Source organism: Hydractinia symbiolongicarpus, chromosome 5, assembly GCF_029227915.1.
Source record: "Hydractinia symbiolongicarpus strain clone_291-10 chromosome 5, HSymV2.1, whole genome shotgun sequence".
Classification (NCBI taxonomy): domain Eukaryota; kingdom Metazoa; phylum Cnidaria; class Hydrozoa; order Anthoathecata; family Hydractiniidae; genus Hydractinia; species Hydractinia symbiolongicarpus.
Window position 1 is genome coordinate 12,126,451 of NC_079879.1, and position 144,179 is coordinate 12,270,629.

Consider the following 144,179-nt stretch of genomic DNA (forward strand, 5'->3'; position numbering starts at 1 on the left):
AACTTGATAACAGTTCAATTAAATTTGCTTCTACTGCTAGAACGAAAAGTAAGTCTAACAAAATAATTACCAGTTAAGGTACAGTATTTTATTGCTCTAAAACTTTTTCACCAATTAGGTGTTCAATTTTTGCAAAAAAAAAAACGTTCCTGCTTATCTTTTGGCATGGCCTTCTGTCTTTAGTTAGTTGTTGCAATTAAACATGGTCGTATAACTACGTTCTAATGTCCTTCTTCTTTAATACTTGTAGATACCATTGCAACAATGATGGAAGATAAAACCAAACAAATGTGTTTAACAGATGAAGACCTTATGCTGTTAACTGAACTGTTTTGTTTACCATACGGACATGGTGATAAAGGGAACAAACTTTTGCATGAGTTTAAGTGGCTTCTTTCAAACGTCAGTGACATATACGAACAACCACCTAGCAAGGAGAAAGTGTCACGTTGGTTTGACCGTTTGTTGCGTTGTGACGAACATTGTTCTGATGTTTATAAGCTGTTCGAACACTTCTGTAAAATACCAAATGAAGCCATTCTGTATGACTTGTATCCATATATTTGGGACTTAAAAGAGGTTGTGCTAACATTGGACACCTTCGTTCATTGGTTAAGTGATTCAATGACTACAAAATTGCCCATCGACACCGTCAGTGTAAATCAAATGCCATTAAATATGTCCTTACCACCAATGACAGTTATGAACGACTTTATTGAACCATGGCATATTAATTATTTCGGTGGATTAACTGTGGCTTTACATAGACTTCTTCCATTTAGTGGTGGTTTTATGTTTCTTGATCATGCTCCAGACATTCCTTCCAATAATCTTGTCAAAATTCGGACCTTTTCGCAGTCTGACAAAGTAAGACTTGACCTTTTGACTATTAACATTTTCACTTTTTTGCTTTAACATTAGCCGATAAAAATTGGGTATTTTGATGTAATAAGCTGATATATATCCTTTATTTCCTTTCTTTGGTATATTTAACTAAAAGATTATAGCTTAAATAACCAAATTTGTTTTCGTTATAGGATGCGTTATATAAATTCTGTGCTACGGAAAACAAAGCAGAAGATTTTATGATAGATGACGATAAAATCGATATGTGCGGAGATCAGGATATAGGTCGTTACGCCACACTGTGCCCGAGAACCTTGTTTTTAATTGAGGATAACAAAGGTATTTGTGGTTACGTAGCAACTGTGCCCAATAACAAACATTTCGTAGAAGAAGTCTATACAAAATGGCTTCCTACAATGAAAGAGAAATATGCTGACAAAGACGTATTGTCTAGTGTGGCATTCGCTGATGTTGAAAGTTGGAGCTTACCTACTTCATCACATTTAGTGTTCAAATTAAATCCAAGGGTGCATGACGAGTGTGTCATGAGAAGGATTTTAAGTTCTGCGCTTTCAGTACTTAAAGCGTCCGGATCCACTACTATATATCACCATCTTGAAAACGAATTTGAGTTTGATTTTTACACAAAGCTTGGATTCTTTCCTGTCAGTGACGTACAGGAAAAGCTTTTATGGAGGGCGTTATAGTGGGAGTTAGAGTTTCTCCAGAAAGTGATTTGGGCATCCATTGTGCTTAGTCCCCAACGCGGAGCGTTACGTTTGTAAAGAATATTCTTGTATTTTTCGTTTGTTGTGTTCTACAACTTTCCCGCTAATAATTTTGTTTCAGTTAAATTTTCAAATCTGTGTACAGTGAAAAGTCTTTGGAATACCTATGTAAGAATACACAGAAAACACTTGTCTTGATTTATATTTTTTTACATATGTTAGTCTCTAAGGCAATATATGTTGTGTACATAATACATACATTTGTAGTATAAGAAATTTGTTTTATAAAATTAAGTTTAAATATATGTGTACAGATACAATTTTAATTTGTTATTAAGCATGCCTTTTTACACGGAAAATCGTGTAATCGATCGATTGACAAGTGACGAGTTCACTTGTCAATCGCCGTCCCAGGGTCAGGGAAGATACAAGATGCCCTAGGGAAGAGGTTGAGCCGATAGATCTGGAACAGTGTTTCCTTCGACACTGAACAAGAAACTATAATGCATTTTGGGTTTCTTATTCGAAGGTCTGTCGCATTACGAGCACCAACAAGACTAGCGCAATGTTTTGAACTATAAAACGTCATATTACTGTGGAAAGTTTATCATTTCTTGAACATGATAGTTTAGTAGGCGACGTTTCGGGAGATCCTCCCATCATCGGGCAAAGTAAAATGATGTTGAGCATGTATTTATGTAATTGCAGAGGATCGAAATTCATAAAAATTAACCAATCAGAAACGAGCTGATAATTACAGTTCATTTTTCGAACCTAGGGCCGGTAACCAAATCCCAGGAAGTCGATACGATATGCTGTTTATGTGTTAGTTATGTTCTACACTGTTGATCGTTTCTTTAATCTTCGTGGCCGTTGTTCTAAATTCTCTGTCAATGATTTTCTTCTCATCCCAATTAAACTGATAACTTCTGCTCCAGCTGTGGTCCGCAATTTCGTTTTTATTCACATCTCCGTTTCTCACTGCGCGCATATGTTCTTGTACTCGTTGCTTAAACTTTCTTTTTGTTTCGCCTATATACACTGCATCACAATCTTTACACGGGATTTCGTAAACAACATTGCTTTGTTCTTCCAGGTTTATTTTGTCTTTTGGTGTAGACAAAGTGCTTCTTAGGGTGTCTTAAGAGTTAAGAATGCATTTGATCTTGTGTTGCCTTAAAACTCGAAGGATCTTGCTGGTACCTGGTACGAAGGGTAGGAATGCTGATGCGATAAATTCTTCTGATGTTTCCTTCTTGTCTCCGTTGCATCTTCTCTTCATTTTATTATCTACTTGCGTGATGACTTTATGACTGTATCCATTTGCGATTAATGCATTTCTTACACGTCGAATTTCTTCTTTCATATCCTGTTTGTCACTGACTACGCTGTTGGCACGATTCAGTAATGAAGATATGACACTTTCTTTGCAAGATTTCTGATGGTTTGATTCGAAGTTAAGGTATTGGTCAGTGTGTGTTGGTTTACGATAAACTGAAACTGAGATGGAACCATTCTTGTGTTTGACCAAAGTGTCCAGGAAAGCGATACTTCCATCGTGTTCAAGCTCAACAGTGAATTTGATTTGTCGGTGTAAGCCGTTGATGTGTTCATGGAACTCTTCTAGATGAGATCTTTTGATTATGGCGAATACGTCGTCAACAAATCTTTTCCAAACCTTTGGACGTCTGTCTGATGTGACTAATGCTGTTGTCTCGTGTGCTTGCATGTATATTTTTGCGACTACTGATAATGCAGGACCTCCCGTGTCAACACCGTCTGTCTGAGTGTAGAAGTTCTTGTTTTGGTTAGAACAAGTTCGACCAAACGCAGAAAATCCGGTACTGGAATCTTCGTCTTTTCACCAAATGCAGCATCGTTTTCAATAGGGTCTTTAATGATGTTTAAAGTGCCTTTTATGGGAACATTTGTGTAGAGTGATGTGACATCAAATGATATCATGCATTCGTCCTCTGCTATCTTTATTTGTCTGATGTATTCTGAAAATTCTTTTGAGTTTTTGCTGTGGTCGCTTGCTGTAAATTTGTTGAGGATAAAAGCAACAAATTTGATAAGTTGTATAACGGTGTTCCAGTGCAGGAGACTATTGGTCGAATTGGATTTCCCTGTTTATAAATTTTTGGTAGTGCGTAAAATCGCAGTGGTGGTCCGTCACAAGGTTTCAGTCAGTAATACTGCCTATCATCGATGTATTCTTTTCTCTTTAACTTCATTAAGATATACCTCACTTCTCGTTGGATGACTTCTGTAGGATCTTTCTTGAGAAATTTGTAAGGCCTGTTTGTTGTTGATGTGTTCGTTGCACTTGTCGATGTAGTCAGGTGTATTCATGAAAACCGTTGTTCTCCCCTTGTCTGCCGGTAGGATTATGATATCTTTGTCCTTCTTTAGGTTCTTCAATGACAGTCTTTCAGATTTCTTGCAAATTGTTCTTTGGTGTTTTGCTTTTCTGTAGCGTCAGGCTTACTTTAGCTCTTACTGTGTCTGTCTCTTCTTCTGGTAGATATCTAATTGCCTCTTCCACTTTCGCAACTATTTCTTTCTTTGGAATTGAAGCTGGTGTCATACACAAATTCATTCATTTTGATAGAAGGTTTGTTTCTTCTGTCGTGAGTTGTCTGTTGGAGAGATTGACAATCCATTTGCTCTTTTCTATACCCGTTCATGTATCATCATTGAATCTGTCATTGATTTTTTTGAACTTTTTAAGGTGTCTGTCTTTAACCGATCTCATTTCTTTTTCATACATGCTACCGTGAATATTCTTAACCTGTTTATATTGGTCGATGGAAAGTCATGATTTGATTGTGTTGTCAAGATCAAGTATTTGGCGATGTAGGGTGTTATGTGTTACGTGATTTAGGTGGATTCTTTCTTGCGACAACTGGCGACTTGCGCGCTGTAAGATTTTCTTACTTCTTTCAGTCTTTCCTCTGCAGGTAAGTCGAAGATCTTTCGGTGTAATTTCGTTGTGAAGACAACGTAGAGAAAACGTCATATTCCAGTTAAAACCTAGTCTTTTTTATTTTAACGCGCTTTTTTTTAAAAAACGAAGTTTTTACGGAACAGGGAATATAGGTATTTAGAAATATATTCTTGTGTTTATGTGTTATTTTTCTGATTTTTAAGTTCAAATACAAATACGTAGTTGAAAAAAAAAATTCTCATTTTCGAGGTTACTTCCCCTTCAATAGTTCCAGATGATTGATTTTTTTCTTTTTTTTTAAATGCGGAAAACAAACGCATTTGACCATCATCTCCAAAAATGATGGCCACAATGAAAAAAATATAATTGGACAATTGCCCTGCTGCATACAATTCTTCTCTGGGAGCAACCTACCGTGGCGGGTAGTTCTCCAAGGCCTTTTTCCGAACTACAGTGTCTATAAGTGAAAGTGTGCATAAAACGCAAACTTGCAAAATAGGCGCACCTTTTTTCTCCAAAACTCACGCGTCTCAGCGTTTACTTTCTCGGTAGACGCTGGGAACAAACACATATTTCTTAAAAGGTTCTGAAACGGCACACTGGATATATAAACACTAAAAAAATGTTTAAATTTCACGGAAAATTCCTTCGGCACGCACCCAACGTTGTTAATTCATTGGTAAGGTCCAAGATACGTTTCAAATTGTTTAACAGTACAAGTTCTAGTCATAACAGCTTGACTTAACCCATCTTACATCTTATAATGATGAAAAACAAATCGTTTTATTACATTATCACGTCAACACATATTTCAACCTAATGATCCAAACTCATGCACAGGACATCTTGTTTACGTGCTCCAAGGATCATTATCGTAACGCCGGTCTGATGCCAGAAAAGGAATACAATGCCCTGGGGAAGAAGGTTGCCTCGTGATCATTAATTTCGCCATTTCAGTCCTCCTGCGTCTTTTGGTTCTACTTTTTACGCAATTATGGTGCCAAATTTTTTTAACTCGTTATACCTGAATTAGCTTTTTTTTTTTAATTGTTAGTTGTCTGAATAAAATTTAAAGTACGCTGTTCTCTGCTGCGTAGCCAGCTTGAAGTGGTGACAAACTCAAAGAAAGCCCGTCTCCATGCGGCGTAATAAAGATCTCTGGGGACGATATTTAACAAAAGCTGTTTCGCAGGAACGTTCATTACGGTAGCAACAAAGCGGATAACGTATTAGTTTCGCCGTGGGTACGACGACTCCTCCGAGAGATCGACAATTTTGTCATAGTTAGCCAAAATTTACGGAGATGTATTCAAATTAGGCAGAAACGTGTCGCATAACAAAAGAGATAATAACGCGTGTTTTTATTTACGAAATTAAAAACTGACTTTACAACATTGCGTTTTATGGTAGTAAGTGCGACCAATATTGTATTTCGATAAGCAAGAAATCGTGGTAGCGAACGAGGCAGTTCTCTTGTGTTTTTAAGATTGACGCAGTGTATATTCGTACGCACTTTTGCCCATTTTTGCGTACGTATATGTTCATCCGCTATTCGTACGTAAAGTGATTTAGGGTTAGGGTTAGGGTTAGGGTTAGGATTCTATTAATACGCACTTTATGTCATATTAAAGGGAAAACATTAGTTACAAGAGTCCATTGGTAGGTCGTATTTTTTTTTATCATGTCGTACTTGCACTGGAGAAATGCTGAACATAGAGCATACTGAAAAAATACCGAACAAAGCAACACATTAACATAAAATTTTGCGCACGTGGTTTTTCTATTTAATAGAAAAATGTGAGATTTGCAATTTATATAAAATTGATAACTCGTGTTTTTTTTTTAATTTTATTTAATTTCATTTAAAAACGTTTTCGCGATCGATTTTGTTATTATCTGTTAATAGTACTTGATCTGGTTTCCATTCACTGATTGAATGTTTTCTAACCAACTAAATGTTTTTCTTTACCAGATGGCGGAGGTTAAATATACCAATCTCGATAGGTAATTTTAAAAAGCTATCGCGAATGAATTAATTAATGAAATGGAACATGATGAAATGAGATTAAAAATGAGAATCTTGAAGACGATGAAAACACAGACGCTGTACGGGTAGAGGAAATCATTGCCAAAAGAGTGTGATGTACATGTAGAATGTTCGGAAAATGACGAAGTACGAATCATAAGCAAAAAAGGTCCCACAGAAGGACCGAAAAGAGAACCCAGAGGAAACTTTGTTTTTCAGCTGAGGAGAAAGACGTCATATTGAGAAACAAAATGCTCACCGATGAATCCATCAACATGGCACAAAATCTACTGCGTAAACAGTTCCCAATATTTGATAGATTCCATGGTACAACGCTTGCGCTGGCTAACGGTTTTGAAAAAATCAAAACATATATATCTGGAAAGTGAAAAAAAAGCTCTGGGAACGAGATTGGCACACAGGATTCCTGCACTGGAATGCATAGCTAATGTGAAACACCCTCCTGAAACAAACAGCATGTGTATCTCTACGATAGTCTAAATTCGAGTACATTTTATGCCTTGGTAACATCCCAAATGGCGGACATGAGCAACTGAAAAGAGAATGTTTTAAATTTTGAGATCGAACAGGTGCAGCGGCAGCTCAATTACGTCGATTGTGGACTTTTTGCCATGCAACAAGTGTTGCTTTCGCCAAAGATCCGAGGAAACAGAATTACGAAGACGCATCGCTACGTAGCCATTTAGTGAAATGCTTCGAACAAAACAAAAAGGAACCTTTCCCAACTGTTAAAAGTAAAATGTTGCATTGCCGAAGAAAATCTACAACGGTTGAATTATTTTGCTCCTATAGAATGCCATACTGCAGAAATGATAAAAATGAAGACAAGGATATGGTGGAATGCAACAAATGTCTGGAATGGAAAATGAAACAGAAAATGCAAGCAAAGAAAGCTTGGAGATGAAGTGTGAACGTATTTTGGAGCATTTTTGGCTGATTAGAATAAGAGTTATTGCTTTGCAGTATACTGGCTGAACTTGGTTAAATTTTTTTTTTTGCGAAATTTTGAACCTACCAATGGACTCTTGTAACTAATGTTTTCCATATTAAAGTGCGTACGAATATACAGTTCCTAAGATTGAAGTGTTTTTTTTATCGAAGTGTCTGCTGCACCGGTACCGGAATCGTACATCGAAAAACTACTGAACCGGTACCGGATTTCTCCGGCTCACAGCTAGTGAACCGGCACAGGATTTTTCAGCAAAGTTCCTAGTTTTTTGTGTAAAATTTTATTTAGACAACAAAGACGGTAAAATAAGTATTACTAGAAATGGTAATGTTTCATACCCTGGAAAACATCAACTTAGAGAGGTTCTTGCGAAATACATGTTTAATCCCTTGACCGTTTGGAACGTTTCAATAGAATGATTCGTTTCAAAGAAGCAAAAGCCTGGTTTCTATTTCGTGGATACAACCCCTTGCATATTAAATAAGTAAGCTGTACTGCTTTCATACGCGGAGAAGATATTCTTTTTCGCTGAAGAATTTCATAGTTTTGATACGGCATCTCGATAGGTATAAATTCACTATGTTGATTAGTTTTGTTGTTGGGGAAAAATTTTCGACTTTTCAAGAATTGAAAACAAAATTAGATACATACAAAGAGAAAAATTTTGTTGATGACTACGTTAGAGATATTCGAACTGTTAAGGCTTCACAAAAAAGATTGACTAAAATAATAAAACCTGAGCTTCAGTACTATGAATTAAAATATGCTTGTGTTCATGGTGGAAGAAAATTCAAAGGAAGAGGCTCTGGACAACAAGTACGTAATTTGTTTACATTAATTAGCGACCCTGTTTCCAGACCTCTTTATTACTGTGTTCTATAAAACTGTTTTTTTTTATATTTCTTTAAAGCAAGACTGCAAGTTTTCGCTCGCTTTGCGAGTAAATGAGTCTGGACAATTTTTAGAAGTAAAAGAATTTCACGCAGACCATACTCATGAATTAAAAAGGGTAGGCAATTTTAATTATCACTTGTCCGAGACTCATCTACCTTTATCAATAGCTATATAGTTTCATTGAATATATAACAAGATTAAAATCATAATATAAATTATTATTTGCATTTTTTTGTTACTTCTAGGAGCTTTACAGGCATTTACCTAACCAGAGAAAGCTAAATGACACTTTGCTTTTATTTTGAGGCCGTCGTTAAGGTTAAAACGACGACGTCATTAGCGCTCACTGAGATAGTATTTTTGTGTGTTTACCATTCCTCGCATTTTTTTCTAGATTCCTCAGTTCATTTATGCAGTGACGTTAACGACAATTTCAAGGGTTTATTTTTTCAAGATGAGGAAATGAAGGATGCGTATGAAGCATATCCAAAATTGATTTGTGTTGATGCTACCTATAAAATAACTGAGCTAAGAATTCCAGTTTACATCATGTTAGTGGAAGATTCGATGGGGCAACGTCGCGCTTCTTGCTATGGAAGATAAGGAAACATTGTCCTGGTTTTTGGAAACTTTTAAACAAAACAATCCTTCTTCAGAGAATCTTCGTGTGGTTATTTCGACAAAAAAAAAGATTATCCTTTCGTGGATTGTTGCACTACAACGAGCATCAGACGTTGTTAAAGAAAGTAAAAAGATCAGCGTCAAGGACAAAGAAGTGTACGATACTTCGCCGACAAACGCTGTTCTTGATGAAAGTGTAAGGCGATATTGTGATGAGCTTGCCTGGAAGAAAGTGGAAAATATGGTGGCTACACGAAGGAGAAAGCCAAATTGGAGAGGTGCTCAACGTGCCAGCATGTATTTCGCAAGAACCTCTCTAAGTTTTTCAGGGTATGAAAAATTACCATTTCTAGTAATACTTATTTCATCGTCTTCGTTGTCAAAATAAAATTTTACACAAAAAACTATGGAGTTTGCTGAAAAATCCTGTGCCGGTTCACTACCTGTGAGCCGGAGAAATCCGGTACTGGTTCAGTAGTTTTTCGATGTGCAATTCCGGTACCGGTGCAGCAGACACTTCGACCTGAAAATGGAGCGCGTGCTAAAGGTTAAACTAGCTGATCTTCTCGAAACCGATCTAAAGGATGTTGAAGTAATGCAAATTAAGTTGCTGACATCTGAAAGTGTTGAACTCGTATACTCCACCAAAAACATTTTTGTCACTGATGTTGTGAAAAAGTGATTAAGTTAAAAGTTTTTTCATTTCATTATTTTGTATTATTTTGTTATGTGGCTGGTCAACATCAGTTTTGTTATATAAAGTTTAACTAAAAACCATCTCTAAATTGATGTTTCTTAATTTTTGTATCCTCTGCACCAGCCTGCGCATACCATTTTCGCTGAAAAAACAAAAATCCTTCAGTTTTGTCTCGCTTTGCTTAAGAATAGTTTGTACGTCACTACGCTATTGTTATCTTTTGCATGGTTCTTAATAATTACCATGACGTCACTGAAATCGATTGTTTTTCCTAATAATTATGCGGTTCTCATGATTTCATTCTCGATTCTAAAACACAATATAGAGCCCTGCGTTAGTAGTAGTAGTATTGTGTATTTTTTCGTGAGAGAGAGTTACAAGTTCGTTTATATATACAAGTTTGTATCGTTTTAAAGTAAATAGAGAATATACATCAGCTAGTAAAATAAAGATCTTAAACCATACGAAAAAAATTAAAAGACTGAGTGGGGAGCTTGCAGAAAGCAATTTTGCCTTATCACTAAGTCCCACAATAAGTTTCGTTATAGTAGAGAGTTATTATTCGTTGTTGTTGTTTTGGAGATCCTTTGTAATTAACCACTCCCCATCGTAGTTCGTTATGATACGGAAAAGCCGGCATGTGGGACCAGGACCCCGGACGCAAAGGTGGGACCAAGAATTCAATTTTTAATAAATATCTTACGGACCGGATTATTATATACAGAAGTGTTAAAACGCAGATGATATTAGTGTTTTTGACAATATTTCGCGCGGCAGGAATTTTCAAAAAATAGAAAGAAAAAACAAGACATGAGTGTTGACAAATTTTTGGAAACAAAAAAGCGTAAATGTAACAAAGAAGCGTGTATAATATGTATAATATTAATAAGCAAAAAACACCTTGCAGAAAGGAACAAGACCGAAACTACCCCAAAATGTTTCGGAATCACTGTCGCGTTTAAGCTTTTCAAATTATTTTAGCGGAATAACTATCCCAACGCACTGGTACTTTGCGGGGCTCGAACGCATGGTGCTCTGTACGTTCGCTCTCCATCTTCGTTCTAATACAATTATTTACAATCGTTTACTAAAATAAATTTGAAGACGCATAGTCATAAAGTTATTTATGAATTATTGTACATAATTTATTAATCTTGCTTACCAAATAAATTGATTATTAATAATTGATTGCATAAACTGATAGGTTACATTGTGTTCAAACACTGCTACCGTTTGTTGCCGACAGGCTTTCATTGTTATATTGGAAAGGGCCAACACCGGTAATCTAAAAGAGAAGAAAAAGGCCCTGGGATCGAGGTTGGAAAAGGTCAGCGGTAGCCCTAATAAGCCGACTTCGTGTAAAAGGTCGTGTAGAAACAAAACGAAAACGAAACAGTATTAAACGCTGCTAGATAGTAGCTGGCTGGTTAAATGTTTAGCATATGATGAGAATTCAAAAACAGGCTTGGGTATTTTAAATAAACTTTTATTTTTAAGCTAAAAAAATGCTAACCGCATGCTCATAAAAAAAAAAACGATTTTTAAAAAATTATGAGTTTAGCTGTCAAGGTTTTGAATTAGAAAGGTCATGGTATGGAATAGTGTACGTAAATCATTTGTTGACATTTGACCTTTTTAACCACAGACAAAAAAATACAATGTGTTTTATGTTGACCTTTATGCAGAGAAAATCATTCAAAATGTTTTTGTCACAGTAATGAAGATAGAAACATCACTGCAGGTATTAACATTACTAAAGTAATTTTCAGACTTGTTGTCCTGTTTGTCAGTCTTTTGAAAGTTTAGAAATGACTGGCATTGTGGCTTAAAAATTTACTTATCCTCTTGTGTCCAGTGCTTTTTGTAAAAATAAATGCAAGAAAAAGAGTCCTAAAGGTAAAAAGAATGCAAAGTGAAAAGATACTTAAAACAACACAAAATATTAAGCTTTTAAGCAATCATGAGCCTCTGATATTTTCTGAGAGAACAAAATAAAAAGCTACAGGCTTAAATCATGTATAAATTTTCAAATCTAATTTCTTTCATATTAGGATAAGAAGAAGATTATGAATTCTCTTGCAATTCTCTTTAAATAAGTTTTTTTACTTGCAGTTGTTTCTTTAATGACCGCAAAGTAATATTAGTATTGACCAGCGATGTTCATAAACACATTTCAGAAAATAAGAACAAAAAAAGTTTTTAAGTTAGCCAACCCTAGCTATCACCTATTGTCTCTTTGTCATATCAGAACGGGGAGACAAAAATCTCCTTATCCAGATATGGAAAAAGACTCAACAGCCTGGGAACAAGGGGCATAAATGCTCCAAAATAAGAATAACAAGCCATAAAGCAGATTTTACTGGTTCCTATACTAAACTGTGTATATATATATTACTTTTAAGAATCCATGATGAAAAAAGTTTAAATCAAAATATTGCATGATGAAAACATTTTCTTCTTATATAAGCCTTTTTCTATGCACATTGCTTCTTTTAGTAACATGCTGTCCACCCCTTTGCCTGGGTTCTTTTTCACTTTAGATGTCAATACAATGTTTCTTTTCTTGCTCATGCTTTTCCAATGTCAAGATGTGACAAACGATCCTGGGCATGAGGTTGACAACTCGTTTCTTGGTATTGATTTGTTTCCTTCACTTCAATAGTTCGCATTTTTCTTTAATCTCTTTTTTTTGAACGCAACAAGATGCAGACTCAAATCTTGATTGATGCACAGAACGAGTAAAGGTTAAGAATATTAAGGCGGGTTTTTACTCAAACAAATGTGGTTGAATCCATTGACATTGGTTAAATCGATGTTATTAAAAATAGAACATTGCATAAGCTTACTAACGTAATGTAAACAAATGTAAACAAATTGTCAAAGAAATAAACATTCACTGCCGCAGATTGCTTTTCTTCTTACGGATGATTTCAATATTTGTTGGGCTACAAGAGTCAACAGAATCTCATAAATACCAGAGGTCATTCGAAAAAGTTGATGTGGCTTTTTTGCACAAATAACATGATCAAGAAGAAACTATTATATAATTACTAGTTAATAAAGCCCGTGAAAAAATCCACTTGTGCAGATGAAAAACGAAAAAGAAGCGTCATTTAAATTATGATGACGTCAGCAACCCATCCATAAAAAAATAATTTAGAACCTTGTTTTCATGTTGCCTCTATTATGTAGAGCTTAAAATGCTGATCAAGAAAATGTACATGATCATGCGCTTTTGATGAGCAGTTAATGACCCTGGTAATGCGTTCTGGCTTCAAATGTGGATTATATGGTTTCAAACCGGTTTATCCACATTGAAGCCAGATATGAAAAAAATTCTAGCTTTATAATTTCTGAAAATATATAAACTGGCTTCAAATTAGATTCTTCTGGCTTCAAAAGATTGAAAAATGTATGAACTGGCTTCAAGGTGGATTCTTATGGTTTCTAAATGCGGCTTCAAGTTGGTTTCTTTGGACTTTGAGAATTCTGGAACTTATGCTAGTGGCTTCAAACTGGCTTCACTCTGGTTTTGAGAATTTTGAACTTTCAAATTCGATTGGTTTAAGAAAATGTTGAAATTTAAAGGCAAAAGAAACCAAAAAGAATCCACCCATGGCCAAAATTTGGATTTCACTAGATTTCGAGATATTTTCAAAGCGAGATTGATATTAAATTATTTGTGCTTGATACAACGACCTATATAGGACAGAAAATCCACTTTTTACAAGAATAAAAATAAAAAATAACATTTTGACACAAAAAAATAAATATCTCCTACTAGATCCTTTTCTTTTATCCTCACAAATTCATATTCAAATAAAGGTAATTACAATTGCCAGTACTTTTAACTGTTTTTTCAATCTCCTTCAACAGTGTTCGGTATGCGTGCAACACATAGAAATTCTTCATTGCCACTAATTAGGAATAATTTTTCTTTGATATTTTTCGCATTCCCAAAAACTACACTATGACTAAAATATAAAGAACTTATTTAACTACAGTAGCTCCAGAATTACATTGCAAGCAGAAGACAAAATAAACAATTTTTGCATTCAAATAGAACACACCATACCTTTCCTCCTGCACTCTCATTAACTGACTACACTTGTACATTGGCAAAACAGACCAGTCATTAATTCTTTTTAGTGGATGTCCAACATAAAGCACCATGTTTTTCGTTTTAACATAAATAAAATAATGTAGTATCACCAAAGAAACATCACTATTTTCATTGACAACTGCAGCAAAGTTTATTGTCTTTTTGCTTCTTTTATACTCAGTACAGGTGTATGATATGTTTTTTATTTTTAGACGGAGATATTTTTTTCAAAACATCCGTTACTGTTATATTGAATTGCTTGAGTAAATTAATAGTTGCGTTGGAAGACGGAATTGCTTGAGAAGGATCACCAAAGCAACACCAATCAAGAGTTGAAGCCCAGCTTTGATATCTAGTAAATGCAATAAATGTGAGTTTGTAAGTTATTTATACATAAGGTTCCTTCAATTTCCTATCAAAAATGATCATTTTATTTTCTATATGTACTTTCTTGAATGAAGCAATGGACCCAAAAAGTCTTTGACCACCTGACTATTTCCAGACGAATCATTGATTCTATGAATATTCTTCAGACCATTCAATGAAATTGAAATCTGAATAAAAAACACATTGAATTTATTAATGCCCAAATTTCTGTTGTTCACACTGGCTGTATTTCAGCATACCTGACAACATCCATTTTTTGTTCCATGAATTTGCTTAACCATTCAAGCTTTTCGAACCCAAAGCATGACCATGCCCATAATGGACCCCACCATTTAACATAATTTCACAGATGAATTAAATTATGTACATTCAAGCCACTTTTTTCTTCACTATGCTCTATAAATTCAACAGAGCATTTAACATAACTTCCTGCATTTTCACTAATTTAGTATCGGTGTTTGCAAGAATTTTGCCCAAATTTTTAAAAAAAAGTGTCCCATGCTTTGCTTCTTGGTATTATGAGTGGCAAATGTTTTATTCCTCGATCATCCCAAAATTACAGCAAGCTGCAAGAGGCTGGAAGTATACATATACTTTATAGATATTTCTTAAATGTTCCAGTTTCTAGATCTAATTTTTATGTTCCCAGTTTAAATTTTGTTTAAAATCGTTTTATTTGTAACTGATTTTGTTTCATATTTTCAAAGTTGAAGATTGCTGGATATCAGACAGAAAATGCCAATTTCCATCTTTTTAAAAAGAAAACAAAAAGTAAGCTCTTTTTCGAGCCTTTTCACAGTGACAACCTGACTGTTATAATTGCTTTATCTAAACTAATAAAGAATGCTATTTGTCTGACAAAAAATTCGAACCTTAACAATTTTTCAACTTTTTCAAAGATTAAACTATTTTGATATAGCCTTCAACGTACAGTACTTTGTTCAACACTTTTATAAGCTATTTACTTTTTATCATGACTAGTTAGATTTTCTTTCAATATAGCTTTGAAAAAAGCACTTGAAAGCAAAATAAATTAAAAATATTACATATGGGACAATTGTAAGTCTTTCAGTTATAAAGTATCTCAGATGTGTGATATTCAGTTTATATTTTCTTTAGGCCCTCTGTTTTGGTCCCATTCGTAACACGAAACTGTGTTTTTATTTATCCTGGGTTTTCTTGTAAACAAAATTTATTATAGAGTTTAAATTCTTTATCCACACCAGATATTTTTCTGCAAAGTTGTTTTGCTTTCTTCTAGTGAAGCTTTTATTAAACTTGATGTACACATGTTTTTTTTATAAGTAACTGGTTGCTACAAAACTGAGGCTGAAATATGGTCAAAAATTAAGCAACTGCTATGCAACTGCCTAGGCTGAGTTTTGGCAGAGTGGTAAGCAACTTAGGCTGAATTCTACTACACAGTTAGCAACCACTTAGATCAGTCTTTCGCAAGAAGAATCTGTTCAAAAAATTCCAAAAACATCATTGGTTACTGACCATAACCTTTCTCTGTCCTTGATATTTACTAAATCAGAATGTTTTTCCCACATTTCTATTTGAGTGAAATAAAAAAATAGTTGTAATGTTGATTTACCCTATTTGATGCTATTTTAAACTCATTGCCTGTGTCTGCTTTTTTACTTGCTCAATGAGATTCCAGGTTATATTACAGATGCATTTGTACAGATGAAGCAACGATTGAGCAACTTTAAGGCTTAAATTGCAAAAAGGCCTTAGCAACCCCAGGCTGAACCCAAAAATGCTTATAAAAAAAACCGTGTAACTCACATAAAAAATTTGTGGTCACGACGTGTGGTTTAAAATTGAGCTTTAAAATTGCCAACACAAAGCAAACATACATTGTATCTAAAGATAACAGGGTAATATTCAAAATTTTTCAACCTTAAGATGTTGACATTGATTTGAAAATTAGGTTGTCATGATACAAAAAATAAATAGACGGTGGCTGAAATAGGAAACTAGTTTTTGATTTGGCAGCCTGCTGAAATATGCATTGTTATATTAATCTGTGTATATACATGTGAGTGAACCTGTGAATTAGAACATGTCATTTTTTAGAAAACGAGATAGAAAAAGTGATGTGTTAAAAATATGTCCCTTTTTACTATATTTACACAGTCCTTTTTTTACATTATGTTTGAATCTTCCTTTTAAAGACATTGTTTCAGCGTCATTCCAAATGAAATTACTGTGGTCTGACACACTCTCTGCAAATTTAATAAAGTTTGGTACACTCGTTCCAATGATCTAATTTTATCTTATAATTGATTTAGGAAAAACTAGTAACTAGTAAATCGTATAACTCTAATGTAATGAATTTATTTTTATTTATTGTTTAGTGAATAGATAGAAGTTAATAAAAGTCAATGCTGAACAGGTCAAGAGATGTTTTCAAACTGTGTTGTGACACTGGACCTAGGAATCACAGCTTCACTTAAAGAGAAACAACATCTGCGTCAGATTGTTACCAAAAATGGTGGTGTTATTAGTTATATTGTTACAAAAAAAGTAAGTCTTAATAACATTTAATTTCTTTTGTGGAATGCTTGAACAGAAATAGCAATCAGGAGTCATTGCGACAATTTAAAATTTTGTCCAACTTGTGTAAATATTATCAGCTTTTAATTATACTACCTATATACTTGTTTCTTCATTTAAAAACAGTACAGCTACAGCTTGAATGTTATAGAATTATAATTAAAGCAAAACACGGTATTTTCTCTAACGGATTTTGAATGTGCTCATTGACAGGCCTGACTTTGAAATATAATTGGCCTTGAATGTACCTTTATATGCAATATATATATGAATGACCTCATGTTTTCAGAAAGAAGCATCATGCATCTTTTGTTTATATGACGACTTAATCATTTTTAATCAAATTAAATATTGTCGTAACACCCTCCTCTCTTGTTATTTTCATTATTTTTATTGTTGTTATCCCGACCATTCATTCTCGATAAAATTCTTTTATTTCGCCGACCAACCGACCATAAGCTTCTATCGACTTTGCCTGTAGAACAACTAATTAAGTTGGAGTTGCCTTATAACACTTTTAACCATCAAACTGTGAAAAAAAAAATTTAACAGAGCCTTGGCATGCCATTTTTAAAAATAATTGCTGTATTTTGCTGGTCAAAAAATTTTGTCATTTGAGGGGAGTGGGGCTTTTACAAAGTGTTTGTTTACCACATTTTATTGTTACGGTTAGAATGGACGAGTTGCAAATGTTTACCAAGTTCCTATTATGCACATGCATTCTGACAGGCAAAAACAGAAGTACCACATCAGACAAATTGGCTATTATATAGTTTTCTATTTAAAGATTTTAAGGAAGAAAAAATTAAAAAGGACATCTATTCTTTCCGTAAAAATTGACTGCTACAAGTAAATCCTAACAATATATTTATGAAATAATAACAATCATGGCTTTACATTGTGTACTTTGGGGTATACATGATAAGGGAAAGATGGCTACCCCAAATAGTTCTTGCCTAATTGTTCTGCAAAAATTATTTAACAAGTTTAAACATACTCAAACCCAAAACAGCCACTGGGGACTTAAAATATCGTCCAGCCTCTGATGTGGCTGTCTCAAACAGGTTTTTTCGTTTTAGTCTTCGCCACAACTGATGTTTGGGACATTTGTTTTCTGTTTCTGAATAGAAAATAAATTGTCGCCTCCACAGGCATTATCCATATGGGAAAGTGAATAGTGTTTGTTTGTCAAATTAGGCAGGTAGTTGTCTTATAGAGTAGCAAATGACCATAAATCACTTAACCTGGACCAAAATGTGGTTATCTTATACAGGTGGTCATTGTAGCGGGTTTTACTGCATATAGATAGTATATTTTATCATAAAAACTATACCAAAAAGCCTTTTACATTTTTATTATGTCTTCATCAACTGTCAAACAAATTTTGCATAAACTCTGAAGTCCCAATGCTTATTAGTTATTATTTATTCTGAAATTAATATTTTAAAAAAAAATCGAAAGATTGGGTAATTACTGGATTGTACACTCCAGGAGCTCTAAGTAGCTGTAATTGCATAAAATTTTCCAGAAGAGCTGGCCCAGACTCAATGATTTTCAGTTATCTTTGTTTCCTTACCTTATACGGTTTGCATTTAGTTTGACCCCACTAACTGTGGGTTGGAAGATCTAATGTCATTTAATGTGAGCCATCGATTTGATCAGTGTTACTGTCAACATTTGCGATTTTTGCACCTCGGCCAATCCAAGATTAGCTATCATTTTATTTGTAAAAATATGTCTGCAATCTTATGGCAATAAAAATCTCTGAATCTTTATCACATGTTTTTAACCTCGTAAGCGATCATTTTCCGTTGCTTATCCAATTTTACTATTTGTGAACAATAATTTTTTATTTATGATGTTGATAGTGTGCTCTTCTAAACATTTTCGAAAAGTGACAGTTACTTCAATAGCTGCATCCAACCCTGCTCTGGATTGTAATCCATCCATTTTTTTTGAATAATATTATTTTTGTTTAAACAGTATTATGTACAACTTTGAAATTATAAAGAAACATGAGGAAAACCTGATGGACAAATATCAATCACTGTTGTACAGTCTACTAACGTACACACATTAATTTTCAAAGAAATCTAAAACAATCATTTCCGCAAAAGACCAATTAATTGAATCTCATTATATTTAAACGAAAAAGGTGGAAATGTTCTCTTTAACCACTGTTTAAAATATCTATATAATAATACGCTAAGTGTGTCTGTCTGTGTGTCTGTGACAGGCAAAGTGGATGTCTTCATTTTCCTTTGATGTTGCCGAAAAATGCATGTCTAAAAATTTTTTAATTTAATTTTTTCAATTTTTTAAACCTTTATATCTTATTAATCATTTATCAAGCACGTGATTACATACATTTTCTTGATCAGCGCTTTAAACTCCGCACAATAGAGGCAACGTAAAAACAAGGTTTTTTGCAGATGGGTTGCTGACGTCATCAAAATTCATATGACGCTTATTTTTCAATTTTATCCTGCCTCAGTGGATTTTTCCACGGGCTTTATCGACTAGTCTATGTATTAATAAGTTAGAAATACTGCATTACATCAAGGTACCTTTTTTAATTAGTGCTGTGTAATATAGGTAACTACAGTACTTTCACAACAGTTTTACCCATCTTAAATTACTTTATCGGTACACAGCCCATCAACATGTTGTGTTTAAGGAGAAGCAGGTCTTTATAATGACTTTTTCTTACTTTTTTTGAATGAAATACAATTTTTTTATAATTCACAATTGACTTAAATGTTTAGACAACTCATGTGATTGTGTCAACAGCAGAATATGCAAAATCCTCATTTCGATGTGAACGAGCAAGAACATACAACATCCCTGTGATTACTTCTGACTTTCTTAAAAATTGTTTGCTATCACAAAAGCTGGTTGATTTGGAGCCATATTTAGTCTTCAGAAAGTTGGAGAACAATGAATTGAAGACAGGAAAGATTGTAATTGGTATGTTGTGTGTTACACAATTTTTAGATTTTTTTTTTGTTTATCCTCGCAATGAGGCTCAGTATCGCATGTCAGCCAGAAGCGGAGACCACACAGTACAATTTGAGTTGAGCGGGATTCCAAGTATTTTATTTTTTACAAAGAAAGTTATTGCAAAACAAAAGATACAGGTTGCTAAGCCTACGGGAGCGCAATACCTTTCTATTTTTAAACTGCTCATCTATTTTAATATTTGAGTTTGTAATATTCTTTAACCACTACTTTTAGTAATAAAATAAAAGTATTAAAAGTATTAAAATAAAAAATCTGTAGTAACAAAATTATTTTGTTTTTTCAGAACATTGTGATGACACAAATATGAGAAAAAGAGAGGTTGATCTTACCAGTCTGAAGTTAGTATTTTATGTCATTTTTTTCTATTAATTTCTTCAAATTTTAAAACAGAAAGTAAACTTGTTTGTATTTTTGTGACAGTCAAAATGAAATTTTTTAAAATAGTTTCATGTGATTACGTTAAAAAAGCTTTTGGAATACCAATTCATTTTAGGATATGTTGTAAATTTCTTTCCGATTTTCCCACCGCAGCCTTTTATATGTAATAGACTGCCTTGTCAAAATTGGTGTACATTTTTATCCATGTAGTTCATTTGTTGTTTGCTATAAAAACCTTAAATATGTTATTTGAAAAACTAAAAAGAAAAATAATTAAACTTGGTAGAGTTAATAGTTACTTTTTTATGAAGCAACTAAAATGACAAACTGTGACAGAAAACAAGTTTAAAATGTTGGTTTTTTGTCTTAAAATTTTTATTATTTTTTATCAATTTGCAACATGAATCAATTAAAACAGTTTTAACTTAGTTTTATGTGTATTTTTTAAAACCTTAAAACTGTATTTTGTATTTAGAATCTGGTCAGACAAGGTAGATGGACCTTGGAAGAATACTCCTTTTGAAGTTCCAAAATATGTGCTTTTAAAGGTAACTTTGAGAGTCTAAACTTTACAGTAACTTTATATGTTTTATTTCAAAGATAGCTCTGTTACTGTTAACATGTGATTTTACTTAGGAATCTCCGAAACAGGAGGAAACCTCTTTTCATTTATTCGAGTTGCATGTGCAAGTTGATGAACAAAACAATAAGAAGTACAGAGTATGGCATCAATATGGAGGTCATTTGTATTGCAAGGTTAGTTGTTACGATTTGTTTACCTGCACCAAACTGCTATAAATGTGTTAATAACACAGCCGATCCAACATTATAGACTTTTCGTCCGCCTTAAGGTGGGACAGATAATCTTGCATTATCACTTTTATTTTAAAGCAAAACAGCTTTTATCTTAGAAATTATTATAAATCAGCTTAAAAAAGGACAATGAAAAAAAGTACAGTATTATGACTATAGACAATCATTGTATGAGAGCTGAAAGATTAGGGAAAAAAATCTTGCAGCAAACTCTTGTTACTTTAAGCTGTATAGATTATACGCAACGAGAAATGGTTGGTGAAAACAAAAATAAAAAGAAAGAATAAGCCTGTCTCTCTGACACATTAAAACCACTAATGTGAAAGCAAGCCTAAACTATGACTTTCGACAATTTCTTTTGATGTTTGAAACTTTGTAAAAAGCTCATACTTAACTAATTGTGTCCATTCAAGTCACCCCTTGCCTCCTGTCCTTTTTTAAAATAGAGGGAACCACTTAGTATGTTTATTTTCAGATTCAAATACTGTGGTAAGGGAGCAACAGAAAAGTAAAACAGTATTTTTGCTAAAAAACAATGAATGTATCACAGTCTACAAAATATTGTATAAGCAACACAGAATCTGCATTCTCAAGTGACACTTAACTTTGCAGTGTCTTATTCTTATAAATAGATGACGATAGTCTTTCTTGCATTCTTGTTTGCAGAAATGCCTTGATCCTATGTGCACAGATGAATAATGTTAAAAATTTATTAATAATTAATTCTGTTCTATCAAACTATTAATTTTTTTTAATGTAGAATCCTCTTGATTTTAAATCTGAGTATCGTGTGACATCAACTGGAAGAGAAAGCGAAGAAGTATTGGGTTTATGGAGTGATTTATTTGCTGAGAATACTTTTCAAACAAATCTATCAAAATCATTGATGATTGGGACAGAATATTTGTATATGGTAAACCTTGTTTATCTTTGCTTAAAATTGGTGTCTTTTATGTGTAGTAAGATGCTGCCATAATATTTTTGATCTAACATGGTATATATTTTACCTCCTTTCAGTGGCCAGATCGCACACTTGAAAGTATAAATGAGCTTTCCTCAGAGGTTTCTGCACTAATTGATACATTTTGGACAGAAGCTCATGGTAAACTCAATGAAGTTTTAACAAATCCAATTAAATCATACAATATGGCTGATGTAACGAAAGCTGAAGGGATTTTACTACGTCTTAAAGATTGTGTTGTGAATAAACAGCCAGTTGAAGATTTAAGTGATGAATTTTATGATGTCATTCAACATCACCATAATCTAAGGATCAATATTGAGAACATGAAAATAATTTCTCAAAAGTCAGATTTATGTCAGGTATATGATCTGTATTTCTTGTATCTTGTCTAAGTTTCGTGTTCAAGTTTTTACATGTATTTTTTGTTCACAAATCATTTTTTTTAATAAGCTTATTAAAGATTTTGCAAGCATCAATGAATCTACTAATTGGCAAACTAAAACCAGCGCTGAAGCAAAGTATACAGCTTTAGGCTGCCATATCGAAAAACTGCATGGTGAAAGATACAAGGACGTGCATAAAGATATTATAAATGCTATTAATAGGTATTATATATACTTCTAATATTTTTTTTACTGAAAGAGGTCGTTAGTAAAAACTGCAGCCGATTGCAATCACACTTCAACAAAACTGTTCCGAAAAATTATTTGTTTCTCTGGTGTTGTGCAGATATGGAAAAAAACTTGCATTACAATTATAATGATTATTTCTTTTTACACAGTAAAGAAGAGATTGAAGTTTTAAATATCTTCGAGTTGGATCGCTGCTCAGAACCGAAATTGTGTGGTGACAAGTCAGGACCATTTTTCCATGCTTCTGAGGTACTACTTTGAATTTTTTTTTTTCTAAAAGCGTGGAAAACAGACGTTAGACGTTAAGCCAAACAGATGTCATTGATAATGAATTTGATGTTGATACAGTAAAAGGAACTTAATCTAGATAAAATTCTATATATAAATTATTAGAAAAGCTATTTTAAACAAATTATCTGGTATTTGGGAAAACATTGTTAGTATCTTGCCGACAAGGATAATATTGGTTTTCATGTAAATACCTAACCAACTTGTCCACCTTCTTATAGGGAATTAACAGCTAACTTAATTAACGAATGTGCAAATGTTATAATTATCAAATATGCAAGTCTTTGTTTATTTGCTAATATTTCATTTAACTTATGGATTTGTTTTCTTTTTCCTTTTAGCCAAAAAATTTTGTTGGAATATTGTCAAGGTAAAGGAAAATTGTAAATACCATCAAATTTAGATTTCAACAGTGTTGTATACAATTCAAAAATTTAGTTAAGAAAAGAAGAAAATTTTCGCGTTTGAAATTTTAGAAATTCAGAGTTATTGTTTAATTGGTTATAGCTATTAGTTGATAACCATTGTTTTGATATTACTTTAGAGGATTACTATTACCAAAAATTGTGGTGAATGATTATGGTGGAAGCCGTACAGATGCTGGAATGCTTGGAAATGGAATATATTTCGCAACCTGTCCAACGTAAAGCTTTTACTTTCTATAATAAAGTACATTTAAGTGCATACAGGCTCATACAGATAGATACATACAAAAAATGTAACACGACATTAAAAGGAATCATATTGTTATAAAAAATACTGGAGCGACAAACCAGATAGTTTTTAGAATAAATTACATGTTTAATTTAAATTTATTTGAATTGGCAAATGTATTTTGACACACAAGGCGTTAAATAAATGCTCCTTTACGAGCAAAAATTGTCATTCAGGCCCTCAATCCTCTTAAATATTTAAAAATCTCTTTTTTAAATGTAGAACATGCATAAAGTATTCAAAACCATCTTTAATAACTGGTAGCCGATTTATGTTAGCATGTCAGTTGTCATTAGGCAAAACAAAGGTAATTTTTGTTATTTCTTTACTCTTGTTTGTTACTATCTCCTTTACCTCGAGGGAACAAATTCTTGTAAAAATTAAGTCGTTAAGAATTTAAGTAACACCTGATTATAACTGAGAAAAGGACTTTAAATTATTTAATACCCATAATTTATTCTACATAAATACTTAACTTGCTTTTAAATCAAGTTTTCTGGTGAAAGAAACCTAACCTAGCTTGGTATTTATTTTTAAATTTTGTATAGAAACCAAATTATTGCATATAAAGTCAGTTAAAGTAACAACAAGGACCTAAAAATCTTGTCAGAGATATTAATTACCTTCTTAAGGGGCTATTTAGTACAGCTTGTTGTTTCTCTTTCTTATAAAAACAACCTTTCTATTTTACTGTTATTCATTATATTTTGCAGACTATTTAAGACTGTATTATTTATTACTGGATTGTCAATATTTTTGCAATAAAGGTTATATGCTATGATGGAGAATAACATCAATGACAGAGATCTTACTTAAGCCGTTTTGAAGACCTTTTAATAAACTTTTTCAGTATAAATAGACATGTACATTTAAAAACATTCAAGGCATTGCGAGAATTATTCTCAAAATCCATGAATTTTTATGAGATGTGACTCTCAAAAAATTTGCATATTTTCGTGAAGGAAGTGCTCTGAAATATTTATCCCTTAAGGAATTAAAAGCATTTGTTTTGTTTAGGATTATTATGAGTTCAATCAGAGTTTAGTTGGTCCTCCAAATGGTTTTGACAGCACACATGGTGTTAAAAGTACAAGTAAAGTGCCTTCCGAATTCAAGGTATATTGTATTATCTATTGTCTTTTGACTTTTCATAGTAAATAATACAGATGTCAAAATTATTTACAACCTAGTTGGAATAACGTAAACCTAAAAATTTAAATTCCCCAAATCACCTTACCAATTTAACTTTATTTTTGTGTGTATGAATTTATGAAACTTTTTGCTATCAAATTCATGGTTTTTGTAAATTTTATTTATTTGCTCATAGTAAATTTTATTGCTCAAAGTAAACTGTTAATACGCTGCAAAAAGAATTTAAAGTTAGGTTTCGATGTAACCTCCAGGTTATTAAAGCTGTGGCATGGAAGTAATCATTGTTAGCAATATTGAAAGTGTCAAGCATTTTTGTTCAATTAATTAACAGAAGCTGTAAAAGCTAAAAGCAAAAATACCCTGATAAACTGATTTTGATGTTGTACAATGAAATAAAAGCCAGGTCAATATGCGAAAGTGTTTTTCTTGAGTCACAAAGGAAGAAAGCGCATGTTTAATTTCATACATTTGGAATTAGAGTTTAAAAGTTTTGTAAGTTCACAAAACAAAATCTAATCATTATTTATGTTAAACGAAACAAAGAGATATTTCTTGTGTGCTATGAAAATCTTTTGTTTATTGGCTTATGTTTTGTGCCACTACTTTAATCAGGCTATCGCCACGTACAAAGCCTTCATAAAGCCAAAACCAATCAAATTATTCGATTGTTGTGTCAATCGGGTAAAAGCATACAGTGTAAATAAAAGTGCTTTGTTTCCTCTAAATGTTTTTCTTTTAATAAAATTGTTGGATATTTCATGTTGAAAATACATGCTTTGGAGCGAGTGGGACTATTTGCAGCAAGCTATTATCTTTTTTAAATTATTTTTTTATTCCAGAAATCTATGAAAATTGATAAGTATAGCTAAAGAACTAAAAACAAAGTTAAAATCCATATTTTTCATATAAATATCTCACAAAAATAAGGTTGTGTCAGTTTTATTCATTTGCATGCTTGATCATTAATAACAAATTTAAAAAATCTTTATACATATTCTGTATTTCTTAAAATTAAAATTAAATTTCATCCACCCATACTAATACTAAAATTTAAAAATTAATTTCGCCCAATATTTTTTGAATATAAGAAGTCACACTTCCATGTTACGTCAATACTACTATAAAATAAATCACTGTAAATACGAAATCCTTGTTGAAGGGCTTTTTTGGCCTCAGGCTAGGGATTGTACAGTGCCAGTTTAAAACCAATCAGTATCCCATTGCTGAATTTCTTAAGTAATAATACAGTTGAAAATTTCTTTGTTATATAGGATGATGAATATTGTATTTATGATGTTTCGAGGTTGCAAATTACGTAAGTCTAACATTTGATTTATCGGGATTTAATGCATACACCACTCATGTGAATGTACCTCTAAAAATAATTAAATATATTACTTTAAAATATATGTTTTCTTTAGGCACATTGTTGAATTTAAAACGCCACAGGACAACCTTCTTGTACACAATTTTAATCCTGAATTATCTGAAGACGAAGGTATTGAATCTGATGTGGAACTGTCGGAGGAAGGTGAGTAATTAAAACATTTAAAACATGCTTGGTGTAGCGTACAAGTAGAATGTAATGCTCTTGTCTTTTCTCTTTTAACCAAAGGTTATTTGTGGAAATATCGCATGTAATTTTTATGGTATTTAATCAGCTAATGTAAATGATTGAGCAAAAAGCCTAATCAGTTTAGCCTTAGTGGCGTTTTAGTCATTTACTAGTTAAAAGAACATAGGAGTGGTCTGTCACTTTTGTTGACGATACCAATGATCCATGGATACAAAAGGGCTTAAAATGTTATCATGAAAATGTATATGATTATGTGCTTTCGCCAAACCATTGAAGATATATTAAGGTTGTTGATGAATCCATCCGTCTGTTACAAAACAGATGAGTTGACCCAGCTTAAGAAAATTTGCCCCGCTTTGATCCCAGATTGTCTCTAGTTACTAATATGGTAAAAGATAACCGATTTCACCCATCTGTTTGTAAGTTATTTCTCCTCAAAGTTATAATTGCATTGAAATGGTTTCGATTAGTATGTAAGACATTTATTTTTTGGTTAGAACACCGCCACTGTGCTTGTCAGACTTAGCGCATTATTTTATAAGATCCCACCATCATGTATTTAGTAATGTATTCCATCTTTCAGTTAATTAAATTCAATTTAAATTTGGCAAGGGAAATTTGGAGTGTTGCCTTACCTTGCTTGCCTAAGATTTGCAAAATGCAAAAAATGTGTATCAAAACCTGGTACTTGGTGTAAAAGCAGCACATTATTTTTATTATTTGCCCAATACGTTTCGAACTGTACCTTCGATCAGATTGGTTAATAATTTAACCTTTGTTAAAGAGTGTTTGCTCAGGGTTTTTATGGCAGCGAAACTGCACATAGCTGTTGTTGTTGCGCCAGATTGTGTTCCGTGGAGTCGGTAGACTTTGGCTCAGCTAGTTTCTTATTTCTCAGAATTTGGTGAGTTTTTGCAATATGTCTTTTAAAAGAAGAAACATTTCGTGCTTAAAAAGCAATGATATTTACGAAATTTAAACTCATTATTGAAAGATAAAGTAAACAAATTTTCTAAGTTTGGAATATAGCTATGACTAAAAAAAAGAAATTTTATAACAATTGAAATCCTTACTTCTGTATTAATGCAATGTGATGGACTATGCTTGGAGGTAAAACTTTTGTATTTTTAATTGTATTGATTTGAAAGAAGTAAATACATAGTTGCTCTGTCAATTTGTAGCGTAATTATCACTAGTAAGTTTCAACATAAAGCTGTCTAGTTTTTCTTTCGACAAATCCAAAAGAACCTGCAATTTTCGTTATAAAGACAATTTATAGCAACACAAAATTAAAATCACAAAATCAACATAAAAATAGTTGTATAAAGAGAACACTAGTCTTAAAAGAAAAATTGTGACAAGACTTATCTATTGGTTTGAGATAATACCGAAAAAATAAAGCTGATAGATTTAACTAAAATCAGGAAGAACCAAAGTTTTATTTCACGTTTAATTCATGAAAGTTTTTGACATACTTACTAAAGACGTTATAATGCTGGCAGGTGATAAAAAGTATTGTGATCCTACAAACATGGTAAAGATCACCTTGATATACCTTTACAACTGTAGCCGTAACTGTAGACTAAACAGGACATACTGTAGCAGATAATATAAGTTCTTTGAAAGATCTGTTTTCTTCTTTAAGCATAAAAACAGTATATAAACTGTATAACAGCTACAATTATTTCCGAGATTGATTTGTCATTTCATTAGTTTCCACCAGGAATTATTGAAGTGATTTTGTGACAGCAAAACAAAACGAAAGCAATCTCCAAGTTTCTTTTGAAGTTTTGTTTTCAAGTCTAGGAAATTAAATGAAGCAACTGTTGTTTTTCAAGATGTTGGTACAAAAATAACACAAGGAAAATTTCATAATAAAGTTAAATACACGTAATACATATTTTCTTTAAGTTATAACTCATGTCTACAACTCTAAAACTATATTTATAACGGTGAAACATTATTTTATTCTGATAAACTCATTTATTTCAAAACATGATAAATAGAACTACTCTCAGACAATCAGAAGAGGCGCAGTTTAGCATTCCCTCGCTTCGTCCATTCAAAATGTGTTTGTTTTAATCCCCGCAGACTTACGTCACAAAAAGTAGTATTTTACCGAACAGAAAGTCCTAATTGACACTGTCATTGCGGGGACCGTACTGTAGGACTACATTGACCTAAAATACCTTGAGAACGAACGCTCACAAATATAAAAAAATTTAACACTATTTAACAAAATATTCACACTGTATTTACATTTTAAGCACAACTTGTTATCATTCGTTAGTTCTCCTTTAACAAACTATGAGATTGTTTTAAACAATAAAAACAGTTTTTTTTTACTATCGTCATGTTATTTTTTGATGTTATTTTCCTCAAATGGCATTTACTCATGTGCTAAACTCCAGAGTAAAATATTATACGTAGGGCTATACTTGAAGATATGTCACATTGTAGGAAGTAAATAGGGCTATATATAAAATTATGTTTTCAGACTTCTGATTTGCATGTTATTTTTGTCTCACAACTGTTGTAAAATCTTATTAAAGAATCTGTCGCAACAGAGTATATGGCCTTAAACTAGCATAATTTTCTCTTTCTTCAGTGCTATGTACTGCCCAGAAGGTTTAATGACACCTCTAATTGTAAACAAGCACTAAAGACCTGTTGTGTATTTGCATCAGTAATTTTACATATTATGTACTAGATTTCAATTTGGATGATGTTCAAAATGTAAAGAATCCCTTGAACAAAGTTGTTGCTGGTCTGCAAAGTACTGGCGATTCTAAAATACCTCTGACTGCAGTTCATGTCAGAGCAAAGTTACAACATTTAGCTTCAGAGGTATGGAGTGATCAATATCAATATATTTATTTATCAAGCAAAAATTGTGACAAAATATGTTTAATTTATTATTGAATAGTGCATATAAGAATAGAAAAACAAGTTACTAAAACCTGGCCTGGTAATTAAATCAATTAAAAAAGTGTTTAATTTTTCTACAGTTGATATAACCTTTTAGTCGAGCATATAAAGAATTCACACCCTTAGTTTCCTTCTTCTTAAATATGTTTAAAATTGTATATCATTCTTAAAGGTTGTGGTTCTTCAAGCATACACAAATGAAAGCACTGAAGCTATTGAAGCCAAATACGTTTTTCCTATGGACAGTATGGCAGCAGGTTTGTGTAATTAAAAAATTATTTTTAATGTATTACAATAACAATGTAGTGATTTTTATTTGCGTATTAATTAATGGATGTTTTAACTTATTCTTTTATCCTGTAGTGTGTGGTTTCGAAGCGTTTATTAATGGTAAACACATAATCGGTCAGGTAAAAGAAAAAGAACAAGCACGAAAAGAGTACAAGGAAGCCATTAGCAAAAGTCATGGTGCTTATCTTATGGAAGAACAAGAAGAACAAGCTGTAAGATAAACAAATCTATTAGGATTTATAACTTTTCTCCTTGTATTACGTAACACGGTTTTACTGAGGTTTTTATGTAGTCAAAATGGATGCATCTGAGATCAAAATTACGTACTGTATTTTTAAAACTAAACACTCAAATTCATGATTGGTCTTTGCAGGATGTTTTCACTGTAAGTGTTGGGAATCTCCCACCGCATGCTGACGTGTTGATAAAAATCACATACGTAGCAGAACTTCCGTTAGAAGGAGAACAAATCAGTTTCATACTGCCTGGATGTGTGGCACCATGGACCAAGAAAACTGCTTTAGCTACTCAAATTCAAGTAAGATTTAGCTGGCGTTGTGTTTTATTTCAGATTTGGTAATGAACCTAAAAGAAGACCAAGCAATAATCTTTATACATATTTTTTAGGATGAGGTTACTACTGTTAATGTTGATGATGTTAACTCACATGGGTACATATTTATTTTCTTCTTATTGTGAGACAATAATTAATATTCTCTTCCCTATTCCACCACTTACTCCATTCTTAACCTATAATCCCCTACTTGAATTCCCTTAACCCTATTCGGTCCGGGGTTTTTCGAACATACTATGACCGGGGGCAATAACTTTTCATAGGGTTGTTCAATTGAATCAAACTTGGCACACTTATAGTACGTCGTAAAAGGAACAAAATGGCAGCCGTATATTTTTGTTTACGTCAGCACATTTTCTCTGACGTCATCAGAAGCTTGAAATTTGTTAAAAATGCCACTATCTGCTTAAAATTTAATTACTTTTGTTCCACAGCGAATTTTTGCATTCTGTTTGAAGGTTCTGAAAGCTGAATAAAAGTTATTTAACATATTTTCCGGTTTTTACTTGGATCGCATAAAAAAGTGCTAAAAATCGCCCGAAAATCCGTTTTTTCCCCGATTTTCGGGTAAAATCCGACAAACTCGAGAAATCGGATTAATCATGTGTCCGAATTAAGCACAATGATTCTTCTTAATAAAACAAAGTTGTGTTGCAAGTTTGAAGTTCTAAGATTAATTTTAACAGGAGTTATTAAATTTTGCCCATTATAAGGATTTCATAGAGATTTTGAGGGGTAGTTTCGAGTAATGGCCAATATCAAAGCCTCTGAAAGGTATGGGACCTAAAAATTTGGCATGTAGGTGTCTAATAGATAAATATCGAAACTCAGTTTCATAGCCATATAACATAGCAATAAGGAGTTAATAAAGAAAAACCGTCAGGGAGGGGGGGGGGGGGGGGGGGGCGGAATCCGCCCCCCCCGGACCGAATACGGTTAATAAATGTCCTTTTCAAGTGAATGTGCATGTTAGTAAAATTAATTTTAATACGGACTTTTTATGCGTGCTAATTGTTAATCACGTGTTCAGTCTGCAATGCGAAAAATTAAATTTATGTAAAAAGATTTTTAATGAATTTACTTTGAAAATGTTAATTATTTTGAATAGGACATTTACTTTAATTTCTTTACAAACTTTTAAATATTTCGAGATCTCAATTCTTTAGTACATAAATGCTTTCGCCATGTAAACAGCTAGCTCTCTTTTTCGCAAAAAGGCACCTATACTTCTAAAATTGGTAAAGTCTTCAAGTATGCAACTTTTGCATTAATATCTTTTATTTTTGTATTCAAACTTATTGCCGACTTTATTTCCTCACTATGTGTTTCTTTGAATGTGATTTAGAGACTTCTCACTCCAGTTATCCGTAGATATGCCATATGACATAAGAAATATCTTCTCGCCAACGCATTCAGTTAAAATTAAGGTATTTTTTTGATTTTTTGGTAAAGATAATCTTTTTCGTTTAATGTTTTGGGCAAAAATACTTCTTTTTCTGTTACTTTGTTAGAAAACTGCTACAAAATCTGTTGTTCATCTTATGGACGAACCACTTGGTGACTCATTTCAATTGTTAATTGATCTTGCTGAAATTCACGTCCCTAGAATGATTGCTCAACGCCATCCAACTGATTCGAACAAACAAGTATGTCTTGTTTTCTTCTTTATGTAATGAAACTCTAACAAGGTTTATGGTGCTCTATTTGTCCTAAACTTATGCTTTTGTGATTGCATTTTCATCTGTGTTAAATAGTGAGACTTTTTTAGGCCTGCATGTTGACTTTCTTCCCAGAATTTGAGAATGTGTCAACAGATGTGTTGGATGTGGTGTTTCTAATTGACTTATCTAACTCAATGAAGGTAATATAGGAATAAAATTTCATGTATACTTTTGACACTGTTTTCATTTTTCTTTTTTTTAGGATTCTTTTTTTTTACCTGTGGCAACATAATGCTTTTTCTTGAACAATTTTAAATTTACCAACAAAAGAAAGTGGGCTTAAAGTTCGATCCATTATGTTAACTATGGCAGGAATTTTATTAAGACATCAGTATTGGAAAGTGACGACTCCACTTATTACCCAAGTCAAAATCAATCATTGTATTAATAGTTAGATTGTGACTGTTGTTAGTGGTTTGAGTTAAAACTGTGACAGAGTTTTGTGCTAGGTTTACATCTATAAATACATTGCTAAATATTTTTATATGGTTATGTTATTTCATGTTCATATACTCCATAATTTTATTACTTCTATTAAAAACATTTTGAAAACAAAACAAAAATTATGCTAGCAAGATCTGAACTTTGGAGATTGACGACTCTACTTATTATCCCAGTCACATAAGGGCAGATTGTTCTCCACCAATTAACTCCTTGGCAGAAGACGGAATTGCATTCTATGATGTATATATTCTTTGATGAATATATTCTTTAAAGGAACAAACCCTCCAGATCTTAAAACTAAGACTTAACTGGTTGAGTTTATCATTGTGCTAGCACTTTTGCACTTTTCTTTTTTCTTTGTAAAAAATATGAACGAATCATTATAACATTTTTTGATAATTTTGTAAATTTTGCATTTTTCAAAGAAGAATTAACACTTTGTTATTTCTAGGGTCTTGAGAAAGAACTGCAAAAACTTGTTTATCTAACTTTTACTAATCTACCAGAAGAAACCAATTTTAATATCATCAAGTTTGGTGAAAGTATGCTGGATTTTTTCATCCATGTAACACTCAAAGAAAACAGGGTTACTGACATTTTTTAATTATTATTTTTAGAACAGCAAGAGTTGTTTTTAGCGCCTAAATCCAAAAATCAAAAAACACACAAGTCTGTATTATCTTTCTTAAAGGTTAGTACTTTTTATTTTAACATATTCAACACTAATTCAAAGATTAAAAATTACAATGTACAAGTTGGGAAGCGTACAAAAAAGGCAAACGTTTGCCGCCCTAATTTTAAAACAATGTATTACTTAGATTTTGAAACCATCACTTGGAGCAACACACCTTTGGAAGCCCTTATCTATTCTGCAGTATTTAGCGTCAGCAGAGTCACCTAAGAATGTGTTTTTGTTTTCTGATGGACATATATCAGATGAGGTAACAACACTAGCATCAATACAAAACAACAACAAAAACATCAGAATGTTTACGTTTGGAATGAGGTAAACAATTGATATTTTTTATTAATGTTCGGGTTACTACTGAGGAAATTATGTTTCTCATTAACATTACTCTTTTAGTTCAACAGCTAACAAACATGTGTTAAGGAGAATTGCAGACCTTGGAAGTGGTTGGTTTGAATATTTTGATAAAAGTTTGAAATCCAAATGGGAGAAAAAAGTATGTGAATTAATAAATGTTTAAAATGGAAATTTTCTCAGCTCCATTTAATAACCACACAAATTCAAACCATGTCAACGAGTTTTATAATGCTTATGTATTACATTTTGTAGGTGAAAATGCAAATCGAGAAGTCTCAGCAACCTGTTCTGACAGATGTTAAAGTTCATTGGGTACAAAATGATTATGATGCTCCAAAACATTTACAGGTGTGAAAAACAGTTTTTAGTTTGTGTAAATGAATTTGTTTCAAATAGTTCTAAACTTCTAAAAAGAGATTCAATAAGGTTTTAGATGTTATTTAAAATTTAAAATCCATTTCTTCTACAGGCACCAAATGAAATTATGGCATTGTTTAATGGCTCACGATTGGTAGTGTATGGCTTTGTCCCACATTGCACTATGGTATTTAAATTTCTGTCCTGAACTTTTGTAAAATTGTTAGTTATATTATTACATTTTAAATGTGTTGTTTTCTATTTAATCAATAAATTATTAGTTTGACCTAGTTAATTTGTTTGTTAATGTTTACTTTTATTGTTTAGGCAACATTGACAGCTTCTGTCAATGGAAAGCATATGTCCACACTTGTTTCTACATCAGAACTAAGTACATTAACCGGTTTGGTACGGTTTTTAACTTTTATCTATTACGACATTTTAAGTAAAACATTGTTTCTTAAATAACTTGGTAGCAACTGTTAGCCTTGTTTCACCTGGTGGCCTTATGGCAGATTTTTGCCCATAGTGTAAAAAGTTGTGGATTCAATTCCCAACCAAGTCATGCCAGAGACTATAAAAGTGTGAATTTATCAAACTGCTAGCGCATAAAAATAGAATTGTTTTCTTAAGCAGTTGTCTAATTAAGTGACTGTTGTGCTTGTACGCCTTCTGTAGCTCGAATGGAGTTAAATTGATAACAGTACCGTTAAGAAATAAAGAGGCGTGGGTAAACAATAATAAAAATTATAATCATAATAGTGAGACAATTTATTTAGTCTTTGCATCGCCTTGCTGCCAAAGCAATTATCGAAGATTGGGAAAACGGAATGTTGAGTGAGTATGAAATAGAACATGAGGTGTGTAATATTTTTTTTGGTTTTCTTCTTGTGTAATAATGTCAGCTGATTTGGTATATGAATACAAGGAATTTTTACTTGCTCCTTTTATTTTTTAAATATAAAAATGGCATATTTTTCTAAATTATAACCGTTTTTTTAAATTCTAGAGTCTAATTTTATTTTTAAATTTGTCCCAATGTTTTTCAAGAAATCTTCATTCTCTAGTTTTTTAGGACAAAATTTTCGGTTGGTAAATTTAGATATTGCCTTATTTTTTAATCAAATTTATTGTCTAATTGGAAAAAACCTGAAATGCTGTGAAAAATGCATAAATGAAATGTTTGTGTTTAGTTGAATAATACAATTATTAGTCATGAACAAGAAAACTTGTTATAGGCTATATCTCGAGAGCTACAGTTATCACCAATAGGCCCGTCCTCCCAAATAAAATGATTTTTTTATTTTATTCTGATTATATTGTCCGTAATTTTTTTCAGATGATTAAACAGAAAATGAAAAAGCAAATTATTGATATGAGTATTGAATTCTCAATTGTAACAAAATTTACAAGTTTTGTAGCCATCGAAGAAAGAGAGGTAAATATTATTATTGTTATTATTATTCACAACAGCATTATGCTCTAGATAAAGTTTTGAATGAGGAAAGGAAGGTTGTGTCTTGTTACAAACGGTTTTTCAGAGTGGTGAAAGCAAAGATGACACAGCACCAACAATAGATGAACTTGTTGCGATGGAAAACATTGATATTTTATCCTACATGGCTTTTGAAGATAAGTCAAAAATTGTGAGTCTCTACATTAATAATACCTGTATTCTGTCTGTCCTCTAAAAGAAGTTCAGGCTAACTGTGCACGAAATCTTCAACCTACAAATAACAAATAGCAATTATAATTTTACCAACTTTAACACTTCCATATAGTAGTTTCATTTTTATGGATAACCGATTTAAGTTTTTCTCCGCCTTGACATGCCGGCGAAGGAACCACCAGAGTACGTTGACAAAGGCCCTTTTAGATTAAAAAGGGGGGTGTTGAGTTTTGAAGGTCTCTTCTCGACCTTTTTCTCTTCTTAATTTGTATTTATAAAGAGGGCGGATCTAGGGTTAGGCAGCCTAGGCAATTGCTTAAGCCTAATTTTGTGGCCGTAGAAAAAACATTCTTTAGATAGAATAATTCATAAAAAACAGAATTATTTTGTAAATTTGTTTTTGGCATCCCGCTCATTACGACATCATGCACTGCGGCGTTTTATCATTTTTTTTATCATTGATATTTTACTCAAAAACAAACCCGGGGCGATCTTAGGCAAAAATGTCGATTCGCCTAAAACGTCCGCGGGTTTTGAAGTTTCGAATGAATGAAAATCACAGATGGAAGAAAAAACGCCTAAAAAGTCCGCGGGGTTTCAAGTTCCAATGAATGAAATATTGAAATGGGAAGAAAAACCGCCTAAAACGTCCGTGGGTTTTTAAGTTTAAACGCCTAAAACGACCACGGGTATGGTTACATGGACGACAAGTGGATACTTCTTTTTCAACATGGGTTAGCTGTGTCCGAAGCACCTCAAGTGGCTAGAATAAATCAAAGCAATTGTATGCTAGCTAAGTTAAATGAAGAAGTTTTGAGTTTGGAAACCCTTTCAGATATTAAAAGGATTGGAAATGCTGGAGGGAAGTATTGTTGCCACGTGCGCCATGTTGTTGTCTTAAACCAAACCTTCATCCTGCCTCTTCAAAAGATAATAAATACATTACTTGAAGTAAGTAATACTTCATATATTTTAGTTTTTACTGCTGCTGGATTTAAGGCACTTTTGTGTCAAGAACTATTCTCAAAAGTGGTAAATCACCAGATGTTCTTACAAAACTTGTGATTTAAAAAATCTCTTTCTTATCAAAACAAAAGGTTTTAACTTGACCTCGATCAAATGGATTGTTTGTTTTTTAAAGCCCAATGCTAACTGAGGCAATTTATGTAAACACTGTCTTGGAGGTCAAAAAATGTTTGGAGGTGTATGTTCAGTTTGGTATAGAGTATTGCTAAGCTGCATGTGCATTAGTTGGAATTTTGTTAGTTTTTTGTTTATTGTCTTAAGGTCAAAGGCTTCGTGTAGCCGTTTATGCAACTGTGTATCTTTGTGTCCGTGTGGAAAAGGAATAATTCTTGTAAGATAGCTAAGGGACAGCTCTTTCATAAACGCAAAAGTTTAAGCTAAATGTAAATAGGTCTGTAGGTCCCCTTTCCCTGGGGATTTACAGATAGGTAATATATTCGAATGTTGTCAGTCCCTGAAATCATACGCACTCGGATATGTGCTCCTGTTAAGCAGGTAGACGACAACAAGTTCAAAATACTTTCTACAATATGAGATATACTTAAACGTCAAAGGATTCTACCTCGTCCCAATGCAAATTTACGTTTAGCATATACTTTTCGATTGTGAGTGTCCCTAAGAACTTTAACTTTGTTGGAACTTTTAAACAGTAGATTTTATATACAACATTCTACTGCGCATTTTAAAATATTTTAAGAACACAAGGAGATCCTTAACGTTCCCACGCTGCTTTTAATTGTGATAAAATTGCTAAAAACAAAAGAATGAAACAATACCTAATTTAAGAATAGTCCAAGTTTGTTGTATAATATTTCTTCTTTTTTGTTGAGCAATACAACATATATAATTTTGTTTTAGGAATAGATATATTGATGTCAGCCATGATTAATATTCTTCTGACAATGAAAATCACCATCAATTAAAGAACACAGGAGATTCATTATGAATCCTTATAATATTGGAAAACTGTAAACAATGGATATATATTTATATATCAAATGGATGGGTATGATATCAAAATAACTTGTACTGATAGAAATGATTTTCACGTAAAATGATACAGATCGAAACAAGAATTGCATGTTAAAGAACGTTCTGCTACAAACCAATGAAAATGTCATGTTAACTTATGCATATGAGTAGAATGTGTATATATATATGTTGCTTTTTATATGAGAATCTTCAAAATTGACCTAGTTACTAAAACTTTTTTAAAAATTTCGACTCTTACTTTTAAACATAGTTGACAGGGGCATGTGAGGGTAAATAATATGCAGACATGTTAAATGTTTTGATGTTATTTTTCTTGATTCCAACTCTTTTCTGGCTTAATAAAGTACTCAACTTTTGTGGAAATTTTTTAACAATAAAATTAATGCTTAATAGAAATTGGTGCGAAACTACACCAGTAACCTTAATATTAAAAAATATTAACTTCATAAAGGGGTAACTACTATATACTTTTTGTAGTCGTTTATTATACGTTGCTATCTTACACATGCTTTTGTTTTTGCATTTGCAGGTTGTTAGCACAGGCTGTAATTTTCCAAACAATAATTCTACGTTGCATTGCTGTTGACTATCTATTCCTAAAATTGTCTTGTAATGTAATTTTTTGTTGTATTATTAGCTATTAGACTTATTGCATATTTTGAAATAAAGTAACTCCCCAAATTTGTAACTTGGCGATTACTTGTACTCGTATTAAATGCATAAAACGTAAAAAAGATGCTTAGATGATACCAGTGTGGTATGTCATTCAAAGGAACTATGGCAACGCTAACCCTGTTTCGAGTCTAATTTACCAAACGGAGTTTTCCATCCGCATGTTTTAGCGAGGATAACAGTGTTAAACTACGGAGGTTACTTTTATTTATTGGGCTATAAAGACACTTTCGTTTCTAATCTAGGAAGAATTTTTAATAACTAAAAACCTCACTTTTGGAACGATTTTAGCTCCTTTTATAATAAAAACACAAAACGGCCGCTTCACCTTGTACAACACCACAACCCTTGATATTACTTTGCAAAAAAATCTGTCCAGTTTTGCCTAACCAGAAAAAAATCCTAGATCCGCTCCTGCTAATATGAACACTTTATGACGCTTTTTTAAGATTTTGGCTACAAACATATATATACGTCCAGCATGATGTAATAATAAGCTAACCTAACCAACATACTCCTCTTCCTGATTTTTATCTTAGCTAACATTATGATTTATTTTTTTTCTTTAATTTTAATCTACGCCAATCTGATTTTTAACTAAGCTGGACATTTTCTTCGTTGTGTGTGTAGCCAGCTAGTTGTGAGTTCTTTAAAGTGAATGCAACAAAGAGATATTTCTGTTTTATAGCTAGCTAAAACATTTTGAGATATTTTGTGTATCGTAGGTTTAAGTGTACAGTCATCGTGACCTGTATTTAATGTTTCACTGTGGCTGAGAGGTGTGCAACTATTACAGGAAGTTATTCCTGGTCACTGTTTTAATTAAATGAGGTAACGACAGGTGGTTCACAGGTTGTTTTTTTATATAAACCGAAGTTGAGAAAAAATTATATAGCTACGCCAAACGACAAGCTATTGTAAGCACTCCACATAAATGTTCGACATGGTTTTCCTGCACTTATTCCTTATCCCACATCTTGCTCCAATCTAAGCAGGTATGCAGCAATGTTGACCTAAGCGGTCAACATGAAATAAAAAACAACCATAAAAGGTTGATGGCTATGACATATGTTATGTTTAATAGTGTTTGTTGCTGTTTACAAATAAACTACAATGACTGGTTGAAGTAACAGACAAGCAAAAATTTAGCACATTTGGTAAATGAATTTCAAATATATGTGTTTTAATGAATTCTTAATCTTATTGCCACTAAAGTAAGCCATATATGTGATGCTCTCTAGGAAAATCGACCACTTCTCTTTTCGTATTAAAAAATGCGAAATACGGAAATTTCCTATTAAAACATATTGATTTCGTATTTTAAAATACGCGTATTTTCAAAAATACAAATACGTATTTTCGTATTTTTAAAAATACACAAGGCGACTCCAACTTAATTAGTTGTTCTACGGGCGAAGTTGATAGTAGCTTACGGTTGGTCGGCTGGCGAAATGAAAATAATTTTATCTATAATGTATGGCCGGAACAACAACCAAAAAGATAACAACTATGTATTTAGGCATCACACACGCAGTTTAGGTAACCTCACCAACTATAATATGCCTCGCACATGTACATATGAACTATAGTTTAATTTCAAGGATAAGTGTCAACGTGGACATTTGTGGTCAGTTGTGGTCTGTGCTAACTGTAAATGTGGTCTGTGTTGACTGTTTTTTATCTTGAATTATTGTATAAATATTCTTAAATAAGATCAAATCCAGATTTGTAAGAGACATCTTTTTTTTATAGGTCACAAAGTTTCATGGAGTCATAAGTTTTTATTCCCAAGACCAGAGTAATAAAAGCAATGAGAAAAACGGAAGTGGAAGTGATGAAAACCTTTCACCGTACAAGTCTAGGTGAGGCTTATGCTTATGCTACTGCTGCATGATACAAAAAAATCTAGCCACACTATGAGTTTCTCATGAAAAATTTAAGAATAGCTTCTGTCATTTTAAAATTAGTAAATTTACCATGTGTAGTTCAAATCTCTTAATCTTTTAACGCAAAAAGCAATGTACCTTAGAGTAATAAACTGAATACAACTTTTGATCTTGAACCACACTTTATAACATCAGTTTCGATGGAAGCCTTGTTAGGAGTAAACAATATTAGTTGCAAGTTAACAAAATTATATCTCTTTTGTTGTTGTTATTCTTACAATGGTGTCTGAAATTCCACTACATCCCTTTTTTAAGCATCAAGCAAAATGCATTCGCTATGTAAACTTGATATCAATGACTTGTTGTTTATAGTAGTGTTAGTATTCCTCCGATATCTCCAGAGCTCAAAGAAATGGTTTTGAATCAACAAACTGGAAGTGCAGTTGATGAAGTTGGTGATAGTGTTAATGATGATATGAGTACAATGAAGCCAGCAAAAGTTACTCATGGATACAGGGTATGTATTTTGGCACACAATGTTTTATTTGGTATAGTGGCAAATGCATCCTATGGAAATCGATCACAATCATCTTGAAATGTTTAGTACATTCTTGGACGAAAAGATTGTAAATAATGAAGAAGAAAACTGCAGAAATGAAACCACTAGTTTTTCTAAAATAATGTCAGTCCAACAGAGTTTTTATAATTTATTAATTTAACATTTTTTCACTTAGAGTCTTGAAGATGTCAGTCAACCATCAATGAAGGGTAGGCTTAGTCGTCATTTTGTGCCAGGCCTATTACACATGTAAAATAATGTTGAGGAGAATCTCCTCCCACCTGTATTACCATTTTTAAATCATGACAGAGATGCCTTCTCTGCACCATCATTTTCGTTGATCGAGATAACAGCAAAACATAATACAGACTACATTAGGAGCAGGAATGATATCACTTTCAAGAATCGATTTTTGTTTCAAAACTTGTTTGGTTTTATTAACATATCATCGGAACAACTCCTTTGTGATCACCTTGTAGCAAAAATACATAAAACAAGTACTTTTTTTAACTACTACAACATGACATTCTGTCATCCCGTTTCAAAATTTAAAGGATTTGTCCCATCACATACATCACTGTACAGTTACTGATTTGCGTTGGGCATAACTGTTGGGTAATAAAGAATGTTTGAACTTAACATGATCTGAGTTCTTTTTACTGTATTATAGCTTTGTACAATTTTCAGCCTGTCTACTTTGACAGACATATTTTCCGATACCTTATATATCCTGAACTGTTTCTTTCAGTAGTGAAATTTGTGAGCATCATAGAATATCTTGAAACGAACTCATTCCAAGTAAAAATCAATTTGATGCCATAGGTTTTCAAATGACGTCACACATGCAGAGAATGGGTCATTTTTACCATGTACAATAAATCTTTAAATCTCACATGTACCAATATTTTGACCTAGCTTCTTGGTAGCTTTCTAGCCTGAATACGAAATAATTGTTTTCAACCAGTCAAACGACGTCAAAAACCTGTTTTTTTTCAAAAACATATCACACAGGATTAAACGGTACATCGATACGATACATTTTTTAACGATGACAAAGACAAAAGAAAAACAAAATATAACCGCCACTTCAGGAGGAATAATATCATTTTCAGGAATGAATTGTTTCAAATCTTGCGTGATTTTCTTCCTAGTACTAGCATATCATCGTAACAACTCCTTTGTGATCACCTGCTAGCAAAAATACATGACATAAGTACTTATATAACTACTACAACATCTCATCCTGTTTCAAAGTTTAAAGTAATTGCCCCCTCAAGGAATTGCACTCATCCCCTGCAAAGTACAAATCTAAACAAAAACATCGCTAGTCGAAATGGTATTTAAACGTAACGTTTCTAGTAAATCACATACCTAACAAAAGGTATGCTTTGCGGCAGGCACTTATGACCCCTCTCCTAGGGTTAATATGTTGTTGTTTTTTAAGCCAGAGGAGGATTCCGAGAGGCCTGTTAACATCATAATTTGTGAATCATGTTAAAAATTTAATGTGCTAACTGGCTTTCCTGTCAGGTGCTTTTATGTGACATACATTTATTTAGGATTTGGTTTGGCAACTGAGTCCCCTCAAGTTGTATCGTCCGGCACTGTCAGCAAAGGCAACTATTTCAAAAGATTTATTCAAATTATGAATTCATCCTTCCTTCTCATTCAAATTTATGCCACACAATTCTTTTTATCCCCTGCTCTAAAAGAATTTCGAACATTTTGATGAAGAATTTGGAAATACTTTCAATAAGAAGAGTAAAATTTATTTTATTTTTTTCATTTTTTTAATTGAAGGTCTGGGTATAATGGCTTGTTTAATAGCTAAATTTTCATTACTGATTTGCATTGGGCATAATTGTTGGGTGATAAAGAATGTTTGAACTTAGCAAGATCTCAGTTCTATTTACTGTATTATAGCTGGGCATTTTTCCGTCCGTCTAATGTTGACGAGATATTTTCCGATACCTTATACATCCTGAACTGTTTGTTTCAGTAGTGAAGTTTTTGAGCATCATAGAATATCTTGAAACGAATTCATTCCAAGTAAAAGTCAATTTGATGCCCTAGGTTTTCAAATGACGTTACACATGCAGAGAATGGGTCATTTTTTCCATGTACAATAAATCTTTATATCTCGCATATACCAATTTCCTGACCTAGCTTCTTAGTTGCTTTTTAGCCTGAATATAAAAAAATTGTTTTCAACGAGTGAACCGACGTCAATGACAACAGCGAGATCAAGCAAGAAGTCATATCTGCAGGAACCTTTTTTTGCTTTAAGATGTAAAAACCTGTTTTTTTTTCAAAAACATATCACACTGCATTAAACGGTACATCGATACGATACATTTTTTAACGATGACAAAGACAAAAGAAAAACAAAATATAACCGCCACTTCAGGAGGAATAATATCATTTTCAGGAATGAATTGTTTCAAATCTTGCGTGATTTTCTTCCTAGTACTAGCATATCATCGGAACAACTCCTTTGTGATCACCTGCTAGCAAAAATACATGACATAAGTACTTTAATAACTACTACAACATCGTGAATTTCTGTCATCCTGTTTCAAAGTTTAAAGTAATTGCCCCCTCAAGGAATTGCACTCATCCCCTGCAAACTACAAATCTAAACAAAAACGTCGCTAGTCGAAATGGTATTTAAACGTAACGTTTCTAGTAAATCGCATACCTAACAAAAGGTATGCTTTGCGGCAGGCACTGTATGACCCTTCTCCTAGGGTTAATATGTTGTTGTTTTTTAATATAGAGGAGGATTCCGAGAGGCCTGTTAACATCATAATTTGTGAACCATGTTAAAACTTTAATGTGCCAACTGGCTTTCCTGTCAGGTGTTTTCTATGTGACATGCATTTATTTGGGATTTTGTTTTGGAAATGCGGCCCCTCAAATTGCATCGTCCGGCACTGTCAGCAAGGGTAACTATTTTTGTTTTTATTCGAATTATGAATTCATCCTTCCTTCTCATTCAAATTTATGCCACACTTCTTTTTATCCACTGCTCTAAAAGATTTGCGAACATTTTGATGAAAAGTTTGGAAATACTTTGAACAAGAAGAGTAAAATTTTTTTTATTTTTTTCATTTTTTTTAATTGAAGGCCTGGGTAAAATGGCATGTTTAATAGCTAAATTTTCATTACTGATTTGCATTGGGCATAATTGTTGGGTGATAAAGAATGTTTGAACTTAACAAGATCTCAGTTCTATTTACTGTATTATAGCTGGGCATTTTTCCGTCCGTCTAATGTTGAAGAGATATTTTCCGATACCTTATACATCCTGAACTGTTTGTTTCAGTAGTGAAGTTTTTGAGCATCATAGAATATCTTGAAACGAATTCATTCCAAGTAAAAGTCAATTTGATGCCCTAGGTTTTCAAATGACGTTACACATGCAGAGAATGGGTCATTTTTTCCATGTACAATAAATCTTTATATCTCGCATGTACCAATTTCCTGACCTAGCTTCTTAGTTGCTTTTTAGCCTGAATATAAAAAAATTGTTTTCAACCAGTGAACCGACGTCAATGACAACAGCGAGATCAAGCAAGAAGTCATATCTGCAAGAACCTTTTTTTGCTTTAAGATGTAAAAACCTGTTTTTTTTTCAAAAACATATCACACTGCATTAAACGGTACATCGATACGATACATTTTTTAACGATGACAAAGACAAAAGAAAAACAAAATATAACCGCCACTTCAGGAGGAATAATATCATTTTCAGGAATCAATTGTTTCAAATCTTGCGTGATTTTCTTCCTAGTACTAGCATATCATCGGAACAACTCCTTTGTGATCACCTGCTAGCAAAAATACATGACAAAAGTACTTTAATAACTACTACAACATCGTGAATTTCTGTCATCCTGTTTCAAAGTTTAAAGTAATTGCCCCCTCAAGGAATTGCACTCATCCCCTGCAAAGTACAAATCTAAACAAAAACATCGCTAGTCGAAATGGTATTTAAACGTAACGTTTCTAGTAAATCACATACCTAACAAAAGGTATGCTTGGCGGCAGGCACTGTATGACCCCTCTCCTAGGGTTAATATGTTGTTGTTTTTTAATCCAGAGGAGGATTCCGAGAGGCCTGTTAACATCATAATTTGTGAACCATGTTAAAACTTTAATGTGCCAACTGGCTTTCCTGTCAGGTGCTTTCTATGTGACATGCATTTATTTGGGATTTTGTTTTGGAAATGCGGCCCCTCAAATTGCATCGTCCGGCACTGTCAGGAAGGGTAACTATTTTTGTTTTTATTCAAATTATGAATTCATCCTTCCTTCTCATTCAAATTTATGCCACACTTCTTTTTATCCACTGCTCTGAAAGATTTGCGAACATTTTGATGAAAAGTTTGGAAATACTTTGAACAAGAAGAGTAAAATTTTTTTTATTTTTTTCATTTTTTTTAATTGAAGGCCTGGGTAAAATGGCATGTTTAATAGCTAAATTTTCATTACTGATTTGCATTGGGCATAATTGTTGGGTGATAAAGAATGTTTGAACTTAACAAGATCTCAGTTCTATTTACTGTATTATAGCTGGGCATTTTTCCGTCCGTCTAATGTTGAAGAGATATTTTCCGATACCTTATACATCCTGAACTGTTTGTTTAAGTAGTGAAGTTTTTGAGCATCATAGAATATCTTGAAACGAATTCATTCCAAGTAAAAGTCAATTTGATGCCCTAGGTTTTCAAATGACGTTACACATGCAGAGAATGGGTCATTTTTTCCATGTACAATAAATCTTTATATCTCGCATGTACCAATTTCCTGACCTAGCTTCTTAGTTGCTTTTTAGCCTGAATATAAAAAAATTGTTTTCAACCAGTGAAACGACGTCAATGACAACAGCGAGATCAAACAAGAAGTCATATCTGCAAGAACCTTTTTTTGCTTTAAGATGTAAAAACCTGTTTTTTTTCAAAAACATATCACACTGCATTAAACGGTTCATCGGTACGATACATTTTTTAACGATGACAAAGACAAAAGAAAAACAAAATATAACCGCCACTTCAGGAGGAATAATATCATTTTCAGGAATGAATTGTTTCAAATCTTGCGTGATTATTTTCTTAGTGCTAGCATATCATCGGAACAACTGCTTTGTGATCACCTGCTTGCAAAAATACATGAAATAAGTACTTATATAACTACTACAACATCGTGAATTTCTGTCATCCCGTTTCAAAGTTTGAAGTAATTGTCCCCTCAAAGAATGGCACTCATCCCCTGCAAAGTACAAATCTAAACAAAAACGTCGCTAGTCGAAATGGTATTTAAACGTAACGTTTCTAGTAAATCGCATACCTAACAAAAGGTATGCTTTGCGGCAGGCACTGTATGACCCTTCTCCTAGGGTTAATATGTTGTTGTTTTTTAATATAGAGGAGGATTCCGAGAGGCCTGTTAACATCATAATTTGTGAACCATGTTAAAACTTTAATGTGCCAACTGGCTTTCCTGTCAGGTGCTTTCTATGTGACATGCATTTATTTAGGATTTTGTTTTGGAAATGCGGCCCCTCAAATTGCATCGTCCGGCACTGTCAGCAAGGGTAACTATTTTTGTTTTTATTCGAATTATGAATTCATCCTTCCTTCTCATTCAAATTTATGCCACACTTCTTTTTATCCACTGCTCTAAAAGATTTGCGAACATTTTGATGAAAAGTTTGGAAATACTTTGAACAAGAAGAGTAAAATTTTTTTTATTTTTTTCATTTTTTTTAATTGAAGGCCTGGGTAAAATGGCATGTTTAATAGCTAAATTTTCATTACTGATTTGCATTGGGCATAATTGCTGGGTGATAAAGAATGTTTGAACTTAACAAGATCTCAGTTCTATTTACTGTATTATAGCTGGGCATTTTTCCGTCCGTCTAATGTTGAAGAGATATTTTGCGATACCTTATACATCCTGAACTGTTTGTTTCAGTAGTGAAGTTTTTGAGCATCATAGAATATCTTGAAACGAATTCATTCCAATTAAAAGTCAATTTGATGCCCTAGGTTTTCAAATGACGTTACACATGCAGAGAATGGGTCATTTTTTCCATGTACAATAAATCTTTATATCTCGCATGTACCAATTTCCTGACCTAGCTTCTTAGTTGCTTTTTAGCCTGAATATAAAAAAATTGTTTTCAACCAGTGAAACGAGGTCAATGACAACAGCGAGATCAAACAAGAAGTCATATCTGCAAGAACCTTTTTTTTGCTTTAAGATGTAAAAACCTGTTTTTTTTCAAAAACATATCACACTGCATTAAACGGTACATCGATACGATACATTTTTTAACGATGACAAAGACAAAAGAAAAACAAAATATAACCGCCACTTGAGGAGGAATAATATCATTTTCAGGAATGAATTGTTTCAAATCTTGCGTGATTATTTTCTTAGTGCTAGCATATCATCGGAACAACTGCTTTGTGATCACCTGCTTGCAAAAATACATGAAATAAGTACTTATATAACTACTACAACATCGTGAATTTCTGTCATCCCGTTTCAAAGTTTAAAGTAATTGCCCCCTCAAGGAATTGCACTCATCCCTTGCAAACTACAAATAAACGTAACGTTTCTAGTAAATCGCATACCTAACAAAAGGTATGCTTTGCGGCAGGCACTGTATGACCCTTCTCCTAGGGTTAATATGTTGTTGTTTTTTAATATAGAGGAGGATTCCGAGAGGCCTGTTAACATCATAATTTGTGAACCATGTTAAAACTTTAATGTGCCAACTGGCTTTCCTGTCAGGTGTTTTCTATGTGACATGCATTTATTTGGGATTTTGTTTTGGAAATGCGGCCCCTCAAATTGCATCGTCCGGCACTGTCAGCAAGGGTAACTATTTTTGTTTTTATTCGAATTATGAATTCATCCTTCCTTCTCATTCAAATTTATGCCACACTTCTTTTTATCCACTGCTCTAAAAGATTTGCGAACATTTTGATGAAAAGTTTGGAAATACTTTGAACAAGAAGAGTAAAATTTTTTTTATTTTTTTCATTTTTTTTAATTGAAGGCCTGGGTAAAATGGCATGTTTAATAGCTAAATTTTCATTACTGATTTGCATTGGGCATAATTGTTGGGTGATAAAGAATGTTTGAACTTAACAAGATCTCAGTTCTATTTACTGTATATAGCTGGGCATTTTTCCGTCCGTCTAATGTTGAAGAGATATTTTCCGATACCTTATACATCCTGAACTGTTTGTTTCAGTAGTGAAGTTTTTGAGCATCATAGAATATCTTGAAACGAATTCATTCCAAGTAAAAGTCAATTTGATGCCCTAGGTTTTCAAATGACGTTACACATGCAGAGAATGGGTCATTTTTTCCATGTACAATAAATCTTTATATCTCGCATGTACCAATTTCCTGACCTAGCTTCTTAGTTGCTTTTTAGCCTGAATATAAAAAAATTGTTTTCAACCAGTGAAACGAGGTCAATGACAACAGCGAGATCAAACAAGAAGTCATATCTGCAAGAACCTTTTTTTGCTTTAAGATGTAAAAACCTGTTTTTTTTCAAAAACATATCACACTGCATTAAACGGTACATCGATACGATACATTTTTTAACGATGACAAAGACAAAAGAAAAACAAAATATAACCGCCACTTGAGGAGGAATAATATCATTTTCAGGAATGAATTGTTTCAAATCTTGCGTGATTATTTTCTTAGTGCTAGCATATCATCGGAACAACTGCTTTGTGATCACCTGCTTGCAAAAATACATGAAATAAGTACTTATATAACTACTACAACATCGTGAATTTCTGTCATCCCGTTTCAAAGTTTAAAGTAATTGCCCCCTCAAGGAATTGCACTCATCCCTTGCAAACTACAAATCTAAACAAAAACGTCGCTAGTCGAAATGGTATTTAAACGTAACGTTTCTAGTAAATCACATACCTAACAAAAGGTATGCTTGGCGGCAAGCACTGTATGACCCCTCTCCTAGGGTTAATATGTTGTTGTTTTTTAATCCAGAGGAGGATTCCGAGAGGCCTGTTAACATCATAATTTGTGAACCATGTTAAAACTTTAATGTGCCAACTGGCTTTCCTGTCAGGTGCTTTCTATGTGACATGCATTTATTTAGGATTTTGTTTTGGAAATGCGGCCCCTCAAATTGCATCGTCCGGCACTGTCAGCAAGGGTAACTATTTTTGTTTTTATTCGAATTATGAATTCATCCTTCCTTCTCATTCAAATTTATGCCACACTTCTTTTTATCCACTGCTCTAAAAGATTTGCGAACATTTTGATGAAAAGTTTGGAAATACTTTGAACAAGAAGAGTAAAATTTTTTTTATTTTTTTCATTTTTTTTAATTGAAGGCCTGGGTAAAATGGCATGTTTAATAGCTAAATTTTCATTACTGATTTGCATTGGGCATAATTGCTGGGTGATAAAGAATGTTTGAACTTAACAAGATCTCAGTTCTATTTACTGTATTATAGCTGGGCATTTTTCCGTCCGTCTAATGTTGAAGAGATATTTTGCGATACCTTATACATCCTGAACTGTTTGTTTCAGTAGTGAAGTTTTTGAGCATCATAGAATATCTTGAAACGAATTCATTCCAATTAAAAGTCAATTTGATGCCCTAGGTTTTCAAATGACGTTACACATGCAGAGAATGGGTCATTTTTTCCATGTACAATAAATCTTTATATCTCGCATGTACCAATTTCCTGACCTAGCTTCTTAGTAGCTTTCCAGCCTGAATATAAAAAAATTGTTTTCAACCAGTGAAACGACGTCAATGACAACAGTAAGATAAAACAAGAAGTCATATCTGCAAGAATCTTTTTTTGCTTTAAGATGTAAAAACCTGTTTTTTTCTTCAAAAACATATCACACAGGATTAAACGGTGCATTAGTGCGACACATTATTTAACGCTAACAAAGACCAAAGAAAAACAAAATATAACCGCCACTTAGAGGAGAAATAATATCATTTTTAGGAATCAATTGTTTCAAATCTTGCGTGATTTTCTTCCTAGTGCTAGCATATCATCGGAACAACTCCTTTGTGATCACCTGCTAGCAAAAATACATGACATAAGTACTTATATAACTACTACAACATCGTGAATTTCTGTCATCCGGTTTCAAAGTTTAAAGTAATTGCCCCCTCAAGGAATTGCACTCATCCCCTGCAAAGTACAATTCTAAACAAAAACGTCGCTAGTCGAAATGGTATTTAAACGTAACGTTTCTAGTAAATCACATACCTAACAAAAGGTATGCTTGGCGGCAGGCACTGTATGACCCCTCTCCTAGGGTTCATGTGTTGTTGTTTTTTAATCCAGAGGAGGATTCCGAGAGGCCTGATAACATCATAATTTGTGAACCATGTTAAAACTTTAATGTGCCAACTGGCTTTCCTGTCAGGTGCTTTCTATGTGACATGCATTTATTTAGGATTTTGTTTTGGAACTGTGGCCCCTCAAGTTGCATCGTCCGGCACTGTCAGCAAGGGTAACTATTTTAGTTTTTATTCGAATTGTGAATTCATCCTTCCTTCTCATTCAAATTTATGCCACACTTCTTTTTATCCCCTGCTCTAAAAGAATTGCGAACATTTTGATGAAAAGTTTGGAAATACTTTGAACAAGAAGAGTAAAATTTATCTTATTTTTTTCATTTTTTTTAATTGAAGGTCTGGGTAAAATGGCATGTTTAATAGCTAAATTTTCATTACTGATTTGCATTGGGTATAATTGTTGGGTGATAAAGAATGTTTGAACTTAACAGGACGTCAGTTCTATTTACTGTATTATAGCTGGGCATTTTTCCGTCCGTTTAATGTTGAAGACATATTTTCCGGTACCTTATACATCCTGAACTGTTTGTTTCAGTAGTGAAGTTTTTGAGCATCATAGAATATCTTGAAACGAACTCATTCCAAGTAAAAGTCAATTTGATGCCCTAGGTTTTCAAATGACGTTACACATGCAGAGAATGGGTCATTTTTTCCATGTACAATAAATCTTTATATCTCGCATGTACCAATTTCCTGACTTAGTTTCTTAGTAGCTTTCCAGCCTGAATATAAAAAAATTGTTTTCAACCAGTGAAACGACGTCAATGACAACAGTAAGATAAAACAAGAAGTCATATCTGCAAGAATCTTTTTTTGCTTTAAGATGTAAAAACCTGTTTTTTTCTTCAAAAACATATCACACAAGATTAAACGGTACATCAGTGCGATACATTATTTAACGCTGACAAAGACAAAAGAAAAACAAAATATAAATGCCACTTAGAGGAGAAATAATATCATTTTCAGGAATCAATTTTTGTTTCAAATTTTGCGTGATTTTATTCCTAGTACTAGAATATCATCGGAACAATTCCTTTGTGACCATCTGCTAGCAAAAATACATGAAATAAGTACTTATATAACTACTACAACATCGTGACATTCTGTCATCCCGTTTCAAAGTTTGAAGTAATTGTCCCCTCAAAGAATGGCACTCATCCCCTGCAAACTACAAATCTAAACAAAAACGTCGCTAGTCGAAATGGTATTTAAACGTAACGTTTCTAGTAAATCACATACCTAACAAAAGGTATGCTTTGCGGCAGGCACTGTATGACCCTTCTCCTAGGGTTAATATGTTGTTGTTTTTTAATATAGAGGAGGATTCCGAGAGGCCTGTTAACATCATAATTTGTGAACCATGTTAAAACTTTAATGTGCCAACTGGCTTCTCTGTCAGGTGCTTTCTATGTGACATGCATTTATTTAGGATTTTGTTTTGGAAATGTGGCCCCTCAAATTGCATCGTCCGGCACTGTCAGCAAGGGTAACTATTTTAGATTTTATTCGAATTATGAATTCATCCTTCCTTCTCATTCAAATTTATGCCACACTTCTTTTTATCCACTGCTCTAAAAGAATTGCGAACATTTTGATGAAAAGTTTGGAAATACTTTGAACAAGAAGAGTGAAATTTATTTTATTTTTTTAATTTTTTTTAATTGAAGGTCTGGGTAAAATGGCATGTTTAATAGCTAAATTTTCATTACCGATTTGCATTGGGCATAATTGTTGGGTGATAAAGAATGTTTGAACTTAACAGGATCTCAGTTCTATTTACTGTATTATAGCTGGGCATTTTTCCGTCCGTCTAATGTTGAAGACATATTTTCCGATACCTTATACATCCTGAACTGTTTGTTTCAGTAGTGAAGTTTTTGAGCATCATAGAATATCTTGAAACGAACTCATTCCAAGTAAAAGTCAATTTGATGCCCTAGGTTTTCAATTGACGTTACACATGCAGAGAATGGGTCAATTTTTCCATGTACAATAAATCTTTATATCTCGCATGTACCAATTTCCTGACCTAGCTTCTTAGTAGCTTTCTAGTCTGAATATAAAAAAATTGTTTTCAACCAGTGAAACGACGTCAATGACAACAGTAAGATAAAACAAGAAGTCATATCTGCAAGAATCTTTTTTTGCTTTATGATGTAAAAACCTGTTTTTTTCTTCAAAAACATATCACACAGGATTAAACGGTACATTAGTGCGACACATTATTTAACGCTGACAAAGACAAAAGAAAAACAAAATATAACCGCCACTTAGAGGAGAAATAATATCATTTTCAGGAATCAATTTTTGTTTCAAATTTTGCGTGATTTTATTCCTAGTACTAGAATATCATCGGAACAACTCCTTTGTGACCACCTGCTAGCAAAAATACATGAAATAAGTACTTATATAACTACTACAACATCGTGACATTCTGTCATCCCGTTTCAAAGTTTGAAGTAATTGTCCCCTCAAAGAATGACACTCATCCCCTGCAAAGTACAAATCTAAACAAAAACGTCGCTAGTCGAAATGGTATTTAAACGTAACGTTTCTAGTAAATCACATACCTAACAAAAGGTATGCTTGGCGGCAGGCACTGTATGACCCCTCTCCTAGGGTTAATATGTTGTTGTTTTTTAATCCAGAGGAGGATTCCGAGAGGCCTGTTAACATCATAATTTGTGAACCATGTTAAAACTTTAATGTGCCAACTGGCTTTTCTGTCAGGTGCTTTCTATGTGACATGCATTTATTTAGGATTTTGTTTTGGAAATGTGGCCCCTCAAATTGCATCGTCCGGCACTGTCAGCAAGGGTAACTATTTTAGATTTTATTCGAATTATGAATTCATCCTTCCTTCTCATTCAAATTTATGCCACACTTCTTTTTATCCACTGCTCTAAAAGAATTGCGAACATTTTGATGAAAAGTTTGGAAATAGTTTGAACAAGAAGAGTGAAATTTATTTTATTTTTTTAATTTTTTTTAATTGAAGGTCTGGGTAAAATGGCATGTTTAATAGCTAAATTTTCATTACCGATTTGCATTGGGCATAATTGTTGGGTGATAAAGAATGTTTGAACTTAACAGGATCTCAGTTCTATTTACTGTATTATAGCTGGGCATTTTTCCGTCCGTCTAATGTTGAAGACATATTTTCCGATACCTTATACATCCTGAACTGTTTGTTTCAGTAGTGAAGTTTTTGAGCATCATAGAATATCTTGAAACGAACTCATTCCAAGTAAAAGTCAATTTGATGCCCTAGGTTTTCAATTGACGTTACACATGCAGAGAATGGGTCAATTTTTCCATGTACAATAAATCTCTATATCTCGCATGTACCAATTTCCTGACCTAGCTTCTTAGTAGCTTTCTAGCCTGAATATAAAAAAATTGTTTTCAACCAGTGAAACGACGTCAATGACAACAGTAAGATAAAACAAGAAGTCATATCTGCAAGAATCTTTTTTTGCTTTAAGATGTAAAAACCTGTTTTTTTCTTCAAAAACATATCACACAGGATTAAACGGTACATTAGTGCGACACATTATTTAACGCTGACAAAGACAAAAGAAAACAAAATATAACCGCTACTTAGAGGAGAAATAATATCATTTTCAGGAATCAATTTTTGTTTCAAATTTTGCGTGATTTTATTCCTAGTACTAGAATATCATCGGAACAACTCCTTTGTGACCACCTGCTAGCAAAAATACATGACATAAGTATTTTTATAACTACTACAACATCGTGACATTCTGTCATCCCGTTTCAAAGTTTGAAGTAATTGTCCCCTTAAAGAATGACACTCATCCCCTGCAAAGTACAAATCTAAACAAAAACGTCGCTAGTCGAAATGGTATATAAACGTAACGTTTCTAGTAAATCACATACCTATCAAAAGGTATGCTTGGCGGCAGGCACTGTATGACCCCTCTCCTAGGGTTAATATGTTGTTGTTTTTTAATCCAGAGGAGGATTCCGAGAGGCCTGTTAACATCATAATTTGTGAACCATGTTAAAACTTTAATGTGCCAACTGGCTTTTCTGTCAGGTGCTTTCTATGTGACATGCATTTATTTAGGATTTTGTTTTGGAAATGTGGCCCCTCAAATTGCATCGTCCGGCACTGTCAGCAAGGGTAACTATTTTAGATTTTATTCGAATTATGAATTCATCCTTCCTTCTCATTCAAATTTATGCCACACTTCTTTTTATCCACTGCTCTAAAAGAATTGCGAACTTTTTGATGAAAAGTTTGGAAATACTTTAAACAAGAAGAGTAAAATTTATTTTATTTTTTTAATTTTTTTTAATTGAAGGTCTGGGTAAAATGGCATGTTTAATAGCTATAATTTCATTACCGATTTGCATTGGGCATAATTGTTGGGTGATAAAGAATGTTTGAACTTAACAGGATCTCAGTTCTATTTACTGTATTATAGCTGGGCATTTTTCCGTCCGTCTAATGTTGAAGACATATTTTCCGATACCTTATACATCCTGAACTGTTTGTTTCAGTAGTGAAGTTTTTGAGCATCATAGAATATCTTGAAACGAACTCATTCCAAGTAAAAGTCAATTTGATGCCCTAGGTTTTCAAATGACGTTACACGTGCAGAGAATGGGTCAATTTTTCCATGTACAATAAATCTTTATATCTCGCATGTACCAATTTCCTGACCTAGCTTCTTAGTAGCTTTCTAGCCTGAATATAAAAAAATTGTTTTCAACCATTGAAACGACGTCAATGACAACAGCGAGATAAAACAAGAAGTCATATCTGCAAGAATCTTTTTTTGTTTCAAGATGTAAAAACCTGTTTTTTATCAAAAACATATCACACAGGATTAAACGGTACATCAGTGCGATACATTATTTAACGCTGACAAAGACAAAAGAAAAACAAAATATAACTGCCACTTAAAGGAGAAATAATATCATTTTCAGGAATCAATTTTTGTTTCAAATTTTGCGTGATTTTATTTCTAGTACTAGAATATCATCGGATCAACTTCTTTGTGACCACCTGCTAGCAAAAATACATGAAATAAGTATTTTTATAACTACTACAACATCGTGACATTCTGTCATCCCGTTTCAAAGTTTGAAGTAATTGTCCCCTCAAAGAATGACACTCATCCCCTGCAAAGTACAAATCTGAACAAAAACGTCGCTAGTCGAAATGGTATTTAAACAAAACGTTTCTACTAAATCACATACCTAACAAAAGGTATGCTTGGCGGCAAGCACTGTATGACCCCTCTCCTAGGGTTCATGTGTTGTTGTTTTTTAATCCAGCGGAGGATTCCGAGATGCCTGTTAACATCATAATTTGTGCACCATGTTAAAAATTTAATGTGCCAACTGGCTTACCTGTCAGGTGCTTTTATGTGACATACATTTATTTCGCATTTGGTTGTTTCGGAACTGTGGCCCCTCAAGTTGCATCGTCCGGCACTGTCAGCAAGGGTAACTATGTTAAAAGTTTTTATTCGAATTATGAATTCATCATTCTTTCTCCTCATTCAATTTTATGCCACACTACTTTTTTACCCTAGCTCTAAAGGAATTGCCAATATTATGATGAAAAATGTGGAAATTCTTTGAATAAGGAGAGTAATATTTACCTTCTTTTTTTAATTTTTTAAATTGAAAGTCTGAACCAAATTTTCATTACTGATTTGCATTGGGCAGAACTGTTGGGTGATAAAGAAAGTTTGAACTTAACAGGATCTCAGTTCTATTTACTGTGTTATAGCTTGGCATTTTTCCGTCCGTCTAATTTTGAAGACATATTTTCCGATACCTTATAAATCCTGAACTGTTTGTTTCAATAGTGAAATTTGTGAGCATCATAGAATATCTTTAAACTATCTCATTCCAAGTAAAAGTCAATTTGATGCCCTAGGTTTTCAAATGACGTTACACATGCAGAGAATGGGTCATTTTTTCCATATACAATAAATCTTTATATCTCGCATGTACCAATTTCCTGACCTAACTTCTTAGTAGCTTTCTAGCCTGAATATAAAAAAATTGTTTTCAACCAGTGGAACGACGTCAATGACAACAGCGAGATAAAACAAGAAGTCGTATCTGCAAGAATCTTTTTTTGCTTTAAGATGTAAAAACCTGTTTTTTTCATCAAAAACATATCACACAGCATTAAACGGTACATCGGTACGATAGATTTTTTAACGCTGACAAAGACAAAAGAAAAACAAAATATAACCGCCACTTAGAGGAGAAATAATATTACTTTCAGGAATCAATTGTTTCAAATCTTGCGTGATTATTTTCCTAGTGCTAGCATATCATCGGAACAACTGCTTTGTGATCACCTGCTTGCAAAAATACATGAAATAAGTACTTATATAACTACTACAACATCGTGAATTTCTGTCATTCTGTTTCAAAATTTAAAGTAATTGCACCCTCAAGGAATTGCACTCATCCCCTGCAAAGTACAAATCTAAACAAAAACGTCGCTAGTCGAAGTGGTATTTAAACAAAACGTTTCTACTAAATCACATACCTAACAAAAGGTATGCTTGGCGGCAGGCACTGTATGACCCCTCTCCTAGGGTTAACGTGTTGTTCTTTTTTAATCCAGAGGAGTATTCCGAGAGGCCTGTTAACATCATAATTTGTGAACCATGTTAAAAATTTAATGTGCCAACTGGATTTCCTGTCATGTGCTTTTATGTGACATACACTTATTTAGGATTTGGTTTTGGAACTGTGGCCCCTCAAATTGCATCGGGCGGCACTCTCAGCATGGGTAACTATTTCAAAAGTTTTTATTCCAATTATGATTTGATCCTTCCTTCTCATTTATTTTTTTAATTTTTTTTAATTGAAGGTCTGGGTAAAATGGCATGTTTAATAGCTAAATTTTCATTATTGATTTGCATTGGGCATAATTGTTGGGTGATAAAGAAAGTTTGAACTTAACAGGATCTCAGTTCTATTTACTGTATTATAGCTGGGCATTTTTCCGTCCGGCTAATGTTGAAGACATATTTTCCGATATCTTTTATATCCTGAACTATTTGTTTCAGTAGTGAAATTTTTGAGCATCATAGAATTTCTTGAAGCGAACTCATTCCAACTAAAAAGCAATTTGATGCCATAGGTTTTCCAATGACGTCACACATGCAGGGAATGGGTCGTTTTTCTGGTTTTGGAACTATGGCCCCTCAAATTGCATCGTCCGGCACTCTCAGCATGGGTAACTATTTCAAAAGTTTTTATTCCAATTATGATTTGATCCTTCCTTCTCATTCAAATTTATGCGACACTTCTTTTTATCCACTGCTCTAAAAGAATTTCGAACATTTTGATGAAAAATTTGGAAATACTTTGAATAAGAAGAGTAAAGTTTATTTTATTTTTTTCATTTTTTAATTGAAGGTCTGGGGACAATGGCATGTTTAATAGCTAAATTTTCATTATTGATTTGCATTGGGCATAATTGTTGGGTGATAAAGAATGTTTAAACTTAACAGGATCCCAATTCTACTTACTGTATTATAGCTGGGCATTTTTCCACCCGTCTACTTTTGAAGACATATTTTCCGATACCTTATATATCCTGAACTGTTTCTTTCAGTAGTGAAATTTTTGAGCATCATAGAATATCTTGAAACGAACTCATTTCAAGTAAAAATCAAATTGATGCCATAGGTTTTCCAATGACGTCACACATGTATGGAATGGGTCGTTTTTCTGGTTTTGGAACTATGGCCCCTCAAATTGCATCGTCCGGCACTGTCAGCAAGGGTAACTATTTTAGTTTTTTTTCGAATTATGAATTCATCCTTCCTTCTCATTCAAATTTATGCCACACTTCTTTTTATCCCCTGCTCTAAAAGAATTGCGAACATTTTGATGAAAAGTTTGGAAATACTTTGAATAAGAAGAGTAAAGTTTATTTTATTTTTTTAATTTTTTTTAATTGAAGGTCTGGGTAAAATGGCATGTTTAATAGCTAAATTTTCATTATTGATTTGCATTGGGCATAATTGTTGGGTGATAAAGAAAGTTTGAACTTAACAGGATCTCAGTTCTATCTACTGTATTATAGCTGGGTATTTTTCCGTCCGGCTAATGTTGAAGACATATTTTCCGATACCTTATATATCCTGAACTATTTGTTTCAGTAGTGAAATTTTTGAGCATCATAGAATTTCTTGAAGTGAACTCATTCCAACTAAAAAGCAATTTGATGCCATAGGTTTTCCAATGACGTCACACATGCAGGGAATGGGTCGTTTTTCTGGTTTTGGAACTATGGCCCCTCAAATTGCATCGTTCGGCACTCTCAGCATGGGTAACTATTTCAAAAGTTTTTATTCCAATTATGATTTCATCCTTCCTTCTCATTCAAATTTATGCGACACTTCTTTTTATCCACTGCTCTAAAAGAATTGCGAACATTTTGATGAAAAGTTTGGAAATACTTTGAATAAGAAGAGTAAAGTTTATTTTATTTTTTTCATTTTTTTAATTGAAGGTCTGGGGACAATGGCATGTTTAATAGCTAAATTTTTATTACTGATTTGCATTGGGCATAACTGTTGGGTGATAAAGAATGTTTAAACTTAACAGGATCTCAATTCTACTTACTGTATTATAGCTGGGCATTTTTCCGCCCGTCTACTTTTGAAGACATATTTTCCGATACCTTATATATCCTGAACTGTTTCTTTCAGTAGTGAAATTTTTGAGCATCATAGAATATCTTGAAACGAACTCATTTCAAGTAAAAATCAATTTGATGCCATAGGTTTTCCAATGACGTCACACATGCATGGAATGGGTCGTTTTTCTGGGTTTGGAACTATGGCCCCTCAAATTGCATCGTCCGGCACTGTCAGCAAGGGTAACTATTTTAGTTTTTTTTTCGAATTATGAATTCATCCTTCCTTCTCATTCAAATTTATGCCACACTTCTTTTTCTCCTCTGCTCTAAAAGAATTGCGAACATTTTGATGAAAAGTTTGGAAATACTTTGAACAAGAAGATTAAAATTTCTTTTATTTTTCTCATTTTCTTTTATTTGAAGGTCTTGGTAAAATGGCATGTTTAATAGCTAAATTTTCATTACTGATTTGCATTGAGCATAATTGTTGGGTGATAAAGAATGTTTGAACTTAACAAGATCTCAGTTCTATTTACTGTATTATAGCTGGGCATTTTTCCGTCCGTCTAATGTTGAAGACATATTTTCCGATACCTTATACATCCTGAACTGTTTGTTTCAGTAGTGAAGTTTTTGAGCATCATAGAATATCTTGAAACGAACTCATTCCAAGTAAAAGTCAATTTGATGCCCTAGATTTTCAAATGACGTTACACATGCAGAGAATGGGTCAATTTTTCCATGTACAATAAATCTTTATATCTTGCATGTACCAATTTCCTGACCTAGCTTCTTAGTAGCTTTCTAGCCTGAGTATAAAAAAATTGTTTTCAACCAGTGAAACGACGTCAATGACAACTGCAAGATAAAACAAGAAGTCATATCTGCAAGAACTTTTTTTGTTTCAAGATGTAAAAACCTGTTTTTTATCAAAAACATATCACACAGCATTAAACGGTACATCGGTACGATACATTTTTTAACGCTGACAAAGACAAAAGAAAAACAAAATATAACCGCCACTTGAGGAGGAATAATATCATTTTCAGGAATCAATTGTTTCAAATCTTGCGTGATTTTATTTCAGTGCTAGCATATCATCGGAACAACTGCTTTGTGATCACTTGCTAGCAAAAATACATGAAATAAGTACTTATATAACTACTACAACATCGTGACATCCCGTTTCAAAGTTTGAAGTAATTGTCCCCTCAAAGAATGGCACTAATCCCCTGCGAAGTACAAATCTAAACAAAAACGTCGCTAGTCGAAATGGTATTTAAACAAAACGTTTCTACTAAATCACATACCTAACAAAAGGTATGCTTGGTGTAAAGTGCGGCAGGCACTGTATGACCCCTTTTCTAGGGTTAATGTATTGGGGTTTTTTAATCCAGATGAGGATTCCGAGAGGCCTGTTAACATCATAATTTGTGAACCATGTTAAAAATTTAATTTGCCAACTGGCTTTCTTGTCAGTTGTTTTTTTTTCTCAGGACACGCAATGATAGTAATTATTACTGAAGTGTACATCCGGTGTAAGTATTCATGATAAGTAAATGAATAAATAAATAAATGAATAAATAAATTAATAAATGTGACATAACATTTCTTTAGTGTTTGGTTTTGGAACTAAGTCCCCTTAAGTTGCATCTTCCAGCTCTGTCGGCCAAGGTGGCTATGTTTAAAGTTTTTATTTGAAGTATGAGCTCATGCCTCCTCATCATTTATTGTCACACCACTTTTTATCCACTACTCTGAGGGGAATGCCAATTTCTTTTTTATAAAAAAGAGGAAATTCGTTGAATAAAGGCACTAATATTTACCTTCATTTTCCTTTTTAAATGCTTGATCTGATAAGCCGCAGACCCTGTATGACCCCTGTGCCTGTTATAATTGTATTAATGTGTTTCTTTTAATCCAAAGGAGTGCTTCTATTCCAAGAGGCCTATGAACATAATTTTTTATGAATCATGTTCAAATTTTAATGTAACAAATGGTTTTCCTATCAGATGCTATTATGTGACATAACACCTATTTAGGATTTGGTTTTTGAGCTGTGTCCTCTCAAATTGGACCTTCCAGCTCTGTCGGCCAAGGTAACTGTGTTAAAAGTTTATATTTGAATTATGAATTCATTCCTTCTTCTTTTCATTCATTTATATCCCACACTATTTTTATCCACTGCTCTAAAAAGAATGCCAAGATTTGATAAAAAATTTAGAAATTCTTGGAATAAGAAAAGTGATATTTACCTTGTTGTTGTTTTTTTCATTTTTTAATTGAAGGTCTAATAATAATGGTATGTTTACTAGCGCAATTTCGATTGGGCATAAACATTTGGTGAGAAAGGATGTTTTAACTTAACAGGATATCAGTTCTCTTCTCTGTATTATTTTGATAATACATTTTCTCATACCTACTTTATTCTTAACTATTTATGCTTTAGTAACTATGTTGAAAGTATTTCTTTAAATTATAAATTCATCCCTTTCTCATTTTATTCATTTACATGCCACACCACTTTTTATTCACTTCTATAGAAGGAATACCTACATGTTTATGGAAAATTTTATATTATTTAGGGACTATGTTTTTTGTTTTAGCTTTTAAAAAAACTGTAGAAAAGCCCTTCTCTCCTACATTTCAGAAAGGAATCATAGATATTTTACCTAACATTGAGTTATATATTCCTGAGTTATGAACGGTCTATTTACACAGAATCTTCTTTTTCAAAAAAATATTTGCTTCCAGAACTGAAATCGACTTAAATATCCTTTAGTCATATTTTTGGAATGTTAACTCTTCATCGTGAAAAAATTCCAAATTAATTATCCTATTCCAGTAGGTCTGTTAACAGAATTTTCCCTCAATTTTCTTCTCAATTAATAAATAGCGAAATATTATTACGAACATTGTCCGTCGATAACAATAGCCTGAAATAAACTCGCTTGTTCATGACATGATAATATCTTAATTATTCAATGACAATGACTGGACAGATAGGTGGTAATATATTTTTAAAGAGTTTTCCCTTTACCATTTTTAAACATTAGGATTCTGAATTTAACAACTGATTTTCATATTAGGTGCTTGTATGTGACATAACTTTTATTTAGTATTTGATTTTGAAACTTCATCCTCCAAAGTAGCATTCTCTGCGTCTGACCACCAAGGCAACTATGTTAAAAGGATTATTTAAATTATAAATTCATCCCTTCCTCGCTTTATTCATGCCACACCACTTTTTTTATTCACTATTATAGATGAATACCTACAGTTTATAGAAAATAAGTTTATAGAAAAGCCCTTTTTTCCTACAATTTCGGAAAGAAATCATAAATATTCTACCTAATATTGCGCCTTGTAATACCCTATTAGCCCATCTATACATGTGACTTATGAGATCCTTTTGCCATTTTTTTTTTGAATGTTTACATGTTATTGTATCCTTAAATTAAAAAAATTGTGTGTTCTTCTGCAAAGTACTCTTTTATTTAACTTTATTTGATACTTCATTGCAACAGAAGACTCATGATCAACAGCATGTTTAATATACCGCAGGTGTTTCCTTTTCATTTAACAAAATTTAAAAAACATGATTGAAATCATCAGGTAAAATAATTATTAGCCGAATGTCTTAAATTCGTTCAAAAAAAGGACATATCCATTTAACTCATAAAATTACATAGTTTATATTGCTAAAAAATGAATGTAATTTGATCTTGGTTGATAAGAATAAAATTGCGTGTCTTACTTTGACATCAATCGAATATATTGATCTAGTCACGTGTTATTGAAAACATTTTATAATGACGATTTATGTTCGACTCTTATTTACGAATTTTTAGAAATCAAGGGTGTTCTCGTAAGAGACAGTTTTTTTTAACAAAAGAAATGACTATTGGTAAATTAAAGTTATTGTGGCTACCAGATCAACATTGTATTCTTTCATATTTGTTGATGTCTGTTGTATGCGTAGGTGGTATATTTAAACCTAGTTAATCCAACACTTTTCCCATCTTATTTTACTCCGCTTTTTTTTGCAACACTTTTTTTTTGGATATTAATTTGTAATTTATCAGCATTCTCTTCCATTTGCATACAAATACACTGTAACAGTTACTACAACATTTTTATATTTTTATCACATTCTTGTATTGCTGTGCACCAATGCTTCTGTACTTCACCTCACATTGATAGTAGTAGTACTTTCGAATCTCCTACAAAGCATATACTTCAACCAGCCTTATGTAGATTTACATGTTAAAATTTACTGCGATTTCAAGTTTACTGCTACCGCAAGTTTATTTAGATGACGGAGAATTGCATTCTAAAGAAATAAAAAAGAACATGAGAGAAAAAGAGAATTTTTTTTCAGGTAGTTGTATATTTTTGAAAAGTTAAGTCATGAGAATACGTAGGATATGAAATGGAAATCTGTTGTTCGTACTTAAGCGGTGGTGGTGTTTGTTGTGTTATACTCGAACCTAGTTCATTCCTTATTTTTTTCTCCGTTTCATTTTGCATCAATGTTTTTCCTAGCAACATTTGTTTTTTAAATATTTGTTTGCAGTCCATAAGAATTTAATACATTCTTTTTTGCATTACGTGCATATTCTATTTATGAGTTACAACAGTTTTTATATCTTTCTATCACCTATGTACCAATGCTTTTGTTCTTACACTTAGCATTGATATCTTTCAGTACTTTCGAATTTCCTACATGGTATAAACTTCAACAGGCCATATGTGGATTTGCATGATATGGTTTTCACTTATTCTAAAGATGATCAGTGTTATGAATACATGAAGTCTGTGGCTAAAAAACAGGAAAAGGTAATGTTTCGCTCTATGTTGCTGGGGCATTCGATTACTTTAAAATGCATTAAGTTTGAAGGGCGTTCGTGGAGATTAATTTTGCGAATTAGACAAAAAGGGCCGACACAACATTATATAATAGGAAATTTGTTATTGGGAACGAGCAACACGAAGAAAGTCTTACGCGACATTTATTGTTGCTAGTTTAAATAAAATCCGCGAAGTTACATCCTCTTAAGTAACAATTAAAATTTTTAGTCTCTTGTGACCCACTAATCGTTTAGAATGGTTCTTGGCAAACCTCCAATGTACTATCTGAAGATGAAACAATCCGCTTCAAAAAGATATGCTCTCAAATAGGACTACCCTGCGCAGGTACTATTTTAATATTTCTTTTACGAAAATTTTTTAGATCTTAAAGATAGTTAATGTTGTTTTCTAATCGCCTTTTGTGCACCTGTACTTTGATCCTCCTCCTTATTCAACCATTTCGCCTAAGTGTGAGAAATTTTAGACAAATGATTTAGAATAAACATTTTTAAAATGGGAAAGAAACACGGCACAAAATTAAAAATGTCACTGTCTTTCCTTTATTTGTTTTTTGTATTGTCCTCATGGATGGATTTTGTAAATTAACAGTTTTCAAGGGAACTTATTTAGCGAAAGTAAGCGACCCCTACTTAGACTTCGGATTCTTGGATAGCAGTTAAAAAAGATGAGTTTTAATTTCTGGCCAAATTAAAAGCTGAACTAAGTACTAGGTGTGATGTTATTGTCAAGTTTGACGTGTTTTTATGTTCAATGCACAATGTTTTGAATGGGGGTTTTCCAGTTTGGTATAACTTTTGACCAAAAATGATATTAAGTGTCAAAACATTAGAATATTGATGTCAAAAAACCATAAATTTTGTTCCCCGTTCGATTCGGATTGCATCGCTATTTTCACTTCTTTTTCAGACTCGAAATTTATTACAGAAGTGGAGGACTACATATTAACCATCATTATATGCATTCTTCTTAAAATCATGTGTTTCAACGTGGATACCAGTGAGGGGAATTCTCACTTAAGTTATCCTTGGTCACACCCATTCTACATTCGACAAGCCAGTCAACTGTCTTTACCTACGCCTTTGACACATGAGCTCGACCAGATTTTCCTATCTGCTATGCAATTTATTTTACAAGGGGATAAAAAGTTTCCTTTGATGTACACACATTGTCATATGGGATATAGTTTTGATGAGATGGTGTTGGAAATCTGTCGCAGATCAGTCGCAATTCCTTGATTTAAAGCACCTAACAACACAGGGTTTCCATGCCACCTTACAACTTCTCAAATCTCCTTAAATTCAAAAGGTCTCCTCAATTTTTCTTAAATATCCTCAATTTTTTATGAAATTTACGTTTTCTCATATCTCCTCAAAGAAATTTTGACATTTGTTTTTTTATATATATGCTAGTTTTTATATTATTTATTTTGTATTACCAAAATGTGTGGTTGTTGTGGCCTGCAAACATTACTTTTCTGTTGTCTTGTAATTGCAGCAAAGTTTCTTAATTACATTTTGTAAGAAAATATTGAGATGCCAGTCTGTGTGTTCCTTCATTTTTACAAGTGCCAGTTTTTCTCATCAAATCTTCTCAATTTTGTTTTGAAAGAAGAATGGAAACCCTGCAAAAGATCTGCCAAAAACATTATCGCATCTATTAGACAAAAAATCAATTGTTATTTTTTATAATTTGAAATTTTTTGCAATTAGTACAAAAAACGACCAATCCATTTTTTTCTTTTATAAGTTAGGAAGTTAGGGGTTATTTATTTGGAGGTGAGCGGGTTTGAATTTGCCGGGCGTACTTAGTCAGACACCACATGCGTGATGTCTCTCTTAGAGGCGCAAATCTAAGTAATGAAAACAATATGGGCGTAGAAGCACCAACACTTTGACGCTCACAAATTCCAACTTATAATAGAGTTTTTATCATTCATTTTATACTACTTGCCTGGGCATTAAACTTATTTTACAACATCTTCTCGATGCTAAGTTTGTTAATGATTTTTACAGGCTTTAAATGCACTCTGTTACACCTTTACCAGTCTCTTTTTAATTGGACTGGATTGTCCGCTGTAGCAGAAGGTTATTTTTGTAAATGCCTGAGCACTTTGACAAAATAAGAGACTTTATCCAAGTGCCCACACGTCAACAAAAAACCTTTTAAAATATAGCGAAAAATGCCGTCAAATGAAAATGAGTCTTTGCCCTAGCTTTAGGCCTATTCCTGTATGATTTAAGGATGTATTAAAAATGAATTTTATCTTTTATTATTGTTGTTTTTTAGATGTTGTGATAAATATGTTTTATTATTGCCCTATTTTTACTTTTGTAATACGCGCTTTATTACACTATTAGTTTACTTATATTCATTATATAACTAGTTTATTACAAAATTATTTTCTAATTCGATTTGCTCAACCAAATAGCCTAAAGGGGGGGGGGGGGTTTCACGAAAATAATTGAACAGCGAAATGTATCTGAGCATGCGCAATTTTATTTTGTTTTTATTTTGCTTTAAAAAAATCGCTTTGCCGAAAAATAGAAACGGTTTTTACTTTTTAGCGGCAAAATATTTCGCTAAAAAAAATTTCAACCAATCAGAGAACACCATATGCATTGTTTTTTTTATAGAAACTCATTACTGGAACGAACCTATATAATAATACGCTAAATGTGTCTGTCTGTCTGTCTGTAACACGCAAAGTGGATGTGTTTTTTTTATAAAGGAGTAGCCGCAGTAACATGTCACTTTTTGTGTGTCTTTTCAAATTGATTTAAATTTTTGTGTTAAAAAAGTCACGGCTCATTTGCTTTATTTGTCCTCATAAAAACCTTGGTGTTATGATGTAAGCTTTATTACACAAACGTCACGGATAATTATTTTTATTATTCCCTTAAGCACGTGTCTATTGTCTGCTGTTATATGAAAAACATATTGGTTTTATTTATTCCCGCTTGAAATGGAATTAACGACAAAACGTTTTGACGAAAATAAACAATGAATCTTGTGGATTAAATACTAGTTCGAAATAATTGACTTGTTTTCAATACCCGATAAGTGCTTACATTCAGTATTTTAAAATCGCAAAATCAAAAGATATTTTGCATCTAATTTACCATTCACAATTCGCTCTTTCATATTCCCCTAAAGATTCTAAGTCCACTGTGAACATTGACAAGTTAAAAATGTGTGAGAAGTAGCCTACGTAATTACTTGTGGTGGCGTACTTAGAAATTAGCTGTCTAAATATTTTTTCCAAGATTGTAGAGCTCTAAACACTAAATAATGAAATGCATAGCATCGTATCCTTTTCGATGAATGGAAAAAAGGATATTGAGGTTCAAAGTTTCTTTCATGGCGTCAATAACTGGTCGGTTCCAAAACGGGTGGGTTGACCCAGCTTTGCGAAAATTGCCTAATTTTATGCTCCGATGGTCCCTAGTTACTGAATTGGTGGATGACGTCAGTTGTTTCGACCCTCTAAGTTATTTAACCTCGAACTTATAAGCGCTTTTCATTGATATTTTACTAATAATAAAGGTATTAACATCAAACTGATGTTTTATGTCAAGAAAAAACTACTTTGCCGGCAAACAAATAAGGCCTTAAAACATCCTCGTTGCAAATGTCACAGACAGAGAGACAAGTGAAAGTTGCCCATTATTATAGGCAGTTTATTGACGGCAGTTATAATAAATTCACGTCCTGGCGTAACATCAATAAAGTTGACAGAGTAGACACAACATTTTCGAAACGTAAAAGAGTGAACACATTCACTATGTAATTCACAAACACAGCTGTTATTATAAGACTAGTCGTTAGCCCGTGGATATATCCACGGGGTCGCCTGTCCTTTCAATTTACCCGTCGCAGCAAAGTGGATAAAAATATATCGCATTTGACATTCGTGTTTCCGCAACATCATTTTCTAACTTAGCGGGGGGGGGTCCATGCAGAGACAGACAGACAACGGCTATTATTATAGAGACTGGATGAAAGCTCTCATAACAGAAATATCAAAGGTTTTTGTGGGTTCCTTTTTTATCATGACAAAGTAAATATTAAATACAGGATTTTACAACTATGTACAAAATTTTGGAGTAGCGTTTGTTTTTTTTATTTTCTTTCTTGACTGCACTCGTTCAAGCTGCCCTCAAAGCATCTAAAAAGATATATATTTTGTATTTTTAAGTCAGGAGGTACTCTTTTCTACATTACTGCATACGCCATATTCACAAAAAGTCCTTTTGGCTATCCGGCGCAGTAAGCACTCTTTACTAACCCACTACACACGCCTTATCCACAAAAAATTCTCTTATCTCCCCGCCGCGTGGATTATAGCAAGTAGTAGCTACGAAAATGAAAAATATTTTCGGAGAGTTCTCTTTCAGGCACAATTACAAATTAAAATAAACAAATATTATAAGGATTGAAGGGACAACATTTAATTTTGTTTCTGAAATATTGGAACATGACTTATTCGAAAACATTAAGTTCCCATTTATTTCGCCGAATGGTGTTTTGGTTTGTGCTTTGCTGCTTCCTAAAACGAACGATTGTGGAGTACAATTTTTCTGAACCCAACTAAATGTTTTCTATTTCGTCCTGGAGTAAAATAACTTGCTTCGCGACGCCATCATAGAATAATATCTTACTTGCTTCGCATGACAACTTTAACACTGCATTCAGCTTATCAATCAAATGGTTAAAGTCATCAATCACAAACACGTGTTCTTTGTCTGTTGCAATTTCTACAAGTTCCTCTTCGTCAATCTTATGCCCAATTCCCATAGAAATGATGGTGACTTTGTTATTCTGAACAGTATAATACAAAGAATTAAAAACATCAATCTTTAAACTAATCTCACTTCATTCTAAAGAAAAATGTAAAGATAAAATCGAAATCGAAAATCTATAGATAGACAATGTTTCCCCTCTTACATTGGAAAATATTAATAACAAAGGAATAGGATTCTTATATGGTAAAAAACAATCCAACAGATGCAAAATTCCTTTTCATTTATAGGAACAAAAAAATTTCCTAGAATAAAATGCTACCATGAAGACACAAACGCTTTTGGAAGAGTATTATCTCCTAGATTCAATATGCCTCGCCAAGAATATACTTAAGCATTTTTACATAGGGACGGAACCAAAAACCTAAGAATAAGGTTTGATTGTCTAGATTCAGAAAAATAGAACAGAAACGGTAAAAAATACGTTAAAATTATTTTTTATATCATAAAATAGTAAATACGTCACATACTATAAAGGATCAAAGTTCATAATATTTACCTTTAGGCCTTGTGTTGCAATTGTCATGGGAGCAGATGAGCTACTGCTTTTGCCATCCGTAATAACAATCAAGACTTTGGGAACGCCCACCCGGTTTCCACATGTGTCGCAAAAGAATTCTTTTTCTGCCATAAGCAAAGCTTTGTCTGTTCGGGTACCACCTGAAAATGTAAATTTTTAATGAGCTTTTGCAGGACAGAATCTCATTCATAGCACTCTTTTCTTCTTACTTTACCATCAACCCTGAATGCGTGGTTCTGGACTTTTTGATATAAGAGACTAAGGACCTTCACATTCTATTTAAAGCTTTTAAGTTCTCCTACCGTACGAGTATTTACTGGACAATATTTTCTGTTCAAGCACGTAAGGATTCCAATATGCTCTATTTTTCATTGTGAAATCAAGATGAGCTCCCCACGAAAAATGAATCATGCCGAAATGAACACCATCCTGACCAACTTTGAATTCCTTGGTCAAATCCACAACAAATTGTTTGACTTTTCTGTAATTTTTAGAAGTCACGCTTGTTGAAGCATCTGTGATGACACCGATCTCTAATTTTTTCTGGCAAACTAAAAGATAATTTTTTAATGTTGTAACTAAAGGATAATTGTTATTCCTATTATTATATTTTGCACATGATAGCATCTTCAGTTCCAAATGGTAATGTTATTAATGAAGGTGCTGCAAAGAGAGTCTTAGTACAGTTAAAACTCCCATTTAAAAGCAATATTTGTTGTGATATGCTTGTCACTGAAGAGTGCTGTCGATCGCTAGCATTATTTTCGTATTTTATGTATGAGAGCTAGCAATGGTAAAATTGAGTTTCGTATTTTTCATTTTGGAAAAAAAGAACCGCGAAAATTTCTCTTTGCAATAATTAATCCCTTAAGATTATCATCAAGCCCATTACTGAGTGTGCACTTTGTTTTGTTATCAAATAAACTTACCAGGTTCACATCTTTCAGTATTACATTCACTGCTATCTGATCCCTCTCCTTCACAATACGATCCATCATACGTTGGTTTCGGATTTGTACAAGTGCGCATGCGCTCTTTTAACCCTCCACCACATTTTCTACTGCAAGCAGACCAACTTGACCATTCACTCCAGCCACCTGGTACTGCTTGTTTCTCTTTTGCTAAAAGTAAACTTTATTACATCACATATGGACAGATTATTATGACCCTAGTCTGTTCCACTCATTTACGATTTTAGCGCTCAGTGCTTGCGTTAAAAATTTCAAATTCAATTTGCTTCAAACAATTTGTATAAGAAAAAAAAATTGCACATGCCTTACACTATCAACATGTCATAAGATCAAATGGATTTTTCAAATAAAAATTGCTAAGGAGTTGATTCGCGAAATGACACAGAATGAGATTAAAGGGAATGGATTAATGAGGTAGAATATAAGGCTCAATATAAACCACTGGAGAGTTCAAAAAGTCGAAAGAGAGGTTTATACTGGAATTATTAACGACGAGTGAACAGCCATTTAACCCCTAGTTGTGTAATGAAGCCCACTGTCTTGTTTAATAAAAAGACGACAGGTTCTGGTAACAGGGTTAGGCTGATAACGAGGTTGGGTCAAGAAAATCTTGAAAGCAAGGCTACCATAAGTCAGTTGATTGAAGGACAGACAAATAAATTGGTTTTAGTAAAAATATGTTCAATACTTGATTGAGTGTCGTAGATGTAGTTTGTAAAAGGTGCTCCAACGCATTCAGTATCAGTTGATTTGTTGCAGGATTTAAAGTCATTCCCAATGCACTTAGTGGACGGACCGTCACGAAAATATCTTTCGGATGGTCCAGACCAACATTCACCATAAAACTGCAATCCAAAATACCTGAATCCTTTCTCCTTGGCCAAACTGTAGCATTTACAGGCCAACCTGGTAAATAAAATCTGTTGCTGGTTATGTTTTAATAAATACTACAAACAAGTAAAATAACCATACCTTATTATGTCTGTGAGCAAAAATGGTAACCCGAGTATGGGTGCGTCACGTTAAGAACAGAGTTGTGTTTATTATAAACTTCATAATAAAATATTATTGTTTAACAATGTAACTTTTGCTGACTAGAGCTGTCATCGCTCACTATAAAGGCTAAATTGAAGTGAGAACAAGGTTAATACCAAGTGTGCCATGTCTCAAAAAGCAAAAAAGAATCACAATGTAAAATTACTGAATAAAATAAAGAAGCAATGATTTTACTGTAAGATGGCTAGGAAGGCTTTTTATAAAAATTTAATTTTACGTGACAAAGCCGGTGTTTAAGGAATGATCTGACGTTGAAAATTTGTCCATTATCCCAAGCCGAGAACAATTTAACCTACGCATGCAGAGATGCAGACCATTCCTTCCAATCAAGTAAATGCGAATCCCAGTTCGGATTTATCGGATCACGGTGATTAACAAGTTCGTAGGGGTAGGGTCGATCAGGAATAATTCTGTCATGAAAGCATCCAATTTTTTTCCATGTTCTTTCACATTTTTCTGGTGGTGCTCTACCAGCTAAAATAATACATGTCCTTAATCCAAGCATTATTTTATTGTCCGAGAAACATATTATTCAAACAAAGATGTGTTGTACGTCATAAATTACCATCTCGTCTCCTTGACTTTAAACATTTTTTATATAGACCTGCCGATGTCGAAAACATAAAAACCCCTGAACTGTGGTTGTCATAAAACACGTAATTATGAGATAGCGGAAAAGAATATGAAATATACCTCTAGGCGTTTTTGTGTGTTTCTTTTGGACGCAGCAATACAGTCACGTTGTCGGAAAATAACAAAAAAATCCAACGGACAAGGTTTCTTTTTTTGAATTTTGATCACGATAAATTATTAAAATTTATTGCATACATTACAGGGGTGTACAAACGTGTAGCGTAAAATAATAAAATTGACGAAATCTTACCCGCCAATCCACAGAGAAAAAAAATCACGATTCCAAGCGGTTTATTCATGCCTCTATGAGCTCCAGTTAGAAAATGGGATTTGAATTTGAAAAGCTGTCTAATATCTCTAGTGGATGTTTGCCGTACATATTAGTCCCTTTTGAATACATCTCTAGGTCGTATTTCTTCAGATAAAGTGTTGCATTTCCGAAGTTAGAAAAAATAAGTGAATTATATTTATTTACTGAAAATTAATTTCATTAATTTTAATTTTAATTTTTAAAAAGAATCTGTTACTCTTTAGTTTACATGCGCTCAACATGAAACAGAAAAAAATATGTTATTTAGACAGATACTTCCTTACTTCATACTTTTTTTTAACTATAAGCAGCTGGTCGATCGAAATCAATTTTTAATTTTGTTATCATTATTTACCTAAGATAACCTAATAACAAATAGTGGGTACGGCGAAGAGGGGAGAATTTGATTGTGTTTTATTCGAGATATTAACCCGTTGCATTTATTGTGGAGAACTTGTAACTCTGATTAAGATGATGGATAGGATCATGCTTTCGACGAACTGTTAAGGAGATACAAGAGTTTAAAAAAATCGCCAACATAATTGTGTCAATACACAATCTTTTTTTCAGAAATTTGTTTACCCGATGTTTCTATTTTGTAAAGCTTGAAACCCTGATCAAGAAAATGTATAGAATCAGATGCTTCTGACGAATGGTTGTAGAGATACTGGGGTTTAAATGTTTTTGATGATGTCATCAAACTATTGGTTTTGAGACTGGTGGGTTGACTAAGCGTTTGGAAATTGGTCTAATTTTGGTCTCAAGTGACCCCTAGTTACCCACGCGGAAGATGACGTCAATTATTTTCACCTGTTTCCAAGTTATTTGGCATCAAACTTAAAAGTACATTGGAATGGCTTCACTAATTTCATTTTATGTATTGATGAATCAAACTAATATATTAAAGTCAACCCTGAGCTAAAGTCACAGGCAAACGGTAGTAGCCGATTATTATAACAGACTAGCCGATCACTCTGTGGAAAACCCACTTAGGGAGGAAAACAGTGCAAAAATATTGGTTGTTTTAGGAATTTTGATGCCTATACAATTTTTTTTTTTAAAAAAAATTGTTTGCCCGTTACCTTGTGAAGAGCTTTCAGCGCTGATCAAAAATTCGTATACTTTCGTATACTTTCAACGAACAATTAAGGAGAAATAAGGATTTCAAAATCGGAATCGGATGGGTTGATTCAGCTTTCGGAAGTTAGTCCTACTTTAGCCCCAGGTGACCTCTAGTTACCCACGCAGGAGATAACCTTAGTTATCCCATCCGCTCCAAAGTTATTTAGCCTTAAACTTAAAATGCAATGCAATGGCTTCACTGATCTTATTTGATGAGGCATCACACTAAATGCATTGACAACGTGCTGTAACGTCTGGCCAGTTAAGAAATAAGAATTAACAAACAAGTTTTTAATTACATCAAAGAAAAATGAACACATCTACTTTGCCCGTCATAGACAGAGAGACACATAGTTTCCATGTTATTATAAGAGATTAAACGTGTTCGTTTATTCCGTTGAAACATTTGAAATAGGCGTTTAAAAACGAAAATGTTGCCCAATATGTCGATGGTCATAGAAAGCCGTGCCGAATTGTAAACCTCGCCAACATCGTGTGCTAACATTTTGAAATAATTTTTTTCTTTATCAACATGTTGGTGGCAAGAGCAAACCACTGGGGGTACATGATAGCCAACAACATCATACGACAATATATTTTTTTTTGGAATGCTACCTAAAGAATAAAAATTTTATAACAAGTTAACCTGCTCTACTTTTTTTGAGTGTTTTTTAATAATGTATTTTACATTGTTATGGCGTTATAAGATTTTAGTGCATATTATGTGAATTGAAGATTTAGAAAATATTGACAATTTTGCTTTCACAATGAACCTTGTACTACTAATGGACTTTCATTTCTTTCTTCGTCAAAATAAAAGGAACAAACCTTGAAGATAAGTAATAAAATGAACGAATAAGTAAAGATTCCCAGCATGTCTTCCTCCAGGTAAGTTGTGTGACGTTCAGGTAATACATTGGTTGTCAACTGATAAAGGCCATGGCCTTATAAATGGGTGGTGACTTTATATGCAACGGAATAGCTGCCGCTTGCTAACTACAAGGTGCTAGGGAACTCATTTAATCTAAAAAAAGTGCAGTCATCTTTGTCGATACATGATGTGGTGGTGTAAGAATGAACGTTGAGTTAAGAATACAAAAAGTATATTTTATAGGTACTTTGAATGCAGTTTAAGCGAGTGAAGTAAAAAAAGATAATTAAAAAACAAACAAACGCTACCCCAAAATTTCGTACATAGTTGTAAAATCCTGTATTTAATATTATACTTTTTCATGATAAAAAAAAAACCAACAAAAAAGAAACTCTAATATTTCTGTTTTTAGGGTTTTTATTCTAATTATTCGTAATTTATAATAAAGCGCATATACAAGGTGCAATTAATTTATCAACAAAGCTAGATACAAAATTTCATACAAAATGAGATAGTAACAAAACATGCTTCAAAACGTCACATGACAACAATAAAACTACAAAAAAATCAATTATAATACATGGAAAGAGAATGCGGAGCTTGGAGCTGAATTCATGAAACACTGTGTGCATTTGACGCCTGTGATATTTCTGTTTTTAAAAATCTCTTAAAAACTAAATATTGAAAAAAAATGTTACTTTATGAATAACTACTATGAAGTTTTACGCGTGAATTTTTTTTGATCACTTACATTAGCGTTCTACCAAGAGAATAAAGCCGGATTCTCACTCAAAAATGATAAGCGTGTCGCACCGAAATCAGTTGATTTGACAAGCTTGATCTATTGATTGATATGAAAGAAGGTTTAGTTTAATTCAACTTTTTTTTGTAGTAGGCGTTTCAAAAATTAAACAAACAAAAGAATAATCAAGAATAATTATCTTTTGAACCAATCAGTGAAACCAAAATTTGGCTTAAGAAGTAAACCAAGCCGGCTCACCTTCATGTCAACCACCTCTAAAAAGACAAATTATTTAAATATAAAATGTTTAAATCGTTTAAAAAGGTCTGGCACTATCACGTGTGGCACCAGATCACAAAAAAGGAAATAATTGGGGTAATTATAGTAAACTTGTAAGTAAAAAAATAGAAAAAATAGATTTAAAAAAAAAATGTTTAACAAACGCGTTCATTATTAATTTTTTTTATTGAAAGTCATTAAAATCAAGGAATTGTAACAGATTTGCGATAAATTTCCAACACCATCTCATCAAAACTATACCCCATATGACAGCTTGTGTACATCGAAGGAAACTTCTTATCTGCTTGTAAAATAAATTGCATAGCAGATAGAAAAATCTTCTTTATGTTTAAGAATTTTATAGGCAAAGACAGTTGACTGGCTTGTCGAATGTAGAGTGGGTGTGACCAAGGATATTGTAAGTGTGAACTTGCAGCACTTCTGTCCATGCTGCAAATCATGCCTTTAAGAAGAATGCATATAATGATGGTTAATATGTAGTCCTCCACTTCTGTAATAAATTTCGAGTCTGAAAAAGAAGTGAAAACAGTGAGATATCCCGAAGGTAATAATCGACGCGATGGGATAAAATTTATAATTCTTTGACACCTGATAACGTTTTTAATCAAAATTTGTTCAAAAATAAATTTTCTGTTGATGACTAATAATAGAACATTATGATAATAAAAATTATGTTCTTGCACCTGCTATCATTTTAATAGAATTGGTCCCAAAAGAAAAATCTCTATTTGCAACAAAAAAATTGAACAGTAAACATAAAAAGCACTCCTAATATGATAATGACGTCACATCTAGTACTTCTTTAAACTGTGGAACACAGTTCAGGACTTCGTCGGAATGTCGTCCTGGCTGGGACAATTTTTCAAATTATTTCGTATTTTTTTACATGCGCAGTTGGTTGGGTTTTAATTTTTTCTGGTCGTTTTTCAGTCCTCCATTTCTTTCCGTGTAACCATTCAAAGACCAGATAAATGTTAGATTTAACTTTTCTCAGTTCTTATTAATTGTTCGCGTAATATAGAAATGTTTCCTTTCTACACAAATTCGATAAAAGCCATTACTCTTTATTTTGCTAGACGATGTTTCTTATTATAGCCGTTCCGCAGCTCCTCAGCCCCTAGCCTACTTATGTTTTACGTAGAGCCACAAATTACAATTCACCCTTTTCGATTGGCATTTAGAAGTCCGAAATCTTTGTCTAAGAAAGTATTTTTTATTTTGCGAAAATTAAATTCCGTCAAAAAATTTTTTTTTGACCAAATCGAACATATTTTCGTGCAAAGAATATCAAAATAGTACCTGCGTAGGGTAGTCCTATTTGAGAACATAACTTTTTAAAGCGGATTGTTTCATCTTCAGTTAGTACATTGGAAGTTTGCCAAGAGCCATTCTAAACGAGAAATTATCAACATCACGGTTCATAGCAGTTACTAGAAAATAGTTCGCTGACTTCCCTGGCCATCTATTTATATTATAATACCCGTATACGTCTGTCTGTCTGTCTGTCAGGAAAAATGGTACCGCAAGTAGTGGGAGGCACACAATGGAAAAAAAGAACGGGCGAAGCCGTTGGTTTTCCACGGGCCACCAACTAGTTTTACATACAAAGGGCACTATTTCCTTGACCAGTAGACCTTGAAAGATACTATTTTCCCTAACTTTACAGATTTTTTCCCTGATATTCCTTATCTCCCCTGCATTTAAGACGCGATAGAACCTGTAAAATCTCTGACATTTTTACCTATGCAAACATAAATGCATATCTTAGGGGAGCCAGCGGGTTAAAAGTGAACAATAAAAGGGAAAATTAATTTTCCTTCTAATATGTTTCAAAGACCATGAATTTACTAAAATTAAACGTTTTCCATAAAATATTTACAGATATAATACTTTTAGTTTTTTTTGTTAAATTCTGTCTGTAAATTAGACGAAAAATAGCCAAGTGGTGGAGGTATTTTTTTTACTGTATTGGGTTTGAAATTTAGAAAAAAATAAAATTCATCTAAGATATGTAAAGTGAGAAAACATGCCAATTGTATAAAACCAATTACTCAATTTAGGTTTACACCAAGGTGGCTTTAAATTTTAAAATATTGAGAAAGTTGCCTATTTTCCACCTTTTACCTTCACCATAGATTTGACTACCTTATTCCGTGAAATTAACGAGTCAAAGATTAACACGAATTAAATTAACGGTCATGAAATTAACGCGGTTCAATAAAAATGAAATTATTTTGAAAAGGGTATTTAATTAACGCGGTTGAGCCAGTTTTTTTTTGCGTCAAAATATGCGTCAAAATTATTTGAGCCAACCTGACTTTTAATCTTAAATTTATCCAAAATTGATATTTTTTTAAGATCTGGCATTTTTTTGTATATGTACAGGTTTTTACTGATGTTATCAAAAACCCATCACAGTAAAAAAAAAGATTAGGGGGGTTTTTAGGGAGTTATTAGGGAGAAAATAGAAAAATATTATCAAATTTCACATCAAACATACACATTCAAAATGCCAAAAATAGGCATAAGGATATCTAATCAAAGAAAAACTTTTTAACAATTTCAACCATTATTCAGACAGTAGGACATTTTACCTACTTTACTCACTTGGTTAATTTTTTTCAAAATTATTTTGCCCCTTCGATAGTTAATTCGATTGTTGAATCCTAATCCCCCTATTAAAAGGGGTAAAGTTTTGTGGTTCTAATCAAATCGACCGTGATAAAGACACTAAAGATCTTCTTTATGCTATTTATCTGCTATACAGAATTCCCTTCTTCTCTAACTAAAATTGTTTTACTGTTCTCTTTCCATCAAATTCGAAAATATATTAGAATTGTGTATTAAATCCCCGCGAATGTCCTTGAAACTTAAAGGGAATCAAACGTAAAAAACAAACAAACAAACACAAATAAATACACACCCAAACAAACAAACATCCAACATTAAAACATAGCTAGGTACCTTTTCCTGTTTTTTAGCCACAGACTTCATGTATTCATAACACAGATCATCTTTAGAATAAGTGAAAACCATATCATGCAAATCCACATATGGCCTGTTGAAGTTTATACCATGTAGGAAATCCGAAAGTACTAGACGAATCAAAATAAAATTAATTCCAGGCGTACGAATAAAAGCCTACTTAACAGAAACTTTTGTATTGGCGGGATTGCAAAACAAGGAATTGATAAAGGAATACAGGAACTGCAGTAACTCGTAAATAAAATTTATATAAATATGCAAAAAATAGGACTGCTGATAAATTCTTAGGTATTAGATACGAATAAAGATAAAAATAAATGTTGCCAAGAGAAACACAGATGGGACTAAGGGGAAAATGGTAGATGAAATAGGTTCAATTACCACCACCATCGCCAACGCTACTTAAGTAGGAAACACAATATTTCCATTTTATAATCCTCTAGAGTAACGTTTCCTCTCTACTTAAACTTTCAGAAAATATAAGTACCTGAAAAAAAATTCTGGTTTTTCTTGCCCAATATTCGTTCTTGCATTTCAATTTCAGATAAACCTAAATTAACAAATTTAAAACCAACAAACATAATAAAATAGAAGTCGCAGCAACTTTTATATATTATTGGCCATTTCTGTTCCAAAACAAATCCTCAAAGCCAAAACCCTTCTTTCTATGAACTATGAAAAAAATATTTTTAAAACTGAAAATGAGGGATTTAGGCTGGGTGATCCTATTCCTCACCCCAAATCAAAATCGGTAAACGGTTAATTGGGACAAAACATTGTTACCATAACAGTGTTTTAATTTATCTCTTGCTCCCTCATACCACAGTACAAGCAAAAAAATGTCTTACAAATTTGTAATTGAGAATCGATGGAAAATAAATCGTGATAACAAAATGTTTTCAATAACACGAGGTTCTAAGCTTAAAATCAAAATCAATAATTGTTTAAGAAACCTGAAAACTTTTAAATACGGGAATTGACAAAATTTACACCTCTTGTTCAGTCAGAACTGATTTCAGTGCTCTGTTTTAGAGGGTGTTTGTTAAACGGAATATTCAGAAACGAGGTTCTTAAACCCAAACGCTAATCGATGTGTACACCAAGATAACTCGAAAAGAGACAAACTATATGTGGTGAAAGAGCATTGTCAGTCGACATGAAAGTTTTTTGTTGATTAGTGATATTATATTATTCGGTCATACATCTTGTATATGTTTACAAAGTAAATACATATATGTTTCTTAACCACGCCCTCCCCTACCTCCTTAAGAAAAAAAAAGAAAGAAATAACTCGGTTAAAACACTTACATTTCCTTTGAAGCTTACTTAAAAAAACAAAAGCAATTAAACGTTTTTGTTGTAAATTACATACATAAATTTTTCGAAGTTTATAATGGTACATTTTATATATGCATATCTAAATTCCATCACTTAATGTTCTTTCATTACAGTTGAGATTCAACATTTTTCAAATTACATTTTGATTCACATGATTAGAGTAAAAATACGTCATGTTTAGTTCAAACTGCTACACAGAATTTTTTTATTAACAGCCAACTTCTTAGTTTTCAGGTCCTTTTTGCGTTCTCTTTACAGAGCTTCTATTAAAAAATTACACGTGCTTGTTTTGCAAACATGAATACACCACAAATAAATAGGAAAAAGCTTCACAAAATCGAAAATAATAAGGCTTATGACAGCGTTGAAGTGTATAAATAAGAGCTTGGAATCTCTCGTTTTATCTTTTCCTACAAATACCAACCGATCGAGCGAAAGACCAACAAATAAAGAAATAAAAAAGTGGGGTCATTTGAATGCGAATCATTTTGGAATGGTCTCACGAAATTACCAAACACCCCTCATCCCCTATTTTTAAAATGTTTTCCATTCTTACCATCGTATAGTTACGTTCTTATCAAAACATCGTATGCTTGCTGACTGTGGAAAAATCAACTTAAGCAAAGGAACAATTGGATTTTCAAAGGGATTTCTGCAATGAAAAAAATAATTTTGATGTTAAAGAGGATAAAATATTCTTTATCAAGTTTATAAAAAAATTTTATTTTCGTTCTTAAAATATTCAGCTTCAAAGATTTCTATGTGACCTTATGACATTATCATTGATAATGTCATAAGGTAGTAAGCTTAAATTATTACTTGAGATATCTTGCAAATTTACTTAATATTAAAACTTTTACGCAGTGTTAACTGAAGCTCTTGATGATAGTTTAAGAATGATTGCATCTTTAACTACAGGCAGAAATGTAACGTCAGCATTTTTTAAAAATTTACATGACATAAGTTCCGGATTATAAATATTTAAATTTCTTGAATTACTTGAGAACAACAAAGGATTTAAAAAAACAATTTTTTATTTTTCACAACATATAAAAATATCATTTTTAAAGCAGGAATCCTTTTTTTAATAAAATCAGCAACGATCATCTTATACAATTTTTTAAAAATATGTTTGCACATTGATTCTATTGTGTATGTTTAAAACGCTGCTCAGAAAAAAATATAGAATATAGTTTTTTGACGATGTCATTAAATTACTAAGATGGTGTGAAATGCTATGCTAAAACATACAAGTTTTAAAACATCAAAGTTCTAGCGTTCCAAATGAAAAGGCTTATTTTGATAAAAAACTTTAGTTGATAAAATTTTTACTCCTTCTACAAAACAACAAACCCAACAACATCAAAACAACAATAAACAAGCGAAACTTCAATGGGATTACCTGGATGTAAAACATCAAAAAACTATTAAATCAATCCACAGAAAAGTTCGAAAATCCGTTCTTTTGAGTTGCTTGACTCATTTTGCCCACAAATCCGCCATTATTGGGCAAGATTTTTTTTTTAGAAAACCGATTTCGTCACATGCGTGAGTCTATTGTTCCCGGTAATTGTGCAAAACATTAGAGAAAACTAATAATCCAATCCTAAGAAATGTCGTAAGACCGTATTTTTGGACCGTTTAGCCTATTTTGCGCATAATTCGACGTTTTTGAGCCGATAAGATTTTTTCTAAAAAAACTGAGCCGGTAACGAACGAACAGACACAGGTGATTTTATAGAATCTCACCTGGACCAGCTAGGTCAAAAAAGGCTCACTTATACAACTGAATCGGATATAAATGTAAAACAGTTAAACTATATAGGTTTGTCTGGTTCAGTGACAAAAAATAATTAAAACTTGCAACTTCCTTTTTCTTAAATTCAACTGAAACATGATCTGAAGAACACGCATCTTTTATATTGAAAAATGCTATTCCAATATCTGAATTTAAAGTTTTGTAATTTGTAAGAATACAAATAAACACGGCTGCAACAAAGAATATACAAAGGTAACTTGTCACATAGACACAGTTCAACATGTGCAAATGTTGTAGATACATCAATGTCTTTAAGTTTATACTAGCACAAGCATTTGTAAAAGAGCAATACAACTAACCAAATACAGGTACTGACTTCAGAGCACACTTCTTCTTTTTCTTCAACAATGTCTGTTCCTGTACTACCACTAAAAAAAAAATTAAAAAAGAGCTCACAAGATCTGTTAGATATAAAAACAACGTAGACAACTAATAGGTTATTTACCTTCGTCCATGATTGCTGGTGAATCTGAAAAGAAAATAGAATGTCAGACGTACACATCAAACCATGTACCCTTGATTTTTTTGTACTTTTATTAAGGACTTTGCTGACATCAGCAAAGTTTTTAAACCCTTATATCTCATTAACCGCTCATCAAAAGCACATGATCGTGTACATTTTCTTGATCAGCGCATTAAGCTCTACACAATTGAGGCAAAGTAAAAAACAGGTTCTAATTTTTTTTGCAGATGGGTTTCTGACATCATCAAAATTCAAATGACGCTTCCTTTATCTTGCCTCAGTGGATTTTTCCAATGGCACTGTCGACTAGTTTTATGAATAATAAATAACCTAGTTTCCCTCACAAAAGTGCAGGAAATGTTTTAAAAAAAGTTTTCGATCTAACATCTAAAACAACAAAAATCAGTTCTTTCGGTATTCATAAAATTTTACACAAAATGTCAAAAAACACCATTTGGAACGCGCACCAAATTTAGACGTTTCAGTATCTAGCGTGCAGTCCACCCCCATAAGAGTTTGTACAAATTATGAATAGCAGAACTTAGAAAATCTAATCAATGATGACCTATTTTTTCTTGTTTAGCGCTTCCTCTACAGTGCAAATTATATCGAATTGCACTGTGCGGAGTGCAAATATTTCTTAATTGCACTCTAGAATCTTAACTGCACTCTTTAAGGAGCGTCGATAATTTAAATATTTATTTTCTCGCGTTTTATGATAAGTCAAAAAAAAGATATCTCCACAATGAATCCAACTAATTATAAATCGGGTAATAAAAAAATCAAAACATTGAAATTGACTTCCTGTGCTACTCTAACAAAAAAAGTTCATTGTGTGATTAGCTCGTAATCGAACGTTTGTTCGTGCAATTGGAAATAATCGAACTTGTAATTTTTTTGCTTTTTAAATTTATCCTCGTCCTAACGGACTCGGAAAATTAAAAGCAAAAAAAAAAATACTCGTTCGATTATTTTTAATTGCACTCATAAAAGTGGGATTACATATACTAATTTTACAAAAATAGTTTTTTCGTTATATTGCATATGGTTTTTTCTCAAAAAGGTGCAACATAAAATGAAAAAAAAAACTTTCAATTATATCATCTAAAACAAAAAAATCATTTCTTTTAATATATTTTTCTTACTGAAAAAAACCTTAATCCGTGAAATTAAATTATTTTGATTTGTTCTGACAAAACGTTTGAACAAAATATAAAAATTAATTGGTTAAAAAAAAACAAAATAAAAATTTGCAAATTTCAATTATTTCCTTATTTTTTTAAGTGAAGTTTGATCAAAAATGTCAAAAATGATAGTTGCGAGGAGTCAATTCTAAATAAAAAAAAGATCAGTTATTTTAACAATCTGGATTTAGCCAAAACGGGTTTTCAGGCATTCTGATTGGCTTAGCACTCTTGAAGACGGGTCAATATGGAGCGGTATTGCCCGTCGTTAAGAAAAATGGCAGTGTAAAATGCAAACAAAAACGAAAAAACAAATTTCAAATAAAAAAATAAAATTTTAAATAATAAAAATAGCTAAAAAGAGGAATAACAACATAAACAGAGTGACAACAAAAATTGTTTCAAGGAGAAGAGGATTTTAAAGGGTTTTGTGCTAAATTTAGAGGTCTGTCACTTTCTCATGCTAAGAATTAAAAAAAAAAAAAAAATTAAAATAAAGCTTTTGATGAGGGACGTTTTCCTAACAAGAAAATCTCTGTAACGTAATAGTGAAACTATCGAACTATTATCAGTGTACCTGAAAAAATAGAGATGTTTAGGAGGAGATTTAGTCATATTTTCAACTTTTTAGAGGACAATAGAGGACTTTATGGCTTTTTAAAAAAGAAGATTTTAAAGAAGGCGTGGCCACCCTGATAAATAGTTTGCTAGCTAACTGGGTATACTCGATCTTTACTTTAAAGTTAACTTTAAAGTAAAGTTAGTAAAAGTTAGTAAACAGATAACCAGTAAACTAAATATAAAGTGTAGACTTTTCTACTTCCTAGCTAGTTGTTGGATTTTATACTGCCTCCTTTCTGCATCATCAACGCTGAAAAAGCACAAAAACACAACTTGTGTTTTAGTGTATGTTTGTATGCACGCTCTTGTAATGTTTTTATAAAAAATTATTTTGAAGGAATGAGTAAAAAAATGCAAAAAGAACAACGAAAAACGCACTAAAAAATAATTTTTTCAAATTTATCGGCAACAAATTTACAAATTATTAAAAAAACCTTTATATAAAAAGCCTGTGTATTTTTAAAAACGATATCAGCTATATATATATGCCTATATATAGGTATATTGCTATATGGATACTTATATTTTAAATAGCCGCGCCTACAAAGCTAAAATGTATATGTGTTTTATTAAGTACTGACCAAACTTCAACTTTGCTAAAATTAAGTGCCAAGCCCCGCTTTGAGGGAGCAATGTGACGGGGATTTTGTGCCTTGGACAACCATACTCACTCACACTAGGGAATTAATATATGACAATTCCTTCATATAATCCCAGACAAACAAGAATTCACTAAGCAGGATATCTCTGAGTACTGGTAATCCTGTAAATTTTTCCACAGGCTGACGAATAGTATATAGATATTCGTGGAAGTTAAAAATTTAACCAATTATCAATTCTCCTTGTTTGTTTTTTGTTGTATACAAGAGTTTTTAAAACTGGTTTTAACTCCATATATTTAAAAGATTTTGGATGTAATTTTACAACAAGGACCATTGTTATTAGCAACGCTTTTTCTTGACAGGGGCTTCCTTGCTAATGGCTGCTAGCTACCTATTTTGCCTTCTTGTTGTTCTTTGCAACTGTGGCAGTAATATTTTAACAACTTCTGTAAAGATTTTTTAGAGTGGTCTGATATAAAACTATTTCTCTCCCCATATTGAAACACTAGGTATATGTCCTCCACTTCAGAATCAAAATACATACAAAATACATAAATTAGGACCTTCCAGAACACATTGGCCCAAAGAAAATATGATGCAGTGATAGCTACAACAAAAAAATTTCTCGTTGATCTCAACCTCCCTTTTCATAGTAAAAAAAGATTATTCTTGCGACATTCCTTATACCTTTTGGTACAAAAAGCAGTATTTTCTGTCAAAACAACAATGTGAAAATATTTTGTTACTAGGTATGTGTTTTCTTTGGTTTGATTGGTCAAATAAATTTGAACCTTATCAACTGACACATTGTTCTTCATACAATAGGTTACAGTTAACTTCAAGGTTTTAATTATATATTTTCTAAGTACGGGTATGAGTATTTAAATTAACTATGAAAAATTTATTAACCAAAAATGAGGCACATCAATTTTTGCGTAAGATTATAACGCTGCAGATAAATCTAACTTTCATTACCTAAAACTGATGAGTGTTAACTGAGAAACTGTCTGTAAACGAGGTGAATTTCTTACAATGTTCAATACAAGTAACACTGTCCCGTTGAATTTTACAAAATAATATCCTACTACCTTTTGGAGGTGGAGGTGGTGGTGGTGGAGGTAATACTGTCTCAGGAAGTGGTGGTGATGGAAGTAATCCAGCTCCAGGAGGTGGTGGTGGTGGAGGTAATCCAGCTCTAGGAGGTAGTGGTGGTGGAGGTAATCCAGCTCCAGGAGGAGGAGGTGATGGTGGTGGAGGCAATCCAGCTCCAGGAGGTGGTGGTGGTGGAGGTAATCCAGCTCCAGGAGGTGGTGGTGGTGGAGGTAATCCAGCTCTAGGAGGTAGTGGTGGTGGAGGTAATCCAGCTCCAGGAGGTGGTGGTAGAGGAGGTAACCTAGCTCTAGGAGGTGGTGGTGGTGGAGTTAAATTAGCTCTAGGAGGTGGTGGTGAAGGGAATCTAGCTGCATAAAGTGTAAGTTCAGGTAGAAGATCACCATCACCTTTAGGTAAAATAAAACGATTTTAAATGAAATAGTATCAAAAAAGATTTTTTTACTTCAAAAACGTATTTAAACCACACTTGACAAATAAGTACTAAGAATCACACTGGTTATACACTGTTTACACTGTATACAAGCCTCCATAATAATTACTGAATATACTTTTAAGATGCTGGGCTTTAAACATAACACTGTGTACGAGGTTGTTAAAGCTTCAGATATATTAAAATCTCCTTGATGATCTTTAAGATTCCAGGGCGGACTTTATAAATTATAAACAAATTTATATAGATTTTATATACAACCTCTACTTTATAGCGTTTTAGAGGTTTTTGAAAAGTATATAAAAAAAACCCGAGGTTTTTTAATTTGCCCTTAGGGTGCATTGAAAAAAAGCCTAGTGGTTTGTGGAAAAACCCTTTTAAAACAGAATTGTTTTAAACATCTCATCATCTAAACATCATACAATTAAAATGTGGTAAATATTAAAACGTGATATACCTATTACGGGAGAAAGAACGCAATACACTTGCCTTTTAGGAGTCTTTTTAGTAATAATTCTGTCCTAATTCAATTACTTCATGCTAACAGGGAAACAAGAATGCACAAAACACTGGAAAATCTATGAATTTTTCACAGGCTGACAAACAGTATACAAATACTTTTGAAAGTTGCAGGTTTTACCTTCTTTCAGTTGTGACATACATAATTGTTTGAAACTGGTTTTAACTCCATGTTTTAAGAGATTTTAGACTAAAATGTAATTTTACAGCAGTGGCATTTGCTACAAATAATGCTTTTTTTTGCTGGTGGCTACCAGATACCTTTTTTCCTCTTGTTGTTATTAGCAACTCTGGCAGTAATGGTCTTAAATTTTCCAAAAAAGGATTTTTTTAATGGGGTCTTGTGTAAAACCTTTCTAGCCCCATATTTCAATACTAGGTATATGTCCTCCTTCTCAGAATCAAATTACATTAGGCTATCCTTAGGGTTTTCAGAACCCATTGGTCCTAAGAAAATATGAATTAGCGATAAGTATATCCAAAATTTCCTTAAATTTGATATCACACCTCCTGTTTTGATAGTTAAATAAGTGTATATGTTAAAACGTTCTACACAAGTATTTTACATGTTTTGTAACTTTACATTTTACAAATTAATATCCAATTACCTTCTAGAAGTGGGGGTGGTGGAGGTAATCCAGTTCCAGGAGGTGCTGGTGGAGGTAATCTAGCTGCAGGAGGTGGTGGTGGAGCCATTTTAGCTGCTAAAAGTTGTGGTGCAGGGAGACCATATTCTGCAGCTGTGCCTTTATAAAATAACTAAATTTACATTAACATGCCAGGTTTAGCATCTAAACTTTCAAATATCAAAATTCTAGCATTTTAATAATTCCATAACAACAAACTTAGCAACAACAACAAAAAATTACTTCTATAACTGGACCCCATATGAATACAAAATAGATAGTTAAATTATACAGTTTTGTTCGTCTCAGTAAAAAAAAAAAAAATCAAACTTCCAACTTCCTGATTCTTAAATTCAACTGAAACATGACCTGAAGAATACACATCTTTTATATTGAAAAATCCTATTCTTTGGATTTAAAGTTTTGTAATTTGTGAAAATACAAATAAATACGACTAAAATAAGGAGTATGCAAAGGTCACATGATACAGTTCAACATGTGCAAATGTTGCAGATACAACAATGTGTTTAAGTTTATACTAGCAGAAGCATTCATTAAAATGCAACACAACTAACCGATCATAGGTTCAGGCATGTCGAAACACAGTGAATGCTTTGTAGAACTTGACATATACCGTGACTTGAACATTTTTAGGGATCTCCAAATCCGTGCTACATTAAATTAAAAATAAAGTTCACAGGGTCAGTCAAATAAAAAAAATAACGTAGAGAAATGAAAAGTTATTTATCTTAAAAGATTGGCAGTGAATCTAAAAAGGAAACAAAATGCCAGATATACATATCAAACCATATGACCTTGCTTTAAATCGACGAAATATATACAGCGTGACTCATATTCAGCTGAATTCTGCTTGTTCTGAATAACCCAACAGTTAACCCAACAGTTATATATACTGAATAACCCAAAAGTTATATTAAGTACATTTTGAAAGTAAATGAAACAGTTTTCGAATTATTAAAGACAGGTAGATTCAGGAAATTAAACAAGTTCATAAGCTTAGCTAAAAAAGAGCTTAAAAAATACGTAGAATTTTAATATATATAGTCTTAATAAAAAGGATACATCAAGCAGGGACATGTTTGGATTTCTACGATTTGATCATAGGTGCTTCGTTTTTCTAATGTGTTTTGATTACTGCATTTGTGAAACCCTGAGTACAAGGTTGTTAAAACTTTCTAAGTAGATTAAAATCTCCTTAAGGATTCGCGAAATTCAGGGTGGTAAATTTTTTGTACAAGCTCTGCCTTTAAGGGCATATGTTAGAAGAATACTGTTGGGTTATTCAGAACTTGCAGAATTCAGCTGAATATCAGTCACGCTGTTGTTCAAGCATTTGTGAGAGAAAAAAATACTGAATTTAGGGATAGGAGAATTTGCATAGATGGAGTACCCAACCAACAGTGGGAAAAATTATCTTATATAATATATGATATGGAATTTGTTTCACATATTTGTAATGTAGTGCACAGCTTAATTGTAAAGAAGATGGAAAAGAGTAAAGAAGCTGACAGTGTATCATTGTCTGAGAATGGTTAGAAGATTTTATAGTACTTTTGTCTGAAAAAATTGTTCTCTTACAGGTAAATGATTCACTGTAATAGAATTTTAAGATAATAAGATTTTAAATTGGAAGCATAATTGGCAAAATCTTGACCTATTTGAAAAATTTAGTGATAGCAATAATATCAGATGATTAAAAAAGTAATTAAATCCAATATTTTAGGTTGGTTTATAGTTGCGTCCTAAAAAAAAGCCTAGTGTTTTGTGGCACTGGGAGATGTTTAAAAGGTTAAAAAAAAAAGCAAAACTTAAAATATACAATTTAAAATTGGTAAATATTTTAAGTAGTTACTAATAGTTTTAAGTAAATCAAACTTCAAAATCAAAACACATTAGACCATCCGTAACCTTTTCCAGAACCCATTTTGTTGTAAGAGATGTAGCAACAAGTGTAACCAAAATTCACTCCTCTTCATTTTTACAGTAAAAAAAAGGGTTAACATTTTTCACACAAGTATCACATTTTTTGTATTTTAATATCGAACTACCTTTTATATGTGAGGGTGGTGGAGGCAATCCAGTTCCAGGAGGTGGTGGTGGTGGAGGCAATCTAGCTTCTTGAAATTGTGGTGCAGGTAGACCATCACGTTCAGCTAAAATAAAACGATTAACAATGAAAAGGTAAATAGGTCGAAAATTAAACAGGTTAATCCAAATTATTCATGGTGTTAATTGGAGTAGGCCTTAAAACCATATATAAACTAGGGACAGTTCTGGATTTTGTTACTAGGTCTTCTTCTATGATTTGATGATGGTATTTGTTATATTCATCTTATTAACACATGTCTATGGTTTTGTTAATTAATTCTCATTGCAACTATGGTTTTGTTGAATAAATTCCATTGCAAATCGAGTAAGGATGTATCACTTGCCTTCTTCAGGTGGTGGTGGAGAAAATCGGGCATCTAGAAGCGGTGATGATAAACGGTTTATTGCACCTAAAACAAAACGGTTTAAAATAAAATATAATATTATACAAATTCTTAAGTCACACTTTACAAGTAAATACTATTAAAGTTGTGACATTTTGATGACATATGGTATGACCCATTTATATAAAAAACATTTTCAAAACGTTTTGGTATCTATTGATTGTATTGTGTAGAGTATGAAACACTGATCAAAATGATTACATAATCATGTCCTTTCGAAACATGATTAGAGATATGCAAGCTTTTGATGACATCATTAGAACATTGGTTTAATTATTTTAATTCAAGCAAGAATTAATAGAAAACAAAGAAGCGTTTATCCGTGACTTTTTTATCAGGAATTTGATGCTGGTCAATTACTTTTTATTTAAGTTCAGTGGATAAAAGTGTACATCAAAAGACTTCTTATGCTGTGCATTTTAACACTCAACAACAACAAAACAACTACACAAAACTACTTTTATAACTGAATCCAAAAGAGATAAAAAATAAATAGTTAAATTATACAACTTTGTCTGTTTCATTGACTAAAACCATTTTGTGCATTGCAAACTTGAACATTTCATTTTTTTTAAATTTAAATCAAACATGAAATTAAATGAGTACAATAGTATACTTATTTGTCACAGAGTAATGGTTCAATGTGTGCATGTGATGCAAATTTATAGCACAGACGTTGGTAAACACAACTAACTGTATATTGGTTTACATTCATATTCAACTTCATTATATGGTGACTGTTGTAGAGAACTTGATATAGAACCCAACTTTGTATTAGTTTGTTTAAAGGAACATAACGATTCCTGTTTTAGTGCTAACTTATTAGGACAGTGTAGACACTTTACGAAAATTTGTCTGTTCGTAAACGTTTTCCTTGAGAATATTGTAAAGAATAAAGCTGTTTTGGACATTATCCTTACTATTACTAAAGTCCAACAGCCGACAGAAAACCACAAAAGCTTATCTCCACTGAAAATACTTTTATAGGATTGTATTTATTTATTTATTTTTTTAACGAACTGTTCTGATTTATGTGTGCATGATAAAATAGGTTTAAAAAGAGGAGGTACATTCAAGCAATGTTTATTTAAATTTTATCAAAGTTATATTGTTTATGTGCTCATTTAAAGCCCATCTATTGTGCTGCTTTTGTTGTATTTTTGCATGTCTAGAGTTAGACAAGTGTTTTAACGAGAAAACAGGAAAAACGTTTTAATATTTTCCAAACCTAAACTTTTAAAAAATATTACTGCAGTAGGGGGTACATATAAATAGATAATTCTTTCTCCAAAGTTAATGAATTTTCAGCACAAAATCAGTGTTTGGTGGCTATTGTTTCTTTCATAGAACAAAAGAGAATATTATAATTATTTATTCCTATCTTTAATTACGGGTTATTTGTTAAGTAATTTCCTTTTATTTCCTTACATTGCTTTTTCGTCTATATTTTACCATAATTCCAAAAAGTACACCTTACATTAAGCTAATGTTCCTTATTTTCTACATATTCCACCAGAAACAATCAACTTCAAAACAAAAGAGTTTTTACCGCTAGAAAAATAATTTATAATGAGAAGAATAAGAAACTGCGGAGACGCACCTCCTACTCTTTTTAAACTTAGGTTGGATGTAGCTAAAGTTTTTTGAGGTAGGGGTTGTAGAGGTAATCTAACTTGTAGAGGTAGTGGTGAATGCTGATCGTCTTTAGGTGGTGGTAAAGGTAATGGAGCTTTAAGACCCAGTGGTGAAGGTAGACGATTTCTTGTAGCTAAAATAAAACGATTTAAAATAAAATTGTATTATCCAATTTTTTAAAAAACATTCCATTTTTATAAAAAGAACGTCACGCTTTACAAGTATATGCTAATAAAGTTGTGACATTTTTATAGCATTAGGTACCACTCATTTATATTAAAACATTATAAAAACTTCTTGTTTATCTTTTGATTATATTGTGTAGAGATTGGAACACTGATCGAGATGATGCACAGGACTAATTTTGTTTCCATGTGGTCTCTAGTTACTGATGGAGAATATGATCTCACCTATTTTTAACCGTTCCTAAATTATATGACCCTAAGTTAAAGGGTAATTTAATGACCTCACAAATGATTTTGACACCCATCCATTTTAATTTGTTGACATTAAAATAATACATCAGATCAAACAGGTTTTCTGCAACTATTCCTACCCTGCTGCTTCCGTTTGTAATAACGAAGGCAATATTAAGTATTCTGATAAAGCTATCAACTTCTAGCTTTAAAAGTGGGTGTGTTGACCAAGTTTTCAAAATCGCACTAATTTTTGGTTCAAGGTCCTAGCTAGGCAATCATGAAGAATTGTTTGTTTGTCGTGGGGAATTTCATGAAATTCTGTCTGCCTCTAAAATTATTGGCTTGAAAATATTATACAAGATTTAGCCTTGTAGCTGTCCAATGTCTTTAAATAAAGATATTGGCCCATGAGCACTTCTCCAAAACCTAACAAATGAAGGGATATGAAATATAACCGAATAATGTAAAATCCTAAATCTACTGTAAACATTGGCCAACTGTAATTTGACAAGTGTGTGTAGTACTTACATAGAAACATCATTCATCATCATTTTCAGCTTAACATATGTTCTTCATGCTCATATGGGTTGGACAGGTACATCAATGACATTCTGATCTAGACTGTATGAGCTATCTAGACTGTTTAAACCCAAATTTACCTACATCAAGTCTATCCTTTTTAACTCCTGGCAAATCTTTTTCATTCTACTTATGAGCTTATCCCAGGAAATGTCTTTAGATTATTCAGTTATCGTACTTTTCCAAGTGCCTCAACCTTCTTCCCTCGATAACCTCTCTAACACTACGAATACTTGCTCCTTATCTCATCTGAACTCTCTGTCTTCCAGACTGGTGTTACATAGCCATGTAATTATTCTTATAATACCACGTTATAAACAGCCAAGATCTTCCTTCTTCATTGCCCATGTCTTACTATCACACATCATAAATAACCTACCTGTCACCTCAACGGACACGACTCTTATGGTTAACAAAAAAAGTAACTCTCTGAACTTGGTCTAAGCAGAACCTATTCTGCAAGTAACACTTTTATTAAAACCCTTTCACTAACCAACATATTACCTAAGTAACAGAAATTCTTAATCATCTCCAACAAGTCACTGTTGCACATCCTCACAGCTGAAAATTCTCTTTTGTCTCTAATCTCACCCTTGCAACGGTTACATACAAACTGAATGTGAGCAACCCCTTTTCTCCAAACTCCACAAGAGCACTTTCCAATCACAAGTTCAAACTTAGCTTCAATGCTTCCAATCATGTCTTTAGACTTTTCTGCGTTCACTTTCAAGCCTTTCTCTTCTAGTTTGCTTCCACTGCTTAAAATTTTCCACAAATTCTTCCATAGTCTTAACTTTGCATCTAAAAACTTCAATGAAAACCCCCTCATAAACTTCATTGACAGCGCTTTTAAGACAACACAAAACAACAATGGACTAAGTACAGATGTACGCCAACATTTATGCTAAAATCATCACTAAGTGAATTGTAAGTTCTGACACGAATTCTAATTTTACTGTACATAGACTGTACCATAATTTTCTCTATGTGACCCAGGAAATTTTTCGAAATCTACAAAGACATGCTTTCTCTTTCCTTAATACTTATACTTAAGTTTTCTTAGTAAGTATAATACAGCTGTAGTTTTGCGCCCTGGAAAAAATTCAAATTTCATCCTATCTATATCAATTCTTTTACTTAGTAACCTCTCAATCAGTCTTTTAATATATTTTATTACTTTATAACCAACTTCAACCCTCTGTAGTTACCAATGTTTTCGGCATTACCCTGCCCTTGAAATAACTTACTATTACACTTGACTGCTAGTCACTCAGAATAACACTATCCCTATCTCATTGGCAAAACTTGTAATAAACTCAACTCCAGTATATCAAAACACTTTTACAATCTTCGCAACAATACCTGCAGCCTTGCCAATTTTTATTTTCCCAATTGCCCCACCTACCTGTTCTGTTATGTCCTGGCCTGCATAGTCATGCAATTATGCTCATTTCACTTAAATTCTTTGTCAAGTGAACTTTGTACGAACCAAGAGAATATCATCATTACTTATACACTTGTCACCTACAACATTAATCTACATTTGCTTGCTATGTTAAAACGTCTTTACCAAGCGCTTTTGGTTAGAAACTTCAAGTTCTATCCTGCGTTTTATCACTATTAAGGTTATGGGTTGTAGGTATTTATACAAAATAATTTTTATTAATCTTAATAATCAATTCAGTTTTTTTCATTATAAAGTTTATTCATTATTCGTTTTGTGAGCACCCTAGTTTTCAATTGAGGAAAAAAAACTTTCTCTAAGTTTAATTGCACCCTACTAAATTGATTTTTTTGTTTATTCAGGTATTTAAATATGCTGGCTTGCATTTTAGTAAAACTTTTCACGCTTTTTTTAATTGATAGGCAACTGCAAATATGAGTTAAACTTTCACATTTGAGGGTGTATTCTCTATCTTTGTGCAACAAATCCAGAAAAACTAATGATCCAATTCTGAAAAAGTTGGTTATGAATGCATAGATGGATTGAGTAAGGTCAATTTATAGGCCCTCACTTGTGCCAAGTAGATCTAAAAATGCATTTTTTTGTCTCTCAGTAAATTTGATGTTATTTATCAATACAGTGCCATAGCGAAAACGTTGCATTCATAAAGGTAGATTAGAAAAAAAGCTAGTTAACTGATCACTTTACAACCAAGAGACTGCTGGTGAAATTTGTCAGCATTCTTTTATAATATCTATCTTTTGACTCCTAGCTAATTGACTGTGATAAACTTCTTGAAATATTAATACAATGAAAAAGAACATAGACGTTTCGGATTAAAAGGTGGCTGAAATTTTGAATTAATATTGTAAAGTAGTTCACATTACATAAAAAAAAAGTAAATTTTACCAAGGCCTAGACAATGCTTAGTGATAGTTTTACTAAGAATTTGTAACTGCATAAGATATGATGCTGCTTATTATTTTTAGGAGGATTAGTAAATTTAATTTTTATATACTTACGTTCACGCAGTCAGGTTTTGCATTGCCAAAACTTAAATAGTAGAAGATATTTAATTCTCCAAAATTATATACTCAATATTCCTACATCTTTTTTGCATTGTATCTCAAAGATCATCCTGATTTTTGATTAAGTTGACTCACAGGTCATTATATGAGTATTTAACGGTCATAGCACCATTGTTTATAAATTACTTCATAATTGTCTAATTAGAAAACAGAAGTAAACAGTGAACTAAGGAATGCGTTACCTGATAATGCTGCAGCAGGACGAGATTTTAGAGGTTGTGGTAGAGACTTTTTAGCTTTCGCAAACCGTGATCGAAGCAGGCCCTCTCCTCCAAGTGGTGTTGGATGACAACCATATTTTGTAGTAAGTGGTGGAGGTAATCCAGGTGGTGGTGGTGAATATGTAAGATCTTTCTCAGGTGGTAGTTTGGTATTGGCTAAAATAAAAATTTTTAAACTTCTGATCCATTTGAAACTGCCTTCCAAGTCACACTTTCTAAATAACTGATAGCATAGATGTGATTCATTACAGAGGGATAGATGTCTAAAAGGATATTTGTAACAAGCAACAAAATTACCAAATCATTGAGAGATGACTTTAACAAAATTACCAAATCATTGAGGGATTACTTTAACAATATTACCACTTATCAGTTCAGTTACAGTCATTGTTTCGAATGTGATTGAAATCATTTTTGGCTATTTATTGGTCGAGGAGATAATTAGAGGATCGAAGTGCAAAAATGATATTTTTAGAAGTTGATAGGAAATAGTATTGATAAAGGTTTCTCTATTTATAGTATGTATAGTTTCTTTCACTCTTCCTGCTATCCCACAGAACTTCTGTGATATTTTTATTGTCGAAGTCAATAATATGATAATTCTGTAGTTGTCAAAACGTAGCCTAGTATAAATTTTCTTTTTTATTATAATAACTATATTATTCGAAGATATGTGGTAATATTTGTAAAGTTATTAAACAGCAATATGGTTGATGTGAGATTGTTAATAAAAACTAGATTAAAAATTGTAAGATATTCCACATTACAAAGTCAAACCGGGGAGAAGTCAGAAAATACTACTTGGTGCAAGTCCCCAATTGTTGCATAAGCAGATTCATCTTATATTCATGTGATGAGAAATAATATATTGATTAAGATGACTGGAATTGACCAGAATAAAAATACAATACTGTCAGGTATATTATAATAATTTATTAAACACAACATTCTTATGTATGTTGTCATGGCAACAATGGGGCGCCACTTTTAGACCTTAAAAATCTTGAAAATGATAAAAAATATAAAAAATTACACAGCTTATATTGAATTTGTAATGAAAAATTGAAGCTGAAATTTGTTTACGTACATATCTTCTATACCATAATTTGGTACAAAATAAGGTAAACTGCTAAAAATAATTGTGCAGAACTCTAAAGCAGGGTTTACTGGATTTAAATAAAAGTTGATGCTAATATCAGCCGCAAAAATCTAAAAAATCTTAAGACAAAGCCACATTTTTGTCAAACTACCTAAATTACAAATTATGCGACGTTGTCCTTGATATTCTTTAGTGCTGAAACTTGTGAGAACTACATCTGAACTCTGCACAGTTGGAAGCTAGGGAATCATGACTGGGAACTGAGAACAATGCAAGGAAATAACATCAGTAGTGCAAGTAAAAGAAGAGGAAGTTTTTACTAATTTTTCAATTGGATTTTGAGGCACCCTACAATAAAAATTAAATATGATGTCTGATGCTGGGGAATGGTCTCATCTAGATAATATTTATTTTGAGATTTTAAGCCATCTAGTAACATGCCAGCACTGCAGAGGCACGTTTGTTTTTAGTGGCTATATACATTTTGCTATCTACAAGTAGCTATATACATTTTTTATGTAGCTAGCTAGCTAGCTACCTACCAGGGTTTACAAAGAAATTCTGTCATTTTAAATAAGGAATTTTGATATTTTCTGTTACTACCTTTCTATGACAGTAAACAGTCAAGACTTAAGTTTAAGCTATATAAGGTAAACTGTGTCATACGTATGGTGAGTATGTGTCACATATGCAGTGGAGCGTTTACAGCATAACATCTTTTTGAAAACTAACATTCGCAGCAGTTATGATGAAACCTATTTTTACTTTGGAAAAGCAAATACAGTTGTTTAGCATTTTATTTGCAGAATACGTTTTTGTGGATGTATAAAAAATAATTGTGAGTGGAACTAGGTTAAGCTATTAGTACAGATAAACTAAGATGCAGATTCGGGTGGATACAAAAAAAAACTCTCTGAAAACTGTGAAGATTTGGCACTGTGCTGTCCAAATTCCTATTTTCTCTGTGCTACCTAAACTTAGGGCATTTAATGTTTTCTGCACAGGTCTAAAATTACTGACGACAGAAAATGTCAAAATTTTATTCTTCATTTATGACATCATAATTTATGCAGCATTAAAATGTGAATATCTTGGAAACGAAAATAGCTTAATCTTATGTTAACGTTATGTTTGTCCTACTTACCTTTGCCAATTTCTTTTCTCATTATTGAGAATGGACTTGACATTGTGAGTATACCCCTTTTTGATTTAGCCTCGTCACCTACATAAGAATCCTTCTGGCCCATTCCAACCATCACACCCTAAGAAATCAAGAAGCAAAACATAGGAATAGAAAAAAAAACTTAGCAAAAACTCAACGAAGTAATTGATGTAATGTTGTGTCATAGTCACCTGATGTCTAGGTCTTCCAACTAATGTTGGCATAACAACGCGTGGTTTTTTCTCCCCAGAAAAACCAGCCTATAAAATACCAGATATGCTTTAATATAATGCTTTATATCTTAGACTTTATTAACATAAATAAATACAACTTTATTCATTACTTCACTAAACAGCATTTTTAAATTGATAAAGAATTAAATTGTTTGAAAATCATTTTCGAAAATGTTTAACTGGTAAAAAGACATTTTGAAAAACACCAACCTGCCTTCAAAAAAATGACCTTTTTTACAAAACTACTTTAAAATGACTACTTTTACTAAATTACCACTGTTCCAAACTCTTTCATGAAACAGATTTAAAATGTAATACCAAACTCGAGTGTGATTTTAAATTTTATGACTGACGTAGCTGTGCACTAAACGGCAATTATAGCAGTAGGCATTTATGTACTATAACAACATCTCTGGGAGATTTACTCATAATTTTGATTGTATCTTTGTATTAATCTGACAAGCTTAAAAGTTGATTTAAAAAGCAAGAATCTGAAAAGTTGATCCAAGAGTCGAAAATCTGATCTGAGAAGCTGAAAGGCTGATCTGTAAAATTAATAGTTTTAATTGTTGATTGGCCACAAAGGTACTGCCATCATATCATAGAAATGAAAGATAGCCACAGCCTTAGATAGAGCCTTGTGGCATTATTTTTTTTAGATATTGCTTTAAAAAGGTTTGGCGACTGACAAAAAAAGAAAATATTAGGATTTCTCCATCATCTGCATTTTTTAATTGAATTCAGAAGATTTTGAGGCACCCTACATTAAAAACTAAATATGATGTCTGATGCTGGGGGATGGTCTTAAAATATTTTTTTTGCATACTTTGCTCTTCTTTAACATTTATTTACATGTGACATGCTTCTACATTATACAGAATTGTCATTAGGCCACAGAAACAAAAAATACAACACATTCTGAACAATTTTTGGTCATGTATTATAAAACAAACCTTCCTGAAAGCAATATCAACTGTTTTAAAATTTGAATTCTTATTTAAAAACAAAAGGTACCTCACCTTCATTTCATGCATACCAGTATCCATTATTACAGCTCCTTTAACCTAGGAAACATAACTGATTTTGAATTTGATACGAAAAATATAATGATATAATGATTCTTGAAAGAAACTTTTACTTCCTAATGAAATTAAAATATTTAATTCTTTTCAACTGACTTTATAGCCATTTGATTTTGTCAGGCCAGGAAATTATGGTGGGGAAGGATGTTCATTTAACCGAATTTAACCGAGGGTTCACTAGGGTACGGTTCATTGAAACCATTTCGTTGTTAGGATAACAATGGGGTAACAATGTACAAACAGGGTAACAATTACTGAAAATACAGTAGAAAATTTCTGTAGAAAATGACTGACACAAGTAAATCCTAAAAAAATATTCATAAAATGGTTAAATTTTATTGATTTTTTTTTTTTTTTTGCTTTAGCCTTATATTATAGCATAATTATTTTTATTTATTTTTATTAAGTCCAGTGTTAATCCGTTGCTATTTTTGTTCTTTAGAGTGACAAATATAATTAGCTTGTGCTTCATTCTATTAGGTAAGTGACAAAGAGAGATCATACTGGTAAGCGTTCTATTTATTTACATCATAATCATCATCATCATTCTCGGCTTAACGTCCGTTTTCCATGCTAGCATGGGTTGGATGGGGTATATTAAAGACCCTCTTCCAATCTGATCTAGACTGTGTTAGATCTAAACTCAACTTCCTCTGTATAAGTCTGTCCTTATAACCTCCTTCCAAGTCTTTCTCGGTCTGCCTCTGGGCTTTGCCCCAGGAACTATCACGTCTCTACACTTTTTTACCCAATTATCCCCCTCCATTCTTTCAAAGTGCCCCAGCCAATTCAATCTTCTTATCTGGATAACATCTTTAATTCTATGGATACTTAGCCTGCTTCTTAGCTCATCTGAACTCTTTCTGTCTCTCTTACAAATAGAGAAAAATTATTTCAATTTTTTACACAAAATAAAATTTTAATCTGACCTCCACCTTATCCATTAGATTATTTTTTTCTTCTACCAAAAATGATGCATCCAGATCTTCACAATTATCATCTACCAAAAATGATGCATCCCTATCTTCAGAATTATCATCCCAGTCAACAGAACCATAAGAGACACTATCAGAGTCAGAGTCACTAACTGGGACAGAGCCACAAAATTGATAATAATTTCCTTCTTTTTCTTCTTCTTCTTCAACCTATTAAAAAATTTAGATAAAACTAAAAATGCATGCCTCAAATGCTGATCGAAAAATTAAACGTGACAATGTCAACAACATTAATTTAAGGTAGGAGTAACCCTTTTTAGCTGTTCAACAATCTGTTGTTATCTATACAAATTTCCTTTGTTATTTCCCGAAAATTTAGTCCTTTGGGCACAGAAACAATTTTGTTTAATTTTTTAATTTGCTGCATCAGCAAATATAGTCAGTTATAGACATACAACATAAAAAGAAAAGAAATAGCTTTTACGACTTCCAAAGTTTTACGGAAAACTTTTATATTTTAAAAATTTTTTACAATAGCCTTTTGTTTGTTTTGAAAGAAATCTCATCAGCATACTGCATCTAGGTGCTGTCAAAAGACAATATTTAAAATCAAAAAAAATTTCCACACACCTTTTTAAAGCTGTATGATTTAAAAAGCTTGTGTTAAAATTTTAAAGAGAAACGAAAATGCTATCAGCGTTTTCAGAGTTTATTGTTACTTAATGCACCATCTTTGCTGTTAATAATGTTTCTCTTTATTAATTAATTCATTCATAATTTCTCAAGTGTGTAGCTCTAAAGCTATATTTGACAGAATTAATTAGTTATTTACAGCCGAGAATGATGAATGATGATGATGATGACAGAATTGTTGAAGCTAAATATTTTTTATGAAAGATAAGTATTACAGCTATAAACTTATGAAAAGTGTGTGATAACAGAAAAAATATGGATATATAGTCTGAAAATAACCTTTTGTAACTAATTACGTGAAAAAATATTTCTGATTTTTAAAAGGGTTACCGCCACCTTAATGTTAATACCTTAATTCAAATTAACAATTACAATGTACTTTTAGCTTTGAGACCAAATAACTTGAAAATTAGTGGAAAAAACATACGTCATCTACTGCATGGTTAACTAGAGACAACCTGAGACTACAACTAGGCCAATTTTCTAAACCTTGGTACTCCAGTCTGTTTAAAAAAGGACAGGTTGATGACGTCATCAGAAGATGTTCAAACTCCAATACCTTTGTAACCGTTCGTCAAAAGTACACAATCCTACACATTTTTTAGCAGCGTTTCAAACTCTACACATAGGAGCAACGGTTCTAAATATGCTAAGGCATATTTTGCTCCCACATGTGCATTATTTTGTACTTAAGAGCTGCTCTGGAGTTCAGGGACAAAGTAAAATTTACTTTATTTTTCACCAATGATGTTTAGTGACATCATATCTATAGCATGTTGAAGGATTTTTGTGTTTAATTTGATTGTTTAACTTAATTTCAACTAATTTGTATGATATTTTTCACTGTGTGATAACTACTACATATAATAAGTCCATAAATTTTGATAACATATTTGATAGACAATTTTCTTTGTTTGCCTCGTTCTATACACTTGTACAAGCATCAAGTTTGTATAGGTGAAAATATAACAGTATTTTTAATTAACTCACAATTTCTGACTCGACTTCGAATGCCATGTAGGATAAGATATCTATGTTTTCCATCGCAACAAGTTCATCTATTGTTGGTGCTGTGTCATCTTTACTTTCAACCCTCTGAATAAAAAAACTACCTTCTTCATCTTGTTCGAAAATGAATCTACTAGAATACTCTAAATGCTCTAATAAACATTTCAGGTGTTTATTTAATTTCCAAGATTTTTAGGGTTGTTTATTGAAGGTTAGTATTAAATAGACACTGGGTGTTTATTAAAAAAAATAAGAAATTTGAATATTTATTTTTGGACGTTTATTAAAAATAGGAAATCCAAATATTCATTTTAAATATCTTAGGCATTCTCATCACAACTTCAAATTAATAATTCCTTGAGGGAAACTCTAATAAACTAAGAGGAAGGGCACGTTTAGGGACAGGTGTTGATTAGAGCATTATTATTATAAGAATTGTTACATCTAATAACGTATACCTCTCTTTCTTCGATGGCTACAAAGCTTGTAAATTTAGTTACAATTGAGAATTCAATACTCATATCAATAATTTGCTTTTTCATTTGCTGTTTTATCATCTAAATATATTTAAGGGAAATATAATTGTGATAAAATTTGAATGCTTGGATAAATGTTTTTAATATTTTTGAAAATAAGAAAGCAAAAAAAAGACTCCATTTTTTGTTTTTAATTTGTATATTTCTAATAATTTTATTTTTGCTGAATTTTAAGAAAGCTTTTTTTCCTTTTTTAAATATAAAATTATATTTAAAATGATAATACTTGTTCACTATAAAACCAAAATTGGGATTTTATCATCGAAAAAAGAAAAAGGAAAGAAAATGCAGGATTTTAGGGGGAAAAAATATAACACACCTCATGTTGTATTTGGTCCTCATTCAACATTCCATTTTCCCAATCTTCAATAACTGCCTTGGCAGCAAGACGATGTATAGACTAAAACAATAGTTTATTTATGTTTTTGTATTCAGCATGCATATTTTACTAGAATTGCTCCAATTTTAGTAATAAATTAAAGTAAACATTTTACCAAGCCAGTTAATGTGCTTAGTTCAGATGTAGAGACAAGCGTGGACATTTGCTTTCCATTTACAGAAGCTGTTAATGTTGCCTAAACAATGTAAATTTAGAATAACAGTCAAACCTTATTTTTTTTTTAAGTTTTAAATAGTAGTTGACAAACAACATACCATAGTGCAATGTGGGACAAAGCCATACACTACCAATCGCGAGCCATTAAACAATGCTGTAATTTTATTCGGTGCCTAAAAAAGATTAATCCGTACCAGAACCTTTGTTAACGCAACAGAACCTCTTTTTCGAAGATTAACATCTATTTGAAAATTGTTCAAGGTGGTCTTTACAGATTATAAAACAGTTTCTCACACCTGTAAAGGTTTTGGAGCATCATAATCATTTTGTACCCAATGAACTTTAACATCTGTCAGAACAGGTTGTTGAGACTTCTCGATTTGCATTTTCACCTACAAAATGTAATACATAAGCATTATAAAACTCGTGGACATGGTTTGAATTTATATGGTTATTAAATGGAGCTGATGAAAATTCCATTTTAAACATTTATTAATTTACATACTTTTTTCTCCCATTTCGATTTAAAACTATTATCAAAATATTCAAACCAACCACTTCCAAGGTCTGCAATTCTTCTTAACACATGTTTATTAACTGTTGAACTAAAAGAGTAATGTTAATGAGAACAATGATTTTATTTATTAGTAGTATCCAGAACAGAAAGAAAACCAATATTGCACTGACCTTAGTCCAAACGTAAACATCCGGATGTTCTTGTTGTTGCTTTTTATTGATGCTAGTGTTGTTTCTTCATCTGATATATGTCCATCAGAAAACAAAAACACATTCTTAGGTGACAGTTCTGATCCTAAATGCTGCAGTATAGATAATGGTTTCCAAAGGTGTGTTCCTCCAAGCGATGGTTTCAAAACCTTAACAAGAAAACCATCTATTTTAACACTCTTCCCAAATATAATGTACATATTTTTAGGAAGGATGCAAGGAAAATGCTTAAGTGAAGACAAACTAATAAACAATCACTTTCAAAAAGAAGTTAAATTAGAATCGTAATTTTAAGGACTACATATAAAATCTTAAAACTGCAAGTGGTGGAGAACCTGCAACCCATAAAATAGTAATTCAAAAAAAAAGATGTTTTAAAACATACATTGCATAAAAAAACTTTTTGAATTTCGTTTTGCAATTTTTTAACTCCCAGAGAAAATATTGCAACGAAATATCTTACAAAAAACTTTTCTAGCTTTGCGTTGCTTTAAAAATTTGACAACACTGGTAAATAAAAAAAATCATTGCATGGGAAATGATTAACTCAATACATTGATCTGTACATGGACAATTCAATAACACAATTATGGTTTGCTTTGTACACTGTTCTTTAGTCGTAGTTTTGAATAATAGTTTAACATAAAAAGTGCTCACCTTTAAGAAAGATAATACAGACTTGTGAGTTTTTTGGGTTTTTGATTTAGGAGCTAAAAACAACTCTTGCTGTTCTAAAAGTAATACAAAATGTCTGTAACCCTGTTTTACTTACTGTATGGATAGACAAAACTATGAATAAATTAAAACAACATACTTTCACCAAACTTGACGATATTAAAAATGGTTCCTTCTGGTAGATTAGTATAAGTTAGATAAACAAGTTTTTGCAGTTCTTTCTCAAGACCCTTAAAATAATAGGACATGTTTATTCAATTTTAGACAAACATAAAAATTCTAATAAATTAACCTAAATCAGTATAATTTTGATCGCCTTTTTTTAATTTAAGAAAAGTGTCATGCAAATGATAAAAAACAATAGCTTAAAAAATGAGCAGAATAAAAAATCAAGCAAGGAACTTCTAAACTTTACCTTCATTGAGTTAGACAAATCAATCAAAAACACAACATCCAACACATCTGTTGACTCACTTTCGAATTCAGGGAAAAATGTCAACATGCAGGCCTTAAAATATAACAGAAATGAAAATAAATACAAAAGCATAATTTTAAGACAAATAGAGCCTCATTTTGATCTTGCCTGTGTAGATGCCAGAATATGAAGTTTTTATTTTATTTAGTCACCAATGCGCACTTCTCTTCTATTCAGTCAAACAGACGTGTGACTCAAAGCCTTTGACAATAAAGTTTTACTTTAACCTTTTATATTTTAAATATTTTAAATAAATTGTAATTATTTTTAATGAATAAATATATTTATATATAAAAAAATAGAGCCCCATAAAATTATTAAAGTACCTTTTATTAGATATTAAAAACATACTTGTTTGTTTGAATCAGTAGGATGACGTTGAGCAATCATTCGAGGGACATGAATTTCAGCAAGATCGATTAACAATTGAAATGAGTCACCAAGTGCTTTATCCATAAGATGAACAACAGATTTTGTAGCAGTTTTCTAAAAAAGTAAATAATGTTCTACTTAAAAAATAAAGTAAATGAAGAAGCCACATATTTTTTACCAAAATATTACTTACCTTAATTTTTACTGAATGTGTGGGCGAGAAAATTTTTCTGATCTCATACGGCATATCCACGGATAACTGCAGTGAGAATTCTCTAAATCACATTTTGAAGTGCAAACATGTAGTGAGTAAATAAAGTTGACAATGCTTGTTAATAAAATGTGTATACAAATATACATCACTGACACACCTTTTTTAACTTGCATTGTTGTTTAAGAAAGGGAATGGTGTAAAGCAGTTCTTAATACAGTACTTAATTAAAAGGAGTGCTCATTAAAACTACTTTCTATTGTAGACATTAGAAAAGGACACGTACTTAAGGGCATTCTAGCTGAAGAATGGGGTGATATAGGGGGGTTTATTTGATAAATTCACAATAATAAAAAATTAATGTGTGATACCCCAGTGCTTTATCGTCATCAACATTAACTGTAGCAACATCATCCTAAAAAAATAGGTATAAATAGGATTGTTGGTCTCTTTTGAGGTACAAATAAAACCCAATACATATGTCACCAAAATCTTACTTGAATTTGAGTAGCCAAAGCAGTTTTCTTGGTCCATGGTGCAACACATCTAGGCAGCACGAAACTAATTTGTTCTCCTTCTAACTGAAGTTCTGCTACGTATGTAATTTTTATTAAGACGTCAGCATGCGGTGGGAGATTCCCAACACTTACAGTGAAAACATCCTGCAGAGACCAATCATAAAATAATGTTTTTTCTTTTAAAAATATAGTACGAGATTCTGATCTTAGATTCATTTTGACTAAATAGGTAACTTAATACCGTATTGTTACATAATACAACAAAAAATGGTAAAAATCCTGATAAATATCTTACAGCCTGTTCTTCTTGTTCTTCCATAAGATAAGCACCATGACCTTTGCTGATGGCTTCCTTGTATTCTTTTCGTGCTTGTTCTTTTTCTTTTACGTGACCGATTATGTGTTTACCATTAATAAACGCTTCAAAACCACACACTACAGGATAAAACAATAAGTTAAAACATCCATTAATTAATACGCAAATAAAAACACTGTTTTAATTATTATTTTTTAAAATTGGAAAATTTTTTAAAACAATTTTTTTAATTACACATACCTGCTGCCATACTGTCTAAAGGAAACACATATTTCGCTTCGATAGCTACGGTACTTTCATTGGTGTAAGCTTGAAGAACCACAACCTTCAAGAATGATATTGGTTTCATAATATGTTAACAAAAAATAAATGTTAATGCAGCAAAGTCTGAAGTCATAATTAGTAGCATTGAAGCTAAGTGTAACCTTGTAATGTATAAGTGGCCTTGTGAAGTGTGCAGGAAAGGGGTTGGTAGTAACTCAATTTTTTGTCAGACTTGTAAGCATTGGGTACATAGAAGTGCAGTAGTAGAGAAAGGTTAGCAGTTGACATTCAGTTTATATGCAAACATTGCAAAGGTGAGATTATAGAAAAAGTCGTATTTTCAGCTTTAATAGTGTACAACGGTGGCTCATTGTTATGCTTCTGTTATTTAGATGGTATGTTCCCTAAGTAGATAGGTAGTGAAGGGGGTGTTATAAGAAGTGTTATTTGCTGGACAGATTTTGCTTTGAAATAATGTGATTTTGTTACAACAAAAATTTCCTTTGTAGATAATATTTCATACCTCAGAAGCTAAGTCTTGTAACTTTGCTCTAACATGAACTGCAGTCAGAGGTATTTTTGAATCACCTGTACTTTGCAAACCAGCAGCAACTTTGTTTAAAGGATTCTCAACATTTTGAACATCATCCAAATTGAAATCTATTATATAATCTATATTATAATACCCGTATACGTCTGTCTGTCACGCAAAATGGTACCGCAAGCAGTGAGACGCACACAATGCAGTATAAAAAAACGGGCTAACCCTTGGATTTTTCCATGGGCCATAGACTAGTATGTAAAGTTTCTGTTGAAACAACATAACAGGTCTGTATTGATTGTTTACAGTTAGATGTTTCACTACCCTTTCTGGATTTCTTCCAATATGACCTTTACCACCCAACACATCATAAAAACTAAAAAAACTTTGTTGTCTCTAATCTTATCTTTGCAACACACAGCTGTTGGCAACTCTTAACCTTCCGCAATACCTAGTGGTAGTGTTATCAATGAGAATCTTGCAAAGGGGGGTCTAGAGCATTTAAAGCTTCCATTTGAGCTACAGAAGGTGTGTAAGTACAACAACCACTCTGCTATACCACTGCCCAAGATATCAATCTTATTCTCATGTTTATGTTTACGAGAACAGTGATTCACACTTTTATAATCTGTAGCATGACTCAGTCGAAATTGAACTCACACCCTTTTGCACTGGAGGAGGCAATCAGTCGGCAAAGAGTCAGACGAAAAATTGAGTTGTTACCAATCACTTTCCTGCAAACTCCATATGGCTGCAGTCCAACTATAAGATCAAACTTTGCTTCAATGCTGCTAATCATGGCTTTAGAGACTCTGCTACATTCACTCTTAACCTTTTTCTTTTAAGCATTTCTTCTACTTCTCAAGCTTTTTAACTAATTCTGCCATTGATTCTGCTACGGAAACTAAATCATCTGCCTGCAATAAACTCAATGGATACTCTGTTCTGAACTCCATCAACAAACCACAAAGGATTGATTACAGAACCCTGATTTACACCAACTGTTATTATGCTAAATTCATTCAGCACTGAAGTATTACACTTGTGGGACAAAATGTGTTATGCAAACACAACCTGTTATCTAGTTTTTTGAATTCACAACTCTCTCAAGAGATTCCAATGAAGAACTTGAAGCATAGTCCCTCAAGGTACATTCACATGAAGTATGGAATAAAACAGTCCATAAATTTAGTTTTAAAAACTTCTCCTAATAAACTACAAAACTGCAGCAAAGAACCTCAAAGGAGAGTGAAACCTTGGCAAACACTCCTTGGAAGAGATTAAATTATTAAGCAAAGGAGTAGGCAGAGAACAAAACTAATAGGCTGGATAATAAAAATAACACACTGCCTTTACACAAAATATTAGTTTTGGACATACATGATTTTCACATCGACAAATTCTTCTTATGCCTGTGCTGAACAGCCGAAGTTTAAATCTGACCCTGCTTTTTAACAAAATTTAATATGTTACTCGTATTATTCAACTATGGAATGTTTTAATACACCTGCCATAACTAGATAGCCACTAAAGCTAAACCGATTGGGGTTTTGTTTATCTTTTACACTAACTGATTAACTAAATGTGATACAAATGCAAATATATTTTGTTAAAAGGGCAATGACAGATAGAATTGGTGCATAAAACTAGCATAAACAAATTATATCAACCACTGTTTATTATTTACCTTCTTCTGACTGTTCCATGTCCGATTCGATACCTTCATCTTCAGATAGTTCAGGATTAAACTTATGTACAAGAAGGGTGTCTTTTGGCGTTTTAAATTCAACAATATGCCTAAAGTAAAAATTAATACATTTTAACAGTAGATTTACATAGGTGGTGTATGCATTAAATTTAAAAATATAACACTTACGTAACTTGCAGCCTTGAAACATCATAAATACAATATTCATCATCCTGTATAACAAAAAAAGGTTGCACTGATATTCTTAAACTTCAGAGAATTTAGTAACTAAGGGATGTTTATTGGTTTTGATTATGTACTATGACACATAAAAAGTGAGGTCAACTCCTTAAAACAGGCCTTTGTTTTTACAGTAAAGGATTAAAACTAGTTAGTTTTTTGCCCCATTGCCTGGTCTGTAAAATAATCGCTCTATGTGAAGTTGTAATAAAGCATAGTTTTGTTAATTTTTTTTGAAGAAGTATTGACATTGAAATGAAAGTATTGATAAATTTTTCAGTCAGTACAGGCAGATAACTTTTTATATTTTTAAACTTCTCTACGTATGAATAGTTAAGTTGAAAATTAATGTCTCTATTATAATAGCCGTATTCCGTCTGTCTGTCTCTGCGCGGAACCCCCGCTGAGTTAGAAAATTATGTTACGGAAACACGAATATCAAATGCGATATATTTTTATTGACTTTGTTTTGACCGCTCGCGCGTGGAACACCATTCACAACGCCTGATTCTTTAAAAAAAAACCAAGATTTTCGCGACCAGAAAGAATCCAAGATCTTCGCGGAACGAAGGCCATTTTGATAATGGTCGTGTTTGTGGTCAGTGTGTGAGGTTTGTAGGCCTGTTTGACTTTTTTATCTTCTAAAAGCCTTATATATTTGTAATATTTGTTTTCTGTTTGTTTTCAATGTTAGGATAAATATATTGTCACGTTTTTTAGCCACGTACAGATCTAAACGCACCAGTTTTAGGATGTTTGGCTAGGAACGAAGATTAGCTAGCTATAGCTACTAGCTAGCTAGAGCCCCACTTATTGCTATTATGTATGGTATAAGAGCTTTTTATCCTAGCCAACATTTATTTTTATGTTGAGGCTGTGGCTATTTAGCTAGCTCCTTAAAAAGTGAAAGTATAAAAATGCAGTTTGGCTACAACAATATTCTTAAGCAATATATAATTTTTATGCTAAATGCAGTTAGCTAGCTAGGTATAGCTACATATTTTATAATTTTTCTGCAAACTTTTTCTGCAAATGAAATGGCTGAGCGATTGTTTTGGCTGGACGAGTAACGACAGGCTGTTCCCTGTGTTTTTATTTAAACCGAAGTTGCAATGAACATTTTTGGAAAAGGGTAATACGCCTTATGCGCCTGTTCAATTGTGTTTAACTGTACTAAGCGGTTAGCCCAGTGTTAAAAACAGACTGTTTTTTGTAAAAGGCTGTTACGCCTATGGGCATGTGCAACACCGTTTACCTGTATATACTAAGGTCAGCCCACCACTGTGACAATTAATTTTTAAACTTTCTTGGGAATCACGCCTGGACTAACCGCTCAGCCCTGTGTCTGCGAGAAAGTTTTTTTCAAAAGGGTATTATTCCTATACGCTGTGCAACACGGTTTAACTGTACTAAGCGCTCAGCCCAGTGTCACGATTAATTTTTTAACTTGCTCAAAAAGTTATTCTGCAAAATGAAATAAAATTGACGATTGTTTTTGCTATGATGGAGTAACAACACTTTGTAAACTCTGTTTTTATATCAGTTATCGTTGCGGGAAAGTTATTTTTTGAAAAATATGTTACAGTCGCACACTATAATGGTGTATGCGCTTCAAAAGATTAACGACATACTGTATACCTGTACTAAAGCGCTCCACCTGATCGTGTGGGACAGTTTACGGCTCTTATTAAGCGCTCCACAGAGTGTTCAATGCCGGATCACACCTTTACTTGTGGCTTAACCCAGCGTTTCGACGCCGGGTTTCCCGGCTATCTCTTTAATAATAGCCGTATTCCGTCTGTCTGTCTCTGCGCAACATGGCGGAGCAAGTAGCGAGACCCGTCGAAAATCCCCGCGGCCCTGCAGCTTTACTTCGAATCCCCGGCAGACCCCGTTGTTTTACCGGCCTTGCTTTGCCGCTCATTGTAATAAACCAATCACGAGGCTCTATTTTCACTAATGACCAATCCAAGTGCTTCGCGGCCTCAACATGCCGACAGGAGGAAACATGCTACCCCTACGAAGGCCATTTTGGTTTGGAAGTGATGGTGTGAAGTTTGTAGGTTTCCTTTCAATCCTCCTTATTTCTTCTGAGTACTTTTTATCCTATAGGATTGTTTAGTTTGTTTTCACATGTTAAGGTGAATATTTCATCACGTTTTCTAGCTACGTATAAATCTTAAACAAACCAATTTTAAGTTTTTGGCTAGCTACAAAACGTACATTTTGAGGCAGCTAGCTAAAGCTATCTTTATTTATTCCTATTCTTTTAAAGTTTTTATTCAGTTTGGTATATTATTATTTATTTTTATGTTGAAGTTGGGTCTACCTAGCTAGCTCCTCTTTTAGCTACATCCTGCTAAAAAGTGAAAGTAGCCAAATGCAGTTTGGCTGCAACACAATTTATAACAATTCTTATGCTAAATGCAGTTGGCAGCGGCCACTTTTATTACTGATTTAAAAATTTAGTATGCAAAATAAAATTGCTGAGTAATTTTTTAAACTAAACCGGGTTAATGCCAGGCTGTTCACTGATTTCTTTTAAAACCGAAGCGATAAGGATTTTTGGAAAATGGTATTACCCCTATGCTCATGTATGACACGATTCACCTGTTAAGCGCTCAGCCTGGTGTTAACGACTGGCTGTTTCCTGTGTTTTTATTTGAACCGTTGTGATAAATTTTATTTGGAAAATTTTATTACGCCTGTTACTCATGTATGACACAATTTACATGTTAAGTGTTCAGCCTGGTGTTAATGACGGGCTTTTTTTCGTGTTTTTATTTAATCCGTTGTGATAAAGTTTTTTTACCTGCAATAAACATTCAACCTGGTGTTAACAACAGGGTGTTTTGTGTTTTTTTTATTTAAATTGAAGTTGCGATAAGTTTTTTTGGGAAAAGGCTATTATGGCTATAACGCATGTGTGACACCATTTACATGTACTAAGTGCTCAGTCCGGTGTCATGATTAATTTGTTAAGGTTTACTGAAACGTACTCCACAAAATAAAATAATATTGACTATTTTCTTTTCTTATGACTGGGTAACAACAGGTTGTAAACTGTGTTTTTATTTCGGTTAAAGTTGCAGTAAAGTTATATATATACATATATTTTAAAAAGTACATTACAACCGAAACACTATAATGTTGTGTGAGCTTTACTCAATTCACGACATATTCTGCATACCTGTACTAGAGCACTCCAAGGAGTTTTTTTAGTTTTTTTATGGGGTAACGACTGGATTTTTCCTGTGTTTTAAGTTAAACCGAAATTGCAGTAAAGTTTTTTATGAAAAGGGTATTATGCGTTCTCGGCCCACTGTCATGATTAAGTTTTGAACTTTTACGGCAACTTATTCCGCAAAATAAAATAATATTGCCCGATTGTTTTTGCTATGGCGGAGTAACAACGGTTTGTAAACTGTTTTAATTCAGCTTTTGTTGCGGGAAATTTTTTTTTTTAAATATCTTACAGTCGCAACACTGCAATGGTGTGTGCCCTCCACTTGATTTACGACATACTGCATACCCGTACTAAAGCGCTCCACCTCACCGGGTCGCACAGTTTGCGGTTCTTATTAAGCGCTCCTCAAGGCGTTCAACAACAGTTACTTATGGCTTAACCCGGCGTTTCCACGCCGGGTCTCCCGGCTATCTTTAATAATAGCCGTATTCCGTCTGTCTGTCTCTGCGCGGACCCCCGCTGAGTTAGAAAATGATGTTACGGAAACACGAATATCAAATGCGATATATCTTTATCCACTTTGTTGCGACGGGTAAAGTTGAAGGACGGGCGACCCCGTGGATTTTTCCACGGGCTAACGGCTTATATATATAATAATCAAATCAAAAATTTAAACTTAAATCCATTCAAAATGATCAGAATGCAAATGAACAAAAATGACATGGCACATAGATTTTTCAACTTTTCTATGTTTTCAAATAAAGCTGTACTCTTTTTTCTTGATCTTCGCAACAAAATACAATTTCGAAACTTATTCAAGATGTCTTGGAGCCTTTAGGTGGTTGCCCTAGTAATATTTAAAATACTAAAATATGTTTTCGTACAATATCTTTAACATAGAATTATCCCAGCCTCTTCACTAGAAGAAACATGACAAGGTATTTCTATTTACATTGCATACACAACCGTTCATATACAAGATGGTTTAATTCTATTTTATGTGTGCTTTTATTCCTTTGCTTTAAAAAACTTTCAATATCCCTAACGCATATGTTATGAAGATTTCTGATCAAAAACTTGGAGTGACAACTTCAACAATGGTTACTTCTAAATATAACCTTTAAATATATATATATATATATAGAAAAGGTGTATTTAGAAATACACCATGCAATAAAAAAACATACCTTGAATTCTGAAGGCACTTTACTTGTACTTTTAACACCATGTGTGCTGTCAAAACCATTTGGAGGACCAACTAAACTCTGATTAAACTTAAAATAATCCTAAAGTAAATAAAAAAACCTAGTACCTCATGAGAAGACTTTGTGCCAAATTACATTTTTTTAATCCATCCATAATTTTAGATAGTTGCAATTCGTGAACATTTATAGATTCTAAGTATAACCTCCTAATGAATGCTTATTAGATTGTAAAAATATATTTTTTTAAAAACCATCCAAGTTCAAAAATTAATACTGATGGAATATTGAAATTGCAAATTCTAATTACCTCAAAATACAATTTTAGAGCAAAACACTAAACAAACTATTTTACCTTAGTTTTTCCTAATGATAATTGACATGCTAACATGAATCGGCTACCAGTTAGTGAAGATGGCTTTGAATATTTTATGCAAGTTCTATAAATTACAAAGACTTTTTTTTTTGCTTGTTTTAGAAGGTTGGTAGTATTTAATGGAGACATTAAAGGATTATGATAGGTTATAAAGTTAAAAAAGTCCTTAGTATATGACAACTTTCTTGCTGCTAGGGGCCTGTTTATTTTTATTTGAAGAAACCTTGAAAAACATCTGCATCAAAGGTAATCTGGTATATTACTACACTTATTTTGTCTATTAAAATGGCTTCACACAGTTTGATTTCTGATCTGCAGATGCTGACAGATGAAACTATCTGAAATGGTAGCACACTGCTTACAGACGAACAAAGATGACGACAGATGCAGGAAATATCTGTGCTTGAATCCCCTCATAGAGTTGTATGTCACAAAACATTCGTCAACTTAAATGAATAAAACTTGGAAAATATGTATATGAGGAATGTATCTACTGTCTGTACCAAATTTTATTATAGAATCTAATGACTTACGTTGGACAGGTTGCAAAATATATTCCATTCCCAAGCATTCCAGCATCTGTACGGCTTCCACCATAATCATCCACCACAATTTTTGGCAACAGTAATCCCCTAAAATAATAATGAACAATTTTGTTATCAAAACCACTGTAAACAATAACCAGGATCTTTTTTCAAGTGTGCTACAATCCCAAAAGAGTAAAAAATGACCCAGTTACCAATAACTCATTTTGCATTTTTAAGATTTCTAATGTAATACAGAACACTAACAACATTTTTTTCTTCTTCTTTTTTTTCACACACTTAAGTGTTTGAACAGTATGTTGCAATACCACAAAATTATAAATGATAAATTGGCATGTATTTTACCTTGATAATATTCCAACAAAATTTTTTGCCTAGAACGGTAAAATAATACAATCTGTTAGTAAAATTGAATATTACCAAAATAAGAGTTGCATATTCAAATCAAATTATTCAAAGACCTAGAACAAGCAAACAAATACAATAACAATGTATTATTAATGTTAGGAGTTTTGACAGTTAGGATAGCTGATGATTTGATTATTTAGTTAATTAAAAAAAAAATCGATTTTCTCTGAACGATCTTTGCTTTTTATGTTCAGAAAATGTCCTATAAATTAAATCCCTGAAATTCAAATTTGGAAGAAAAAAATATTTTTCCCCAGGATATTATTATTTCCTCGTTAATTTTACACATGAAGAAATGAATTAAAAAAAAACTTAAGTAACTCTGGTTTTGGTTTCATCCATATTCTGATTTTATGAATTAAGAAAATAAGTCGATGAAAGCAATTAATAAAATAATACAATTCATTATCAACAACAAAAACAAAAATAGATAAATTGAAGTAGTACCTCAGAAGCATGGAAAAATGGTCCCGACTTGTCACAATGCAATTTCGGTTCTGAGCAGCGATCCAATTCAAATATATTTAAAACTTCAATTTTTTCTTCACTGTGTAGAAAGAAATTATCATTATTATACCAACGCAAAGATTATTCCATATCTTCTCAACACCTCAGAAACAAAAGCAAACATCAGCAGTAAAACAATTTTTTGAATTTCGTTGAAGTGTAATTGCAGTTTTAACTAACAACCTTTTCAGTAAAAAAAATATTAGAAGCACAAATAATACCTATTAATAGCATTTATAATATCTTTATGCACTTCCTTGTACCTTTCACCATGCAGTTTTTCGATATGGCAGCCTAAAGCTTTATACTTTGCTTCAGCGCTGGTTTTAGTTTGCCAATTGGTAGATTCATTGATGCTTGCAAAATCTTTCATAAGCTTATTAAAAAAAATGATTTGTGAACAAAAAATACATGTAAAAACTTGAACACGAAACTTAGACAAGATACAAGAAATACAGATCATATACCTGACATAAATCTGACTTTTGAGAAATTATTTTCATGCTGTCAATCATGATCCTTTGATTATGGCGATGTTGAATGACATCATAAAATTCATCACTTAAATCTTCAACTGCCTGTTTATTCACAACACAATCTTTAAGACGTAGTAAAATCCCTTCAGCTTTCGTTACATGAGCCATATTGTATGATTTAATTGGATTTGCTAAAACTTCATTGAGTTTACCATGAGCTTCTGTCCAAAATGTATCAATTAGTGCAGAAACCTCAGAGGAAAGCTCATTTATACTTTCAAATGTGCGATTCGGCCACTAAAAGGATGCAAAATTAGAAAATACACGCCATGTAAGGTAAAAAACAATAAACGTTTTTTATGTATAATACAGTTAAAAAAGGTATACCATATATAAATATTCGGTCCCAATAAGCAATGATTTTGATAGATTTGTTTGAACAGTAGTCATAGCAAATGAATCACTCCATAAACCCAACACTTCTTCACTTTCTCTTCCAGTAGATGTCACACGATACTCAGATTTGACATCAAGAGGATTCTACAGTAACAAAATTTTGAGAGATTCCATAAAGAACGGAATTAATCACTCTAAAAATCACCTTTCATCTCTACACATGGAGCAAAAGCATTTGCAAACAAGAAAAATGCAAGATTATCTCTCTTAGACATCAACATGTTGTGTTGGATTTGTAAGCCTTTGTGGATTACAAAATGAAAAAGTGTGGTGCAGATAAACAAATCATAGAAACCTTGCAATACAGGTGATCTCCATATTGATGCCATACTCTGTACTTCTTATTGTTTTGTTCATCAACTTGCACATGCAACTCGAATAAATGAAAAGGAATTTTTTCTTGTTTCTTAGATTCCTAAGTAAAATCACATGCTAACAGTAACAGGGCTATCTTTAAAGTAAAAAAATATAAATTTATTGTAGTCTGGACTCCTAAAGTTACCTTTAAAAGGACATATTTTGGAACTTCAAAAGGAGTATTTTTCCAAGGTCCATCTACCTTGTCTGACCAGATTCTAAAACACAAATTACAAGACATTGGCATTAATGAGGGATACCTCATAATTTGTATTGTATACAAGTTTTGCTCAGATATTTATTTTCAGATAGCTTCTGTTTGCTTTCTCTTAGACATCATTGATTTTTAATCTTCCTCCTTGTCTTGTATTTAGGAAACATTTTGTCATTTTGTTCACTGGGAATAGCCTTTTGATCTTTCTATATTAAATCTCTCATGACGCTGCAAATATAAAATTGGTGTGCAAATATGGGGTGGGTCCTAACAGAAGGATGACAAATAAAAAATGGGAGCTTAGAAATGGCTTCACACTATGTTATATATATGTAAAAATTATGAAATATGGTGCTGGCACACAATAAAGCAAAAATTGAAAGTAAACAAAAAAAACCTGCTCGTTTTACACACTCTGCCTTAAAATGAAAGATTTGTTGGTCAACACTTGGTCAACCAACAATCCAGCACTGGCATGCATGCACTTTCTATTTTAATTAACCCTGCACAAGGATACAGGGTCAGGCCTCTCTCCCTTCCCCCAGATTTAAAGAAATTTATTGGACTGTCTTAAGTTGCTATTCTAAGCAATATAACAAGCTTAAATTGCAAATGAGTCAATAGGAAAATCAAGTCATAGAAATATTCAATTAAGGTATGTTACTTTGTTTATGATATATTTAGACCCAACATGAGCTCACACCTCTCTTTTTTAAAAATTTGTTGAATCACATACAATAATATTCATCAGTCTTCTTATCAAAAGATCTTGAAAAATTTACATTACACATGTTTAAAGATACACAATAGACAATATCCCTAACGTTATAAGAACATAAAACAAAAATGAAAGCTGGGCGGCTCTGTGTGAAACAACTACAACACTAAATCATAACCTTGTCATCTCTTCCAGTGTAGTCAAATAATGAAAAATTACAAGCTTTAAAGGAAACTCACCTGAAGAACAACAACATAAGGTCTTAATTAGAAGCATGCATTAAAAATGTCCTCAAAACATTACATAACAAAAACAAACAAATGTGTTCACTATTTCAACAACCAGAAAAAAATAATTAGAGGACAAGAATTCTTCTAAGGAAGTATAATTTTTTTTAGGAAAAATGACATAAAATACTAACTTTAGGCTAGCTAGATTAACCTCTCTTTTTCTCAGTTTCTTGTCATTACTGTGCGCTAAAAAGAAACAAAACAAGTTTATTATTTCACACTTTTTATTCTAATACTTGACCAAAGAGACATAATGAACTTAGAAAAAAAGATCAGATGAGCAGTTTATAAAAAAGAAGAGTATTATGTCAGACAAAATCCCTAACAACCTCTATTTTTATTTCACTCGAAGCAAAAAGTGTATTTCACAACAAAATCTTTTTAATTTTCGCAGTTATGTTCTTTCTAAAATATAAAATGTTGGGAATCTAGTAAAAAGGAATATTCATCAAAGTTCTAGCTATTTTGGGTCGACTTAATTTTATTTGATTACAGCAAAACACCATAACTTAAGCTATAACTTGATTTTCATTTAATTCTGCATCTTTTAATTTTTATCAAATTCGCAAGTGGAATCTGAGACAATGACTAACATGTAATACTGGGTCTTAAGTATAAAGAAACACACTATATAGCTTGATAAAACACAAACATACTTATTACAATCTTTCCTGTCTTTAATTCATTGCTCTCCAACTTTTTGAAGACTAAATAGGGCTCCAAATCAACCAGCTTTTGTGACAGCAAACAATTTTTAAGAAAGTCAGAAGTAATCACAGGGATGTTGTATGTTCTTGCTCGTTCACATCGAAATGAGGATTTTGCATATTCTGCTGTTGACACAATCACATGAGTTGTCTAAACATTTAAGTCAAACGCAAATTATAAAAAATTTGTGTTTCATTCAAGAAAAGTAAGAAAAAGTCATTTTAACAACAGTTTCTTCTCTGGATAGGCTGTGTTGTGAAAAACTACAGTGTGCATATACACAGTCCTTTTACACCTGAAAATACATAAAGATAATCTAAGCAGTGGAAATAAATAGAAACAATCACATAGTCTTTGCGTGGTGCAACATCGAATTTCATTACATTATGCAACAACTGCCTAGAAATTAACACACACAAGATGTCTACAAATAATAAAATGTTATAGTCTTTTGATATTTTAAGAACAATATACAACAGTGATATTTACACTTTGCAAAAAAGCTTTTAAGCAGTTTTATAATTATCATTAGACTATACAGTTAATAATAACAATGATGTTTCAAAAAAGGTTATGATGTTTAAACTAAATGTTTAGAAAATTGCAACAGTTAAAACAGAATCGTGATACTTTCCAAAGACATTTATATTTCAAATTTTGTTCATTATCAAGCAGGTCCTTTGCCAGTGATATTGCTTATTTTGACTGGATAAAAATTTGATAGGCTATAAAATGATGACGACTCCAGTTTGCTATTTACTTACTTTCTTTGTAACAATATAACTGATAACACCATTATTTTTGGTGACAATCTGACGTAGATTTTGCCTGTCTTTGAGTGAGGCTGTAATTCCTATGTCCAGCGTAAAAACACAGTTTGAAAACATCTCTTGATCTGTTTAGTAATGCATTTAATTAACTCTAAATAAAATCAAGTTATTAAGCTGGCAACACAATTTGAAATTGTATAATTTTTGTGTATATAATTCTAATTAATGAACAAATAAGTTTGTATTAAGAGAAGCTGAAATCATTGGAATTTGCTTTTCTCAACTATACTTTGTTAGAGGAATGCGATTGCATATGCACGCGCCCTGCACACATATACATTTGTTCAAGTGTGTGATGTGTAAGTCTTTGTTTTCTTAGCTCTTTGAATACTTTCCCAAATATTATCAAAATTGTGAAAATGTGAAATATAAACTCAGAGATCTATTTATTAAGAAGGCTTTGCAGCACTTATTGTTAACTTAATCCTTTTTTCAGAAGCCTATTTAATTGACTTGTTTTTACTTGTGGCTGCACTTTTACTATAAATATCAGGGTTGGAATTAGAAAAGTAAAATCGGTTCGCAAAAATTTCGTTTAAACTTGTGAACCCCATGTTAACATGTATTTATTGTCATATAAAACAAAGAGTGAGACAATATCAATGACCCCGTAAATATAGCTAAGGTGTTGGGTTATACAATAAAGATTGCATTATGAGTATTGGATGAAAGTATTATTGAGCAAGGAAGATTATTAGAAAGCAAGAGAAGCTGTTGGATTCCATCAAAAAGATTATAGACTATCAGAACAAAAGATTACTGAGAAAGAAGAATATTAGAAAGTCTTATAGAAGACAAAAGGTTAGTGGTATTATTAATTATCAATGGTAGCAGAATTGGAACGATCTATATTATGACCTCAAAAAGTTACAAAAATCCACCAGTGTTAAAAGATGGGTCCAATTATATTGATTGGAAAAAGGAGTTAGAAGTGTGGCAAGCACTTACAGATTTAACTGATGAGAAGAAAGCTTTAGCTGTATTTGCTTCTTTAGATGGTAAGGCAAAAAGACTGCCTTACAGCTTGACATTCAAGATTTAAAAACTGTAGATGGTATTACAAAACTTACAGGCAAATTGGACAAGATATTTCTTAAAGATGTAAAGCATCGTGCATATGAAACATATGAAACATTTGAGCAATTTAAAAGGAAGAAGGACATGTTGTTACAGGATTATACCAGTGAGTTTGAAGACCTTTACTATAATTTGAAAAAGTATGATATTGATTTACCAGATGCTGTTACAGCTTATCGATATTTACAGTACCGCTTGAATGTAACTTTACATGTATGTGATGATAGATAGATAGATGTGCATATTTGACATGGCTAGCCTCACAAATATCGAGGGATATACCCTGTCTATTATTTCCAGAAGGGGCCATGGCTTAGATGGAGAGTCCATGGCTTAGATGGAGAGTATTTATTGCTCATTTTGAGCTACGCAGACCCAATTAGGACCCACACTCTACTAGACAACTCCAGGCAACATCCAACGGCCCACACAGTGTGCCATCTTCCCAATTTCCCTCACATGGCTTGGGTTAACCCGGGGCTATTGTTTCACACGAGTCTTTTAGTAAAATGCTGTTTACAGTACTGTCCAGATGTAAGCGTGCGCGTACACTCAACTCGCAAATATAATTGCTTTTATTCAAAAAAATATATATTCGATTCACAATTTTATCATTTTCTTTGCAAAGTGATTCACAAAAATGGCATTTTCGATTCGCAAATAGCAAATTGTGAACTGCTAATTTGAACCCTGAATATTATTAAAGGAATACGTCAATATTTATTTGTTCCGTTCCGAACCACTTTTGTGATTTTATAAAAATAGTAATATATAATAAAAAAAACATTGACAATAAGGGAATATTATTTTAAGTAATAATTTTCCTGCTCCATCATCAGTTAAAAAATCAGATATATTATGGGTCCAGAATTTAAAGAATGATTCCTCTTAATGAAACAAAGTTGTATAAGTCTGTCTTGTAAAAAAAAGCAGTAGCTAGCTAGGGGAAGAAGGGGGGGGGGGGGGGGGTCGGCCCCTCTGACTAAATAGGATTCCTGGCCGTTAATATTGATGAAACTTGCTCTTTATATGTTATCCACCACAACACAGTAGTGCCTGTGTAGTGAAAGTGACGTGGGTAGCTAAAGTAATTTTATTACTACTTTTTCCTCTTGAAAATTTAATCTTTTAGGATTGCATGCGAAAATTGTTGTCTAATAGCTAGCTATCTAAATAAACATTTTGCTAAGCAAACAAGATGCATGATTAAACATGATTTCTTTTCTAACGTTCAGTCCTAGCAGAAGATTTTTCCTTCTTAAAGTACACCCACTTCGTTTTATAAAAAGTTAGCTGTGCCTTCGTAAAAAAATTATTAAAAATCAGCCCGGCCTTCGCTTCCTGATTCCTCCCGTTTCGTTTTCGTTTTTTTGTTTTGAACTGGCCACCCGAAGTCAGGCGATTGTGAAATCGCCCCATGCTCACTATAAAAAAATATCGTTGACTTACGGTTGGGCGGTGAAGAATATTTTTTACTCCAAAAGGCTCTGGCTCCCCTTCTTTTTTTCAATATACCTTTTACACTCCAGATTTACGCAGTAAAATGATTGCCAATAAAATAGCGATGAAAAAGCTACAATGTTTAAATCAAATCATTAAGGGCAGAAATTTCTGCCCGGTAAGAAATTCAACCTGAAATTCGCGAAATTTATTTTCGCGAAAAATCAATTTTTTTAAAAAATTGCGAAAGTTTTTTCCAAGTTTTAAAAGCCGAAAACTCTTTAATAACGAGGGCTCTCCGAGAGGGACATGGGTAAAAATAATAGAAACACAACAACAAAAATCAGTCCGAAAAATGGCTTTTTAAAACTCAATCTCTCGTTCCCAGGGCATTTTGCCTTGTTGATGAAGTTGATAGCGTTGGCCACTCCGTAATAACGACTCAGATGGGACACAAAACCCTGGGGACGAGGTTGTTTAAAACTCTAAACTTTAATAATGGCTTCAAAGCCCGACTCAATGTTTGAAGGCAGCTAAATATCGAAAAACAGAAGGGTTTGAATATCTTCGTATCAGAAATTTCAAGACAAAAACGAAGAGAAGAGTGAGACAATAATTTGGTGATTTTTTTCTTATTTGATTGATTCATTGTCATTCGCGAAAGTTTGTGTTCCCGAAAATGAAGATTTTGGAAAATTCGCGACAGTTTTTTCTGTAAAATTTCTTCCAGAAGCAGAATTCGCACAAATTAACTTCGCGAAATTTTGCAAAAAATTCTACCCGTATTAAAATTAAATAACTTATCTTCTTGCGAAAAAGTTTGGCGGGTGGGGAGTGGAGTATCTCTACGCAGTTTCAGCCCCAGGGGACTTTATTACATTCTTTCCTTCAAAAACCTGGTAACCAGTTAGGAGAAAGTCACCGATTTTTTGGAGAGCGAACTGATAGCATTTTAAACTGTTGTTGTCTACACGCTTAGGGCATCATATGGTTAGAGTGCTTGTGATTTCTGCGATTACTGACTCAAGTATACATACAATTATAAATCATCCATGAATTAACACAAATCTAGCTATGTAAGCATATATGCAGTTTGGCTATTGACAACATATTTTACATGATCAAAATGGGAACGCTGTTCTCTCGGGCAAAAAAAAACGTTTACAGCGTTGATTTTTATTGATATTTCATCTATTTTGGTTACGCAGTTGGGTTTTAATAGAGAAAAATAAAATACGTTCCAAAGACAATTTCGCACTCGCCGTTAGCGTTTACCAGTTCTTGAATCACCACACACGACAAGTATAGTTCCCGCCCTTTGGGCGCTTTGTGAGCAAACCCTTCTAACCATATACGGAGCAATGCTTTCGCCCGACTTTGTCGGAAACAATATCGTCTGAAGGTCATTGCGTGAGTACCTAAAATGGCTGTATTTTGTTGATGGAGAGTGCGATTGATTTGATGTGATTGATCAACCCAACCCAGTGTTAGCATACTTTTCTTATTTGATTTTTGGAAGTCCACCAGTTAGAGAATGGGTAAGGATTAAAACTCTTTCCTAATTTTATTTCAGAACACCCAAAACGAATTCGCTTGCATAATAAAGAGAGACATTCTCTTTTCAACATTTATAGATGAAAAAGGTATCGAATAAAAAACATTAACTCGTTATCTATACCTTTACATAGCTGTACCAATCAGCCTAAAAAGTCCCAGTAAAGGATGTTGATAAATTGCAATGAAAAATCCAAGGCGGAATTGTCTAATGCAACTGCAAACACATAGTTTTGGGGTCCAAAAGCATTTAAGATTGCTGTTTAGGTATATCTTTGTGCTGGTCTTCTTGCATTTTTTTATCACCTTTATGTCCAGCTCACTAAAAGGTACAAAACTAGGGACAGTTAGGTCGCTGTAGCAGGCATATAGCTACAGTTTTAGGCTCAACCTACCTACAAAACAGGGATACTGTGTTTACAGACATCAATCATATCCCTGAACCAGGGATATTGGGATTTTTGCTCTTGTTGGCACATGTGCTTCTTAATAACAGATCTTTGTTTTACTTTTGTACCAGCTAAAGTACCTTCACAGATCTACAGACCGCTATCAGGAAGCCTAACATTGTGATTGTGTTTAATGCTTCACACCCACAATCCACGACCTTATCATGTCAGTGATTATAAACATATTATATAGCAGATCGTCGACCTATTGTAAAGATCATCCTCATCGTGATTCTGAGTTGTTTAGATTTTTGAAGGCGTATTGTGTGTTGTTTTTTTTTGTTAGAAAAACAAAAAAATCAAACTGGTAAAAAAAATAAAAAACAATTACGCAAAAATAAAAAAAAATGCACAATAATTATTACGCAAAGAGCTGCTAGTAAGTCTTTTTAGAGCAAGATGTAATAAAATGAAAGAAAAAAAAACATTATAGAGTTCGATCATGTTTCTTATAAAAAAATGCGAAATGCCATAAGCTAGAATATTATATGCAAAAAATAAGAATTAAAATCATACCAATAAAAAAATAATGCATACCTGATACTTCGTCACAAAACTTGTTCCTTGGATATATGCCTGGATTGCAATTTTTGCTGTCCCTTTTATCGTAGAACAATTTTGTATATCCTTTTTAAATTTGACACAGATCTTACACCACACAAAATTTTGCGCCGTTTTTTTTTTTTTTTTTCAATGGTTTTATAGCCAATTACATCTGACACGTTATAATTTAAAAAGGCTTTTAAGGCCAAACAATTTCCCTTTTCAGTTGCCATCTCTCCACGCTACTTGCAATTCTGTACTCTAAAGAAATTTATTTCTGGTTCTTTTTCTTTTGAAAGAAGTTTTACCGTTTTTACCTTTTTATTCAAAAAAATGATCAATGGGTTTACCTGTTCATTCAAAAAGTGATCAATAAGTTTTCCCTATTTACTTTCGAACACGCAAATTTTTTTCTTCTTTAATATTCTAGACATTGCTTGACCTTATTTAAAAGAAAAATTTTGCAGTCTCGCATTTTTTTTCTTTGTTCTTTCCGCAGTGTGATTTCTAAGAATGGTTACTCGCTACAGTTTTATTTAGGAGCGTGATTGTTCACGCACCTAAGAAATGAATTGATATTTTAGGCGACTTATTTTTCCTTTGTCTAACACATTTTAGGAGCGTGCCAAGGTGCGCGCGCGCGATCACGCACCTAATATGACGCAGCCTGCTCCCCAGTCATAGTATGTTCAAAAAAAAACCTTGACCAATAGGGTTAACAGTATTTTAAGGTTTTAATAGCCATCCTTTAACAATAATTAACAATAACAATAGAATATTTTTTTAAGTAATGATTTTCATGATCAATCGCTAGTGTTGTTACCGTATTTTCTGGTATTTAACCCACAGGTTATAAGTTGATTTTTATGACTTCCACTGTGGGTGCGGGTTATAATGTGGTGCAGGTTATGTGATAAGTTTTATATTTTCTGTCATTTATTGTGAAATTTAAAGTTTTACATTCAATGAAGAAAATAGTACAAGTGGGATAAAATGGTAGATTAATATAAATGCATGCGCAATCCTATATCTACGTAATTTTACTTCAACTAGGTGATTTAATTACGAGCTCTTTAAACACAATTCTGGAGATCATTTTTCTTTTGTGTTGAATGTAATTCTAATCTATATATATCTTTGCAATCACATTGAGCACATTAAAATGATTTGCTTCTGGTAATAGAGCAATATGGCAGGTATCATTTTTAGGTTTAATTGACACTTATTTCACAACCTAGTGCCCAGGACTTAATTATTAATTCCTGTTAAAAATATTAAATAATGTTAAAATTAAAGTATAGATAATAATTTTCTTTTTTTATCTTCGCTACCTTTGAGCATCAGGTGGCCACTGAAAATATCAAAAATAAATATAAAATACAATTGATAAGACACACGCAACTATCTCCTGCTCATTGCCGCCATTTATTTTATCATGCACACTGTGATTGCTGAGATATAAAAGAAAACACTTGAAATTAAAAAAAAATCTAAAGAAGTTGATTTTAACATTTTTCATTAATTTTAAAAAGTTTTTTATTTTTATTTTACTTTATCTATATATCTACTATATCTTCTATATGCAACTGTATCAGAAGAGATGCTATAGTTAAACTTGTGGATATAATTTTGTTATTAATAACATTTTTAATAATTATAATTGCCTTTCTTGGTTGACTTTTGTACTCACAAATTAAAAAATATCACTTCGGATTATCATATGCAAAGTTAGCAAAATTAATGTTTAATCCTGGGATGAGCAATCTCATCCAGTAACTTGATTATAAGGCATTTTTTAAAACAACTTTGCAAAAATGTTTGTGAATAAGGCGGGTGTTTGCGCAGGGTCAAGCAAAAAAGAATCATCCTAGTTTCGTGACTATGTCCTAATTCTGTGATTATGTCTAAATTTTGTGATGTTGTTTTTCTAATTATGAGATCCACTGGGATTATTTCTAAAACCAAATTAGGATTAAAATGGTTGCAATAATTGTGGACATGTCTCAGATGTATCTAGTGGATGCTTTAAACATGCCAATGTGTCTTGTTCTATTGCTTAAACTTGGTGAAGCAAATTAACAAAGAGTATCTGTGGAAGAGAGCACACTGACAAATTTTTTTTTAAAAAATATTCTCCAGCCTGTCTAGCTTCATAATAATATAGTTTTTTTAGTATTTTATAAATGATTTCAAAGATAACAATAATGTCATACCCCAATTCATTAGTGAGCTACCACAGTAATGTTTAGGCTGTTTGTTCTGTAAAATGCACAAGTTTTTAGTACCAGCGAAATAAGTAATACGGTAGTTCGTAGATGTAAGGCTTAATATATGTCAGATTTTTGTAATATTGCACATGAGACGGCATCTGTATCGGTAAAGTGATCTTCAAATTACAACAAAAGTTCAAATTCAGGATGAAATTTGCAACCCAAAATAAGAAGCATATCTACGAATTTTGTGTTATTGTATGTTTTCATTTTATTTATTTGTTATATGGTACGAACGAAACTTGAGGACTGGCTCTAAAAAACATTTTAAGAATGCTAATTTGCATGTGTTTGAAAATTTATAAGTGAAAATCCCACTTTAAAAAAAGTAATCAATTGGTGTTATTATAAAAATATTCTGTCATATATGTTTTCAGGGTGTATTTCCGAAATGCAAATTGAGGGCCACTAATTTCCAAATAGGAATTTCATTAAGGTGGTTTTTAGTATTATTAAAATTTGATTATGGAAGCCAAAGTAATAATAATAATAAAGTAATAGCTTTGTTACCAACCATGGGCATTTTTTTGCTATTTTGATGCTCTGGAGACAAGGTTTGCTCTTCTCGTAGTGTAAGTGTAGAAATTGTATACCGTCAGCATAAATCAGCATGACCATGTGAAAATAAAACACAAAGGACAAACACAAGGTAAAGCATCTGGTCAAAGCTATGTCATGGTTGGAGTGTATTTTTACAAAATTTATGTAACCTGGCATAGGTGACACATAAAACAAAATAAAAAATTAATACACAGTACTGTAAAATCTTAACATCAACGATCACGTATCGTATAACATACCAACACCCAAGACAAAAGAAAAAAAATGCTCTCCAGGATTGTGTTGTTCAGGGAGTGTGAAAATATATTTCACCGTGCAAAAAAGAACTGAAATAAAAAAATTACATATTTTTCAATATTGATTATGAAGGATAAATTAAACTTTTAGCTTCAATTTTTTGGTCCATGTGATAAAAACATTCACTTGAAAGTAAATGTTACATAAATAGCTGATATCTAGACTCTTCATAAAAACAGATAATGCTAAGATGTGCAAATAGCTTTACATTGCAGCAAGTGATCACGGATTATGTGATTGGCATGTGCAGTTAGAATATACGCGACAAATGCCTGCGCAATACATTTTTTTTTCCTATGAGGTTTTAGACACAATGAGATGCGAAGAAGTTAAATAAAATCCCATGTAGGCAATTTTTTGCTTAGATTGGAAGGTTGTAATGATGCTGATGGCAATAAATAATTTTGTGATGTGAATAATTTGTGTTTGCTTCATAGACTTGCGCTACAAAAATGTTTAATTTTATTCACGCAGGAATTTTTAATCGATTTTTTAATATTTAGTCAATCCCAGGACAAAAAACATTGAGTTTTCTGGACCATATTAACTTTTGTAGTGATTTTGTTAGGAAAATTTTGTTACATTTCGGTATATCACTGCCTTAAATCAACTAGTGGTCAAAATACAATTAGATGATACAGTAACAAGGCACATGCAACCATCAGGGGCTAATACAGGTCGATAAAGATACTGTTATACTGATTTTGGGGACATTCAATATGTGCATCTTAAATAGGGAGATGGAAACTGTGTTAGTTTTTGTAATGATTGATAGGGAAAAATATGTTGGAAAAGATTCTAGATCTGTTTTATAGAAAAAAACCAGCCAACCTAAACAAAGATTTTCTAGTGGAAATGTTTTTTTAAGAAATATTTTCAACATTACTATTGCAGTAGTAAGAATTTCCATACCTATGTGAAGTTCTCTTTTCATTATGAAAAAAACATTACAATGGTATTATAAATCTTTCATGCAAAGTTTGATGAGAAACGAGCAGACTAAGTACTGTGTGCTGTTTTTTTATACCTATAAAACGACATTCAGCAGTTAAATATGTTTTGTTTAAACTTGGACCTCCACAAAGTTTTTTAAGAAAGCAGACAAACCTTTTCTCTCATCATACTAATTCAGTTCAATCTTCTTTTTTTCAGCCACAGTGAAAGTTCTGTTTGAGTATGAAGCAGAGCAGGAAGACGAATTAAATTTAAAAGTAGGAGATATTGTGAAAAATGTTGATGTTCAAGATGGTGGCTGGTGGGAAGGTGAGATCGGCGGCAAACGTGGAGTGTTTCCTGAAAATTTTGTTGAACTTATCAAGCCAGATGAAAATAAAGCACCACCACCTACTGCTGCTACTGCTGCTGAAAGTAAAAAACAAGCCAAAGTTACTTTTCAATATGAACCAGAACAGGATGATGAATTAGCACTTGAAGTAGGAGAAATAGTTGAAGTTTTAGAAGATGATGATGAGGGTTGGTGGAAGGGAAGTTTAAATGGAAAGATTGGAATGTTTCCTTCAAACTTTGTCGAAAGGATAAAAACTAGTGTTGTCAAAGAAGAACAAAAGCCTCCTTTACCAGAAGCCACTGAAGAAGCAGGTATGTTCAGATGTTCTTCATGGTTTAATGTTTTTGTTTTTTAATCAACATAATTTACAAAGTAATTAACCCCTCTTGCATTTCCTGACAGCTATAATATGCTCTTTTGAGATAAGTCATACATATAGTTGTTTCATTCAATATAGTGGTGTCCACATATTAATAATACATTAATATAAATTTGTGTATAATTAATAAGGAATTCACTGTTGCCTGCTCATTGATTTTTTTTTTCAGAGAAGTTTATAATATTTTTTAAAGTATTCTTTTAAAAAAAACATGGTATGGTTAGTAGCATTTGTTTAAGCTGTATAAATTATTAGATTTGCAGTGCGACTGTTTTTTTATTAAAATGTATTTGCTTATGTCACTAAGAAAGATTTTCGCAGATTTTTTAATTTCGTAAAAATAACTAAACTTCAACTAACTTTCAAGTGGAACTTGCAGTTTGAATTTCCTTGATTTTTTTTGAAAGGGGATTTTTTTATATTTGCAAATTCGAAGTGTTAATCAAAATATAATGTAGAAATGAAAATGAAAAATATTTCTCTGGTAAAAGGCAAAATAGTTCTGGTAAGTTAATGGTTAAAATATAATTGTTAAAGCAAGTAAAGAATTAAAATAAAAAAAAATTCACACTTCTATTTTATTTTTCATGTTTTACAGAAATAATATGATTTGTAACTATTATTTTGGCAAAACCAGCTGATATACTTAATATTGTGGATTTTCTACCTTTATTAAGGTTCTCTTTTTTGTTTAATCATTTTAATCTAGCAACCAGCTGATAATTCAAAATATTAGCCTGTATTGCTCTTGCTCAATGTTTTGTCTCAGTATACAGCTGTAAACCTGATGCTTTCTTAATATCTAATATTATATAATTTTTATTTTCATTTTCTTAAGATGTTAAACCAAGACCAAAATCCCAAATGGGATTTGGTTTAAAACTAGAAGATCTGTCAAGAAATAAACTCAAAAAAGTCGACAAGGGAGGAGAACAAAAGCCTGTACAGATGGTCCAACCAATGGACCATGCAAAGGAGCCAGAAAAGGTGCGTGATTCCAGTTGTAGTTGTTTTTATAAAACCCATGTAAAAGAAATTGTTTTTGCTTGTTTTTCTTCTTTGAAGACAATCATTCTCTTTCTCCTGAATTCTAGCTAATGATATTAACTTGTTTCAAGAGAATCGAGAGAAAATACTGTATTTTTCAACGATTTATACTTTCAGATCACATAACAGGTCACGTTTAATTTTCACAGAAGCTCTAAATATCTTTCTGTATACATATATTTTTCTTATGTGAAATATATTTTGTTTTTTCAAATTGTATCCTTTTCTTGTTTTAATGTATTTTAGAAAGTGCCAGCTTCACCTCCTGTCTCTGGTAAGTTCTATAACCGTGACAATATATGGTACATTGTTTCAGCTTAGTCAAAAGCCGTTAGGTTCAGGTACAAAGAGAAAAAAAGTCAGCACCTCCTGTCTTTAGATGGGGAGTAACTTACTCAAATTTTTTATCGCATTCGCATTGAATCTTTTTTTTATAGCACAACCAACAACCAAGCCTGTTCAAAAAGCTAAAGTCACATTTGCATATGACCCAGAACAAGAAGATGAATTAAAGCTTAACATAGGTGATGTAGTGATAGTAACAAACAAAAACGTTTTTGAGGGATGGATGGAAGGTGTATTAAATGGAAAAAAGGGTTTATTTCCTGATAATTTTGTCGAAATGTTACCTATGGAGCACGTCAAAACTGAGCCTGATTTACCAGCACCGCATAATATAAATGGACAAAAGTCTGTTAAACGAGCTGCTAAGCAAGACCCTATTGCTGAACCTGAAAAGGTGGATCATACAGAAAAGCTAAAGCATATGGTATGGGATATCTTTTCTTCGTGTTTTGTTTTTGTAATGCGCAAGGAAATGGCAGGGTTTCTATACCCCCTCATAACTCCTCAAATCTCATCAAATGTCCCCAATGGAAGTTAAGGTTTTCTACTCAAATCTCCTCAAAAATATTTGATTACTTTTTATATATGTTATTTTTTATATTATTTGTTTCGAATCGCCAAAAATTGTGGTTGCTGTGGCCTGCAAACATTCCTTTTTTTGTTCTTAGTTATCTTTTGTAAGAAAATATTGAGATGCCAGTCTGTGTGTTTCTTCATTTTTACAAGTGCAAGTTTTTCTTTTCAAATCTCTTCAATTTTGTTAACCTCCTCAAAAATCACAAAAATCTCCTCAAAAGTCCTCAAATCTTCTTAAATTTTTTTTTGAAAAAAGAGTGGAAACCCCAAATAGATTTATCCTATGATGTATACGAGGTTAGTTGCGCACTACATAATAAATTTACGATACGTTCGTCCACGTAAACATGTCGCCCTGCTATCTTGCTCATGACGGAAAAAGGGTACTTGGCCTTTATGAAATGAGCTTCTTGTTATACTTGTCTAGGATATTAGAGGCTGTGCATGTTATTTCGTATATTTTTTAGGCTGCATGTTGGGTGCACGCTTGTTACCGTGCAAACAATTCATAAAGCTCTGGTTCAAATGATATGATAATTAAATTCTTTTTTATATTTCCAACCATAGGGAATACCAATGATGCCTCATGGAAATAACTTAAAGCAAGGTACTTTCATGCTACTTTTATTTTTCACCAGTTAATGATTTTCATAAATATTTATGTTTTTCTTATTATATTAAATTTATTTAGAATTAGAAAAAAAGATGTCACAACCACCCCCGGCATCAAAACCTCCACTTCCGGAAACAAAAAAGCCAGCCAGCAAAGGCCCTGCGCCACCACCTCCAGCCTCAAAAAAGCCGAAACCAGCCTTACCACAACAGCCGAAACCACCGAAACCACAAGTTCCTGCTGCTCCTAAAAAAGAGGAAATCCATCCTTCTTCTCCAACGAAACTATTAAGCGAAGCGCCAAGATCAGCTTCCATATCTGTGGGATCAGTCGGTAACAAGTACGGTCCTCATCCACGATCAAATTCTGAATCTTTCAAACGAAATAATCCTCCGGCTGCTGCTGCTGCTCCTACTAAGAATCAAAGTGGTGTAACACACCAAGGTTCATTTATTCCATATGCATGTTCTTTTTGTTAATCTAAGAGATGTTTTTAATTATGCGTGAATAGTCGCTGTTAATCGTTATTTTTATTCTCCTTTTTTTAGGATCAATAGATTTGGATATTATAAAGTCGACCGAACCACTTAGTCACGTACAGAGGGCCAAGGCTCCAGCAAAGAATCCACCCTCAAAGTTTAAGGTACCATTGTGAATTGCATGAACAGCATAGGCGCGATCTTTGTAGCGAGAGCTTGGGTATGAATATAACTGTATTTGTGATTGCAGTATGAAATAGAGTGAACAGCGTCCTAGATGGCTCAAATGTATAAATAATAACAGAAAAGATGGTTTAAAACTGAGAGAAGAGGAATTAGAAAACTATAGAAATGTTTAAAAAAAGTTTGTCAGAAGGTTTATTGCCGCAGGCTTCTACATCTTGGTTTCCTCTGACAATAATTAGTATCTGTTTGTTACTCTTTTATAACTAACCCTGTTGCTATGGGCCTAGGCCACAAGTTAAGCCAAAAAAAAGCAAGCTGCTTAACAACTTTCCCTGTCTAGTTGGCCTTATCAGGAGCTTATCCATTATGGACTTATCGATCAACATCACAAACACAGTCCAAGCGGTGTGAGGAAATTGTATGAAAAAATGCCTCAAAAACCTTTTAAATTACAAAGTATAAAATCACGAATTATAAATGCATTCCTGCACATTTTTCCTCTATTCTCTGTACAATTTCTTTTATGATTGAATGAGAGTAGAAGGTTTTTGTATTTGTAGAAAGCACACGAAACAACAGAAGAAACAGACAAAGAGGTAACAGAAAAGATTTTGTTCATGTTTGTTATGTAAAGAGCAGACTGTGGTGTTAGCTATCTATATGGCAATAAAGAGTTTTAAATCATTAAAAGCTGTGTCTATTTTCTACTTTCATCTTGCTCTTTATATATTCCCGCTTAAATGAAATAAGCAGCAAATTATTTTTTCGCAAAAAATAAAGTGCTGAAATTTATCAATTTTATGTACCTTAAGATGGATTAAACTGTTATTGGTATTTTTCTCTCATTTTTACCACAATTTAGGACGACAAGCCGATTATGGAAAACAACAGGGAGAATAATTCAAAAGAAGTTGACCAGCTAAAGTCTCAAGTGAATGATATACAAAATAAGATGAATGAAATGGAGAAAAAATTTAAAAAGTTAATGTTACAGGTCACAGATGATTTGGACAATGAGCGAAAAATACGATTAAATCAACAGGTTGAAATAGATAGATTAAAGAAGCAGCTTGATATTTTAGGTGAGAAATAAACCAATATGCAGTAACAGTCACCGCAATTGGTGTTCATTTGCGATTTATTGAAAAAGATATGGAGTTTAATTCTGTCGTAAATTTTGCTATTTTGTCGCATATTTTGAACTTTATCGTAAATTTCAAACAATTTTGTCGTAATATTATGAACTGGAAATATTTTATATGTGCATCCTTCTTTATACTGAATGGTAATGAAATAAAAGCAGTAGTGTACATATTTCGAAACTGTTACGACGTTCCTTCCTCGTAACTCGCGCGTAATACCAGTGTTACTACATTTCACGCTTTTTGTTTTATAAGAACACCAGCCTCGAATGTTATCGAGAAAATGAGAAAATCATGAGCAGACCCTAACGATTATTTTTAAGCCTAAGAACAACTCAAATCTGAGTTTTGCCATAAAATCAGAACAACCCAGGATGTGACATCTCGTACAATTCTTACTATTTAGAAAACAAAAAGAAATTAGGCTACATAATGCTCAAATAATAAGAACAGCAAGGTTGTTGCTGATTTTTATAAAATATCGTGTAGTGCTTTTCTCTGTAACGTACAGGTTTTCGTTCAAGGAAAAGATTTTTTTGTGATTTACTAAATGTTGTAATTACCTTTGTGTGTGTACAATTAGATGTTTGATTTTTAAATCACGCGATTGTTAATAATTGTTTTTGTATGTAAAAAATAGCGAACTTGAATCTAGATATATGGCTTTTTTATTCATGTTTGTGATTTTCGCAAATATTCCACACTTGTTGGAACTCAAAAAACATTTCAACATGAATAGCTAAGTGCTAAAATATATAATACTTCTTTTAAAAAGTGAGGTTGCAGTGCTTTTGAAAGTAAAAAAAATATGTATTCATTTATAGAGTTATAGATATGGAAAAATTTGTTTGCAGATATACGATAATTTCATAGTTAATCTATTTACTTTTATTTACGCATATAACTCTTTATACTTCGGGAAAAAACTCTCGCTGTGATAAGTGAAATAATTCGTTAACGCGTGTTTTTTATACACGCAATCATAACAAGTATCTGCGTATTATATATAAAATCATATATTGTAAATTTGTGAGCGCTGCACCCAATTTTTAGCTGTCTGTCTTTCTACTTTTAAGAAAGACGACTTTCCCGTACACAATTGGAGATCTCTTCTAATTCTCGAATGCTTAAAGACGGGTTGCTATATCCCCTACTATGTTATGGGTCTGTATCTAATGAAGTTTTTTGTGCATAGATTTCTTCATCACGCTTAATGAAACACATGACTAACTTTTGAATAGAATAGAAGATAGAAGATATTGATAGAATTGTGTAGGTATGCGAAATTGTATATTATAGAGAAATAGAAAGAAACGCAGGATAATTTTTATACCCTTTTTTCTCGAATTTAATTTGTTTTAGTTAAAATTGTAAATTAATAATTGAAAAAATATATTTCCTTCAACTTGCAGTGTTTTAAAGTACAAAATTCCTAACCACCGAACTCAAGCATTGCTGGAAACAGCACTGGAAACTAAGTAGTCATGCTGCACGTTGTTTTTATGGTCGGTTATTTTTTTCTGTAATTGAGAATTCATGGTTCTTCGCAGCCAATATCATCCCCAAAGCTTCTTCGCTTAGCGCTAGTCACGTACCAGAAAGTTAAAAGAGCCCAGGAAACGAGATTGCCTCCAATCCTATTCTCATGCTGAGCGCTAAGCAGAAAGGGTAGATTTACACTTTTTTAGTCTCTGGCATGACTCGGCCGGGGTTTGAACCCAAGGCCTCCCGCACTAGAAAGAAGCGAACGCTCTACCATAAGACTACCAGTCATTTATGACTATTCAACAATAAAATAACATCAATTTTTCGATGGCAGCTGTAGAGCAAAGCAACATTAGCATCAAAATTGCTGTGAACCGAATGGTGGTAAAATTGGAAAGTGGCAACATAAAAAGGCTAGTCAACATTTTAAGCATATTTTAACCATACTTTTAGACCAGAATAAAAGTTCTTATGAGCATACTAAGGCTGAGAGTTAGTCCTCGTCATCCTCATTTTCGGCCTAAAGTCCGTTTTCCTTGCCAAAATATGGATATTAATGACTTCCGTTTTAGGTGTTGTTTCAAATTACTCTGCGACAAGCCTGTCTTGTAAAGTCTTCCTTGATCGAACTTTGGACTTTGCCCTAGAACACCGGTACAAAATTAGGTTCTAGCCAATTTAATCTTCATCTGTGTGACATCTCTAATGATACGAATATCTATTTAGCCTAATTGTCTCTCAGACTCGCAGGTTTTAACATCCATCTTCAATCATTCCTTAATTCACTGCCCACGTATTACTAACGTACAACATAATAATTTTTATACAGGTTTTGTACGATCCAACTTCCAACCTTAATCGAAAAGAGTCTATTGATCAACAAAGGAATTAATACTCTGAATGCTGTTCAAGCAGAACTTATTCTGTAAATAACACTATTTCAAAAAAAGTAGTTTTTTATTTACCGTTTGTTAACGCTAAACATCGACGGATGCTGACAGTTTTATAAATGGAAATGCTCCTTTTTGGGCATGAATAACGCAACATTTATGATTTGCAGAAAAACATGGCTGACCCTTGTAATAGAAGGTTATTTGTATTAAACAATTTTTTATTTATTTATTTTTTTATTTTTTAAGAGGGAGCAAGACGAGCAAAAAACATTTGTCGCTTAATTCACGTCTTATCGAAGTTATGAAAAAACTGTTCTACTTATGCCTCCTGAAAATTTCACTAACTCAGATGTTAACAATTTTTATTTTTGTTTACTTATTAACCAACAGCAAACAGAGCAAAGAAGACTGGTTTTCTTCTTGGAAGTCTATTCTGCAAGTTCTGCAAATAAGAAATTTAACAGGGCTAGTTTTATGGCCTGTAGTGTGAATGCTCAAAATTATTTTAGTTAAATTAAAAAGCCACTTGATCACCAATAGTAGTTCTTAGAAAATACAACAAAAATTTGTACGTACGAAAGTTACCCCTTTATCCTTGTTTGTTTTGCTCTGAATCTATTAATTTGCAAAAATTACTACGTCTAAGGAATAACTAGACAGGATGTCAATTAACTTACAATTAAAAAAACTGCACAACATTGACATATACTTTATCTTTCATTTATAGATATATGTACATATCGAGAAACAAAACCAACAAAACCAGAAAAAGATCTGGAACATTGCAAAAAAACCCAAGACTTGCTGATGAAATCAGTCAGGCATAATTTCATATTTGTGATATTTTCTTTCTTACTCATTTTGATTTCTCTTCAACACAACGACCATAATTCAATTGACGATAATAGCAGGATTTTGCAGCGATTTCCTTCTTAACACCAACACTACAAGTCCAAAACATGACAAAACAGCTAGACAGGTACACACATACTCTAGTTGTGTGAAAGAGATGGCAGCTGTCAATAACGCTATTAATTCTCCGAAACGCGAAAATGCCAATCTTATACTTTCTGTTAATGTTTGCACGCGAGAACTAGTCATCTTTGCCATAGCACCAATAAGAAATACATCATCAAAAATAACAAGAATTGCGAAAAGTATTGAGTAACATGTCCAACATACAATGTTTAGAATTAGGTTTGAGTTATATACTGCTAGCACGGTATACATAATTAGGATCAATGTGACAAACAGAGTACAAATCCAACTCATATATACAATTGAATGATCATTTAACGGTCGATACGTTATAAATAGTAGAAAAACGACTGAAGCTATTCCATTTCCAAACACAATGATGTTGATTTCAACAACTCCCCAATTCATCAGTTTAACAATTGCTAACGGCAGCCAAAGATCAAATGAGACCATGCAATACATGAACATAAATGAAGACAAGAGAACTATTAGCGTATCTGTATGCTTTAAAAGTTGTTTGAATACACAAATAACACTTTCTTTTTTGTTTTTTGATTTGTTTGGTAGCAACAGTTCATTACTTTCATCATCTGAGTTATTTACTGTTGTATATTCTGCAATCTCCTCACCAACTGTCTCTTGCTCTTTTAAATCATATTCTTTGGATAGGTCACTTACTAAATACGTCACTAAAATTTGATTTAATATAAAGACGACGGCTAAGCAACAGGCAGGAGCATTTGTGTAAGTGATATGTAACCAACTAATAAAAAAATCTGCTTTTACAAAAATAAAATTAATTCCTGGGCCTAGAACAAATCCAAGACCAAATGCCATCCCTATTATGGAAAGCTTTGACGATAGTTCGTCATCAGAATATGATCTAGCTAATTCACTACTAATAATAGATTTATGATACCCTCCCACACCTGAGATTAGTCTACCAAAAAATAAATTCCAAGGCGAGTATGGTATAGCATAGAGAGCATTTCCGATTGCAATGAAACAATTCCCAATTAGAAACATACTTGATGTATTTCTGTACTTATCGAAAATATAACCAATAACAATTGATGCTGCTATCTGTGTCGTTACGTACACTGCAGAAATTAGAGCATAGAACAGCTTTAAATGAGAGGCTTTTAGCGTTTCTTCAAGATATAGCCATAAAGTTACAAATGTCAAAGAGTATTCCATTCCCAAGCAAGTATTTTGACATGTAAAGGCAATAAAGGTACGATGTCTTTTTTTATACCATTCTTTAAGGTCTTCGATGCTTATTTTTGGTGTTTCTGTTGTCATTTTGGTTCTTATGGTTTTAAGATGATCTAAAAGGAAACAAAAGTATTATTTTCAAAAATGACATACACTTTTGATATAATTTGGGCAATTCTGTAATATGTACAATGATATTCGTCAATTTGACTTTAAGCCTCCTTGGAGTGGCGAGGGGTGGAAGGGTGCTGGCACCGATAACGTCCTACCAAAAAGTTTGTTGTGTTCTAAATACATGCCATAAAACTGTATGTGCCTGACAGTAAATGTTAACAATTTTATCTCAAATGATGACTGAAAAGAAAGACTTCTTCCCTCCAAAGTTAACTAACTTAATCTTTATAAATCAACAATATTTAACAGAGTTGTTGAGCGTAAATTAGCTCAAACTTAGAAACATCTTCACGCCAATGTTTGCCATACATCTAAGGCTCATACACACTTTGCTTTTTTTGTTGTTGTTGTTGATTGCAATTTTTACATATTAAAATATGGAATTATTCTCAGTTTATTCTTCTCGGAATTTTTGTTTCCGAAATATGGTTTCATTTTTAATTCTCTTGTTCATAGTGATTAAACGGTTTTTTTGACGCATTCGCTGCACTCTTGTCCAAGATTCCTCCAGCAGGCCAGGAAATAGTATTTTTCTCAAATTTTATTTGCTTTTAATTTTCCTACCTTTTAACTATTAATGGTGTTTTTAGTATGTCGTGATTGGTTTATAAAAATACTCATGTACGCGACACGTTAAAAAAGAGCGTACTATGCAATCCCTCCAAACAGATTGCATGCACAGTAGTACTGGAAAGTTAAATATGAACTTTTTGTTGCTTCATAGTCATAAAAAGAGTTACTGTGATCATTATTTGATTACACAAAGGAGGGCGAATTATATTCAATAAACACAACGGATAACAACAAGGAACGAACAACTCTTACCAGTAACGGTAAAAACTAAAACAGGACGTTATTACGTGACGTTCAACAAATTTTTACAAATTTTTACAATCGTTACGATTTTTAGATAAAAATTAAATTAATAACTAACCATAAACATGCTTCAATCATGCAGTCAGAAAAAGAGTCCCTAATTACCTTTTTATTGTCAATGTTGGTTGCTTGCTCGTGACTAACTAGCTTACAAACTAATCAGGTCCTAAATGGGAAATTGAAACGTCATTAACACACGCAAAGTTTATTTTAAAAATCGGCGCGTGGGTATTCACATCAGCTCTGAACCATACCATTGCACCTGAGTGCAATGTGTTAACCAATTGGGTTTTCGCGAGAGAAATGACAATTGCCCTTTCATTTATTTTGATTATAATGTGTGTATACGCTGTATGTACCGTCACCCGTTCAACCCATATTTTGATATCTATTGGTCTTTTAGATCTCTATAAGTCGTTTCGTGGGTCGACTCACAGATTCCTCAACATTGTTAGAGCCTTTGCCGTCCTTTAGCGCACCCAAAGTCCGCTGCTTTCTTTTTATGAGTAATTGTTTTAACTAAGCTATAACTCTTAATTCTAAGCAGATAACTTGGAGTTTAAGTGATTAAGATCTTCTCAAGCTAACTTTACATGGTGTTGAAAACTGAGGAAAGGAGACATTCTTCTTATATATATATTTTTAAGTTCTGTATACTTTAGGAGGTAAAGATAAAAAGTCATGACAAAAGGTCGTCTTTTATAACACATGGTTATAACACATTTTATAACACAACAATCATGAATCCTTTTTTTAATAACCAGAAACTTTCCAATAGTTTAGACCTCCATTGTCAAGGAAAGGACTTCTATTAGCTGAAATTTTTTCGTCAGAAAACTATTTTTCTAAAAAATCGGTACTTTCCTACTTAATTGCTTTAAGTTGCTATCCAAATGTTTTTGGTTATAAAATCATCACGTGTCGAATTCTCATTCTGTTTCCTGTGCTAGCTATGTCTCTGTGTATTTCAAAAAGAAAAAAAATAAGCAGGCGTCATAAAAAAGTTATAATAGATAGATGGATGTGCATATTTTACATGGCTAGCCTCACAAATATCGAGGGATATACCCTGTCTATTATTTCCAGGAGGGGCCATGGCTTAGATGGAGAGTCCTAGAGTTTAATGCTCATTTTGAGCTACACAGACCCAATTAGGGCCTGCGCTCTACTAGACAACTCCCGGCAACATCCAACGGCCCACACAGTGTGCCATATTCCCAATTTCCCTCATATGGCTTGGGTTAACCCGGGGCTATAGTAACATTCACTCGCCCATGTTGAATCGCCGTCAAGAGGAATCGAACCCCGGTGTCCCGCACAGAGTACGAGAGCTATAACCACTAATCTACGGCGCCACAAATCCAGCATCAAAACCGGGTGTGGGGGTTTAAACGGGACATACAGCTAGTCTGATATAATAAAACGCTAATTCAGCGAGAAAAACTATTTTGTGGCTAAACAAAAAAATTTTTAGGCGAAGAAAAAAAATTAATAGATTTCTTAATCCTAAAACCTAGTAAAGTAACTAAAAACACGGAAATAACTATGTTTCATAACTAAATATCCATATTCCTTTCTATTGATATTATACTGAACTTTCATTACTGCATGGGTTAAAAAGGAAGCTTAGAACTTTATAAACATCTCTTACGGCTAATAGTAATATTTTTTCTTGATTTGATTCGTTCTTTTACAACATACGTCCAGCTCCAGACGGTAAAGTTTGTGGTGATGAAATTTTATCAGTATACCCTTCAACAGCAAATCGCACGCCCATTATGACCAATTTATCTTTGTTTATGAACTTGCTGATTATATATATCTTTACTCTGGATCCTATTAGCGTTAATAAAGTTATTTCATTGTGGCATATTTGTGTATTTAGTGCGTCGTAAGGCGCCCAAGAATCAAGGTTAGTAACACGTGGGAAATAAAATTATGCAGTGAAATAGGGCAAATGGCCTAATATTTGTAGAAGTGTTGCTACCTGTTAGTCTCGTGCTGCACATAATTGGTTGATGAAAATATTCCAGCATGCAGTACATTCAAATTAATAGCGTACTATGCAATCATTCTAAATAGATGCACAGTAGTACGGGAAAGTTAAATCGTAAAGTTTTTGTTGCGTCATAGTCATGAAGAGAGATACTGTGATCATTATTTGATTACACAAAAGAGGACGAAATATATTCAATAAACAAAACGAATAACAACAACAAAACGAACAACTCTTATCAGTGACGTTTAAAACTAAAACAGAACGTTTATTACGTTACGATCAACAAGTTTTTAAATTATTAACTAACCATAAAGTATGTTTCAATCATGCGGTTAGAGTCCCTAATTACCTATTTACTGTTACTGTTGGTTGCTTGCTCGTGACTAACTAACTTACAAACTGACCCAATTGGGCAATTAAAACGTCATTACCATATGCAAAATTTTTTTCAGAAAGCGGCGCGTTTGTCTTTATTGGTTGTTTAGATCGCTATAGGTCCTTTAGTGGGTCATAGATTCCTTAACATACTTAGAGTCTTTGCAATCCCTTAGCGCACCCACAGTGCGATGTTTTCTTCTTTTTCCTCAACGTGCTTTCATGGCCCCTTTATGACTGGGAAAAGGAACAATTTGAAAAGCACTGATAATTATTTCGAATTTGTTGCAAAACGCAAACGCAGAAGGAAAAATGATTTTCAAATTAACAAGACAATAAACGAGAATTTTATTTCATTACTCTGTTTATTTATTTCATAAATTTATTTCATAAATCTGCGCTGTTCTAATACTGGATTACGCCTTCTAGCATAATGCTAGAAGACATCGTTTTACCGATCCCTTTGCAAATTATCGTAAACAAAATGATTTCCAGACTGGTCCTGCCGATATTTTGTTAGTTCTTTCAGAGGACTGATAATGTTTTTAAATATTTTTCGTAGACATTCAACAATTACAAACAAGTCCGCTCCTGTGACACCTCAGGTGCAGGATGCACAGGAAACGACCACTGAGATCTAGTCCAGTGGTTTAAAAAGAAATATTGACAATAAATGTCGAAGCTAATGATTTATTGACAATAAATCATTAGCTTCACCCTCAAACAAACGTTGTGGGTTTGAGTTAACGAAGGATGAAAATAAGTCCGGACAACTGCCCTGAAAACATGGCTTCATATGTCAACCGATACTAATTGAACCATCTCCCCGATACGAGAGGTAAAGGAGAATTTCTTTTGACATTAACCCTGTCCCTGCAACTTTCCACTCAGAATCAGTTTTGTCATCGGTTTCTTCATCTTCACCAAAGTACCGCTGAATTTTGCTACCCCATAACAATTCAAATTCTTCTATCGTGTTATATTGAGCCTGCAGAAGACAGAGGTATTGCCAACCTTTTCAATTTTGTAAGGGCTTTACTCCCAGTTGCAAAATAGAAAAAATTAGCATTCACAAAGAAAGAAATAGACAAAAGTTACTGTAATAGATTGATAGACAAAAAAGAAAAAGATTATATACGTTATTATTAATGTCCATCCATGTGTCATTGATTTTTTTGATAAAAAAATATTCCAGGGAGGGGCCTTAAATTTGCTTGTCGAAAAACTTTTGCGTTTTGTTGTTTTGAAATTTTCAAAGGCAAAAAAATTTCGCGAAAAGGGCCCAAAAGGGCCCGCGAAAGTTTCTACCCTTAAAGTATTTTAAACATTGGAGAAAACTCATTCATTTTACTTATGAATATATATCTTATGAATGTTAACCTAAGAATACAAACAATAGAATAAAGATATAACAACAGAAAGACAATAGTCCTACATCCCCCATGTTCGAGTGCTACCCAATCGGATAAATAAAACAAAACAAAGATATCCTCTCTCCCCTAAAAGTTAATCAACGTTTCCATGTCTCGGATTCAGGAACATATCGTAAAGGTGCATGGACATGCCGATGGGGTCGTGGTTTGTCAGGTGGGGATCAGGTGGAGTGTCTGGTGCATGTACCACGTCATCGAATACTACTGGAGGAGGCGCAACATCGTGTTTGCGAGACGATTCTTTATCAAATCGTGAGGAAGGATCGAAAGACAATTCGCATGGATCGTCAATCTCCAATTGTTAATGGTTGTAGTGGGCGAGCGTGATCATTCAGCAGTTCCAAGGTGCAAGAGAATCGAGGGCGCATAGTATTCTCCCGCTTTTTCCAAGCTTCACGCCAAGACGGTCGGACTGAAGAGTTCGAAAATTTGGCTTGTCGATTGACGAAAGAGAATGCTTCATGGATCAGTCTGCTGAAGACTACCTCCGCTGGCGAAATATTACAATTGGGATCTGGTGTGTTACAGACTTGCAATAGTGTGTGCAGGGAACTATAGTTTTCCAGAGATCCATTGGGATTAATATTTTCCACTAGGAGACGTTTACATTTCTTTACCGCAACCTCAGCTCGACCATTTGATGATACGCAATGACGAACTTCCCAATTCTTCAGATGTGGTTGTTCCTCTGGAACTCCAGAAGTAGCAAATAACTTATGGAGGGCAGAAATAAGTCCGTTAGCCCCCGATAGGGCTGTTCTTTGTGGAGACTTGAAGACTTCGACTCAACCGGAAAGACAATCACCTGCCAGCAAGTAGTGAAAACCACTTAAATCAAAAAAATTTGTAAAGATTGATTCGAACGATGTCGAAGGTACAGTAGCCGGTACAGAAAGTGTAGCTGCTTGTAAAGGGGCGTTTCGGTTGCACAATTTACAGTTTTGACGGATTGCTTGAATGTCATTCGTCATACCAGGCCAAAATACGATAGCTCTGGCACGAGATTCCATCGCTGATACACCTTGATGTGCTGAGTGCAAGACCTGAAGCACTCTACCGCGCAATGATGAAGGAATGACAACGCGGTCTCGGTACATGATTGAGTCATCAAGTACATGAAGGGAGTCGCGGTACTGCCAAAATTGAGAAGCTTGACACGACGGGTACAGTCACCATCCTCGAAACCGTTTTCAAGGGATTCGCGAAGCTGACGTATAGTTGGGTCTTTTGAAATTTCAGTTGCAATAGTGTCCCAGGATATGCTTATGAGGGATGATGTGTTGTGGCAGATGGAAGCAGCGAGTATGTGCTCGTAGTCGTATGGTTCCTGAGATGAGTCGTATGCAGAAAAAGGATATCGTGATGTTGCTAAACCCCAAGCAACAGCAAGGCATTCGCCTTCGATCGGTGCGTACCGTTGCTCGGCAGGTGAGAGGAAACGGGATCCAGCGAGTACAATCTTCCTTCTAGTAGCATATAAATCGGGGAGTGAAACTTCGCACAAACAGTGCTTTTGTAGGAGAAAGTAGCCAATCCCCTGACGGGACCAATCAGGTCGCAAACAAGTCAATCTCGACGGATCAAATATTCCACACCATGACGTATGACATTAATGATAATCCCTTCGAATGAATTGAATGCAGACTCAATTCCGGTGTCTATTTGAAAACGCATTTTGGGCTTAGGAAAGGTTTAAATGGGGACATCTCTTAACTGTGCGTAGTTTGAGACTTGGTTTACGAGCCCAAACCAGCTTTGTATGTCGGTAGCCGACTGTGGTGTAGGAAAATTACAAGTAACGTCAATGTACTTTGGAAGTGGCTCGATCGAAGTGTCAGGTATACGAAATCCATCGAAGTCAACCGTCTTGGATGCAAACTGGAATTTATCCGGATTAAGGACAGTACCGGATTGACCGATGCGAAGGAGGAACTTCATCGTCGGTCATCATCATAATGGAGCGTGTCGTCCACAATACGTTCTTTGCGTTCAAAATCCAAGAGCCATCGCCATCCCTCGAACCAACGAAACCTTGTGGTGTAGTATGATATCTCTATCTTCCAAACGGCGTTATAAAAGTAATTACGTGTTGAATGTTGACGCAGATAAGTATTCGAGAAGTCATTTTTTCATGCGTGTGTTGTTTTCAGGACAGCATTCAAACGGAAGTTTCTTAGGAAGTTCCGGTACCATGGTGCAAGGTGGGCACGAACATGTTTCTCCAGGGAGTTCATAAGGTTTCGAACAGCCGGCATTTATGGTCCATTGAAGGTCACTTCGTATTTCAGTTGGCACAGTATCTGGTGAAGATGATGAGACATTCGGGAAGTCTTTAGAAACGACATCAAGGTCCTTCATGGCCTAAAACAAGAGGTAAGACCCTCAGCATGCTTACTGACATAGGCGATTGTAGTACAGTTGTCTATAGTGCCTTCTGCAGCAGTCAAGCGCAATCTTATGGTGATACTTCCCTCAATCGATATTGGTGATTTGTTAGCTGCAACTTCTGTGGAAAACCCAACCTTGATAAACTCCTGCAACGACCATAAGCATGCTTGTGCACCACAATCGATAAGGGCTGTGATC

General features: G+C 33.0%; 6 protein-coding genes across 21 annotated transcripts in view; 3 read left to right on the top strand and 3 right to left on the bottom strand.

Moving 5' to 3' along the window:
• LOC130644801 (protein O-GlcNAcase-like) overlaps positions 1-1,894 on the top strand; it is an 8,518-nt gene extending 6,624 nt beyond the window's left edge. Inside the window, exons 8-9 of the mRNA XM_057450536.1 lie at positions 251-867; positions 1,038-1,894. Coding sequence (XP_057306519.1) covers positions 251-867; positions 1,038-1,553 — 1,133 coding nt within the window. The 3' untranslated portion in view covers positions 1,554-1,894. The remainder of the gene's footprint in view (positions 1-250; positions 868-1,037) is intronic.
• Positions 1,895-10,717: 8,823 nt separating this feature from the next.
• On the top strand, positions 10,718-65,822 carry LOC130644804 (protein mono-ADP-ribosyltransferase PARP4-like). Of its 6 annotated transcripts, XM_057450540.1 has the most exons (52): positions 10,718-11,470; positions 14,044-14,201; positions 16,582-16,750; positions 19,546-19,747; positions 20,085-20,139; positions 20,655-20,727; positions 20,816-20,935; positions 21,753-21,905; positions 22,010-22,315; positions 22,407-22,561; positions 22,738-22,837; positions 23,218-23,246; positions 23,421-23,519; positions 23,813-23,897; positions 24,608-24,706; positions 26,014-26,057; positions 26,164-26,273; positions 29,029-29,165; positions 29,419-29,503; positions 29,610-29,749; positions 29,911-30,075; positions 30,165-30,208; positions 31,457-31,538; positions 31,623-31,757; positions 31,880-31,972; positions 32,728-32,818; positions 32,894-32,967; positions 33,095-33,282; positions 33,361-33,460; positions 33,574-33,669; positions 33,791-33,865; positions 34,006-34,086; positions 34,458-34,538; positions 35,018-35,116; positions 35,220-35,324; positions 39,791-39,900; positions 40,297-40,441; positions 40,659-40,692; positions 48,639-48,695; positions 49,967-50,023; positions 51,298-51,354; positions 52,629-52,685; positions 53,959-54,015; positions 56,602-56,658; positions 57,013-57,108; positions 57,564-57,659; positions 58,114-58,209; positions 58,666-58,761; positions 62,837-62,902; positions 63,230-63,360; positions 63,627-63,717; positions 64,300-65,822. In XM_057450540.1, exons 3-52 carry the CDS (start codon positions 16,628-16,630, stop codon positions 64,626-64,628), a joined length of 5,256 nt encoding a protein of 1,751 aa, XP_057306523.1. In that variant the 5' UTR covers positions 10,718-11,470; positions 14,044-14,201; positions 16,582-16,627; the 3' UTR covers positions 64,629-65,822. The 6 variants fall into 6 exon arrangements, with proteins under 6 accessions (XP_057306523.1, XP_057306524.1, XP_057306526.1 ...); XM_057450541.1 differs by lacking the exon at positions 48,639-48,695 and having other exon boundaries at positions 64,300-65,821; XM_057450543.1 differs by lacking the exons at positions 51,298-51,354; positions 52,629-52,685.
• Positions 65,823-67,419: 1,597 nt separating this feature from the next.
• Positions 67,420-71,790, bottom strand: LOC130644808 (coadhesin-like). The gene is made up of 8 exons (XM_057450558.1): positions 71,623-71,790; positions 71,036-71,213; positions 70,372-70,589; positions 69,642-69,833; positions 69,015-69,263; positions 68,692-68,852; positions 68,052-68,211; positions 67,420-67,558 (listed from the first exon to the last, which is right to left on the bottom strand). Exons 1-8 carry the CDS (start codon positions 71,669-71,671, stop codon positions 67,539-67,541), a joined length of 1,227 nt encoding a protein of 408 aa, XP_057306541.1. The 5' UTR covers positions 71,672-71,790; the 3' UTR covers positions 67,420-67,538.
• A 1,271-nt stretch (positions 71,791-73,061) lies between these two features.
• LOC130644805 (protein mono-ADP-ribosyltransferase PARP4-like) lies at positions 73,062-118,873 on the bottom strand. 9 transcript variants are annotated; one of them, XM_057450549.1, is made up of 53 exons: positions 117,854-118,871; positions 117,038-117,239; positions 116,513-116,567; positions 115,305-115,377; positions 115,098-115,217; positions 114,734-114,886; positions 114,338-114,643; positions 114,092-114,246; positions 113,811-113,910; positions 113,301-113,329; positions 112,944-113,042; positions 112,390-112,474; positions 112,020-112,118; positions 107,595-107,638; positions 107,406-107,515; positions 105,701-105,837; positions 105,154-105,238; positions 104,893-105,032; positions 104,577-104,741; positions 104,451-104,494; positions 104,062-104,143; positions 103,848-103,982; positions 103,437-103,529; positions 103,161-103,251; positions 103,004-103,077; positions 102,308-102,495; positions 102,126-102,225; positions 101,917-102,012; positions 101,719-101,793; positions 101,559-101,639; positions 101,384-101,464; positions 100,987-101,085; positions 100,511-100,615; positions 98,822-99,037; positions 97,830-97,874; positions 96,769-96,837; positions 96,560-96,677; positions 94,278-94,472; positions 90,531-90,698; positions 88,871-88,936; positions 88,487-88,591; positions 86,993-87,088; positions 86,400-86,537; positions 84,818-85,228; positions 81,305-81,328; positions 81,157-81,227; positions 79,011-79,026; positions 78,190-78,252; positions 77,682-77,812; positions 76,017-76,107; positions 74,427-75,225; positions 73,633-73,828; positions 73,062-73,419 (listed from the first exon to the last, which is right to left on the bottom strand). In XM_057450549.1, exons 1-51 carry the CDS (start codon positions 117,974-117,976, stop codon positions 74,900-74,902), a joined length of 5,973 nt encoding a protein of 1,990 aa, XP_057306532.1. In that variant the 5' UTR covers positions 117,977-118,871; the 3' UTR covers positions 73,062-73,419; positions 73,633-73,828; positions 74,427-74,899. The 9 variants fall into 9 exon arrangements, with proteins under 9 accessions (XP_057306532.1, XP_057306533.1, XP_057306530.1 ...); XM_057450550.1 differs by having other exon boundaries at positions 73,633-75,225; positions 98,828-99,037; positions 117,854-118,872; XM_057450547.1 differs by having other exon boundaries at positions 73,633-75,225.
• A 2,941-nt stretch (positions 118,874-121,814) lies between these two features.
• On the top strand, positions 121,815-133,570 carry LOC130644807 (SH3 domain-containing kinase-binding protein 1-like). The gene is made up of 10 exons (XM_057450557.1): positions 121,815-121,974; positions 127,263-127,709; positions 128,616-128,764; positions 129,071-129,098; positions 129,262-129,593; positions 130,313-130,352; positions 130,437-130,802; positions 130,907-131,001; positions 131,584-131,619; positions 131,886-133,570. Exons 1-10 carry the CDS (start codon positions 121,971-121,973, stop codon positions 132,114-132,116), a joined length of 1,728 nt encoding a protein of 575 aa, XP_057306540.1. The 5' UTR covers positions 121,815-121,970; the 3' UTR covers positions 132,117-133,570.
• Positions 133,571-135,236: 1,666 nt separating this feature from the next.
• Positions 135,237-139,613, bottom strand: LOC130644809 (uncharacterized). 3 transcript variants are annotated; one of them, XM_057450561.1, is made up of 3 exons: positions 139,438-139,613; positions 137,892-137,952; positions 135,237-136,849 (listed from the first exon to the last, which is right to left on the bottom strand). In XM_057450561.1, exon 3 carries the CDS (start codon positions 136,821-136,823, stop codon positions 135,435-135,437), a length of 1,389 nt encoding a protein of 462 aa, XP_057306544.1. In that variant the 5' UTR covers positions 136,824-136,849; positions 137,892-137,952; positions 139,438-139,613; the 3' UTR covers positions 135,237-135,434. The 3 variants fall into 3 exon arrangements, with proteins under 3 accessions (XP_057306544.1, XP_057306543.1, XP_057306542.1); XM_057450560.1 differs by lacking the exon at positions 139,438-139,613 and having other exon boundaries at positions 137,892-138,522; XM_057450559.1 differs by lacking the exons at positions 137,892-137,952; positions 139,438-139,613 and adding an exon at positions 137,736-137,810.
• Between the last annotated feature and the right edge of the window lie 4,566 nt (positions 139,614-144,179).

What these genes read in the sequence shown, in the direction of transcription:
- LOC130644804 (XM_057450540.1), top strand. Translation starts at nt 16,628, where the DNA reads ATGTTTTCAAACTGTGTTGTGACACTGGACCTAGGAATCACAGCTTCA. An exon ending in GTCCGGCACTGTCAGCAAGG is followed by an intron (nt 50,024 to 51,297) that starts GTAACTATTTTA and finishes GCATTTATTTAG; the next exon opens with GATTTTGTTTTGGAAATGTG. An exon ending in GTCCGGCACTGTCAGCAAGG is followed by an intron (nt 57,660 to 58,113) that starts GTAACTATTTTA and finishes TTGATGCCATAG; the next exon opens with GTTTTCCAATGACGTCACAC.
- LOC130644808 (XM_057450558.1), bottom strand. Translation starts at nt 71,671, where the DNA reads ATGAATAAACCGCTTGGAATCGTGATTTTTTTTCTCTGTGGATTGGCG. An exon ending in CATCTACGACACTCAATCAA is followed by an intron (nt 69,834 to 70,371) that starts GTATTGAACATA and finishes GTTTACTTTTAG; the next exon opens with CAAAAGAGAAACAAGCAGTA. An exon ending in GTCCAGTAAATACTCGTACG is followed by an intron (nt 68,853 to 69,014) that starts GTAGGAGAACTT and finishes TTACATTTTCAG; the next exon opens with GTGGTACCCGAACAGACAAA.
- LOC130644805 (XM_057450549.1), bottom strand. Translation starts at nt 117,976, where the DNA reads ATGTTTTCAAACTGTGTTTTTACGCTGGACATAGGAATTACAGCCTCA. An exon ending in GAGATCACCTGTATTGCAAG is followed by an intron (nt 114,887 to 115,097) that starts GTTTCTATGATT and finishes TTGTTACTGTAG; the next exon opens with AATCCTCTTGATGTCAAATC. An exon ending in TAAGCACATTAACTGGCTTG is followed by an intron (nt 101,465 to 101,558) that starts GTAAAATGTTTA and finishes CTATTGTTTTAG; the next exon opens with TCTATACATCGTCTTGCTGC.
- LOC130644807 (XM_057450557.1), top strand. An exon ending in CAGAAAAGCTAAAGCATATG is followed by an intron (nt 129,594 to 130,312) that starts GTATGGGATATC and finishes TTCCAACCATAG; the next exon opens with GGAATACCAATGATGCCTCA. An exon ending in TGGAAATAACTTAAAGCAAG is followed by an intron (nt 130,353 to 130,436) that starts GTACTTTCATGC and finishes AAATTTATTTAG; the next exon opens with AATTAGAAAAAAAGATGTCA.
- LOC130644809 (XM_057450561.1), bottom strand. Translation starts at nt 136,823, where the DNA reads ATGACAACAGAAACACCAAAAATAAGCATCGAAGACCTTAAAGAATGG.